We start from the raw sequence: 144,179 nt of genomic DNA, 5'->3' as shown, positions 1-144,179 counted from the left end.
ACCAGTCTCAAAACCTCAAGCTTTCGAGTGTTGGGTACATGCCCGTTCTTTCTTTTCTATCCTTATTCCTGCCCAACCGCACCTTTGCATGGTGACCAAATACAGCACAGTACTCAGTTCTACGAGTGCGCCCTCATCAACGACTTAAAGAACTGCAACTGCAACAGGGGGCGGGGATTCAAGTATCTGGATCATCGGGATCTCTTCTGCAGCAGGTGTTATCTGTACGAAAAGGTCGGGTTACACTTGAATCCGAGGGGAAACAATATCCTGCCGGGGAGATTTGCGAGGGCTACCGAGGTGACTTTAAACTGGAATGTTTGGGGGTGGGAAACAAATTAAAGAGACTAGGACAGAGGAGATTAGTTCGCAAATAGAGAAAGCTAGCAGACAGTGTTCGGGAGGATAGACAGGGGACAGAGATCAGGAGAACTCAGACCAAAGATGTAGGGGACAGGGAAGAAAAAGATAACAAAGTTGTTTGCTCCATGAAAGGTAAACATAGAGTAAGAGGTGGACAGTTTCTTAAATGCATCCATTTTAATGCTAGGAGCACTGTAAGAAAGGTGGATGAGCTTAGAGAATGGATTGATACCTAGAAATATGATGTTGTAGCTATTAGTGAAACATGGTTGCAGGATGGGTGTGATTGGCAACTAAATATCAGGATTTCGCTGCTTCAGGTGTGAAAGAATAGGAGGGGCAAGAGGGGGAGGTGCTGCCTTGCTTGTCAGAGAAAATATAACAGCGGTGATCTGACAGGATAGATTAGTGGACTCGTCTAGGGAGGATATTTGGGTGGAACTGAGGAAGAGGAAAGGTCTAGTGACGTTTATAGGAGTATATTGTACACCACCTAATGGGGATCGAGAACTGGAGGAACAAATTTGTAAGAAGAGAGCAGATAATTGTAGTAAGTACAAGGTTGTGATGATGGGAGATCTTAATTTTGCACACACAGTCTGGCAAGCCTATTCTGTAAAATGGCTGGATGGGTTGTAGTTTGTCAAATGTGTGCAAGATAGTTTTTTGATTTTTTTGTAGCTATACATAGAGGTACCAACTAGAGAAGGGACAGTGTTGGATCTGCTGTTAGGGAAGGAGATAGGGCAGGTGACGGAGGTATGTGTTGGCGAGCACTTCGGGTCCAGTGATCACAATGCCATAAGTTTCAATATAATTATTGAGAAGGATAGGACTGGACCCAGGGTTGAGATATTTGATTGGAGAAAGGCTAACTTTGAGGAGATGCGAAAGGATTTAGAAGGAGTGAATTGGGACAATTTGTTTTATGGGAGGGATGTAATAGAGAAATGGAGGTCATTTAAAGGTGAAATTTTGAGGGTACAGGATCTTTATGTTCCTGTTAGGTTGAAAGGAAAGGTTAAAGTTTGAGAGAACCATGGTTTTCAAGGGATATAGGAAACTTGGTTCCGAAAAAGAGAGGGATCTGCAATAAATATAGGAGTTAATGAGCTGCTCGAGGAATATAAAGGATGTTAAAAGAATCATAAGAAAGAAATTAGAAAAGCTGAAAGAAGATACGAGGCTGCTTTGGCAAGTACGGTGAAAATAAATCCAAAGAGTTTCTGCAGTTATATTAATAGCAAAAAAATAGTGAGGGATAAAATTAGTCTCTTAGAGAATCAGAGAGGACGGCTATGTGCGGAGCCGAAAAAGATGGGGGAGATTTTGAACAATTTCTTTTCTTCGGTATTAACTAAGGAGAAGGATATTGAATTGTGTAAGATAATGGAATACAAGAAGGGTAGTTATGAGAAGTATGACGATTAAAGAAGAGGAAGTACTGGCATTTTAAGGAATATAAAGGGATAAGTCTCCGGTTCCGTCAAGATATTCCCTAGGACCGTGAGGGAAGTCAGTGTGGAAGTAGCAGGGGTGTCATAGGGCGGTGGCTCGGAACGGACCCAAGTGCAAGACACCGACACTGAAGGACTACAGACAGGACTAGGATACAGGCTGAGGGCAAGGAGATGGACTCGAAAACCAGAAACCCGGAACAGGACTGGACAAGAGAGCTAGGAGCCCGGGCTTGGATTCCGAGCCAGAGACTGGACAAGGACCCAGTGTCTGGGTCTTGCCTATGCCTCTGCCTCAGAACTAGGCAAGGACGAGGCTTGGCTGGCAGGCAGGACAAGGATGCAGTCTCAGAGCCTTGAGGCCCGACTTGGCAGGAGGCTGGAGACTTGAGGTGAGGCTTGGCAGGAGGCAGGAGGCTGGAGAGTTGATGCGAGGCTTGGCAGGAGACAGGAGGCTGGGGACTTGAGGCGAGGCTTACCAGGATGTTGGAGTCTTTAGGCTTGAGGCTAGGCAGGAGGCCGGAGTCTTCAGGCTTGAGGCTAGGCAGGCTCCTCCTGGGCAGGGCGCGGTACTCCTGGGAAGGGCGCAGATCACCACCCGACAGAGGCAAGGGACAGGAAGGGAGCTAGGTACAGGGTGGCTCCAGGACAAGACTGCAGGCGAGACGAGGCGAGAGTTACCAGCAAGACAAGGCAAGGCTTCAGACAACACAAGGGGATACGAGAACTTCAGGCGAGGCGAAAGTTACCGGCAAGACAAGGCAGGGCTTCAGGCGAGGAAACAGAAGACAGAGGAAGAGATACAAGCAGTAAGGACAAGAACAATCCAGCACCACGCCCTGGTCTCTGAAGGTATTTATGCAGCCAGCCCCAACGAGCATCAGCTGGCTCAATTAGAGCTGAACAAGAACAAACAGGGTAGACAGGAAAACATGGAGAAAGGGTCAACATGGAGAAAGGGAACAGAGGACTTCAGTCAGCACGGGTATCAAAGTCCACAGCGTGTCCCTACTGTCAAAAGCAACTTTGACCAGTGAGTAGGCGGCGTTTGTGGTTGATCTGCAGGAGAAAGGTAGGGGCCAATGCAGTAGCCGTCGTATGAATGGACCGTCAAGCTACTGCTCGAAGACGCGTCAGCTCAGGGAGGCTTCTGTCAAAGTAGGCAAAGAAAAGAAAAACACTTGGCTAAGACTTTTAATTTCCTTCCCTTCTTTACATCTGATCAGATAGGATAACATTGATGTAAGGCAGGGTAGTTGAATGCTCCTCTTGCGGGAGCATTCCCTCACTTTCGCTGTATTGGCGCAAGACAAATTGAGCATTGGAATTACAATAAAGGTATTTCATTTCACTTCATTTAATTTTATCTGGGAAGGCAGAGAGAATTCTAGTAGCGCTGACGACGACAGCTGCGATAACTTCTGACAATCTCCTTTAATGAGCTGAAGGTGGAACTGGTCGAGCTGCAGATCATTCGGGAGGCTGATGTGCTGATGGACAGGACATATAGAGAGGGAGTTACACCCAGGACGCAGGGCACAGAGACATGAATGATACACGGCTGAGGGGCACAGGGCACAAATCCCCTGTGGCCATCTCCTTCAACATTTCGGATATTGTCACGGAGTTTAGGGGGCTGGAGAATCGTCTGACAGGGTTCGGCTCTCATGCACTTAGTTTGCCTCTGTGATTCAGAAGGGACGTGGGTGTTGAGCGGTGTCTGTGTGTGAGGGGTCGGGATGGGGGTGGTGGCGCGGCAGCGTGGAAGTCATGATGTGGTGCGGACAGGTGGCTCTGTCGGCGACAAGATCAGCGATATCTCCGATCGAGTCCTCAGCGTTCTTAACTTGGTGTGTGAGCAGCTAGAAATCGTGACCAATCGAGTTACCAATGACATTGGCACGATGAGCGACGAAGTATCGCACGGCCAGTTCCGGGAGTTAGGAGCTAAGTTAAAAAACAGGACCCTCCTGGGTTTGCTACCCGTGCTCCGGGCTTGTGAGGCCGGAAGCAGGAAGACTCTACAGATTAATAGGTTGTTGAAGAGTTGCTTTTATGTCCCATATCTCTGGAAATGGATGATAACATTGCCTTTGACTTCCCCACCGTTGTGTAAATTTTCCTGAAGGAAACATACCCAAAAGGCTCTGCACCTCTGCTTGTTTCAATATTCTCCACATTGTTAAAATGGCCCAGGCCAATATAGAGAGTATACAATTTATTACATGGCGAAGGAGTTGTTTTTATATACCAGTCCTCTGAAAGTGGATTGGAACATGCATTTGGCTCCGTCACCGCTGACTCAATCTGCAGGTTTTCCTGTGGCTCTGCAACTCTGATTTTTCGATTCTGGTGTTCTTCACATTTACGAAATAGTCCACGTCTTTATTACCTCTGCCAAAGTGTAAGACTGGGCACTTTCCTACATTATAGTACTTCATAATTCCTTGCCTCTTCTCCAGCCCGTCTAGTGCCTTCTGCAAGCACCGTGCTTCCCCAACTCTGCCTACCCTTCCATCTACCCTCGCATGGCTCTCAAACCCTGCCACAAATCAATCAAATTCTTCATTCAGATCATTGACGTACAACGCGATAAGAAGCGGTCCCAACACCGATTGCTGCGAAACTCCACCGCTAACCGCCGTCCAATCAGTAAAGGGCCTACGCAGTGATCGACTAAAATCGATGTAAAATCGATTTCAATAGGTATTGGTCAAATTTGAACCCGATTAGACTCAAATGTACAACATTTTGTAGAACCTGTACAAAAGTATATATTTTTTTCAATATTTTCATTTTGGTACCAAAGACATAGATAGGACAAAGGAGGAGGTCGTGAAGAGAGATTTCCAGGAGTTAGGAAGGAAGCTGATAAGCAGGACCTCCAGGGTAGTAATCTCGGGATTGCTGCCTGTGCCACGTGCGAGCGAGGGCAAGAGTAGTCGGATCAGGCAGATGAATGCGTGGCTGAGAGACTGGTTTAGGGGGCAGGGCTTCGGATACTTGGATAATTGGGATCTCTTCTGGGGGAAGTATGACTTGTTCAAAAAGGACAGGTTACACCTGAACCCGAAGGGGCTAATATCCTGGCAGGAAAGTTTAATAGAGCTGTTAGGGAGGGTTTGAACTAATTTTGCAGGGGGATGGCAACCGGAATGATAGAGCGGAGGAAGGGGAAAACAGAAATAAACCTAAGATAGTGAGCAGTAAAGATATCAGGATAGACAGGCAGAAGATGGGGCAAATTTGTAGCCATTGGGATGAGATGCAGTGCAATAAAGTTGCAGTGAAATCAAAGCGAAAAGTATTAAACACTGGTCTTAAGGTGTTGTACTTAAATGCACGCAGCATAAGGAATAAGGTGGATGATCTTGTTGTACAGCTACAGATAGGCAGGTATGATATTCTGGCCATCACTGAGATCTGGCTAAACGATGCATGTCTCTGGGAGCTGAATGTCCAAGGATTCACGGTGTATCGGAAGGATAGGAAGGTAGGCAGAGGGGGAGGCGTAGCTTTATTGGTAGGAAATGATATTAAATCGTTAGAAAGAAGTGATATAGGATCGGAAGGTGCAGAATATTTATGGGTTGAGCTCAGAAATAGCAGGGGTAAAAGGACCCTGATGGCATCTATTTATAGGCCTCCAAACAGATGCAGGGATGTGGACTACAAATTCCAACTGGAAATAGAAAAGGCTTGTCAGAAGGGCAGTGTTATGATAATCCTGTGGGATTTTAACATGCGAGAAGTTGGAAAAATCAGGTCAGCACTGGATCTCAACAAAGAGAATTTGTAGAATGTCTGCGAGATGGCTTTTTAGAACAGCTTGTTGTTGAGCCTACTAGGGTATCGGCTGTACTAGATTGGGTATTGTGTAATGAACTGGAGGTGATTAGAGAGATTGAGGTGAAGGAACCCTTAGGATGCAGTGATCATAGCATGATTGAGTTCCCTGTGAAATTAGAAAAATAGAAGCCAAAATCTGATGTGTCAGAATTTCAGTGGAGTACAGTAAATTACAGTGGCATGAGAAAGGAACTGTCCAAAGTTGATTGGAAAGGGACACTGGCGGGAAAAAAAAAATAAAAAACAGCAGAACAGCAGTGGCTGGAGTTTATGCGAGAACTGAGGAAGGTGCAAGACAGGTATACTCCAAAGAAGAAGAAATTTTCGAGTGCAAATAGAATGCAACCGTGGTTGACAAGAGAAGTCCAGGCCAAGGTTAAAGCAAAAGAGAGGGCATAGAAGGAAGCAAAAATTAGTGGGAAGACAGAGGATTGGGAAGTTTTTAAAACCTTACAAAAGGAAACCAAGAAGGTCATTAAGAGAGAAAGGATTATCTATGAAAGGAAGCTAGCGAATAATATCAAAGGGGATACTAAAAGCTTTTTCAAGTATGTAAAGAGTAAAGGACTGCTGAGAGTAGACATAGGACCGATAGAAAATAATGCTGGAGAATTTGTAATGGGAGATAAGGAGATGTCAGAGGAACTGAACGAGTATTTTGCATCAGTCTTCACTGAGAAAGACATCAGCAGTACACCGGACACTCAAGGGTGGCAGGGAAGAGAAGTGTGCGCAATCACAATTACGACAGAGAAAGTACTCAGGAAGCTGAAAAGTCTAAAGGTAGATAAATCTCCTGGACCAGATGGAACTCATCCTCGTGTTCTGAAGGAGGAGCTGTGGAGATTGCGGAGGCATTCACGATGATCTTACCACAGTCGACAGATTCTTGCATGGTTCCAGAAGACTGGAAGATTGCAAATGTCACTCCTTTATTTAAGAAGGGGACAAGGAAGCAAAAGGGAAATTATCGACCTGTTAGCTTAACATCAGTGGTTTGAGAAGTTGTTGGAGTCGATTGTCAAGGATGAGGTTACAGAGTACCTGGAGGCATATGACAAGATAGGCAGGACTCAGCATGGATTCCTAATAGGAAAATCCTGCCTGACAAAGCTGTCACAGTTTTTTGAGGATATTACCAGTAGGCTCGACAAGGGAGATGCAGTGGATGTTGTATATTTGGATTTTCAGAAGGCCTTTGACAAGGTGCCACACATGAGGCTGCATAACAAGATAAGAGCCCATGAAATTATGGAAAAGTTACATACGTGGATAGAGCGTTGGTTGATTGGCAGGAAACAGAGAGTGGGAATAAAGGGATCCTAATGTGGTTGGCTACCGGTTACCAGTGGTGTTCCACAGGGGTCAGTGTTGGGGCCGCTTCTTTTTACACTGTATATCAACGATTTGGATTATGGAATAGATGGCTTTGTGGCTAAGCTTGCTGACGATACGAAGATAGGTGGACGGGCAGGTAGTGCTGAGGAAACGAAGAGTCTGCAGAGAGACTTGTATAGATTGGAAGAAAGGGCAGAGAAGTGGCAAATGAAGTACAATGTTGGAAAGTGTATGGTTATGCACTTTGGCAGAACAAATGAACGGGCAGACTATTATTGAAATAGTGAAAGAAGTTCTAAGATGAACCGGGACTTGGGAGTCCTCGTACAGGATATCCTTAAAGTTAACCTCCAGGAGGAGTCAGTAGTGAAGAGAGCCAATGCAATGTTGACATTCATTTCTAGAGGAATAGAGTATAGGAGCAGGGATGTTATGTTGAGGCTCTATAAGGCGCTGGTGAGACCTCACGTGGAGTACTGTGGGCAGTTTTGGTCTCCTTATTTAAGAGAGGATGTGCTGACCTTCGAGAGGGTACAGAGAAGATTCGATAGAATGATTACGGAAATGAGAGGGTTAACATATGCGGAACGTTTGTCCGCTCTTGGACTGTATTCCTTGGAGTTTAGAAGAATGAGGGGAGACCACATAGAAACATTTCGAATATTGCAAGGCATGGCCAGAGTGGATGTGGCAACGTTGTTTCCCATAATGGGGGAGTCTAGTACGAGAGGGCATGACTTTAGGATTGAAGGGCGCCCATTCAGAACAGAAATGCGAAGATTTTTTTAAGTCAGAGGGTGGTGAATCTATGGAATTTGCAGCCACGGGCAGCAGTGGAGGCGAAGTCGTTGGGTGTATTTAAGGCAGAGAGTGCAAGGTATCTGAGTAGCCAAGGCATCAAAGGTTATGGTGAGAAGGCGGCGGAGTGGGACTAAGTAGGAGAATGGATCATCTCATGATAAAATGGCGGAGCACACTCGATGGGCCGAATGGCCTACTTCTGCTCCTTTGTCTTCTGGTCTTATGGTCTTATGGTGAGACCATATCTCTTCACATGAATAAGCGCTCGACGTCGCGGGCCGATAGCATTCACTCGGACTTTACAGCAGCAATGTACATTTACTCTCTACATAGTTTTGATCAGTTCCCTGCACGTCACCGCCATTTGCAACTGATCAACGTGGCACCGAGCGTAAGCAAAAACTGATGACAAAAATACGTCCGTAGCTCTCACCGACTTAAGACCGCAGGAATATAACAATAAAATATAGGAACCGAATTAGGACATTTGGCCCAACGCGTCTGCTCGATGATGGCTGATATTTTACTTCCCTTCCTCACCCCCAATCCCCGGCCTTTTGCTTTATTGCTGCTTCCAATCAGCAACCAATCAATCTCTGGTTTAAATGAACCCAAGGATTTAGCCTCCACAGCTGAATGTGGGTCCAAATTCGCTATCTTCTGGCGAAAGATATTTCTCTGCTTCTCTGTTTTGAATGGACGTCTCTGTGTTCTGAGGCTGCACCCTCTTGTCTCAGACACCGCAGCTTTGGGAAACATCCTTCACACATCCATCTGCCTTGGGTTTTCAATATCCGAAAGGATGAAGTGAGATCCCAGCCCATCCTTCTGACGTTGCTGAGAGTACAGAGTTTTCTGTAGGTCCCTTAGTAGAAGCAGAGATAACGAGGAACAGATTGGGAGCAACAAACATCAAAGTTGCTGGTGAACGCAGCAGGCCAGGCAGCATCTCTAGGAAGAGGTACAGACGGCGTTTCGGGCCGAGACCCTTCGTCAAGACTGCTTCGTCAGCAGATTGGGAGGCATTTTTTGGAAAGGTGGGAAAATAACAGGGTTGTTATCATGGGTGAATTAACTTCCCTAATATTGATTGGCACCTGATTAGCTCCAATGATTTAGACGGGACAGAGTTTGTTAAGTGTGTCCAGGACGGATTCCTGTCACAAAATATGTACAGGACGAACAGGCGGAATGCGATACTAAATCTCGTATTACGTAACGAACTGCGTCTGGTCACAGTCTCTCAGTGGGTGAGTTGCTGGTGGACTGTGAGCACCGCTCCCTGGCCTGTAATATTATCATGAAAAAGGATAGAATCAGAGAGGACAGGAATAAATAATTGGGGCAGGGAAAATGATGATGTTTTAAGGGCAGAACCTGCGGTGTGAATTGGAGTGATGTTTTTGCAGGGAAATATACTGTGGACATTTGGTCGATGTCTAGCGATCTCTTGCTGGATGTTCGGGATAAATTTTCCCGAGGAGGAAGATAAAGAAAGGTAGGGTGAAGGAACCATGGGTGACAAGTGAGGTGGAAAATCTAGTCAGGTGGACAGAAGGCAGCCTTCCTGAGGTTTAGGAAGAAAGGATCAGATAGCTCTTTTGAGGAAGGTAGGGCAGCAAGAAAGGAGCTTAAGAAGGGTTGAGGAGAGCAAGATGGGGGCATGAGAAGACCTTGGCGAGTAGGGTAAAGGAAAACCACAAGGCATTCTTCAATTATGTGAAGAACAAAATGACGACAGGCGTGAAGGTAGGTGCTATTAGAGATAAAGGTGTAACGATTTTCCTGGAGGCTGTGGCAGTGAGCGAGATCCTCAATGAATACTTATCTTTGGTATTCACCAGTGTTAGGGAGCTTGATGAAGTTGAGGACAATATGAGTGCGGTTGATGTTCTGGAGCATGTTGATATTAAGGGAGCAGAGGTGTAGGTGTTGTTAAATACATTAAGACGGATAAGTCCCCGGGGCCTGACGGAAATTTCCTCAGGATCCTCCACGAGGCGAGGGAAGAGATTGCTGAGCCTTTGGCTAGGATCTTCATGTCCTCCTTGTCCACGGGAATGGTGCCGGTGGACTGGAGGGAGGCGAATGTTAAACCCCTGTTCAAAAAATGTAATAGAGATAGTCCAGATAATTATAGACCAGTGAGCCTTACGTCGGTGGTGGGAAAGCTGTTGGAAAAGATTCTTAGAGATAGGATCTATGGGCATTTAGCGAATCATGGTCTGATCAGGGACAGTCAGCATTCCTTCGTGAAGGGAAGACCGTGTCTAACAAGCCTGATAGACTTTTTGAGGAGGTGATCAGGCATATAGATGAGGGTAGTGCAGTGGTTGTGACCTGCATGGAAGTAAGTCAGGCATTTAACAAGGTTCCACACGGTAGGTTTATTCAGAAACTCAGAAGGCATGGGATCCGGGGAAGTTTGGCAAGGTGGATTCAGAATTGGCTCGCCTGAAGTAAGCAAAGAGTCGTGGTAGAGAGAGTACATTCGTGTTGGAGGGTTGTGTCTAGTGGTGTCCCACAAGGATCTGTTCTGGAACCTCTGCTTTTCGTGATTTTTATTAACGACCTGGATGTAGGGGTAGAAGGGCGGGTTGGCAAGTTTGCAGATGACACAAAGGTTGGTGGTGTAGTGGATAATGTGGAGAAATGTCGAAGATGCAGAGAGACATTGATAGACTGCAGAAGTGGGCTGACAAATGACAGATAGAGTTCAATCCGGGGAAGTGTGAGGTTGTACACTTTGGAAAGGCAAACTCCAAGGCAGAGTACAAAATAAATGTAGTATACTTGGTAGTGTTTAGGAGCAGAGGGATCTAGTATTACATGTCCATAGATCCCTGAAAGTTACCTCACTGGTTGATAAGGTAGTTTTGAAACCTTATGGGTGTTAGCTTTCATAAGCCGAGGGACAGAGTTTAGCAGTCGCGGGGAAATGATGCAGTTCCGCACTTCGGCCACACTTGGAGGGTTGTGCCCAGTTCTGGTTGTCTCACTATGGGAAGGATGTGTAAGCATTGGAAAGGGTGCAGAGGAGATTTACCAGGATGCTGCCTCGTGTAGAGAGTATGCATTATGATCAGAGTTTAAGGGAGCTAGGGCTTTACTCTTTGGAGAGAAGGAGGATGACAGGAGACCTGATAGACGTATGCAAGATATTAAGAGGAATAGATAGGGTGCACAGTCAGCGCCTCTTCCCCACGGCACCATTACTCAGCACAAGAGGGCATGGCCTTAAGGAAGGGGGTGGAAAGGTCAAGGGGGATATTAGAGGGAGGTTTTTTACTCAGAGAGTGGTTGGTGCGTGGAATGTACTGTCTGAGTCACTGGTGGAGGCAGATACAGTAGTGAAATTTAAGAGACTATCTGACAGGTATATGGAGGAATTTAATTTTCGAGTATATATGGGAGGTAATGGTCGCCACAACATTGTGGGCCGAAGAGCCTGTACTGTGCTATACTATTCTATGTTCTATGTTCTATGTTCTATGTTTAAGAAAAGATGTGGCGTCATTTTATCTAACTCGTCCGGCTTGTCAGGTTGTGGGTAAACCTAATCAAGTCACTCCAGTAGCTCCTTTGTAATCTATTCCCGCATTTGGTGAACTGTTCTCCAAAATTATTGTAGATTGTGTCGACCCATTGTAAAACACTAAAGCTTGCCTCCAATATTTGCAGACTATCATGTGGACCGCATTTAGGTTTCCAGAGGCAATACCTCTTATAACGTGTAAAACTGTAATAAATGCTCGAATACTTATACTTTACTTATCTTGGATTGCCAAAGAAGATCCAATATGATCAAGGTAGTAACTCTATGCCTGGATTGTTTCAGCAGATAGATTATAATCTTGTAGCCAAACAGATTACATCGTCTGCGTTATCATCCCGAATCATAGGGGGCCTTGGAGACGTTCCATTCTACTCTGAAAACCATGACTCGGACGTTTTGAGTTAAAAATGAGAAGGATTTGGATGAGGGCGTTCATTTACTTTTGTTTGCAGTCGGGGAGTCAGTGCAGGAATCCCTATCTGTTAGTCCTTTTGAACTGTTGTTTGGTCACTGAGTTCAAGGACCTTTGGCATTCTGAAAGAAACAGTGGATTAACAAAGAAGTGCATATTAATTTCCCGGATTATGCTTCAAAATTTAAGGAAAGATTACAAAAAGCTTGTGACTCAGCAAGAGAAAAAAATAAAATCTGCTCGGAAAAAAAATGAAAACTTGGTCGGACAAGGAAGCCAGAATGAGGTCACTTAAGCCTTGTAATGAGGTGTTGGTACTCTTCGCGGTGCAAACGAACCCATTACAAGCTAAATTTCCTGGTCCTTATGAGATGCTGTCTACGGTTAATGATGTAGATTATGTGGTCAAAACACCAGATGGAAGAGGCGAACGCAGCATTGTCATCGAAATATGTAAAAACCATATTAAGTGAAACAGTCCGCTAATATGCCTGTTGTGGTCAATAATAATGAGTCTTATCCCTCTGAGAACTTATTGGACCCATCTGAGTCTCATTTCAATCCAATATTATTTCTGCCAGTTTACTAAACTCGATATTCTGGAAACCATTGATAAGAAATTGGCTCATTTACAACCAGAGCAGATGCGGCAACTATGGCAGTTACGTTTTCAGTATAGGGATTTATTTCCAGATGTTCCTAAAAGAAACACAGTAGCTTCACATGATGTAGATGCTGGAGATGCCATACTCATAAAGCCACATCCATATCGGATGAACATGGAAAAATGCGTACTGTCTGAACAAGAAATTAAGTATATTTCAGAAAATAATATTATTAGACCTTCTATATCCAATTGGAGTTCATCTTTTGTTATGGTACGTGGTCTTTGGTTTTCTACTCAGTACAGGAATGTGAATGCTGCAACAAAAACCAGATGCGTTTCCAGTCCCTGCGGTAGATCATTGTGTGGAAAAAGTTGGAAAAACAAAGTTCCTTACAAAGATTGATTTGTTAAAAGGCTATTGGTTTGTTCCACTAACGGATAGAGGTAGAGAAATGTCTGCATTTGCAACACCATGTGGGTTATAAGAATATAATGTCCTGGCGTTAGGAATGAATAATGCACCAGGAACTTTTCAGAGAATGATTAATTCTGTGGTTTATGGATTAAAAGACACAGATGCCTATATTGATGATTTTGTTACAGGAAATGGTACTTGGGAAGCACATATTACTGCAGTGGAGCAACTATTTGAAAGGCTTTCAATTGCTAACCTAACTATTAACTTAGCTAAAGGTGAATTTGGTCATGTCACTGTGACCGACCTTGGTTATGCTGTGTGTCATGGTAGATTAGATCCTATTCAGGCAGTTTTAGAGGTACCCCCTCCAACTGGTAAAAAGGCTGTCAGAAGAATCTTGGGAATGGTGGGATATTACGGAAAATTTTGTGAGAATTTTGCTGACATTGCCCTTCCATGAACTAACCCCTTGAAGAAAGTTGAAAAGTTTGGGTAGATAGTGCTTTTTCAGGAGGCCTTTAATAAATTCAAAACTATGCGATGTCATGAACCTGTGCTCAGATCAACTGACTTTGAAAAAACATTTTCATTAGCTGTGAGTGCCAGTGATGAGGCTGCAGGAGCCGTGTTACTCCAAAGGGATGACGGTGATGAAGTCGATCGTCCGGTAGCTTACTTTTCTAAGACATTTCATGACAATCAAAAAATTACCCAACCATAGAAAAGGAAATACTATCTCTTGCTTTGGCTTTACAACATTTTCAAATGTATGTTGGTGGAACTCTGAAACTACTCAGAGCTTACAATCATCGTCCATGAGTATTTATGAGTCAGATGAGAAACAAAACATAGAAGGTTACTGAATTGGTGTTTGATGTTGCAGGAGTATAATATTTTGATAACTCATATTAAAGGCAAAGATAATGTGATTGCCGACTGTCTGTCCCGATGTTGAATTTACAATGGTGTTTTTGAGTGGAATTTTAAGATTTGTAACTGTATATCAGTTTGTAAGATGTTGTATTATAATTGTATGCATCTTATGTATGTTGTTGACTGCATGCATTTGTATATTTTTTTGTAAATAGCTGTTAAAATTTTGCTCATGATATACCAAAGTTTTCCCTTTTTGGGGAGAGGTGTTACATGCCCACAGTATGACCATGGAACAGTGGGCTGACGTAAATGTCTCATAACCCTGGGGTGATGTTGTGTCACGTGATGGCATCTTCCCCCCGGTACTTATGGAAGGCGCCAAAGTTTGACGCAGTTTCTACTTTCTACCACTGAGAAATATCAGTGAAGTATGTGAAATATCCAGCACTGAGGTGTGGACTTAGCCCCAGCAGCGATAATTAATAAAAGTAACGCATCTGCGATTATAGGCACTGTTCCTAAAATGCACCCCATCGAATTATTTATAATTTGGTCCGTCTAAATCCACATATTTTTTCTTATCCAGCCTCGGGGCCAAAGGGAAAGGAAGAAATGGAAACTATTGTTCCTTATTTACGACTAGAGGTAACAACGGGGGTTGAGAAATTTGAGAAATGACTTAACGGGCTCTTTGCGTATGTGTTTGCTGTGGAAGGCACTGTCAGTGTGCCAGAGTCCAGGCAGGGTATGCGACGAGCAGTGAGTGACATTGTTATTACAAATGAAAAAGTGCTCTGGAACACTAAGGGCTTACGGTGAAAATGTTAACTAGCCCAGATGGACTACACCCAGAGGATGAGAGAGGTTGCAGAAGATATAATGGATATACTGGTCATATTCTTTCAAGAATCACTTGATTCTGCCATGTCCCGCAAGACTGAAATTTATTAACGTTACTACACTCTCTACGAAGTGACGAAGCAAAAGAATGGAAAGTTTAGGACAGTTAGTTGGAGTCTATTATTCAGAATGAGATTGCGAGGTACTTGGAGAGTGATGATAAAATAAGTCAAAGTTAGCATGGTTTGTCTGAGTGGAAATCTGAAATATTTCGTTACGAAAGTTACAAACAGGGCGGACAGAGGAGACGCATTGGATTTTACTTGGATTTTCAGAAACCATTTGATAAGGTGTCACCCAAAATAAAATCCTATGGTGTTACAGGAAAGATACTGGCATGGACAGAAGAATGGCTGAGAGGCAGGAGGCAGCGAGTGGGGAAAAAAGGGGCCTTTTCCGGTTGACGGCTACTGACGAGTGGTGTTCTTCAAGGGTATGAATTCGACAGGTGGCTTTTCACATTGTTAATCGATGATTTCGATAATGGAGTTTATACTTTGTCGCATAGTTTGCAGATGATGCGAAAATGAATGGAATGGTAGGTAGTGCTGATGAAGCAATGCGATTGCAACAGGACGTGGGCAGTTTGGAAGAAAGGTCAAGAATGGCAGCCAGAAAACAATGTTGGGAAATGAACATACCGCACTTTCTTAAACTATATAACTGTGTGGACTATTACCTGAACAGGAAGCAGGTTCAAAGATCAGTGGTACAGGGAGACTTTGCAGTCCTCGTGCAAGAATCACATTAATTTATGATTAAGTCTGTGGTGAAGAAGGCAAATGGAATGTTGGCATTTATTTCCTCCTAAGACGGCGGCAGCTAAATACATCACACTTCCAGGAATGGCAGGTGTGCAATAGTCCTAACCCCACCCCACCCCCCCATCCATATATTCTTAATTTTGGACGCACTCCTGAGGTTTTAGAGTTTATTTTATGGATATATTCTTTGTCATGCTGCAAAACGTTGAGCTGCTAAAGTGTGTTTCATTGCTCCACAACATTGACAATAAAGATATTCTTCTTCTTCTTCTTCTTCTTCTTCTTCTTCTTCTTCTTCTTCTTCTTCTTCTTCTCCTTCTTCGTCTTCTTCTTCTTCTTCTTCTTCTTCTTCTTTTTCAAGGGAGTAATATACGAAAGCAAACAGATAATGAAGAGCCTTTGTAAGTCAATAGTCAGGCCGTACTTTGAATATTTTAAAATAATCTTGGTCCATATCTAAGAAAGGATGTGCTGTCATTGGAGAGAGTCCAGAGGAGGATTCGGGAATGAGAGGTTTAGCGTGTGAGGGTCGTTTGGTGATTTTAGGGCTGAAAGCACTGAAATTTATCCGAATACAGGAGGATCTCATTGAAGCCTACAGGATGTTGGAAGGACTGGATAGGGTGGATGTGGAGAGAATGTTTCCTATGGTGGGGTATACAGCACTAGAGGATAAAACCTCACTAATGAGGAGCGACCCTTCAGAAAATACTGCTGCGCAGTCCAAAACCCTGCCGATAGTTAGGACGGATACCGATCGCTCCCTGATCGTTCAGGCTATCAAAGAATATAGCGTGAAGGAAGGATTATGTGGTTGAGTGGGTTCCATCTCAGACATGATAGAATGGCGGAGCAGACTCGACAGCCCAATGGCCTATTTCTGCTCTTATGTGTCATGTTTTTATGGACTATCTAAATATTTTATAGGCCTGTCCCTTTTCTACTGTTGTCTTACTTTTTCCTGACTCCTTTACATTTAGGACTTACTGAAACCCTTCCGCAAATTACTTGCTGGCAGGACTATTGACGAGAACAGTCTACTAGACTCTAGTTTCCTGCCGCCGAGCCAGTGTATTCCTCTCACGATGGAACACGCGGCCACGGGTTACTTCGAGCACTGATCTTCCCGTTGTGCTGTGTTCTTTCCCGGTGTTACACCAATGCTCGCTCCATCAACAGGGTCAAAGGAGAATCCCAAACTCTTCAGCTCTCTGTCAGTCGGGTAAATCAACATATGGTCATTTCAAAGTAAAAGTCATTTTATTATCAAACTATGTTACGTCATCTAATACTACGTTGAGGTTAATTTTTGCTGGCATGCAGAGTACAACTGAGAAATGCAACTGAAACACTGAGGAAATATGAAATATCTGAGGGTATGCAAATAACCAATGTGCAATAGATGACAAACTGAGCAATGAAGACATAAATAAATTAATGAATAAAGAATGAATGAATGGATAGATATGGAGAAGGTTGATGAATAAATAAATAAATTAGCACCGAGAACGTGTTGCAGATTCCTTGAAAGCGAGTCCTCAGCATGTGGAATCATTTCAGATTTGAGGTCAGTGAGGTGATCCAGGCTGATACATGAGCCCCATGGTTGCAGTCTAACAAATGTTCGTGAGCCGGTATGTGGGAAATACGGCTGCCTTCCCTCATTCCCGATGGCAGCAGCGAGAAGAGCGCATGTCCTGGATGGTGGAGGTCCTTGATGATCGATGCTGCGTCCTTCAGTTTGAAGATGTGCTCAGTGGTGGGGAAGCTGCTCCTGAGGTGGACCGGGCCCGAGGAGCTTCTGTTCCCGTGCACTGGTTTATCGACAACAGGGTGTGACGTAACCAGTCATGGTCCTCTCCACAGTGCATGGAAAGAGGTTTGTCAAAGTTTCACAGGCCATTACGGTTTTTCGCAAAATTTTGATCATTCAGTTATGGGCTGATCCAACAAAATGGGAAACTAATCTTTTCTACTTGCATAACGTGCGTAACCTTCCATTTTCCTCATAGGCACATGTCTGTCTCATCTTCCCTTCAAGGCCACTAATCCTTGACCCCTACCACCACACAAGGAAGTCAATCGCATGCACTCTCTGTTTAAAGATCTTGCCCGTTAATGCTTATTTGAAATTACCACCTGCAAATACCCCGTAACTTTGTGCAGGTTCCTAAATCAATGAATCTGGTGTCATCTGCAAGATTATTAGTCAGCCCATTTTTATACATCCGATTTTTGGTTGTTTATATACTAAACACCGGAACAACTCACTATCGACTAGTGCCTATGAATTGTTCTTTATGCGTTGTGATTAAACTGCGATTCCTGGGTTACAACGTTGTAATATCTGCATTACTGTCTGCCACCTGCTGGCGGCAGTATGACAAAACTGTCATTTCACTGGCCACCTTTCCCACACATCTGGACTTTCACGAATCTCCGTCAACAGGCACAACTCCATCACGTTGTGTGTCGTGTCCAAGCACATTTATGAATAATCCCTATTTTCTTCCAAGTCAAACGTCAGATAATCTCCAGCACTTGTCACGTGCAGTATCTCTGCCCTCCACCACTGCCTTCTGTCCTCGATGTTCAGAACATATTTGAATCCATGCTATCCTCTGCAGCTCGGTCTTACGGGTCCCCCTCCCGGAAAGGGTCCTTCTCAAGTGTCTTACTTCCAGTCTGTTCCCAGAATGTTTCACGTTTCCAGTGGCCTTAACCATGGGTCAATTTTCAAACACTCATTAAGCTATCAGCATATAAGCATGAGTATTTGGACTGTATGAGGAAACCAGAACGCCGCGAGGAAACCCACGCCGTAACAGACAACGGCGGGAAATCAGCAGAACGCCGGAAGATTAAACAGAGAAAGAGAAAAGGACAAACTCCGAGGGATCGGAAAAAAAAAATGTCGGTCAACGTTTCGGAGAGGTTACGTTCCAATCAGTATCTCAGGTGGAATACTTCAATGCCAGCCACTATTCCTGAACAACAGCGGGGGTGGGGTGGGGGGGGGGGGAGAAACTCTGATGCATCCATACCGATCGAAGGTGTTTGTGCGAGAGCAATACTTCTGACAGTATTTCACATTTGGTGCTGAATCTCAATATATAAATAGACACCCGGCGACCTTTTCTCAGCAATCACGCTCCCCACATTCCCAATATACTCAATCCGATTCGACAGATACGATCACCACGGCACAAAGTGTCCGAGCGTTCCTTTATTTCCCAGAAGGCACCGTGATGACAATTGTTACTTCGGAAGAATAAACGGCGATTGAATGAGTGCTTTTACGTGTGCGTGGTAGTGAATTATTTTCGAGCTGGCAGGCATATCTTCAAAGATTAAAGGTGCGAGCGGAGACCTCAGTCAGTTTTTGGGAAGTTACCTGCCTGAAACAAGAAATCGCAGGGACTCTTTGAACCAATGGGCCCTCGTCAGAGGAAAGAGATGGAGCTATTCTGGGGACATTAGGGCCTCATTAGGGCCGCATGGGACCAGCAGGGAACAACGTCGTATTGCGATTGTGATCTCCAAGAATGGTAGAATCACCCACTTGGTGGAACTCAGAAAGACATTACAGGGATCTGGTGAAGAAAGTAAACTGGAAGTCGCTCTGTTGAAAGCAGATTGCGGACACCTCGTCGATATTTTTAGTCCATCAAGGTGTGAAGGGTAAAAGAAAACCACGGCCGTTCAGACTCCTTGTGGAACAGGACATGCCAGTTAAGAAATGATATATTTTGAGGAGGTATTCGAGAAAGCTCACTGAGGATTAATGTGGCCCTGACAACGCCGAATGCACTTTGCCATGAGACAGAAGGGCGATTTCACCGTCTCCTTCAGCTGCACCCTGAACCTGGCCTGGACCACGGCGTAAAGGGCCGTGTTGGTGCAGCAGCTCAGGAGCTGCAGCATGTAGCCCAGTTCCAGCAGACAATCCGGGGGAATCGAGTATAAATAAAGATAGAAGCTCTCCCATACGGAATACACTGTCAACAGCGCCCATAGCAGGATGAAATTCCCCGACATCACCAGCAGTAACTGGAGGGATTGCCTGCGGTTCTTCATCTCGGGGTCGACGGGCGTCTCGCCATCGCGCGAACCACGGAGTCTCCTCCGGGCTCGCCTGGCCACTAGGACGTGCCTGATAGTTAAACTGTTCAACAGGAGAATCAGAACAAAGGGTAATATTGGGGTGAGGAGGAAATGAAACAGTAGAAATATTGCCAGCTGCATTGGGGAAAATAAACGGTTAAAAGTCATACACAACACGGTCGTAATGTTTATCGAATAGAACCGATTGAGCATAAAGTACCAGAATATGTTCTTTACGCAGCTCAGCACAGTCACTGTCCCCAGAACCAGAGCCGCCGATCTCCCGGTGCAGTATTTTCGTTTCAGGTTCTGAAAACAAATGGCGACAAATCGATCAAAGGTGAAAGTGACGGTGAACCAGACAGAACAGTCCGTGACGCCGTACAACACGACGGCGTGGATATTACACACGAGAACACGAGCTGACCAGTAGAAAACCTTCATTGGCATGTAAGTCATCGGAATCTTGTTCAATACCACATCCGAGAGAACGACGAGCTGATCCGCTGCTACCATGGCAACCAGGTACCTTGTGACGCCTTTGGAGAGACCGCACTTTCCCCGAGACAGGATGACGATTGTCACCACGTTCACTGTGCGGAGGGAAATAAAGACCATTAACACACATTTGGATGGAAGCATTCTCTGAAAACAATTATTTTAATCTATGGCACTTCCGAGAGCAGAGAGGAACATGGAATTAATGTATCTGCTGAGGAGATTATCGGGAGCAGTTATTAAATCGGTAGTGATTATAATGTACATGCTGAAGTTCAGGAGAATGAGGAGTACCTCATTGAAACCTATCGAATATTGAATGGCTTAGATATCGTGGACGTGGAGAGGGTTGCTTCTGCCGTGGGGGAGTCGACAATCTGAATACGTGACTTCACAATAGAAAGACATCCCTTTAAAACGGAGATGGGTCGTAAGTCCTTCAGACGGAGACAGGTGACTGTTTGCAATTCATCGCCGCAGACGGCTGTGGGACGCATGTCATTGGAACCATTGGTCGAGGAGAAAGATGGGCTCTTGATTCAACAGGTCGACGATGTCTACGGGACTGGGCGTCAGAATGTGGTTGAGAGCGATAATGAATCAGTTACGGTCGAATGGCGGGGAAGACTCGGTGCTCGAATAACCGAATTTAGCTCCCGAGTCTTGTGGGCAAAACAGTCATAGCAACCGATGGCTGGAATGTATTCTGATCTTTGGCGACAGAAGAACGAGTTGCAAACGGGAATTGTTGAGAGAATAATGAACTAATTAATGTACTAGATATCAAGGTGACCGAAATTCAACTACTTTTAATTGCATACACGAGAGAAAACGAGAACATAAGAACATTAATAATTGGAGCAGGAACAGTCCATCTTTTCGATTAGGCATGATTTGACAATGAAGAAGATCATGGCTGATCTGACCATGGACTCATCGCCGCATACCTACCTTTTCCTCATGACTATTAATTCAACTACTATGCCAAAATTATGCCAGCCAGTCTTAAATATATTTATTGAGGTAGCCTCCACTGCTTCACTGAGCAGAGAATTCCACAGATTCACCCCCCTCCGAGAGAAGAAGTTCCCTCCTAATCACAGTCCTAAATTTACTCCACAGAATCCTCAGGCTATGTCCCGTAGTTCCAGTCTCACTTACCACTGGAAACAACTTTCCTGCCACTATCTTATCTATGCATTCCATAATTTTATATGTTTCTAGAATATTTCCTCTCATTCTTCTGAGTTTCAGCTAGTACGATTCCAGTCGACTCAATTTCCATTCATAGTCCAACCACCTCATCTCTGGAATCAACGGGAGATCCGCCTGCACAGCCAGTTTATCCATCTTCAAGTCGGGAGACCGGAACAGCAGAGTACTCCAAATGCCGCCTCACCAGTACCTTGTGCAGTTGTCACATAACCTCCATAAACATGGTATTTGTATTTTTGATAGCCCGCTGGACCTGCAAACTAACCTTCTGTGATTCAAGCACATGCACTCCAAAGTCCCTCCGCAGAGCAGCATACCGCAATCGTTCACCACTTCATTAATATTCTGTTCTTACATTTGCCTTCCCCAAGTGGATAACCTCACAGTTACCAAATTTTCACTCCACGGCCAGACGCTGGTACATTCGCTGAATATACTAATATCCTACTGCATGCCGTCAGTTTCCTCTGCATTCTTCGTGTCGGCGAGTGATCACGGCAGTGATGATGCCTGCGTGAATTTTTGCTTGTTTAACTGGTGAGACGTTGGAGCTACTTATTCGTTCATTTAATTCCGTTCATACCACATACTTCCATCATATTTAATCTGCCAGAATGAATGGCCTCACACTTATCTGTGTTGAACTCCATCTGCCTCTTCTTACAGCAGTTTTCCATCCCATCAACACTGTCCAAAACACCACAATTTTGGGTGTTGAGCAAATTTACTGACCCATCGCTGCACTTCTTTCCCCAGGTCATTTATAAAAATGACGAAGAGTACGGTTTCCAGAATAAATCTCTGAGGCATACCCCTGGTCAACGCCCTCAATGCAGAATATGACTGTCTGCAACAACGCTTTGCCTTCTGTGGGCAAGCCATTTCTGTATATACAAAGCAATATGCCCTTGGATCACATTCCTGATTACTTTCACCATAAGCCTTGCATGGTATATCTTATCAAATACACTCAGCCGATGTTTGCTGAAACTATACCAGTTGGAAAGACCTGCCTTTCAATTAGCGAGTCGTAAGAAGACAGGTATGAAAGATAAGCTGACTTATATTTTTCAACGTAAATCATGAGGAAGAGACGAGACACTTACCAGGAAGAGCTACAATGGCGAGTACAGGGTAGTAAACCAGTCTGAATGTTTGCAGCGCATAAAAGATACGTGAGTCCAACGTCAGCCATTCATAATTTTCAACAAGATATTGATACGCCCAGAAAATATTAATCGCAGCTCCAGGAGCGTTCCGCGATATATTTCGCAGATTATGATCCATGGCTGGGGCAGTCAGATTCCTGTTCCCGATCCAGCCTCTGTCTTCTCTCTGTCTGCAGCCGCTGGTCTCTGACAGCATAGACTGGCGGCTCTAACTGAAACTGTCCTTGTAAACTATGCCGTACATATTTGTAGACCAGGCAACCAGCAGCCACACCTCCGTGGTGACGTCGAAAATCCCCACGGACACACCCTTAATTAGGTTCTACGGAATGACAGGTGCAGTTAACCCTTTGTTTGCAGACAATAATTATTGCATAGATTGTTCTCAAATATTTTGGATGTTGTAGCAGAGTTTTGGTGGGGTGGGGGGGAGGGGCGCACTGAAGAATCACCTGACAGTGTTCAGTCACAGTGTCCAGGTCTCAGGCTCTTGATTTGCCTCTGTGCCTCAGAAGGGAAGTGGACGTTGTGCGGTGTTTTTCTGTGGGTGAGGTGGTGGGTGGGTGGTGCGGCAGGGTGAAAGTCACGGTGTTGTGATAGGATATTCGTCAGTTGTGCTGATAGCTGTTTCTGTCGGCGACAACGTAATGGATATCTCGGAATAGTCCTCAGGATTCTTAACTGGGAGTGTGAAAACCTGGAATTGGCGGCCCATTGACTTACCAATAACATGGGTACGATGAGCGATGAAGTTCTGCACTGCCAGTTCCAGGAGTTAAGAGGTAATTTAGAAGTCATGATTTGCTGCCCATGCTACGTGCTTGTGAGGCGGAAACGAGGAAGATTATACAGATTAATAGGTTGCGAAAGATTCGCTTTTATATCCCAGACCTCTGGAAATGGATGCTAACATTGCATTTGGCTTCTTCGCATTTCTGCAAATTATCCTGCAGGGAATTTTCCGAAAAGGCTATGCACCTCTGCTTGTTTCAATATTCCCTCCATTGTTAAAATAGTCCAGGCCAATACCGAGAGTGTACAGTTTATTGCATGGCGAAGGAGTTGCTTTTATATACCAATCCTCTGAAAATGAATTAGAACATGCATTTGTCTCCCTCGCTACTGACTCAATCTGCAGACTGTCTGGTAGCTCAGCAAATCTGCTTTTTGAATTCATAAGATCTTCCCATTTACGAAATATTTCACGCCTTTATTCCCTCTGCCAAAGAGTAAGTCTGGACACTTCCGTACAAAATATTCCTTCATAATTCTTTGCCTCTTCTCCAGTCTGTCTAATTCTTACTGCAAGCACCGTTCTTCCTCAACTCTACCTGCCTTTCCATCTACCTTCACATGGGTCTGAAACCTTGTCACAAAACCATAAAATCCTTCATCCAAATCATTGACGGACAACGCGATAAGAAGGGGTCCCAACACCGATTGCTGCGAAACTCCACTGATTACCGCTGTTCAATCAGAAAATGACCTACGCCGTAATGTTTATGGACATCTCTAGAAGGCCACAATATTAAACACCACCAAGATAGTCTGAAAGTTCCCAGCAAATGAGAAATGAGCGTGCTTGGCTATGTCCGGACATCAGGTTTCACCAGCTGCTGAGAAACTGAAAAGACAGAACGACTTACTATAAATACAAGAGTCAGATGGCAACGAACTATATAACTACCGAGCAGTAATTATAGGTGGGCCAATCCACAGTAACCGTCCGGATATAGTAACACAGGATAGACAAAGAACAACAGCTTATTCAATAGATAAAGCCATTGCATTCACACTAAACATAGATAAATTAGTGCTTGCAAAACACAGCAATCTGCTGAATTCACCCTTACACACTGTTCATATTCTATACCTTCACAGTATGGTCCGAGACAAGATTGACCCGGCCCAAGAATCCCCTCATAACAAGTTCCTGTACCAACTTCTGAACCACAGATCGTTTTGCAATGTACAGATACACTATTGGACATGAATAACTGGGTGATTCATCCTATATTAATGTTTTAGAGGGCAAGCAGAGTGTAGTTTACAGAGAAAAAAAATCGTTTATGGGGAAAAAGCATCTACTATCACAACATCCTGTCCTATTTTACCTCAGACATGAAAACATAATAGCCATTGTGATTTAAATATACTTGTTGAAACTGAAAATGGAAAGAACATTCCGGAACTTTGGAGTTAATTATATAGCTATTTATAATCATTACTACCATCAAACACTGACCTCACTGCTATATCATAAAATATCCTCATAACTGATATGTAATTTTAATTATAATTGTAATATGTAATTATTAATTCAACAATATTAAGCACAACCAATATAGTCTAAAAGTTCCAGCAACTGAGAAATGGATGTGCTGGCCATGTCTGGACCAGCTGCTGAGAAACAGAAAAGACACAACAATTTACTTTCAATAAAAGTTAGATTCCTACAAATTACATGCCAATTGGTCAGTTACTACAGATGTGAAATTCTTAATAACTGCCCGGATAAAATAACACAGGATAGACAAAGAACAACAACTTATTTAATAGATACAGTCATTCGGAACATATTAGATGTTCTGCACGAGGACTCCCAATTTTCTTTGCAGCGCAGTCAGGTCTGCACGATTAGCAATTCGTCTGCACATTTAATTCTACAACCAAAGTGCATGACCATGCATTATCCAACATTGTATTTCACATTACAGTTTCGTCCCAATTCTACTAACCTGTGTAAGGTACTCTGCAAACGACGTCTTTCCTCAACAGCACCTGCCCCTACACTAATATTCGTACTGTCTCAAAAATTCGCAGAAAAAAAAAGCGGTTCCATCATCTATATCATTAACATAGAACATAAAAAAGTGTCCTCTGCACCGACACCTGCGGAACACCGTTTGTCACTGGCAAACAGCCAGCAACGGATCCTTTTTTTTCCCACTCGCTGCCTCCGACCATTCACCCAATGCTCCTCGTATTTCTTGTAATACAATGGACTCTTAATTTGCTAAGCAGCCTCATGCGTGGCACCTTGTCAAAGTTCTTTTGAGAGTCCCAATAGACAACATCTGTGCACCCTCCTTATCTATCTACATGGATTCTCCTCAACGAAATCCAGCAGATCAGTCAGGATTTTATCACAATTTCTGAAATATGTATGTCCCTTCGGTCTGATGATATCTGCGTAGGATACCGAGCGAGACAGCAGAGGAACGTGCTGACTTTGTCCTCCTTTGTCCTCATGCTTAACAATTGAATCCAATATCTTCCCAACCACTAAGGTCAGGCTATCTGATACATATTTCCCTTTCTGCTACCTTCCTCCTTTCCTAAAGAATCTGGTGGCAGTTACATTCTTTCAGTCCTCTGACACTGTGCCAGAATCCAATGGTTTTCAGAAAGATCATTAAACATGCCTCAGCATCTCCATCGCTCATTCTTTTCCAACCCAAAGGTGTAGTTCATCAGGCCCGGGTGACTTATGTACCCTTAGGTCTTTCAGGTGATTGAGCACCTTCTCTCTTGTAACAGAAAGCGAGCCCACCTCTCTTCCTTCACACACGACAACATCAGGCAAACTGCTGGAGTCTCCCACAGTGAAGACTGATGCTACATACTCATATAGCTCAATTGCCATCTCATTGTTCCCCGTTGTTTTTTCTCTTGCCTCATTTTCTAGCGGTCCTATATCCCCTTTCATTCCTCATTGAATTTTACGTACTTGAAATTGCTGTTACCATCCACTTGGAAATTTTTTTGTCATCTTGCTTCGAATTTCATCTTTTCCTTCTAATGGATCGTTCAGTTGCTCTCCGTATGTTTAATCTTCATCTTTGCGCTGTTCTATGCTCTCTCCTTAGTGTAAGGGGGCTTCGTCTTTTATGTTACTGCGGAGGCTACATTTACTTTGGCGTTCGGTTTGACTTCCCTTGTCAGCCACGATTGTACTATTTTGCTTTTTGCCTCTTTCTTTGTTTTTACAATAGATCTATTCTGCACGTTCCCCGGTTTTACCAGAAACTCACGTCATTTCTGCACTGCAAACAACGCTGAAAGCATCTCCTTTAAATTCCTTCGGCCGAGACTTTCACATAACACTGTAATCTCGTTTACTGCACTGAAATACTACTGCGTCAGACTTTAAATTCTTCTTGTCGCATGTAAAGTTGAAGTCAATCATAGTGTGATCACTGCCTTTGAGTTCAACGCTGTGACTCAGAATGGAAGGGAGAGAGCAGGAGTTACAGGGGATTGAATAGTTGGAGGAGCAGACAGGAGGTTCAGTGGAGACACCGAGATGGAGGAGAAAACAGGCCATGATATGGGGGCAGCGGGATACTGATCCAATGCAGAGTTGGGTTCACTAAAATGTCTCAACACTTTTGACACAATATCATCGTACCCTGCAATAATATCGTTAGCCTCCTGATCTTGTATATTGTATATCCCTTTCCGTGGTGAATGCCGGTTTGAGGTAATCATGAAGGATTTTCAGAACGTCCTGTCTCCAGATACGCTGCTTTCTTTATTAAAAGTCCCACCATTCTCCTCGCTCCCCATTTGCTCCTCATTTTCCTCTTAGATATCCCTTGTTTCAACATTCGCGTTTTGTTTAATAACCTCTGCATTTCTGGTTCGAATTAAGACGGCTAAATATTAAACTTCATTTATTTTCTCCTGCTGATATTTACAATGCTTCGCTTCATATATATTTCCGAGCCTCGCCTTGTCCTGCTTCATACTTAGCTTCACCCTCAGGAAAAAAAAGAAACATGCTGATACTGAGATCCAAACGATAAAATATCCACCTCTGAAGTGTGGACTTAGCCCCGGCGGCGATTGTTAATAAAAGTTTCCCAGTTCCAGCCCAATGCATTTATATTCGGAGCTCCCCCGTGAAGACCAGTCTGATCATAATCTACAACGACCTTTACACATCTGCGATTATAGGCACTGTATCCAAAATGCTCCCCATCGTATAATTGATAATGTGGTCGGTATAACTCCATATTCTCTTTTCTGATCCACTTGGGGCTACAAGGAATGGAACAGTTGAAAACTAATGCTCCTTATTTATGACCAGAGGCAGCAATGGGGGCCAAGAAATTACCTATTAACTTAAAGGGTTCTTTGCTTCTGTGTTTGCTGTGGAAGGCGCGATCAGTGTGCCAGAGTCCCGAGAGTGCCAGGTATCGGGATTGAGTGACATTGTTATTACAAATGAAGACGTGCTCGGCAAACACAAAAGTCTTCAGGTGAAAATGTTAACTGGGCCAGGTGGACTACACCTCGAGTTCTGAGAGGGTTTGCAGAAGAGATAATGGATATAATGGTCATCTCCTTTCAAGAATGACTTGATTCTGGCATGTCCCGCAGGACTGGAAGATTACAAACGTCACACCGCTCTTTACAAAGGGAGGAAGGCAAAATCGTCCTGGATTTGGATTATGTGTAAGCTGTGTAAACCGCCCGTTAAGTCAGTGCGGAGATGGATCTGGAGAAGATTCCAACTGGTGTGAGTCCGAGGAAGTACCGGTTAATCATGTGCAGGAGTTAAGTTGGGTGAATTTTCGCACTTCGGAATAAGTGCTAGTGCGAGTGGTCCCGGGTTCAAATCCCGAACGAGCCCCACAAATGTAACGCTGATTGCTAACCTCTCGTGTTTATCGAGGGGAAACCACGTCCGCCCACCAAACCTCACGATTGCGTAGTTGCTGTGTAATACACCCTGGTTTAAACTCACACGTGAAATATCAGACATCACGATTTGCAGATTACACATTATAGAACTTACTGGAACTATGGAATTAATAGAGATATAATATAAAAGAAAGTAAATGGCGCCAAACTTATCAGAGTTCAACCACTTCACGCACAACCGTTGGAGCTCAATTAACGGGGTCTTCTTTTCACCACGCGATCTCCTCCGACCTCCTCGACCCGCCCCTGGGACCAAAGACGATGGTCGACCACAGCGCGTACAGCACGTCCTTCCTCTTCGGTTCTCCTCCCGAAAAACCCGGGAACTCATCCAGGTTCCCACACATACAGATAGAATAGCATTGGCACTCATGGGTTCGCTCGTCCCCTTTTGAATAATATTAACCCAAACAAGCAGGGATAGAGAACTCTTTATTTCGCAGTTATTATTACAGGAAGCCATTTTATATGGCATACAAAGAAGACATTTTAGACACCTCCGCAGCCAGTGTAACCAAGACCCAGTTACAATTGCAAGAGGGAAGACGTAATATTACTAGGGCCTTAATTGACTTGCTCATGTCCACTCCAGCTGCAGGCGAAGTCCCGCAGGACTGGCCAGTGATAATGTTTTATCTCTTTTTAAAACTATGGGTAAGTGAGACTCATTTCAGTTATATGGAGATAGGAGGTAAAAATTCGTATGTACAGGATTTACGAGATTAAAAAACCCAGCCAGGTTAGGGAGAGCTAGCATGGCTCTGTTCGGGGCAGGTCTGGTCTTACAACTTGAAAGAGTATTTTAACAAGGTGACGACAGGGATTGATGAGTGTAGAGCAGTGGATGCTGTCTACATGCTTTCAGTCAGGCGTTTGACATACTCGCTCAAGAGGAGAAACAAAGGGATGGGCGGCCAATTGCCTCCCTGGACTCAGAACATATTTGCGCATAGACGGCAGAGTAAGGTGCCCGAAGCGACTTGTCCGAGATGGAGATCTGCAATTAGTGATGCTCGGCAGTGATCTGTGCTGAGATGCCTGATGCTTGTGATTTATATAAATGACCTGGATGAACGACGAGATGGGTGGGCTGGTAGGTCTGCGGATGATGCCAAGGTTGATGGAGTTGTGGCCACTGTAGAAGTCTGGCAAAGAATACAATGAGGCACAGATGAGTTGCAGATATTAACAGCGACAGGACAGATGGAAATTAACCCAGATAAATCCGCGATGCAGCACGCTGATAACAAGTAAATTTAAAGAAACAGTACAGTGTTTGGGCAAGCTCCTGAAGAGAGTTGCTGAACAGAGCTACCCTGGGATCTAAGGTCCCAGCCTCTTGAAAGTGGCTACGCAGCTCAACAAGGTGATTAAGAGACTTTTAGAATGCCTAATATTATCAGTCAATGCAGGGATCTTAAATCAAGACATTATGTTGCAAATTATGAAAACTCTAGTCAGGGCACGTCGGAACACTGCTCGGATTAGACAACATGTCTTATGCGTCCGGTGCTCCCGATGTGGCCTTTTATATATTGGCGAGACCCGACGCAGACTGGGACACCGCTTTGCTGAACACCTGCACTCTGTCCGCCAGAGAAAGCAGGATCTCTCAGTGGCCACACATTTTAATTCCACATCCTCAGGTTGGAGGAACAACACCTTATATTCCCTCTGGGTAGCCTCCAACCTGATGGCATGAACATCGACTTCTCTAACTTCCGCTAATGTCCCACCTCCCCCTCGTACCCCATCTGTTACTTTTTTTTTATACACACATTCTTTCTCTCACTCTCCTTTTTCTCCGCCTGTCCCTCTGAATATACCCCTTGCCCATCCTCTGGGTTACCCCCCACCCACCTCATCTTTCTTCCCGGACCTCCTGTCCCATGATCCTCTCGTATCCCTTTTGCCTATCACCTGTCCAGCTCTTGGCTCTATCCCTCCCCCTCCTGTATTCTCCTATCATTTTGGATCTCCCCCCCCCACCTCCAACTTTCAAATCCCTTACTCACTCTTCCTTCAGTTAGTCCTGACGAAGGGTCTTGGCCTGAAACGTCGACTGCGCCTCTTCCTAGAGATGCTGCCTGGCCTGCTGCGTTCACCAGCAACTGTTATGTGTGTTGCTTGTCTTATGACGAGAGGCTGGACAAACGGGTCGTTTTCTCTGAAGCGCCTGAGTCTCAGGGGAGATTTGGCAGATATTTATAAGCTTATGAGAGGCATAGATAGAGAAATAGGGAGTATCTGTACCCCAGTGTTCAAATATGTAAGAGCAGAGGCTATGCATCGAAAATGAGAGGAAGTAGTTTCAAGCTGGATGTGAGGAATAGTTGTTTTTTTTTTCACTCTGAGACCGTGGATGCCTGGAATGCGCTGCCTGGTATTGACGTGGAGGCAAATACGTTAGAAGATTTTAAGAGACGCCTGGATAGTCATAAGAATGTAAGACGGTGGAGGATATTGAGATTGCCGAGGTAGGACTGATGAGTGCTTGGGTATTTTTCATTTAATTTATAGCTGGTTCCGAACTTCTATGTTCCAAGTAATTGACAAATGACTCCCTCAGCGGACATTTTTAAAACATCTATACACACGCGCCCACACACACACACACACACATACACACACACACACACACACACACACACACACACACACACACACACACACACACACACACACACACACACACGTATATGTATAAACAAGCAATGACTGTCGAGGCCATCCGATGAGGAGCCCTTGAAAATCAATCCATACGTCATGGTGCAGGGCAACGTCGGGATTAGAATTTTTCAGGTGTATTAATTGCTTTGATGGCGGTCCTGTCAGTGCCAACGCCCCTGTATCACCTTCCATTGAATGAAGAGAGCATGGCCTGGGTGATGGAGATCACTGATGATGGATTTTGCTTTTCTGCTACTGCGTTCCTTGTAGATGCAGTCAATAATGAGAAGGGTTTTACCCCTGATGGACTGGGCTGTATTCACATTACTTAAAAAGAATATTTTCTTTACAGCTGGTACAGGAACCCATACAATGGTTGCATAACCGTGACCTCAGTACGGGTTCCGATGCAGCTTCAGCAGCTTAAAATGACTCCGCACTGATCTCCTCCTGCCGCTGAATCCTGCATGCGGGACCTGTGCTGCGCCGGCCCGCACAGCGTCTCCCGCACCCACGTTCAGCTGCCTCTCTGATGAGGTGACACACCATCTGTTTCGCCTGATGTACCCGGTTTCGCCTGCTGTACCCGGTGTTGCCAGTGCAGTGAGGCCTCCACCTCTTCGGTGAGATCCGAATGATTATAGGGGAACGTTTCTGCGAGTCCCTCGGCACCGTCGTGCGCAATAGTTAGAACTGCCTCTGGTCAGCAAATCTACTCCATCTTCCTATTCCCATACTGAGAGTTTATTCCTTAAATATTTATTATACTTACAAATCGAGCGCCGCCCCAACAAATATCAGAGAATGCGCTTTAACCGTAAATTAATCAAGGAACAATTTACAAAAAGTAATTAACCAACCGGACAGCTCTTTAAAGTGTGGAAAGACAGATGGTGAATACGAGCACATTGAACCAGTGGGACACACAGACTGTCCTTACCGAGAACACTGCAATTGATCTCAGGACTCCGACCCTAACCGTTAGGTTAAGAGCCTGACCACGGTCTTTGCTGCTGGAATGATATTTTTAGGGGAAACAGTTCGTATTCTGTCTGGGTAGTTTACTACCTACGGGTATGAACAGCGATTTCTCCAGCATCCAAATCCTTTGTCCCCCTCACTACTCTCTCCTGTTCCATCAACTTTCCTGGTTCCCCTCTCGTTTCTTGTTCTCAGCTCACTTACCCATCTTCTCCCCCGGTGAACCCCCTTCCTCGCTTTCGTGTACTAGCCAGTGTCCTCAGGTTCCCACATCTATGTTCTCGTACAGTTTCCGCCGATCACCGCTCAGTTTCCTACATCACCCCGCCCGATCCTACACTGTCCATCACTTATTTTCACCACCCCTCCCCCCGTCAGTAGTTAATCCACCTCATCGTACCCTGAGCCGGCCCCTTGACCTTTCCAATCCAGAAAAAGTCTCTCCAAAGTGTCAGCTGTTCATTCTCTTCATTGGAACATGACAGCACCAGAGCAGTCCCGTCGCCCCACAAAGTCGCACTGTACCAGTTAGCTGAGTAACCTAATGACTAACCAATCTTATCTGCTTGAATTATCAGCATGTCCTTCCATTTTCCTCAGAGGCACATGTCTGTATCAGCAGCTCCTCAATGTCTCCCCTCCTTGTGTCCCCACCACCACACCAGGAAGTGCATCCCATGCACCCACTACTCTCTGTGTAAAGGTCTTGCCCTTTCGAGTTCATTTGAAATTAGCGCCCGAAGATCCTCCGGCGCCTTGCGTAAGTTAAATTGTTTGTGTCGTCCGCAAGATTATTAGTCAACTCATTCACATGCATCCAAGTTATTTATTTGTGTCACAAATCCCGGAACAACTCACTGTCGAACTTATTCTACAGACTGTTATTTCTCCTTTGTAATTAAAATGCGATTCCCGGGTGACAACATTGAAATCTCGGCATTGTCGACTGCCATCTTCTGCTGGCATACGAATCTACTTTTCTTTTATGTTTGCATAGTGTTATCAAAAACCAGAGGGGTCATAGTCATAGACTTACCTGCCTGGGAGATATTCCCCTATTTCTCAACCGTTTCGAAGCAACAGACACTGAACTGCCGTATTACTTTGAAACAGTTATGATTTCTGTGACCACAGTTTCAACCCATCTGCACTTTTACCAGTCTCCTTCAAAATCTCCAACTCCATCACGTCCCATTCGCCCTTCAATTTATAATAACCAGTGGTCCCATTCGCCCTTCAATTTATAATAACCAGTGGTCCCATTAGCCCTTCAATTTATAATAGCCTACCAGATAAAATGGGACATATTGGGCGGTAGGGGAGAAGTGTCACCGAGGATTAATGCAATCCTGACAACGCCGAATGGACTTTGCCATGAGACAGAAGGGCGATTTCACCGTCTCCCTCAGCTGCACCCTGAACCTGGCCTGGACCACGGCGTAAAGGGCCGTGTTGGTGCAGCAGCTCAGGAGCTGCAGCATGTAGCCCAGTTCCCGCAGAGAACTCGGGGGAATCGAAGCAAAGCTCTCCCATATGGAATACACCGTCAGCAGCCCCCACAGCAGGATGAAATTCCCCGACATAACCAGCAGTAAGAGGAGGGCTTGCCTCCGGTTCTTCAACTCCGGGTCGGCGGGCATTTCGCCAACCCGCGAACCACGGAGTCTCCTCCGGGCTCGGCTGGCGAGGAAGACGTGTCTGATGGTTAAACTATTGAGCAGGAGTATCAGGACAAAGGGGAATATTGGGGTGAGGAGGGAATGAATCAGTCGAAATGTTGCCAGCTGAGAAATGGAAAATGAACGGTTAGTTTTAAGGCAGAGCAAGGAACTATTTAATGACGAATATGACTCATCGAGCATAAAGTACCAGAATATGTTCTTTACGCAGCTCAGCACAGTCACTGTCCCCAGAACCAGAGCCGCCGCTCTCCCGGTGCAGTATCTTCGTTTCAGCTCCTGAAAACAAATGGCGACAAACCGATCAAAGGTGAAAGTGACGGTGAACCAGACGGAACAGTCCGTGGCGGCGTAGAACAGAACGGCGTGGATATTACACACGGGAGCACGACGTGACCAGTTGAGAAACTCCATTGGCACGTTAGTCACCGGGATCTTGTTCAATACCAAATCGAAGAGAACGACGAGCTGATCCGCTGCTACCATGGCAACCAGGTACCTTGTGACGCCTTTGGAGAGACCGCACTTTCCCCGAGACAGGATGACGATTGTCACCACGTTCACTGTGCGGACGGAAATATAGAAGATTAACACACTTTCGGATGGAAACTTTCTCTGAAAGCAATTATTTTAATTGATAGCACTCCCAAGAGCAGAGATGAACATGGAATTAATGTAACTATGAAGGAGATTACCAGGATCATTATTAAATTGGTGGTGAGTACAATGCACCTGCTGAAGTTCAGAAGGATGAGAGGAGTCTCACTGAAACTTATTGAACATTGAAAGGCCGAGATATCGTGGACGCGGAGAGGGTTGCTTCTGTCGTGGGGGAGTCTACAACCTGAAGACGAGGCTTCACAATAAAAGACATCCCTTTAGAACGGACATGGGTCCTAATTTCTTCAGACCGAGACAGGTGAATGTGTGTAATTCAGCGGCACAGACGGTTCATTGGAACCATTGGCAGAGGAGAGTGCTGGGTGCTTTATTCATCAGGCTGCCGATGGCTACGGGGCTGGGCGCCAGAATGTGGTTGAGTGCGATAATGAATCAGCTACACGGAATGGCGGCGAAAGCACGTGCTCGGCTGGTCGAATTTAGCTTCTGAGCTTTATGGGCAAAGCAGTGATAGCAATCGGTGCCTGAAACGTATTCTGATCTTTAGCACCAGGAGAACGAGTTGCAAACGGGAAGTGTTAGGAGAGTAATGAACGAATTAATGTACCAAGTACCACGGTGACAGAAATTCAAATCCCCTCAGCTGTAAACACGAGAGAAACTGAGAATATAAGAACATTAATAATAGGAGCAGGAAAAGTCCATCTGTTCGGACTGGCATGATCTGACAATGAAGAAGATCATGGCTGATCTGACCATGGACTTATCGCCGCATACCTACCTTTTCCTCATAGCCCTTAATTCGTCTACTATGCAAAATCAATGGCAGCCAGTCTGAAATATATTTATTGAAGTTGCCTCCAGTGCTGCACTGAGCAGAGAATTCCACAATTCACCGGCCTCTGAGAGAAGAAATTCCTCCTCAACACGGTCCTAAGTTCAGTCCGCAGAATCCTCAGGCTATGCCCCGCTGTTCTAACCTCGCCTACCAGTGGAAACAACTTTCCGGCGGCTATCTTATCTATCCATTCCATAATTTTAGATGTTTCTAGCGACTTCCTTTCATTCTTCTGACTTCCAGCGAGTAAGATGCCAATCGAAACAATTTCCCCACATAGCCGAACCACCTCAGCTCTGCAATCAACTGGTGAACCGCCTGCACAGCCAGCTTACCCATCCTCAAGTCGGGAGACCAGAACTGCACAGTACTCCAAATGCCTCCTCAATAGTACCTTGTCCAACTGAAGCACATCCTCCCTACTCTTAAACTCAATTCCTCTGACAATAAAGGCTAACATCCTATTTACTTTCTTGACAGTCTGCTGCACCTGCAAACCAAACTTTAGTGATTCAAGCACAAGTACTCCAAAGCCCCTCCGCACAGTAGCATACTGCAATCGTTTACCACGTAAATAATATTGTGTTCTTACAATTGTCCTTCCCATTCGATAACCTCGCATTTACCAACTTTGCACTCCATCTGCCAGACGCTGCTACATTCGCTGAACGTATTAATATCCCTCTGCATGTTGTCAGTTTCCTCTGCACTCTTTGTGGCGTCGATAGATCATGACAGTGATGATGCCCACGTACCCTTATGCTTTTTAACTGGTGAGACGTTGGAGTATTACATAACTGGTGGGTATCTTGCGACTGTCTTGTGACCATGATGCAGTTCAGTACCTTGTAAGATTAGGAAGATTTGTGAAGTGTTCATTCGCCAGGACAAGGTCAGTTTATTTAAACCATTTGATTTACTTCGCTGTGAATCTATTGGACAGAATCAGAAGTAACGTCACGTCTCGAAGACAGCCGTTTCCAGAGACAGCTCTCCTGATTGACCGTGTAAATCACTTGGGCTTTCGAAGTTACCATTTTAATACTGTGTTCGAACTTACCACTTTAAGAACTGTTCCGGGGTTTTCGCATAGCAGTTAACTTCTGGTTAAGTTAGTCATTTGAATAGTTTTCGCTATTGCTGGCCAGAATGTATTACATGTTTGTTTGTTTGTTTATAAAAACTGACACAATTATATATTTGTGTTGCGGGTGACGTGACATAAGCTATTTGTTTGTTGATTTATTTATTTTTAAATTAATTCCGCTAATACTATATTCTGCCAACATATTTAACCTACCTAAAAGAACGACTCTCATTTACCTATGTTGAACTGCAACTGCCTCTTCTTAACGCAGTTTTGCATCCTCTCAAAGTCCAGCTGTAACCTCTGACAGCCCTCCACACTGTCCACAGCGCCCCCAATCTTCTTTCATCACCAGTTTTACTAACCCATCGCTCCACTTCCTCATCCAGGTCATTTATAAAAATCAGGAAGAGTAGGAGTTCCAGAACAGATCCCTGAACCACACCACTGGTCAACGACCTCAATGCAGAATATGACAGTCTACAACAACACTTTGCCTTCTGTGGGTAAGCCATTTCTGTATCGGCATAGCAATGTCCCCTTGGATGACATGCCTCCTAAATTTCACAATAAGACTTGCATGGGGTACCTTATCAAATACACTCAGCCGATGTTTGCTGAAGCGATACCGGTTGGAAAGACCTGTCTTGCAATTAGCAAGTCGTTAGAATACAGGATGAATGAGAACCTAAATTCTATTTTTCAACATAATCATGAGGAAGAGACGAAACACTTACCAAGAGGAGCTACAGTTGCGAGTGCAGGGTAGTAAAACTCTTGGACTCTCCGAAGCAGGAGACTGATTCGAGTGTCCAAAATCAGCCATTGGTAATCATCAGCAAGATGTGGATACAGCAAGAAAACGTACTTCGCAATTCCCGTAGCATTGGGCGATGCATTTCCAGGATTATAATCCATTGCTGGGATTCGTGTTCCCGATCCAGCCTCTGTCTTCTCTCTGCCTGCAGCCGCTGGTCTCTGATAGCGTAGACTGGTGGCTCTCTCTGAAACTGTGGTTGTAAGGGAGACATATTAATAGAAAAGGGAACCAGCAGCCACACCTCCGCCGTGACGACGACAATCCCTACGGACACTCCCTTCATTAAACTCTCCGGAATGACAGGTGCAATTAACCCTTTATTTGCTTCAGATAAGCGATATCAAAGCAGATTGCAAGTGTATACAATAATCCCACCAGTTGGCTGTCCACAGATGCGTGCCCTGTCTGTTAATGGACACAAAACTGAGAAACTTTTTGACACACAGCTGGACACTGATATACAACCAGTCTGAAAAGGAAGTTATACGCAGCAAATAAAAAGAAAACTATAATGATATACACAGCTGAAAATAATTACTGCATAGATAGTTCTTAAAATTTATAGTTGTATACAGTGGCATGCAGTGGTTTGGGCACCCTAGTCAACATTTGTGTACCTGTAATAGCTAAGCGAGTACAAGGTGACCTGATTTCCAAAAAAAGCATGAAGTTAAAGATGACAGATTTCTTCAATAACTGAAGCAGGATTACTTTATATTTTTCCCATCCTTTACTGTTACAAAATAACAAACATGGAAAAGGTTCTGAAGCAAAAGTTTGCGCACCCTGCATGGTCAGTACTTGGTACTCCCCCTTTGGCAAGTATCAAAATTTGTGAACGCTTTTCGTAGCCGAACAAGTCTCTTTCAATGATGTTTGGGGATTTTCGCCTACTCTTCCTTGTAAAAGGCTTCTAGTTCTGTGCGATTCTTGCGCCATCTTATATGCACTGTTTTTTTGAGGTTTATCTAAAGATTTTCGATGATATTGTGGTCGGCGGACTGCAAGGGGCATGGTAAAACCTTCAGCTTGCGCCTCTTGAGGTAGTCTATTGTGTATTTTGAGGTGTGTTTCGGATCATTATCGTGTTGCAGAAGTCACCCTTTTTTGATCAGTAGCTTTTGAATAGACGGTGTGATGTTTGCTTCCAGAATTTGCTGGTATTTAATTGAATTAATTCCTCCCTCTACCAGTGAAATGTTGCCCGTGCTATTGCTGCAACAAAATCCCAAATCATGATTGACTCACCCCCGTGCTTAACGGTTGCAGTGGTGTTATTTTCATGAAATTCCTCACTCCCTTTTTCTCCAAACATACCTTTGCTCATTGCGACCGGTAAGTTAAATTTTAACATCATCAGTCCAAAGGACTTGTTTCCAAAATGCATCAGGCTTGTTTAGATGTGCCCTTGCAAACTTCTCACGCTGAGTTTCGTGGTGAGGACGCAGGAAAGTTTTTTTTTCTTCTGGTGACTCTTCCATGAAGGTCACATGTGTGCATGTGTTGCTGCACAGAAGAGCAGTGCACCCCCACTGCAGAGTCTGCGAAATCTTCCTGAAGGTCTTTTGCAGACAACTGGGGAATTTAATTTGCTTTTTTTTCGCAATCCTACGAGCAGTCTCTGACATAGTTATCTTGTTCTACCAGACCTCAACTTGACCTCCACCGCTTCTGTTAACTGCCATTTCTTAATTGCATTACGAACTGAGGAAACGGCTACATGAACATGCTTTGCTATCCAATTTTAGCCTTCTCCTGCTTTGAGGGCATCATTTATTTTCATTTTCGGAGGGCTTGGCAGCTGCTTAGAGAAGCCCATGCCTGCTGATTGTTTGGACAATGTTTGAGGAGTCGTGTTATTTCAAAGGCTTTGAAATTTGCATTCCCTGGCCTTTCCTAACGATGACCGTGAACAAACCAGAGCCCTAACAAGATAATTAAGGTCTGAGACCTTGGTAAAAGTGTTTAAATAGCTCAAATCTCTAGGTGTACCCAAACTTCTGCATGATGCTCTTTACCTTTATCTTCACTCGAAAATTGATCAAAGCAAAAAATACACGAACCTTGCTTCAAATGTTGAAAAGAATGATTCATCTGTAACTTTATGAATTCTGGAGATCAGTTCATCTTCGACTCACTGAACGTTTCACTGTAGCAGAAATTTTGACCGGGGTCCTCAAATATTTGCATACCAGTGTAGGTAGATTGAAAATGATATCGAGTTTGATAATTTCAAAATAATGATTTTTTAGAAAAAAGAGTTTTTACCAGCGGCCAATCGGGTCTCCCTGTGATTTAGGAGGAGGGGACAGCACAGGTATAAAAGGCAACAGCGGGTCCTTAGATTGAGAAGCAGCTTTGACTAGCGACCAGGAGGCGTTTGTGGTTGAGCTGCAAGAGGAAGGCAGGGTCATATGCAGTGGCCATCGTCTGAATGGGCCGTGAAGCAGGTGATCTTCAGGCTTCTGCTCGCCGAGGCGTCAGCTCAGGATACAAAGCAGGCAAAGAAAAGAAAAGCACTTGGTTAGGTCTTTTGTTCCTTCCCTTCTATATATCTGATCACATAGGATAACAGAGACGCCAGGCAGGGTAGTTAAATGCTCCTCTTACGGAATGTGGGGAGGCATAGAGAACTCTAGTAACCCTGACGACGACAGCTGCGAGAGCTGCGTTCAGCTGCAGCTTCTGACAATCCGCGTTAACATAGAACATAGAATATAGAACGTAGTATAGTACAGTACAGTGCAGGCCCTTCGGCACACAATGTTGTGCCGACCCTCAAACCCTGCCTCCCATATAACCCCCACCTTAAATTCCTCCATATACCTGTCTAGTCGTCTCTTAAACTTCACTAGTGTATCTGCCTCCAACACTGACTCAGGCAGTGCATTCTACGCACCAAAAACTCTCTGAGCTAAAAACCTTCCTATAATATCGCTCTTGAACTTCCCACCCCTTACCTAAAAGCCATGTCCTCTTGTATTGAGCAGTGGTGCCCTGGGGAAGAAGCGCTGGCTATCCACTCTATCCATTCCTCGTATTTCCTTGTACAGCTCTATCATGTCTCCTCTCACCCTCCTTCTCTCCAAAGAGTAAAGCCCTAGCTCCCTTAATCTCTGATCATAATGCGTACTTTCTAAACCAGCCAGCATCCTGGCAAATCTCCTCAGTACCCTTTCCAATGCTTCCACATCCTTCCTATAGTGAGACGACCAGAACTAAACACAGTACTCCAAGTGTGGACTAACCAGAGATTTATAGACCTGCATCGTTATATCACGACTCTTAAACTCCATCGCGACAACATCAGGTATATCTCGGATCGAGCCCTCACCACTCTTAAGTGGGAGTGTGAACTGCTCGAAATCGTAGCCTATTTAGTTACCAATGACATGTGTGTGATGAACGATGCTGTTCTGCACTGCCAGTACGGGAGTTCAGAGCGAATTTAAAAGGGAGAACCACCAGGATCTGCTGCCCGTTCCACGTGCTTGTGAGGCCGGAAGCAGGAAAGTTTTCCAGATTAATATGTTTCTAAAGAGTTGCTTTTACATCCTAGTCCTCTGGAAATGGATGCTAAACTTGCATTTGGCTTCCTCACCTTTCTGCAAATTTTCCTGTAGGGAATCCTTGCAAAAGGCTCTGCACCTCTGCTTGTTTCTCCATTGTTAAAATAGAACAGGCATAAACAGAGAATATACAGTTTATGGTCTGGGGAAGGAGCTGTTTACAGACACCAGTCCTCTGAAAGTGGATTGGAACATGAGTTTGGCTCACTTACCATTGACTCAAACTGCAGATTTTCCTCTGGCTCTGCACTCTTATTTTCAATTCAAATATTCTTCCCAATTACGAAATAGTCCACGACTTTATTCCCTCTGCCAAAGAGTAAGACTGGGCCCTATCCTGCATCATATTCCTGCTGCCAATTCTTTGCCTGTGGTCCTGTTTGTTAATTCCTTTTGCAAGCACCATGCTTCCTAATCTCTACCTGCCCTTCCATCTACCTTCGCATGTGTCTGAAACCCTGCCACAAAGCAATCAAACCCTTCATCCAAATCAATGACGTACAACGCCAATTATACGACGACTGATCGATGACTATACATGGGAAAATCCATAATAACCTTCCGGATATGGTAACACAGGATAGACAAAGTATAACAACATATTCCATGGATAAAGCCGTTGCGAACACAGATAACATACAGAAATCATAGTTGAAAAACACCACAATATGCTGAATCAAAAGAGGAAAGTGAAAGAGGATAGAACACGAGTAGGGAATATATTATCCCAGTAATAATATTTACAACTAGTATCATCGCTTTCGTTGCAAAACAGCATTACAATTAGCGCTGAGATCAAATATTTATATAAATTTCAAGAAGGCTGTAACACCAAGCACCTCTAAATATTCCGAAAGCTCCGAGCATTTGAGAAATGGGCGTGTTTGTTTCAGGATTTACCAGTGGGGCGGTGAGTGTTGTTATCCACTTTCGCTCAGGAACCTGATTTTTGCGAAGTCACGACTGCTCGTAAACCTGAATTAGGAATCCTGAAGCCTGACTCAAGTCCGTGGTTCAAGGGGGTTAAAAAAAAAAAAACAGCCAAGTCCAGCTGCGCCGTTGTCAAGAAAACACCCTTACTTCTTCAGTTCCTGAAAGGAAAAGGAAATTCGCTCGGTTCCCTTTGACTCTCCCCAATATTTAAACCATCCTGTCCTTTCATAACCAGCGGGTAGTCTGGCCACCCAGCCAGAATAGTAATGATAATGAGGTCGCAGAAAATAAATCTAGATCGCATACTCTGCTGTTACATAGAATATAAGCACCTGATGAAATCGATTGAAATCAGTCTGCATGTCCTCTTGTTTAAAGCGGAACTTACGAGGCTGTTGATCACAAAGGGTTTCAAAAGATACGGGGATAATCAGGCAGAATATTGGGAAATGCCCCTGCACCCTCTCTGAAGCTTCCATGTGTTGTGTATAATGGACCGACAGGAACTGAACACAATGCTCCAAGTATGGTCTACTAAGAGTGTTATAGCGTTGTAACATTACCCTCTGCCCCGAGCTGGAATAGTGTCACACTAACCGCTACACAACATAGTGTTCCAACTTGTAACTCAATAACCCACCTTTACACTGTCTCTTTCAGGTCATTTACAAAATCAGAAAAAACAGGATTCCCAAGCAGATCTCTTGGATATGCTCCATCGCCTGCACTTCCTTACTCTCTGAGCAAGATGATTCCAAATTCAGGAAGCAAGGTTTCCATCGATCTTATGCCTTCAAAGTTTCTGGGTGTGCCTAATAAGGGTAATCATGACGAACGGTCCACTCAGTTCCATATACAGAACATCCGCCACTCTACCGTCAGGAATTTGTTTTGTCATCTCCTGAAAAAATCATTCAGGGCGTATGACATGACCCGCCCCTCATATAGCTGTCCTTAATTCCATTTCTCCAAATAGTCATGCAACCCTGCATTTGATCTGCTATTGGGAAATGAAGCAGATGAGCTTTCAGATCTCTCGGTGGGAGAGCATTTTAGAGGTAGTGGCCACAACTCTATCTCCTTCACCATAGCGCTGGAGAGGGATAGGAGCAGACAATTTTGGAAAGTATTTAATTAGGCTATGGGAACTATGATGATACTAGGCAGGACTTTTAGAGCAGATGTTCTCTGGGAAATGCACAGCGGAAGTGTGGCAAACGTTCAGGGAACACTTGAATGGAGTTCTACATAGGTATGTTCCATTGAGATAGGGAAAATGTTGGTACTATATGCAACCATGCAAAACCGTGGTGTGTACAATCTGTAGAAAATCTAGTTAAGAGGAAAGGAAAAGCTTACGAAAGGTTCAGGAAAATAAGTATTGTTAGAGCTCTAGAAAATTACAAGGTTGCTAGGAAGGAGCTTAAGAATGGAATTAGGAGAGCCAGAAGGGGCCATGAGAAGAGCCCGCTGTGCAGGATAAAGGAAAACCCCGAGCCATGTGAAGAGCAAGAGGATGAGCCGCGAGGGAATAGGACCAATCAAGTGTGACTGCGGAAAAGTGTGTATGGAGTCGGAGGAGGTACTTAGTAAATGCTTTGTTTCAGTACTCAAAAGGGAAAAAAATAATCTTGGCCATTTTTGTGACAACTTACAGTGGACTGAAAAGCTTGGTCATATAGACATTAAGAAAGAGCATGTGCTGTAGCTTTTGAAGTTAGTAAATTCACCAAGACCCGATGACATATACCCCAGCCTGATAGCGTCATATTTCCCCTTACTCCAAGCAAACGTTTCCCTAAATTGTCTATTCCTATCCATCTCCAATGTTGTGGTGAAGGAGATAGAATTGTGATCACTGTCACAAAAATGCTCTCCCACTGAGAAACCTGACACCTGTTTCGCAATTGGCTGCCAGATGTCCATGTTGCTATTGGCTGCTCTGTAAAAACACACAGCAGAGTCTTTGACTCCTTCCTACTCCTGACTTTCTCTCACAGAGACTCCGTTGACAACCCCTCCATGTCTTGCTCCTTTCCCGCATCCGCGACACTATCCTTGATCAACAACACCATTCCTCCACCTCTTTTGCCTCCCCACTGTCCTTTGTGAATCAGCTAAGACTGGCACTTGAAGTAGCATTTCCTGTCCCTGAAACATCCAAGTCTCTGTAATGGCCAAAAACATCATAGCTCCATTCACCACGACTGTGTCAGTTTAGGAAATACTGTATGAGGACTCTCAAGTCCCTTAGAAGGTCTAACTTCTGCCCTTTTTTACTGGTCTATAGCACAGTCTACATCTTTATTACTTCTAACAAAATGCATGACCATTCAGTTCCCGGAACTCGATTGAATTGACTTTATTTCTGACATCGTTCACATACACGAGACAAAAAATCTTTACGACTCCGTCTAAAAGTGAAATGTGCAATCATAGTTATTTATAATAATTTTGTAACTTAGAATACACTCAAATCAGCGTGAGCTGATCAGTCTGAGGGCCTGTGGGAAGGAGTTGTCACGGAGTCTATTGGTCTTGGCTTTTCTGCTGCGGGACCGTTGTCTGGATGGCAACAGCTGGAATAGATTGTGAGTTGTGGTGCCTAGGGTTCCCAGTGATGCTGCGGCCCCCTTTTACACAACTGTCTTCGTAAATGTCTTGTATAATGGGAAGTTCACAACTACAAATGTTCTCGGCCTTCCGCACCACTTTCTGCAGAGTATTCCATCTGCCAGTTCTTTCCCCATTCTCCCAGTCTCTCTTCGTCCTTCTGTAGTCTCTCCACTTTCTGAGAATTACCTGCCTCTTCACCTATCTCCGTATCGTCTGCAAACTTTGCAACACGGCCATTAATTCCGTCACCCAAAGCAAAGACGTAAAACGTAAAAGTAATCAGTGCCAGCACAGACACCTGTGGAATACTACACGTCACCAGCAGACAAGCAGGAAAGGCTCCTTTTATTTCTTCTCTTTGTCCCCTCCTGACAATCAGCCACTGTTTTATCCATCGCAGAGCCTAACGGGACACTTGCCTATTCTCTCGTTTGTCGACATTTACTTTAATTCCCTTCTCCTTGCAAAAATAATTGCGCTTGCCATGAATTACTAAGAAACTCCAGTGACTGCAGTCATAGTCACGGAGCGCAGTTACAGCCCTTCAGACGAACCAATCAATGCCGGGATCATATCGCTCTGATTCCCACCCCTCCATGTACCTTCGCATTTGTTTCATAAATGATACTATCGTCTCTTTTCAACCACTCTCTCCGCTGCATGTTCACTGACACTCAACTCCATACAGGTGAAAAAAGTTGCCCTTCCGGTCCCTACTAAATCTCTCTCTCCTATCTCTCGATCATATTTTACCTGCTTTTTCCTCTTGCTGTTTCAGCAAGTTCCCATAACACGGTCTTCGTGAAAAAAAAAATCCTTCATTCCACCCTCCCCCCTCACCTGATCACAGGGCCACAAGTTTTAGACTTCCCTATCCAGGATCTCAAAAGACTCTTATCATCCACCTCGTCTGCGTCTGTGGAATTTAAAAATAAGTTCTGCAAGTTCGTCCCTCATGCTATTAAGTTCCAAGTAACAAAGACCCAACATGGCCTACCAGTCTCTATACCTCAAACCTTCTAGTGTTGGGTACATGCCCGTCAATCGTTTCTATCCTTATTCCTGCCCAACCGCACCTTTGCATGGTGACCAAATACAGCACAGTACTCAGTTCTACGAGTGCGCCCTCATCAACGACTTAAAGAACTGCAACTGCAACAAGGGGCAGGGATCCAAGGATTTGGATAATCGGGACCTCTTCTGCCGCAGGTGTTATCTGTACGAAAAGGAGGGGTTACACTTGAATCCGAGGGGAAGCAGTATCCTGCCGGGGAGATTTGCGAGGGCTACCGAGGTGACTTTAAACTGGAATGTTTGGGGGTGGGAAACAAATTAAAGAGACGAGGACAGAGGAGATTAGTTCGCAAATAGAGAAAGCTAGCAGACAGTGTTCGGGAGGATAGACAGGGGACAGAGATCAGGAGAACTCAGACCAAAGATGTAGGGGACAGGGAAGAAAAAGATAACAAAGTTGTTTGCTCCATGAAAGGTAAACATAGAGTAAGAGGTGGACAGTTTCTTAAATGCATCCATTTTAATGCTAGGAGCACTGTAAGAAAGGTGGATGAGCTTAGAGAATGGATTGATACCTAGAAATATGATGTTGTAGCTATTAGTGAAACATGGTTGCAGGATGGGTGTGATTGGCAACTAAATATCAGGATTTCGCTGCTTCAGGTGTGAAAGAATAGGAGGGGCAAGAGGGGGAGGTGCTGCCTTGCTTGTCAGAGAAAATATAACAGCGGTGATCTGACAGGATAGATTAGTGGACTCGTCTAGGGAGGATATTTGGGTGGAACTGAGGAAGAGGAAAGGTCGAGTGACGTTTATAGGAGTATATTGTACACCACCTAATGGGGATCGAGAACTGGAGGAACAAATTTGTAAGAAGAGAGCAGATAATTGTAGTAAGTACAAGGTTGTGATGATGGGAGATCTTAATTTTGCACACACAGTCTGGCAAGCCTATTCTGTAAAATGGCTGGATAGGTTGTAGTTTGTCAAATGTGTGCAAGATAGTTTTTTGATTTTTTTGTAGCTATACATAGAGGTACCAACTAGAGAAGGGGCAGTGTTGGATCTGCTGTTAGGGAAGGAGATAGGGCAGGTGACGGAGGTATGTGTTGGCGAGCTCTTCGGGTCCAGCGATCACAATGCCATTAGTTTCAATATAATTATTAAGAAGGATAGGACTGGACCCAGGGTTGAGATATTTGATTGGAGAAAGGCTAACTTTGAGGAGATGCGAAAGGATTTAGAAGGAGTGAATTGGGACAATTTGTTTTATGGGAAGGATGTAATAGAGAAATGGAGGTCATTTAAAGGTGAAATTTTGAGGGTACAGGATCTTTATGTTCCTGTTAGGTTGAAAGGAAAGGTTAAAGATTGAGAGAACCATGGTTTTCAAGGGATATGGGAAACTTGGTTCCGAAAAAGAGAGGGATCTGCAATAAATATAGGAGTTAATGAGCTGCTCGAGGAATATAAAGGATGTTAAAAGAATCATAAGAAAGAAATTAGAAAAGCTGAAAGAAGATACGAGGCTGCTTTGGCAAGTACGGTGAAAATAAATCCAAAGAGTTTCTGCAGTTATATTAATAGCAAAAAAATAGTTAGGGATAAAATTAGTCTCTTAGAGAATCAGAGAGGATGGTATGTGCGGAGCCGAAAAAGATGGGGGAGATTTTGAACAATTTCTTTTCTTCGGTATTAACTAAGGAGAAGGATATTGAATTGTGTAAGATAATGGAATACAAAAAGAGTAGTTATGAAAAGTATGACGATTAAAGAAGAGGAAGTACTGGCATTTTAAGGAATATAAAGGGATAAGTCTCCGGTTCCGTCAAGATATTCCCTAGGACCGTGAGAGAAGTCCGTGTGGAAGTAGCAGGGGTGTCATAGGGCGGTGGCTCGGAACGGACCCAAGTGCAAGACACGGACACTGAAGGACTACAGACAGGACTAGGATACAGGCTGAGGGCAAGGATATGGACTCGAAAACCAGAAACCCGGAAAAGGACTGGACAAGAGAGCTAGGAGCCCGGACTTGGACTCCGAGCCAGAGACTGGACAAGGACCCAGTGTCTGGGTCTTGCCTGTGCCTCAGAACTAGGCAAGGACGAGGCTTGGCTGGCAGGCAGGACGGGGATGCAGTCTTAGAGCCTTGAGGCCCGGCTTGGCAGGAGGCAGGAGACTCGAGGTGAGGCTTGGCAGGAGGCAGGAGGCTGGAGAGTGGATGCGAGGCTTGGCAGGAGGCAGGGGACTTGAGGCGAGGCTTAGCAGGATGTTGGAGTCTTTAGGCTTGAGGCTAGGCAGGAGGCCGGAGTCTTCAGGCTTGAGGCTAGGCAGGCTCCTCCTGGGCAGGGCGCGGTACTCCTGGGAAGGGCGCAGATCACCACCCGACAGAGGCAAGGGACAGGAAGGGAGCTAGGTACAGGGTGGCTCCAGGACAAGACTGCAGGCGAGACGAGGCGAGAGTTACCAGCAAGACAAGGCAAGGCTTCAGACAACACAAGGGGATACGAGAACTTCAGGCGAGGCGAAAGTTACCGGCAAGACAAGGCAGGGCTTCAGGCGAGGAAACAGAAGACAGAGGAAGAGATACAAGCAGTAAGGACAAGAACAATCCAGCACCACGCCCTGGTCTCTGAAGGTATTTATGCAGCCAGCCCCAACGAGCATCAGCTGGCTCAATTAGAGCTGAACAAGAACAAACAGGGTAGACAGGAAAACATGGAGAAAGGGTCAACATGGAGAAAGGGAACAGAGGACTTCAGTCAGCACGGGTATCAAAGTCCACAGCGTGTCCCTACTGTCAAAAGCAACTTTGACCAGTGAGTAGGCGGCGTTTGTGGTTGATCTGCAGGAGAAAGGTAGGGGCCAATGCAGTAGCCGTCGTATGAATGGACCGTCAAGCTACTGCTCGAAGACGCGTCAGCTCAGGGAGGCTTCTGTCAAAGTAGGCAAAGAAAAGAAAAACACTTGGCTAAGACTTTTAATTTCCTTCCCTTCTTTACATCTGATCAGATAGGATAACATTGATGTAAGGCAGGGTAGTTGAATGCTCCTCTTGCGGGAGCATTCCCTCACTTTCGCTGTATTGGCGCAAGACAAATTGAGCATTGGAATTACAATAAAGGTATTTCATTTCACTTCATTTAATTTTATCTGGGAAGGCAGAGAGAATTCCAGTAGCGCTGACGACGACAGCTGCGATAACTTCTGACAATCTCCTTTAATGAGCTGAAGGTGGAACTGGTCGAGCTGCAGATCATTCGGGAGGCTGATGTGCTGATGGACAGGACATATAGAGAGGGAGTTCCACCCAGGACGCAGGGCACAGAGACATGAATGATACACGGCTGAGGGGCACAGGGCACAAATCCCCTGTGGCCATCTCCTTCAACATTTCGGATATTGTCACGGAGTTTAGGGGGCTGGAGAATCGTCTGACAGGGTTCGGCTCTCATGCACTTAGTTTGCCTCTGTGATTCAGAAGGGACGTGGGTGTTGAGCGGTGTCTGTGTGTGAGGGGTCGGGATGGGGGTGGTGGCGCGGCAGCGTGGAAGTCATGATGTGGTGCGGACAGGTGGCTCTGTCGGCGACAAGATCAGCGATATCTCCGATCGAGTCCTCAGCGTTCTTAACTTGGTGTGTGAGCAGCTAGAAATCGTGACCAATCGAGTTACCAATGACATTGGCACGATGAGCGACGAAGTATCGCACGGCCAGTTCCGGGAGTTAGGAGCTAAGTTAAAAAACAGGACCCTCCTGGGTTTGCTACCCGTGCTCCGGGCTTGTGAGGCCGGAAGCAGGAAGACTCTACAGATTAATAGGTTGTTGAAGAGTTGCTTTTATGTCCCATATCTCTGGAAATGGATGATAACATTGCCTTTGACTTCCCCACCGTTGTGTAAATTTTCCTGAAGGAAACATACCCAAAAGGCTCTGCACCTCTGCTTGTTTCAATATTCTCCACATTGTTAAAATGGCCCAGGCCAATATAGAGAGTATACAATTTATTACATGGCGAAGGAGTTGTTTTTATATACCAGTCCTCTGAAAGTGGATTGGAACATGCATTTGGCTCCGTCACCGCTGACTCAATCTGCAGGTTTTCCTGTGGCTCTGCAACTCTGATTTTTCGATTCTGGTGTTCTTCACATTTACGAAATAGTCCACGTCTTTATTACCTCTGCCAAAGTGTAAGACTGGGCACTTTCCTACATTATAGTACTTCATAATTCCTTGCCTGTTCTCCAGCCCGTCTAGTGCCTTCTGCAAGCACCGTGCTTCCCCAACTCTGCCTACCCTTCCATCTACCCTCGCATGGCTCTCAAACCCTGCCACAAATCAATCAAATTCTTCATTCAGATCATTGACGTACAACGCGATAAGAAGCGGTCCCAACACCGATTGCTGCGAAACTCCACCGCTAACCGCCGTCCAATCAGTAAAGGGCCTACGCAGTGATCGACTAAAATCGATGTAAAATCGATTTCAATAGGTATTGGTCAAATTTGAACCCGATTAGACTCAAATGTACAACATTTTGTAGAACCTGTACAAAAGTATATATTTTTTTCAATATTTTCATTTTGGTACCAAAGACATAGATAGGACAAAGGAGGAGGTCGTGAAGAGAGATTTCCAGGAGTTAGGAAGGAAGCTGATAAGCAGGACCTCCAGGGTAGTAATCTCGGGATTGCTACCTGTGCCACGTGCGAGCGAGGGCAAGAGTAGTCGGATCAGGCAGATGAATGCGTGGCTGAGAGACTGGTGTAGGGGGCAGGGCTTCAGATTCTTGGATAATTGGGATCTCTTCTGGGGGAAGTATGACTTGTTCAAAAAGGACAGGTTACACCTGAACCCGAAGGGGACTAATATCCTGGCAGGAAAGTTTAATAGAGCTGTTAGGGAGGGTTTGAACTAATTTTGCAGGGGGATGGGAACCGGAATGATAGAGCGGAGGAAGGGGAAAACAGAAATAAACCTAAGATAGTGAGCAGTAAAGATATCAGGATAGACAGGCAGATGATGGGGCAAATTTGTAGCCATTAGGATGAGATGCAGTGCAATAAAGTTGCCGTGAAATCAAAGCGAAAAGTATTAAATACTGGTCTTAAGGTGTTGTACTTAAATGCACGCAGCATAAGGAATAAAGTGGATGATCTTGTTGTACAGCTACAGATTGGCAGGTATGATATTCTGGCCATCACTGAGACCTGGCTAAAGGATGCATGTCTCTGGGAGCTGAACGTCCAAGGATACACGGTGTATCGGAAGGATAGGAAGGTAGGCAAACGGAGAGGCGTGGCTTTATTGATAGGAAATGATATTAAATCATTAGAAAGAGGTGATATAGGATCGGAAGGTGCAGAATATTTATGGGATGAGCTCAGAAATAGCAGGGGTAAAAGGACACTGATGGCCTTTATTTATAGGCCTCCAAACAGATGCGGGGATGTGGACTACAAATTCCAACTGGAAATAGAAAAAGCTTGTCAGAAGGGCAGTGTTATGATAATTGTGTGGGAGTTTAACATGCGAGAAGTTGGAAAAATCAGGTCAGCACTGGATCTCAACAAAGAGAATTTGTAGAATGTCTGCGAGATGGCTTTTTAGAACATCTTGTTGTTGTGCTTACTAGGGTATCGGCTGTACTGGATTGGGTATTGTGTAATGAACTGGAGGTGATTAGAGAGATTGAGGTGAAGGAATCCTTAGGAGGCAGTGATCATAGCATGATTGAGTTCACTGTGAAATTAGAAAAAGAGAAGCCAAATTCTGATGTGTCAGAATTTCAGTGGAGTACAGTAAATTACAGTGGCATGAGAAAGGAACTGTCCAAAGTTGACTGGAAAGGGACACTGGCGGGAAAAAAAAACAAAAAAAAAACAGCAGAGCAGCAGTGGCTGGAGTTCACGCGAGAACTGAGGAAGGTGCAAGACAGGTATACTCCAAAGAAGAAGAAATTTTCGAGCGGCAATAGGATGCAACCGTGGTTGACAAGAGAAGTCCAAGCCAAGGTTAAAGCAAAAGGGAAGGCATAGAAGGAAGCGAAAATTAGTGGGAAGACAGAGGATTGGGAAGTTTTTAAAACCTTATAAAAGGAAACCAAGAAGGTCATTAAGAGAGAAAGGATTATCTATGAAAGGAAGCTAGCAAATAATATCAAAGGGGATGCTAAAAGCTTTTTCAAGTATGTAAAGAGTAAAGGACTGCTGAGAGTAGATATAGGACCGATAGAAAATGATGCTGGAGAATTTGTAATGGGAGATAAGGAGATGTCAGAGGAACTGAACGAGTATTTTGCATCAGTCTTCACTGAGAAAGACATCAGCAGTACACCGGACACTCAAGGGTGGCAGGGAAGAGAAGTGTGCGCAATCACAATTACGACAGAGAAAGTACTCAGGAAGCTGAATAGTCTAAAGGTAGATAAATCTCCTGGACCAGATGGAACTCACCCTCGTGTTCTGAAGGAGGAGCTGTGGAGATTGCGGTGGCATTCGCGATGATCTTACCACAGTCGATAGATTCTTGCATGGCTCCGGAAGACTGGAAGATTGCAAATGTCACTCCATTATTTAAGAAGGGGACAAGGAAGCAAAAAGGAAATTATCGACCTGTTAGCTTAACATCAGTGGTTTGAGAAGTTGTTGGAGTCGATTGTCAAGGATGAGGTTACAGAGTACCTGGAGGCATATGACAAGATGGGCAGAACTCAGCATGGATTCCTTATAGGAAAATCCCGCCTGACAAAACTGTCACAGTTCTTTGAGGATATTACCAGTAGGCTAGACAAGGGAGATGCAGTGGATGTTGTTTATTTGGATTTTCAGAAGGCCTTTGACAAGGTGCCACACATGAGGCTGCATAACAAGATAAGAGCCCGTGAAATTATGGAAAAGTTACATACGTGGATAGAGTGTTGGTTGATTGGCAGGAAACAGAGAGTGGGAATAAAGGGATCCTAATGTGGTTGGCTGCCGGTTACCAGTGGTGTTCCACAGGGGTCAGTGTTAGGGCCGCTTCTTTTTACACTGTATATCAACGATTTGGATTATGGAATAGATGGCTTTGTGGCTAAGCTTGCTGACGATACGAAGATAGGTGGACGGGCAGATAGTGCTGAGGAAACGAAGAGTCTGCAGAGAGACTTGGATAGATTGGAAGAAAGGGTAGAGACGTGGCAAATGAAGTACAATGTTGGAAAGTGTATGGTTATGCACTTTTGCAGAACAAATGAACGGGCAGACTACTATTTAAATAGTGAAAGAATTCAAAGTTCTAAGATGAACCGGGACTTGGGAGTCCTCGTACAGGATATCCTTAAAGTTAACCTCCAGGAGGAGTCAGTAGTGAAGAGAGCCAATGCAATATTGACATTCATTTCTAGAGGAATGGAGTATAGGAGCAGGGATGTTATGTTGAGGCTCTATAAGGCGCTGGTGAGACCTCACTTGGAGTACTGTGGGCAGTTTTGGTCTACTTATTTAAGAGAGGATGGGCTGACCTTCGAGAGGGTACAGAGAAGATTCGATAGAATGATTACGGAAATGAGAAGGTTAACATATGAGGAACGTTTGTCCGCTCTTGGACTGTATTCCTTGGAGTTTAGAAGAATGAGGGGAGACCACATAGAAACATTTCGAATATTGCAAGGCATGGCCAGAGTGGATGTGGCAACGTTGTTTCCCATAATGGGGGAGTCTAGTACGAGAGGGCATGACTTTAGGATTGAAGGGCGCCCATTCAGAACAGAAATGCGAAGATTTTTTTTAAGTCAGAGGGTGGTGAATCTATGGAATTTGTAGCCACGGGCAGCAGTGGAGGCCAAGTCGTCGGGTGTATTTAAGGCAGAGAGTGCAAGGTATCTGAGTAGCCAAGGCATCAAAGGTTATGGTGAGAAGGCGGCGGAGTGGGATTAAGTTGGAGAATGGATCATCTCGTGATAAAATGGCGGAGCACACTCGATGGGCCGAATGGCCTACTTCTGCTCCTTTGTCTTCTGGTCTTATGGTCTTATGGTGAGACCGTATCTCTTCACATGAATAAGCGCTCGACGTCGCGGGCCGACAGCATTCACTCGGACTTTACAGCAGCAATGCACATTTACTCTCTACATAGTTTTGATCAGTTCCCTGAACGTCACCGCCATTTGCAACTGATCAACGTGGCACCGAGCCTAAGCAAAAACTGATGACAAAAATACGTCCGTAGCTCTCACCGACTTAAGACCGCAGGAATATAACAATAAAATATAGGAACCGAATTAGGACATTTGGCCCAACGCGTCTGCTCGATAATGGCTGATATTTTACTTCCCTTCCTCACCCCCAATCCCCGGCCTTTTGTTTTATTGCTGCGTCCAATCAACAACCAATCAATCTCTGGTTTAAATGAACCCAAGGATATAGCCTCCACAGCTGAATGTGGGTCCAAATTCGCTATCTTCCAGCGAAAGATATTTCTCTGCTTCTCTGTTTTGAATGGACGTCTCTGTGTTCTGAGGCTGCACCCTCTTGTCTCAGACACCGCAGCTTTGGGAAACATCCTTCGCACATCCATCTGCCTTGGGTTTTCAATATCTGAAAGGATGAAGTGAGATCCCACCCCATCCTTCTGACGCTGCTGAGAGTACAGAGTTTTCTGTAGGTCCCTTAGTAGAAGCAGAGATAACGAGGAACAGATTGGGAGCAACAAACATCAAAGTTGCTGGTGAACGCAGCAGGCCAGGCAGCATCTCTAGGAAGAGGTACAGACGGCGTTTCAGGCCGAGACCCTTCGTCAAGACTGCTTCGTCAGCAGATTGGGAGGCATTTTTTGGAAAGGTGGGAAAATAACAGGGTTGTTATCATGGGTGAATTAACTTCCCTAATATTGATTGGCACCTGATTAGCTCCAATGATTTAGACGGGACAGAGTTTGTTAAGTGTGTCCAGGACGGATTCCTGTCACAAAATATGTACAGGACGAACAGGCGGAATGCGATACTAAATCTCGTATTAGGTAACGAACTGCGTCTGGTCACAATCTCTCAGTGGGTGAGTTGCTGGTGGACTGTGAGCACCGCTCCCTGGCCTGTAATATTATTATGAAAAAGGATAGAATCAGACAGGACAGGAATAAATAATTGGAGCAGGGAAAATGATGAGAATTTAAGGCCAGAACCTGCGGTGTGAATTAGAGTGATGTTTTTGCAGGGAAATATACTGTGGACGTGTGGCCGATGTTTAGGGATCTCTTGCTGGATGTTCGGGATTAACTTTTCCCGAGGAGGAAGATAAAGAAAGGTAGGGTGAAGGAACCATGGGTGACAAGTGAGGTGGAAAATCTAGTCAGGCGGAAGAAGGCAGCTTCCCTGAGGTTTAGGAAGAAAGGATCAGATGGGTCTTTTGAGGAATGTAGGGCAGCAAGAAAGGAGCTTAGGAAGGGGCTGAGTACAGCAAGATGGGGGCATGAGAAGACCTTGGCGAGTAGGGTAAGGGAAAACACCAAGGCATTCTTCAATTAGGTGAATAACAAAATGATGGCAGGAGTGAAGATAGGATCATTTAGAGATACAGGTGTGAAGATTTGCCTGGAGGCTGTGGAAGTAAGCGAGGTCCTCAATGAATTCTTCTCTCCGGTATTCACCAATGAGAGGGAACCTGATGAAGCTGGGGACAATATGAGTGAGGATTATGTTCTGGAGCACGTTGGTATGAAGGGAGAAGAAGTGTTGGAGCTGTTAAAATACATTAGGACGGATAAATTCCCGGGCCATGACGGAATATTACCCAGGCTTCTCCAGGAGGCGAGGGAAGAGATTGCTGAGCCTTTGGCTAGGATATTCATGTCCTTGTTGTCCAAGGGAATGGTACCGGAGGATTGGAGGGAGGCGAATGTTAACCGCTTGCTCAAAAAAGTTATTAGGGATAGTCCGAGTAATTATAGACCAGTGAGCCTTACGTCTGTGGTTGGAAATCTGTTGGAAAAGATTCTTAGTGATAGGATCTATGGTCATTTAACGAATCATGATCTGATCAGTGACGGTCAGCATTTCTTCGTGAAAGGAAGACCGTCTCTAACAAGTTTGATAGACTTTTTGAGGAGGTGATCAGGCATATAGATGAGGGTAGTGCAGTGTTTGTGACCTGCATGGAAGTAAGTAAGGCATTGGACAAGGTTCCATAGGGCAGGTTTATTCAGAAAGTCAGAAGGCATGGGATCCAGAGAAGGTTGGCAAGGCGGTTTCCGAACTGGCTCGCCTGAAGATAGCAGAGGCTCGTGGTGGAGGGAGTACATTCGGTTTGGAGGGTACTGTCTAGTTGTGTCCCACAAGGATCTGTTCTGGGACCTCTGCTTTTCGTGATTTTTATTAATGACCTGGATGTGGGGGTTGAAGGGTGGGTTGGCAAGTTTGCAGAAGACACAAAAGTTGGTGATGTAGAGGACAGTGCGGGGAACCGTCGGAAAGACATTGATAGGATGTAGAAGCGGGCTGAGAAGTGACAGATCGAGCTCAATCCCGGGAAGTATGAGGTTGTATACTTTGGAAAGACAAACTCCATGGCAGAGTACAAAGTAAATCTGGGATACTTGGTAGTGTGGACGAGCAGAGGGATCTGGGTTTACATGTCCATATATCCCTGAAAGTTGCCTGATAGGTAGGTAGGGTAGTTTTGAAATGTTAAGGGGTGTTAGCTTTCATTAGTCGATGAACAGAGTTTAACAGTCGCGGGTAAATGATGCCGCTCCGCAAAACTCTGGTTAGGCCACGCTTGGAGTACTGTGTCCAGTTCTGGTCACCTCACTATGACATGGATGTGGAAGCATTGGAAAGGGTACAGACGAGATTTACCAGCATGCTGCCTCGTTTAGAGAGTATGCCTTATGATCAGAGATTAAGTGAGCTAGGGATTTAGTCTTTGGAGAGAAGGAGGATGAAAGGAGACCTGATAGAGTTATACAAGGTATTAAGAGGAATAGATAGAGTGGACAGCCAGCGCCTCATATCCCCACGGCACCACTGCTCAGTCCAAGAGGACATGGCCTGTATGAAAGTGGTGGGAATTTCAAGGGGGATATTAGAGGAAGGTATTTTACTTAGAGTGTGGCTGGTGCGTGGAATTCACTTTCTGAGTCACTGGTGGAGGTAGATACACTAGTGAAAATTAAGAGACTACTAGACTGGCATATGGAGGAATTTACTGTGGATGGTTATCTGGGAGGTAATGGTCACCACAACATTGAGGGCCGAAGGGCCTGTACTGTGCTATACTACTCGAAGTTACATGTTGTATGTTTAAGAAAAGATGTGGCGACATTTTATCTAACTCGCCAGGCTTGTCAGGTTGTGGGGAAACCTAATCAAGTTACTCCAGTAGCTCCACTGCAACCGATTCCCTCATTTGTTGAACTATTCTCCAAACTGATTGTAGATTGTGTCGGCCCATTGTAAAACAGTAAAGCTTGCCTCCAGTATTTGCAGAATATCATCTGGAACGCAATTAGGTTTCCAGAGGCAATACCTCTTGGGAATATAACGGTGAAAACTGTAACAATTACTCGAATAAAATTCTTTACTTATCTTGGATTGCCTAAGGAGATCCAATATGATCAAGGTAGTAACTCTATGCGTGGATTGTTCCAGCAGATAGATTATACTCTGGGAGCCAAACAGATTACGTCGGCTGCGTTATCATCCCGATTCACAGGAGGCTTGAAGACGTTCCATTCTACCCTCAAACCCTTGACTCGGATGGTCTGTGTAAAAATGAGAAGGATTTGGATAAGGGCGTTCATTTACTTTTGTTTGCAGTAGGGGAGTCAGTGCAGGAACCTCTAGCATTCAGTCCTTTCGAACCGGTGTTTGGGCACGGAGGTCAAGGACCTTTGGCATTCTGAAAGGAACAATGGGTTAACAACGAATTACATACTAATTTGCCGGATTATGTTTCAAAATTTAAGGAAATATTACAAAAAGCTTGTGACTTAGCAAGAGAAAAACTAAAATCTGCTCAGAAGAAAATGAAAACTTGGTCGGACAACGAAGCCAGAATGAGGTCACTTAAGCCTTGAAGTGAACTGTTGGTTCTTTTCACTGTGCAAACGGACCCATTAAAAGCTAAATTTCCTGGTCCTTATGAGATGATATCTAAGGTCAGTGATATAGGTTATGTGGTTAAAACACCAGATCGAATAGGCGAACGCAGCTTTGTCATGTAAATATGACAAAACCATATTAAAAGAAACAGCCCGTTAATATGCCTGTTGTGGTCAATAATAATGAGTCTTATCCCTCTGGGAACTTATTGGATCTACCTGAGTCTCATTTAAACCGAACATTATTTCTGCCTGCTTACCAAACTGGAAAATTCTGGAAAATATTGAAAAAAATTTGTCTCATTTACAGCCGGAGCAGCTGCGGTAGCTATGGCAGTTAAGTTTTCAATATAGGGATTTATTTGCAGACGTTCCTCAAAGAACCACAGTAGCTTCACATGATTTAGATGTTGGAGATGCCAAACTCATAAAGCAACATCCATATCGGATGAACATGGGAAAATGCGTACTGGGTGAACGAGACATTAAGTATATATTAGAACATAATATTATTAGACCTTCTACATCGAATTGGAGTTGGTCTTGTGTTATGGTGCGTAACCAGATGGTAGTATTCGGTGTTCTACTCAATACAGGAAGATGAATGCTGTAACAAGAAGAGACGCGTATCTAATCCCTAGGGTAGATAATTGTGTGGAGAAAGTTGGAAAAATAAAGCTCCTTACAAAGATTGATTTGTTAAAAGGGTATAGTGTGTTCTACTGACGGATAGAGGTAGAGAAATTTCTGCATTTGTAACACCATGTGGGCTATAAGAATATAATGTTCTGGCGTTTGAAATGAAGAATGCACCAGGAACTTTTCAGAGAATGATTAATTCTGTGATTTATGGGTTAAAATATACAGATGCCTATATTGATGATTTCGTTACAGGAAATGGTACTTGGGAAGCACACATTACTGCAGTGCAGCAACTATTTGAAAGGCTTTCAATTGCTATCCTAACAATTAACTTAGCTAAAGGTGAATTTGGTCATGTCACTGTGACCTACCTTGGTTATGCTGTGTGTCATGGTAGATTAGATCCTATTCAGGCAGTTTTAGAGGTACCACCTCCAACTGGTAAAAAGGCTGTCAGAAGAATCTTGGGAATGGTGGGATATTATGGAAAATTTTGTAAGAATTTTGCTGAGATAGCCCTTCCATGAACTAACCTCTTGAAGAAAGTTGAAAAGTTTGTGTAGATAGTGCTTTTTCAGGAGGCATTTTATAAATTCAAAACTGTGCTATGTCATGAACCTGTGCTCAGGTCAACTGACTTTGAAAAAACATTTTCATTCACTGTGAGCGCCAGTGACGAGGCTGCAGGAGCCGTGTTACTCCAAAGGCATGAGGGTGATGAGGTTGATCGTCCGGTAGCTTACCATTCTAAGAAATTTCATTAGCATCAAAAAATTATTCAACCATAGAAAAGGAAATAATATCTCTTGTTTTGGCCTGACAACACTTTCAAATGTATGTTGGTGCAACTCAGAAACTACTCAGAGCTCACATTCATAATCCATGAGTATTTTTGAGTAAGATGAGAAACAAAACATAGAAGCTTACTGAATTGGTGTTTGATGTTGCAGGAGTATAATATTTTGATAACTCATATTAAGGCAAAGATAATGGAATTGCCGATTGTCTGTCCCGGTGCTGAATTTACAATGGCGTTTTTGAGTGGAATTTTAAGACTTGTAACTGTATATTAGTTTGCAAGGTGTTGTATGATAATTGTATGCATCTTATGTATGTAGTAGATGGTATGCATTTGTATATTTTTTTTGTAAATAGTTGTTAAAATTTTGCTCATGATATACCAACATTTTCCCTTTTTTGGGTAGAGGTGTTACATGCCCACAGTATGACCATGGACAGTGGGGTGATGTATTTGTCTCAAGACCCTGGGGTGTGTTGTGTCACGTGATGGCATCTTCCCTCCGGTACTTATGGAAGGCGCCAAAGTTTGACGCAGTTTCTACTTTCTATATAAGGTGCAAACACGTTGTTACCGGCAGTTTCGGCAATTGTTTGCTGCACATTTGTTCTACTTTTGCAATCTAGTACTGCAGAGTGAAGACCTTACCAACGAACCAGAACCCAAATTTGGGTAAAGTTTATGACGTACGCTGTTTTGGAAGTGATCGACTGTTTGGAATCGGAATCGTCTGGGGAACTGTGGCATGAACGTTTCAGTTACTCCCCTGCAAGTTCAGGACGGTTTGTGCGGCGTCCACCCTCCCGAGAGAAAAGGTCAATTACTTTATGACTTTATATTCGGTGTGAGGCCTTTAGACAAGGCATCGCTCGACTGTGATCGACAGATTTGTCATTTTCTTCGGAGGGACGGTTGCTGCATTAAGGTCTGTCCTTAAGGACTGTAAAAATCACTTGGACTTTTGAATTTACCACTTGAAACGGTGTCTCAATTTACCCCTTTTAGAAGTATTTTTTATTTCGACTGTTTTTTCGAGACATCCACGTAACGGTTAACTTCCGGTTAAGTTAGTGCTTACTATCCGATGTTTTTGAGTAGAGGCTAATAAATGCTGTTGTTTGTTTGTAAAACCTGACTTAATTCTATATTTATTTTGTCACCGATGACATAACAATATTTGCAATACTTCGCGTAGTTTATCTTTTCGAGTCTCTCCTTGTCCTGCTTCATACTTAGCTTCACCCTCAGAAAAGACATGCTGATACTGAGATACAAATGACAAAATATCCAACTCTGAGGTGTGGAGTAACCCCAGCGGCGATTCTTATTAAAAGTAACACATCTGCGATTATAGGCAATATTCCCAAAATGCGCCCCATCGAATTATTGACAATTTGGTCGGTATTCCTCCTTATATTTTTCCTATCCTACGTTTGGTCGGTCTTGGAGACGAATGATAAAATAAGTCAGTCAGCATGGTTGTCCATTGGAAATATGAAATATTTCGTTCCGAAAGTTGCTTACAGGGCGGAAAGAGGCGACGGATTGGATTTTACTTGGATTTTCAGAAGCCATTTGAAGCCACACATGAGGCAGCTTAACAAAATTATATCCTATGTTGTTACAGGAAGGATACTGGCATGGATCGAAGAATGGCTGAGAGGAGGCACCGAGTGGGAATAAAAGGGGTCTTTTCCGGTTGACGGCTAGTGACCAGTGCTGTTCTTCAAGGGTTAAAATTTGACAGGTGGCTTTTCATATTGTTTATCAGTGATTTCGATTATGGAATTAATGCTTTGTCGCACATCTTGCAGATGATGCGAAAATGGACGGAAGGCTAGGTAGGGCTGAGGAAGCAATGCGATTGCAACATGACATGGACAAATTGGAGGAATGTTCCAGAATGGCAGACGGAAAACAATGTTGTGATATTATGATACTGCATTTTCGTAAAAAAAAAAAAAAAAAAAATTACATGGACTGTTATCTGAACAGGAAGCAGGTTCAAAGATCAATGGTACAGAGAGACTTTGCAGTCCTCTTGGAAGAATCGCATTAATTTACGGTTAAGTCTGTGGGGAAGAAGGCAAACGGAATGTTGGCATTTATTTCAAGGGAGTAAAATACAAAAGCAAGCAGATAATGAAGAGCCTTCATAAGACACTAGTCAGGCCGCACTTTGAGTAGTTAAAAAAAGTGGTTCATATCTCAGAAAGAGTGCGTTGTCATTGGAGAGTATCGAGAGGAGGACTCGGGAATGAAAGATTTAACGTGTGAGGGTCGTTTGGCGATTTTAGGCCTGATCTCACTGGAATTTGGACGAATGCAGGGGGATCTCATTGAAACCTACAGGGTGTTCAAAGGACTAGATAGGGTGGATGTAAAGACAATGTTTCCTATGGGTAGGGTATACAGCACTCGAGGATACAACATCACAAAAGAGGCGCGACCCTTCAGAAAAGACTGCTGCGCACTCCAAATCCGTGCTGATAGTTAAGGCGGAAATCGATCGCTCTCTGATCGTTCAGGCCATCAAAGAATATTGCGTGAGGGTAGGATTATGTAGTTGAGTGGGTTCGATCTCAGCCATGATAGAAAGGCGGAGCAGACTCGACAGCCCAATGGCCCATTACTGCTCCTATCTCTGATGTTGTTATGGACTATCTAAATATTTTATTCGCCTGTCCCTTTTTTAGTGTCGTTATACATTTTTCCTGTCTCCTTTACCTTTAGACCTTACTGAACCCTTCTACAAATTACCTGTTGGCGGGACGATTGGCGAGAACAGCCTACCAGACTGTAGTTTCCTGCCGCCGAGCCAGTGTATTCCTCTCACGATGGAACAGGCGGCCACGAGTTACTTCGAGCACTGATCTTCCCGTTGTTCTGTGTTCTTCCCCGGTGTTACATCAATGCCCGCTCCATCAACAGAGTCAACAGAGAATTCCGAACTCTCCAGCTCTCTGTCTGTCGGGTAAATCAACATGTGGTCACTTCAAAGTAAAAGTAATTTTATTACCAAACTATGCTACGTCATCAAATGCAACGTTGAGGTTAATTTTTGCTGGCATGCAGAGTACAACTGAGAAATGCAACTGAAACACTGAAGTGATCTGCAAAATCTGAGACTGCAATTAACCAATGTGCAATGGATGACAAACTGAGCAATCAAGACATAAATAAACTAATGGATAATGAAAGAGTGGATGGGTAGATACGGAGACAGGTTGGTGGATAAGTAAATAAATTAGCACTGAGAACGTGTTGCAGAGTCCTTGAAAGTGAGTCCACATCTTGTGAAATCATTTCAGATTTCAGGACAGTGAGGGTCCAGGCTGGTTCATCAGCCCCGTGGTTGTAGGGTAACAACTGTCCGCGAAGCGGTTGTGTAGGAAATACGGCTGCCTTCCCTCATTCCCGATGGCAGCAGCGAGATGAGCGCATGTCCTGGATGGTGGAGGTCCTTGATGATCGATGCTGCGTCCTTCAGTTTGAAGATGTGCTCAGTGGTGGGGAAGCTGCTCCTGAGGTGGACCGGGCCCAAGGAGTTTCTGTTCCTGTGCACTGGTTTATCGACAACAGGGCGTGACGTAACCAGTCATGGTCCTTTCTACAGCGCATGGAAAGTGGTTTGTCAAAGTTTCACAGGCCATTACGGTTTTTCGCAAAATTTTGATCATTCAGTTATGGGCTGATCCAACATAATGGGAAACTAATCTTTTCTACTTCTATAACGTGCGTAACCTTCCATTTTCCTCATATGCACATGTCTGTCTCATCTTCCCTTCAAGCCCACTAATCCTTGACCCCTACCACCACACAATCGCATGCACTCCCTGTTTAAAGGTCTTGCCCGTTAATGCTTATTTGAAATTACCACCTGCAAATACCCCGTCACTTTGTGCAGGGTCCTAAATCAATGATTCTGGTGTCATCTGCAAGATTATTAGTCAGCTCATTTTCATACATCCGATTTTTGGTTGTTTATGTACTAAACACCGGAACAACTCACTATCGACTAGTGCTTATGAATTGTTCTTTATGCGTTGTGATTAAACTGCGATTCCTGGGTTATAACGTTGTAATCTCTGCATTACTGTCTGCCACCTGCTGGCGGCAGTATGACAAAACTGTCATTTCACTGGCCACCTTTCCCACACATCTGGACTTTCACGAATCTCCGTCAACAGGCACAACTCCATCACGTTGTGTGTCGTGTCCAAACACATTTATGAATAATCCCTATTTTCTTCCAAGTCAAACGTCAGATAATCTCCAGCACTTGTCAGGTGCAGTATCGCTGCCCTCCACCACTGCCTTCTGTCCTCTATGTTCAGAACATATTTGAATCCATGCTATCCTCTGCAGCTCGGTCTTACGGGTCCCCCTCCCGGAAAGGGTCCTTCTCAAGTGTCTTATTTCCAGTCTGTAACTATTGCTAACAGAATGCTTCCCGTTTCCAGTGGCCTTAACCATGGGTCAATTTTCAAACACTGATTAAGCTATCAACATATAAGCATGAGTATTTGGACTGTATGAGGAAACCAGAACACCCTGAGGAAACCCACGCAGGAACAGACAACGGCGGGAAATCAGCAGAACGCCGGAAGATTAAACAGAGAAGGAGAAAAGGACAAACTCCGAGGGATCGGAAAAAAAAAATGTCGGTCAACGTTTCGGAGAGGTTACGTTCCAATCAGTATCTCAGGTGGAATACTCCAGTGCCAGCCACTATTCCTGAACAGTCAGCGGGGTTGGGGGGGTGCGGGTGGGGGGAAACTCTGATGCATCCGTACCGATCGAAGGTGTTTGTGCGAGAGCAATACTTCTGACAGTATTTCACATTTGGTGCTGAATCTCAATATATAAATAGACACCCGGTGCACTTTTCTCAGCAGTCACGCTCCCCACATTCCCAATGTACTCAATCCGATTCGACAGATACGATCACCACGGCACAAAGTGTCCGAGCGTTCCTTTATTTCCCAGAAGGCACCGTGATGACAATTGTTACTTCGGAAGAATAAACGGCGATTGAATGAGTGCTTTTACGTGTGCGTGGTAGTGAATTATTTTCGAGCTGGCAGGCATATCTTCAAAGATTAAAGGTGCGAGCGAAGATCTCGGTCAGTTTTTGGCAAGTTACCTGCCTGAAAAAAGAAATCGCAGGGACTCTTTGAACCAATGGGCCCTCGTCGTAGGAAAGAGATGGAGCGATACTGGGGACATTAGGTCCTCATTAGGGCTGATGGAACCAGCAGGGAACAACGTCGTATTGCGATTGTGATCTCCAAGAATGGTAGAATCACCCACTTGGTGGAACTCAGAAAGACATTACAGGGATCTGGTGAAGAAAGTAAACTGGAAGTGGCTCTGTTGAAAGCAGATTGCGGACACCTCGTCGATATTTTTAGTCCATCAAGGTGTGAAGGGTAAAAGAAAACCACGGCCGTTCAGACTCCCTGTGGAACAGGACATGCCAGTAAAGAAATGATATATGTTGAGGAGGTATTCGAGAAAGCTCACTGAGGATTAATGTGGCCCTGACAACGCCGAATGCAATTTGCCATGAGACAGAAGGGCGATTTCACCGTCTCCTTCAGCTGCACCCTGAACCTGGCCTGGACCACGGCGTAAAGGGCCGTGTTGGTGCAGCAGCTCAGGAGCTGCAGCATGTTGCCCAGTTCCCGCAGACAATCCGGGGGAATCGAGTATAAATAAAGATAGAAGCTCTCCCATACGGAATACACCGTCAACAGCGCCCATAGCAGGATGAAATTCCCCGACATCACCAGCAGTAACTGGAGGGATTGCCTGCGGTTCTTCATCTCGGGGTCGACGGGCGTCTCGCCATCGCGCGAACCACAGAGTCTCCTCCGGGCTCGGCTGGCCACTAGGACGTGCCTGATGGTTAAACTGTTCAACAGGAGAATCAGGACAAAGGGGAGTATTGGGGTGAGGAGGGAATGAATCAGTAGAAATATTGCCAGCTGGAGTTCGGAAAATAAACGGTTAAAGGTCATACACAACACGGTCGTAATTTTTATCGAATAGACCCGATTGAGCATAAAGTACCAGAATATGTTCTTTACGCAGCTCAGCACAATCACTGTCCCCAGAACCAGAGCCGCCGATCTCTCGGTGCAGTATCTGCGTTTCAACTTCTGAAAACAAATGGCGACAAATCGATCAAAGGTGAAAGCGACGGTGAACCAGACAGAACAGTCCGTGACGCCGTACAACACGACGGCGTGGATATTACACACGGGTACACGAGCTGACCAGTAGAAAACCTTCATTGGCATGTAAGTCATCGGAATCTTGTTCAATATCACATCCGAGAGAACGACGAGCTGATCCGCTGCTACCATGGCAACCAGGTACCTTGTGACGCCTTTGGAGAGACCGCACTTTCCCCGAGACAGGATGACGATTGTCACCACGTTCACTGTGCGGAGGCAGATAAAGACTATTCACACACATTTGGATGGAAGCATTCTCTGAAAACAATTATTTTAATCTACAGCACTTCCGAGAGCAGAAATGAACATGGAATTAATGTATCTGCTGAGGAGATTATCGGGAGCAGTTATTAAATCGGTAGTGATTATAATGTACATGCTGAAGTTCAGGAGAATGAGGGGAATCTCATTGAGACCGATCGAACATTGAATGGCTTAGATATCGTGGACGTGGATAGGGTTGCTTCTGTAGTGGGGGAGTCGACAACCTGAAGACGAGGCTTCACAATAGAAAGACATCCTTTAAAACGGAGATGGGTAGTAACTTCTTCAGACCGAGACAGGTGAGTGTGTGGAATCCATCGCCGCAGACGGCTGTGGGAGGCAGGTCATTGGAACCATTGGTAGAGGAGGGAGATGGGCTTTTGATTCATTGGGTCGTCGATGGCTACGCGATGGGCGCCAGAATGTGGTTGAGAGCGATAATGAATCAGTTACGATGGAATTGCGGAGAAGGCTCGGTGCTCGAATGACCGAATTTAGCTCCCGAGCCTTGTGGGCAAAGCAGTCATAGCAACCGATGACTGGAATGTATTCTGAGCTTTGGCACCAGAAGAACGAGTTGCAAAGGGAAGTGTTGAGAGAATAATGAACTAATTTAGGTAACCATAGAAACTACAACACAAAAACAGGCCCTTTGACCCTTCTTGGCTGTGCCGAACCATTTTCTGCCTAGTCCCACCGACCTGCACGAGGACCATATCCCTCCATACACCTCCCATCAAAGTATCTGTCCAATTTATTCTTAAATGTTAAAAAAAAAGAACCCGCATTTACCACTTCATCTGGCAGCTCATTCCATGCTCCCACCACTCTCTGTATGAAGAAGCCCCCACTAATGTTCCCTTTAAGCTTTACCCCCCTCACCCTTAACCCATGTCCTCTGTTTTTTTTCTCCCCTTGCCTCAGTGGATAAAGCCTGCTTGCATTCACTCTATCTATACTCATCATAATTTTATATACCTCTATCAAATCTCTCCTCATTCTTCTACGCTCCAGGGAATAAAGTCCTAACCTATGCAACCTTTCTCTGTAACTGAGTTTCTCAAGTCCCGGAAACATCCTTGTAAACCTTCTCTGCACTCGTTCAACCTTATTTATATCCTTCCTGTAATTTGGTGAGCAAAACTGAACACAATACTCCAGATTCGGCCTTACCAATGCCTTTTACAACCTCATCATTCCATTCCAGCTCTTTTACTAAATACTTTGATTAATAAAGGCCAATGTACCAAAAGCTCGCTTTACGACCTTATCTACCTGTGACGCCACTTTTAGGGAATTTTGCATCTGTATTTCCAGATCCCTCTGTTCTACTGCACTCCTCAGTGCCTTACCATTAACCCTGTATGTTCTACCTTGGTTTGTCCTTCCAACGTGCAATACCTCACACTTGTTTGTATTAAACTCCATCTGCAATTTTTCAGCCCAAGTATCACGGTGACAGAAATTCAACTCCCCTCAACTGTCCACAGGAGAGAAAACGAGAACATTATAAACTAGCATTAGGAGCAGAAACAGTTCATCTGTTCGATCTGGCATGATCTGACAATGAAGATGATCACGGTTGATCTAACCATGGCCTCATCGCCGCATTCCTACTTTTTCCTCATAGCCATTAATTCCTCTACTATGCAAAAACTATGGCAGCCAGTCTTAAATATATTTATTGAGGTTGGCTGCACTGCTTCATTGATCGGAGAATTCCACAGATTCACCCCCCTCTGAGAGAAGAAGTTCCTTCCTAATCACAGTCCTAAATTTACTCCGCAGAATCCTCAGGCTATGTCCCGTACTTCCAGTCTCACTTACCACTGAACTTTCCTGCCAGTATCTTATTTATCCATTCTATAATTTTATATGTATCTGGAATATTTGCTCTCATTCTTCTGAGTTCCAGCTAGTAGGATCCCAGTCGACTCGGTTTCCATTCATAGTCGAAACACCTCATCTCTGGAATCAACTGGTGAACCGTCAGCACAGCCAGTTTATCCATCGTCAAGTCGGGAGAGCAGAACTGCACAGCACTCCAAATGCTCCCTCACCAGAACCTTGTGCAGTTGCAGCATAACCTCCCTGCTCGTAAACTCAATCCCTCTGGCAACAAAGTCGCACATCGTATTTGTATTCTTGATAGCCTGCTGCACCTGCAAACTAACGTTCTGTGATTCAAGCACAAACACTCCAATGTCCCTCCACACAGCAGCACACTGCAATCGTTTACCACCTAAATGATATTCCGTTCTTACATTTGCCTTTCCCAAGTAGATAACCTCGCAGCTACCAACTGTTTACTCCATCTGCCAGACGCTGGTACATTCGCTGAACATACTAATATCCCACTGCCTGCTGTCAGTTTCCTCTGCATTCTTTATGTCGGTGAAAGATCATGGCAGTGATGATCACGTGACCTTAGGCTTTTTTTAACTGGTAAGGCATTGGAGCTACTAATTTATTCATTTAATTCCGTTCATACTATTTTCTCCCATCATATTTAACCTTCCAAAATGAATGACATCACACTTACCTGTGTTGAACTGCATCTGCCTCTTCTTAACGCTGTTTCGCATCCCATCAAAGTCCCACTTTTACCTCTGTCAGCCATGAACATTGTCCACAACATCCCTAATTTTGGTTCATGAGCAAATTCACTGACACATCGCTGCGTCTTCCTTCCCCAGGTCATTTATAAAAATGACGAAGAGTACGGGTTCCAGAACAAATCCCTGAAGCACACCCCTGTTCAACGCCCTCCATGCAGAATATGACCGTCTGCAACAACACCTGCCTTCTGTGGGCAAGGCATTTCTGGATATACATAGCAACAGCCCCTTGGATCACACTCCTGATTACTTTCACCATAAGCGTTGCATGGGTTACCTTATCAAATACACTCAGCCAATGTTCGCTGAAACGGTACCGGTTGGAGCAACCTGCCTTTCAATTGGCGAGTCGTAAGAAGACAGGTATGAAAGAGAAGCTGACTTATATTTTTCAACGTTAATCATGAGGAAGAGACGAGACACTTACCAGGAAGAGCTACAGTGGCGAGTACAGGGTAGTAAACCAGTCTGAATGTTATAAGCGCCCAAAAGATACGTGAGTCCAACGTTAACCTTTCATAATTTTCAACAAGATATTGATACGCCCAGAAAATATTCTGCTCAACTCCAGGAGCATTCCGCGATATATTTCGCAGATTATGATCCATTGCTGGGATAGTCAGAGTCCTGTTCCCGATCCAGCCTCTGTCTTCTCTCGGTCTGCAGCCGCTGGTCTCTGACAGGGTAGACTGGCGGCTCTCACTGAAACTGTCGTTGTGAGGGATACCGCAGATATTAATAGACCAGGTAACCAGCAGCCACACCTCCGCGGTGACGTCTAAAATCCCCACGGACACACCCTGAATTAGGTTCTACGGAATGACAGGTGCAGTTAACCCTTTATTTGCAGACCGTCAGAGAAGCGATACAATAGCAGATTGGAAGTGTATCTAATAATCCCAGCAGTCGGCTATCCATGGATGCGTGCCGTGTCTGTAGAAGGACACACAATTGAGAAACTTATTGACACACAGCCAGACACTGATATACAACCAGTCTGGACAGGAAGGTGCGCGCAAGAAATAGAATAAGCAATAATGATGATATAAAGAGATTTAAATAATTATTGCATAGATTGTTCTCAAATATTTTGGATGTTGTCGCAGTGTTTTGGCGGGGTGGGGAGGGGCGCACTGAAGAATCACATGACAGTGTTCAGTCACAGTGTTCCGGTCTCAAGCACTTGGTTTGACTCTGTGACTCAGAAGGGAAGTGGTCGTTGAGCGGTGTCTCTGTGTGTGTGACGTGGAGGGGGCAGTGGGGAGTGGTGACCGGCCGGGTGAAAGTCACGGTGTTGTGATAGGATATTCGTCAGTGGTGCTGACAGGTGGTTCTGTCGGCGACAACGTCAGGGATACCTCGGATCGAGTCCTCAGTATTCTTAACTGGGAGTGTGAAAAGCTGGAAATGGTGGCCCATTGAGTTACCAATAACATGGGTACGATGAGTGACGAAGTTCTGCACTGGCTGTTCCAGGAGTTAAGAGCTAAATTAAGAGTCAGGACCTCCAGGATTTGCTGCTCGTCTAACGTGCTTTTGAGGCGGAAACTGGGAAGGTTATACAGATTAATATGCTGTGAAAGATTCGCTTTTATATCTCAGTCCTCTGGAAATGGATGCTAACATTGCATTTGGCCTCTTCACCTTTCTGCAAATTTCCCTGCAGGGAATCTTCCCGAAAGACTCTGCGCCTCTGCTTGTTTCAATATTTTACCCATTGTTAAAATAGTCCAGGCCTGTACAGAGAGTATACAGTTTACTACATGGTGAAGGAGTTGTTTTTATATACCAGTTCTCTGAAAATGGATTGGAAAATGCCTTTGTCTCCCTTACCACAAACTCAATCATCAGATTGTCTTGTGGCTCTGTACACTGATTTCTTAATTCATATGATATTCCCGCTTACGAAATAGTTCACACCTTTATTCCCTCTGCCAAAGAGTAAGTCTGGGCACTTCCCTACATTATATTCCTTCATAATTCTTTGCCACTTCTCCAGTCTGTCTATTCTTCCTGCAAGCACCGTGCTTCCTCAACTCCACCTGCCCTTCCATCTATCTTCGCCTGGGTCTCAAAACCTGTCACAAGGCGCTCAAATTCTTCATCCAAATCATTGACGGTCAACGCGATAAGAAGCGGTTCCAACACCGATTGCTGCGGAACTCCACTGATTACCGCTGTCCGATCAGAAAAGGGCCTACACAGTAATGTTTATGGACATCTCCAGAAGGCCACAGTATTAAACACCACCAGGACAGTCCGAATGTTCTGAGCAGATAAGAAATGTGCTTTATCGGCTACGTCCGGATATGAGGCTTCACCAGCTGCTGAGAAACAGAAAAGACACAACAACTTACTATAAATATAAGAGTCAGATTGTAACAAATTATATGACTACCGAGCAGTAATGACAGATGGAGCAATCCATAATAACCGTCCGGATATAGGTACAGACGATAGACAAAGAATAGCAACTTATTCAATAGTGAAAGCTTTTGCAAACGCACAAAACATACATAAATCAATGCTTGAAAAACACTGCAATCTGCGGAATTAACCCTGACATACTGTTCATATTGTGTACCTCAACAGTAAGGTCCGCGTCAAGTTTGACCGGTCCCAGGAATCCTCTCATAACAAGTGTCTACACCGAATTTTCACCACAGATCTTGTTATAATGTATAAATAGCCTATCTGACATTAATAGATCGGTGATTAATCCTTGATTGATTTTTCAGAGAGCAGGCAGACCGTACGTTTTAGAGGAAAAAAAAATCGTTTATGGAGATAAAGCAACTACAATCACACAATATCATCTGCTATTTTACCTAATACATGAAAACATAATAGCAATAATTATTTAAATAAATTTGTTGAAACTGAAAATGGCAAGGACATTCTGGAACTGTGGGGTTTATTATATAAACGTTTATAGCTATTACAACCATCAAAAACTCTCCTCACTGCTATATCATAAAATATACTCATAACTACTATGCAATTGTAACTATTAACTGTTAGGCCACCCTAACTGGCTTTTAGCCAACAAACAAAACCAAAATAAAAATGTTATTTGCAAACTAGTTTTCGTATTCAACGCAGTGGTCGGAAACACTGCGCGTGTGGCCCCTGCATTTCTTTTTCCCACATTTGCAGAAAATTGTCCCTGCTTTGCAGTCCTTTTTTTTGCAGAGCAGAAGTTGCGTTACTTTCTCTTCTGTCCACTTGTTTTGGCTCCTTGTGGGACTTGTTGTTGATCAGGGCCAGGTTCAGAACGCGTAACTGCCCTAATCAGTGCTGCTGAGGCTACTGTTCGGGGAAGGTGGTGTCGCCTTTGCATCAAAGGATTTGCAAGGGCCTTCCCAAGCTCATTCAAAAATAACCTCATACCTTTCCTCGTGGGTTTTCCAGGTCGGGTTCAGCTCACTGCATATGACAAAGGCATTGTAGATCGATATGTCAATGATGTGATGGAATATGGCGAGAGGCCAACGGGCTGATCTCCTCTTGCAGCTGTCTGTTCCTGTTACTTTGTGAAGGTTGTCCACTCCTCCTTTGTTGGTATTGTGGTCAAGGATGGTGGCTGATATTCTCCCCTGCTGAGCGCTGACCTCTGCAACCTTATGTACTGTGCTCATAAGGATGACATTCTTGTTCTTCTTTTGCATATACTAGGCAACTGTGGTGTCATGGGTGAAAGCAAACTTAGAAGACAAGACATCTCGCCCCCTTGATGCAATCACAGCAGGTGGCAGCTCAGGCTTGTTCCACCTCACAGTGCCCAACATTGTGATTTTCTTCTTGAGGAGCGCCTGAACAAGCTGTTGAGACGTGAGGAAATTGGCACAGGTCACCTTGTGTCCTCTTATCCTTCTGTCATCTCTTACACGATGCGCATGCCCTGTTTTCTCTCCGGGGCTCCTCCAGCTGTTTTCCCATTGCCTATTTGCATATTCTATGCATAACTGGAAGGTGCATCACAGGCTGCCCATCACTTCATGTCATATTTTCCTGGGTTGCTAGCCATGCACTGGCGGAAACGACAGCGAGCTGCAAATACACAAAAAAAACATATTTCAAAGACCAATAGGTGCCTGTCTTGGTGGGAACCTGGGCAAATGTGCTGGGAAAGTGGCCGTCTTCGTGTCAGTGTCAAGGTCCCCATTGAACGCTGTCACTACTGTCCCATTAAAACAAAATGTACACAGATATGGCATGTACAGTTTCACAGTTTTAAGATTCCCGAAAACCACCATTTTCCTTGATGTGACCCACACAGGTGGATCTGAAATCCATTTCAATAGATACAGGTCAAATTTGTCCCGGATTTAACTCAATCGACAAAAAAAAAATGTAGCATCTGTCCAAAAGTATAATTTTTTAAAACATTTTCATTTTCGTGAATTTTGGCTCAGTTTTGGCAAAAAAAAAATCATCAAATATCGGTTACAAAGGAAATTTAGTGTGTTTTATTGCTGTCAAATGTCAAAGCAGGTTAAATTTGACCCGAACAGTATGTATGAGTTAAAAGAGGAATGTGAAAGAGGATAGAAAATGAGTCGGGTAAATATTGTCCCAATAATAATATTACAACTAGTATAACGCATTCATTGCAAAACAGCTTTAAGTTAGCGCTATAGCTACTATATGTATATTATGCAATATTATGCACCTCTAAATATTCGGAAAGCCCCAAGCCATTGAGAAATCGGCGAGTTCGGTTCAGGTTTTATCAGAGGTGCTGTGGGTGTTGTTATCTCCTCTCGTTCAAGAGCCTGATGTTTGCAATGTCACAATTGCTCCTAAGTCCTGGTTGAAGGGAATATATAAAAAAAAAAAAACACGAAAAAAACCAGAAAAGTCCAGCTGCGCATTTGTCAAGAAGGCATCCTTATTTCTTTAGTTAATGAACGGACAAGGAAATTGGCCAGGTGCCCATTGACGCTCTCAAACTTTTATAACTTCCTGTCCTTTCAGAAACAACGGTAAATCATTGACTCCGCCGTGTATCATGTTGCAGATACTTTCTCTGGTTAATTGGCAATCGGTTCATCGGTGTGGAGACACAGTGAACCAGTGTGAAGATTCTCCCCCTCTCTCTCTCTCTCTCTCTCTCTCTCACACACACACTGTCTGTACGTCTCTCTCTCACACACACACTCTCTGTACGTTACTCTCTCTCTCTCTCTCTCTCTCTCTCTCTCTTTCTCTATCTCTCTCATAGAAGCATAGAAACATAGAAACAGGAGTAGGTCATTCGGCCCTGCGAGCTCGCACTGCCATTCAGTATGATCATGGCTGATCATCCAACTCAGAACCCATAACCTGCTTTCTCTCCATACCCCATGATCCCTTCAGTTAGAAGGACCATATCTAACCCCCTCTTAAATATAGACAATGCACTGGCCTCAACTGTTTCCTGTGGCAGAGAATTCCACAGATTCGCCACTATCTGTGTGAAGAAGTTTTTCCTCATCTTGGTCCTAAAAGCCTTTCCCTTTATACTTAAACTGTGACCCCTCGTTTTGGACTTCCCCAACATCGGGAACAATCTTCCTGCATCTAGCCTGTCAAATTTCTTTAGAATTTCATACGCTTCAATAAGATCCCCCCTCAATCTTCTAAATTCCAGCGAGTATAAGCCTAGTCGTTCCAGTCTTTCTTCGTATGGAAGTCCTGCCATCTCAGGAATCAGTCTAACAAACCTTCCTTTTACTCCCTCTATGCCACGAATGTCTTTGCTCAGATTAGGGGACCAGAACTGCACACATTATTCCAGCCGTGGTCTCACAAAGGCCTTGTACAACTGCAGTAGGACCTCCCTGCTCCTATACTTGAATCCTCTTGCTATGAATGCCGGCATACCATTCGTCTTTTTCACGCCTGCTGTACCTGCATGCCCACTTTCAATGTCTGGTGTACAATTACACCCAGGTCTCGTTGCATCTCTCCTTTTCCTAATCGGCCACCATTCAGACAATAATCTGTTTTCCGATTCTTACCACCAAAGTGGATAACCTCACATTATCCACATTAAGTTGTATCTACCATAAATTTGCCCACTCACCTAACCTATCCAAGTCACCCTGCATCCTCTTAGCATCCTCCTCACAGCCAGCACTGCCGCCCAGCTTCGTGTCATCCGCAAACTTGGAGATGCTGCGTTTAATTCCCTCGTCTAAATCATTAATATATATTGTGAAGAACTGGGGTCTCAACACTGAGCCTTGCGGTACCCCACTATTCAATGCCTGCCATTGAAAAGGTTCCGTTTATTCCCACTCTTTGCTTCCTGTCTGCCGACTGATTCTCCATCCACATCAATACCGTACCACAATACCGTGTGATTTAAGCTTGCACACTAATCTCCTGTGTGGGATCTTGTCAAATGCCTTTTGAAAATGCAAAGATACCACATCTAGTCTACGAGTTGCATCCTCAAATATTCTATAAGATTGTCAGACGTGATTTTCCTGTCACAAAACCATGCTGACTTTGTCTGATGATTTCACCGCTTTCCAAATGTGTTGTTATCACCTCTTTGAAAACTGACTCTAGCATTTTCCCACCACCGATGTCTCTCTCTCTCTCTCTCTCTCTCTCTCTCTCTCTCTCTCTCGCTCTCTCTCTCTCTCTCTCTCTCTCGCTCTCTCTCTCTCTCTCTCTCTCTCTCTCTCCTCTCTCTCTCTCTCTATCTATCTATTTTTGCAGACAGCATGCCAAATAGTTCTTTTTTTTTAAGATATTGAGTTCGCAGAAAATAAATCTAGATTGCATACTACGCTGTTACATAGAATATAACCAGGCGATGAAACAGATTGAAACCTGCCCGCTTGTCCTTATGTTTTAAGCGGAGGTTGCAAGGTTGTTGATGAGAATGGGTTACAGAAGTTACGGGTAGAAGGAAGAGAATGGTGTTAAGAAAGGATAATAAATCAGTCATGATGCCAGGAAAAAAATAAACTTCCCGTGGGCTCCATTTCAATCTTCAAAGAGTCTTGTTAACGACAGAGGTCAGACGAGAGTGGTCTTCTTCCTCTTACCGATCGAGCGCCTCTGTTTGTGCGGTCTTTCATCGATTCTGTCGTGGTTATTATTCTATTAAGTATTCATTGCGTATCCTAGCAACAAAATGCATCACGTGGTATAGTGGGGCATAGAAACATATTTGCAGTGATTCCACCCCGTTTAGTTTTGCTGGGGTGTAATTTGCAACCCTGTTACACATTAGTACCATGAAATAACAGATAGCATACGACTAAAGCGATAATATTTATGAATCGTAACTGAACTATGGGGTTAGTAACGAGGAACAGAAAGAAGAAAGCCCATTCCAATTAAACAGTCAAATATGCATAAGTTGGAGCAAATCTTGAACTTCCTTGGCCCTCGCGAGCTGTCCCTCGGTCAAAGTGACGCACACGCCACCTTCCGAACCTCACTTGCAATCCAGCCCGAACTGAAGGGTCTCCCACCCGATTAAATCCTCCGATCAGTTCTCCCAGCGTCTTCTGTCCCCATCTCTCGCCGACCCAAAGAAAGGCAAGACCAAACTTCCTGCCCTCGCCAAGAAAAGTACCCCGTAAATCTACCATACCAATTTGATAGCACGTATTCGTTATCTGCAATAGTATCCCAAACAGGTTGACAGCAGGACAGATTTCTCTTACAGATCTGCAAAATGAAATACGTAAAACATGCCGGTAAATGTATGAGGCAGGGCATTACAGTACTTTGATAATCACTGTGCTTTGAATTTTGAACTTAGAACAGAATCACACACAAAGTGTTGGCGAAACTCGTCAGGTCAGACAGCATCTCTTGAAATGAATCAGCGTCTCGACGTCGCGCCCGAGACCATTCATTAAGACTTGAAGCAGCAATATACGTTTTCTCTCTACATAGTTTCGATCAATTCCCCGCACTTCACCGGCGTTTGGAACTTATCAACGTGGTACTGAGCCTAAGCAAAAACCAATAAAACAATCTCCGTAACTCTCACCGATTTAAGAGCACAGGAAAATAAGACCATAATGTATAGGAACAGAATTAGGCCATTTGGCCCATCGTGTCTGCTCAATCATGGCTGATCTTTTACTTCCCTTCCTCACCCCCTTTCCCCGATCTTCTCCCAGTAACGTTCAATGCTGCGTCCAATCAACAACCAATAAATCTCTGGTTTAAATAAACCGAAGGACATGGCCTCCGCGGATGAATGTGGTAACAAATCCCCCAAATTCACCACCCTCTGGCGAAGGACAATATTCTGCTTCACCGTTGTAAATAGACGCCTCTCTATTCTTCGGCTGCAACCTCTTATCTCAGACAACGGAACTTTGGGAAACATCCTTTCCACATCCATCTGCCTTGGGATTTCAGCATTGGAAAGGTTGAAATGAGATCCCACCTCATCCTTCTGAAGTTCCGGCGTGTCCAGACCCCGAGCACACAAGCAGTACTAATATGATAACCCTTTAACCTCTGGAATCATGATTGTGATTCCTCTGGGCCATCTCCAATACCAGCACGTCTTTGTTGGACGAGAACCCGAAAACTGTTCTCAATTCTCCCGCTGAGGCTTCAGCACTGCCTTGTAAAGCCCCAGCACCGCATCACTGTTCCTGTGTACTAGACCGCTTGAAATGACTGTTAGCATTTCAGTCTCCTGCCTTACCTCCGATTCAACCTGCATGTTAACCCTTTAGTTGCTCTGCACAAGGACTCCGAATTCCCTTTGCACCACAATTTAGTAGATTTTCTCCACGATTAGCACATAATCTGCAAATTTATTTCCACTACCAAACAGCATGACCATGCACTTACCAACAGTGTATTTCTCACTCGCCACTTTCTTGCCAATTCTCCTAATCTGTCTAAAGTACTCTGCAGCTACGTCTTTCCTCAGCAGGTCCCGCCCCGACACCAATATTTGGATCATCTGCAAACTCGGCAAAAAAAAAAACATCTATTCCATCAGCTTTATCATTGACATAGAGAACATAATTCCTACTCGCTTGTTCCTAACGTCTCCTTTTAATCCCCACTCCTCCCTCACCTGAACGCATATCCACAAGATTTAGACTCCCCTATCCAAAATCTCAAACGACTCTTGCCATCTATCTCGTCTACGTCTGTTGAAATTGAAAAGAAAGTTCTGCAGTTTCGTCCCTCTTTCTAGTAAGTTCCAAGTAACAAAGACCCAACATGGCCTACCAGTCTCCATACCTCAAGCCCTCTAGGGCTCGGTACATGCCTGTAAATCTTTGCTAGCCTTGTTCCTGCCCAACCGCATCTTTGCGTCGTGACCAAGTTCTCTACTCAGTTTTACGAGTGCGCCCACATCAACGTCTCACAGAACTGCAACATGATCTGAAAGCGTCTCCACTGAAATTCCTGTCTGAGCAAGTCTGGCGAACTGAACACTACTTTTCCATTGCTGGCATGTGTCACCTGATGTGGTGTACCGGGACTCAGAAAGCCTTTGATAAGGTCCCACATAGTAGTTCAGTGTGTAAAATTAGAGCAAATGGTATTGGGTGTAGGGTACTGACATCGATAGAAAATTGGTTGGCAAACGGCAACAAAGAATAGGGATTCATGGGTCCTTTACAGAACGGCAGGCAGTGACTATAGTTGTCCCGCAAGGCTCGGTGCTGCGACCGCAGCTATTTACAATATACATTAATGATTTAGATGAACGCATTAAAAGTAACATTAGCACATTTGCAGATGACACAAAGCTGGGTGGCAGTGTGAAATGTGAGGAGGATGTTACGAGAATGCAGGGTGATTTGGACAGGTTGGGTGAGTGGGCAGATGCATGGCAGCTGCAGTTTAATGTGGATAAATGTGAGGTTATCCACTTTGGTGGCAAGAACCGGAAGGCAGATTGCTCTCTGAATGCTGTCAAGTTAGGAAAAGGAGAAGTACAGCAACATCTAGGTGTCTTTGTTCATTAGTCACTGAAAGTAAGCATGCAGGTATAGCAGGCAGTGAAGAAAGCTAATGGCATGCTGGCCTTCATAACAAGAGGAATTGAGTACAGGAGAAAAGAGGTCCTTCTGCAACTGTACAGGGCTGTGGAATATTGCGTACAGTTTTGGTCTCCAAATTTGAGGAAGAACATTCTAACTATTGTGGGAGTGCAGCGTACGTTCACAAGGTTAATTCCCGGGATGGCGGGACTGTCATATGTTGAAAGATCGGAGCAACTGGGATTGTATACACTGGAATTTAGAAGGACGAGAGGGTATCTGATTGAAACATATGAGATTATTCGGGCATTGGACAAGCTACAGGCAGATAACCTATTCCCAATATTGGGGGAGTCCAGAACACAGAGGCCACACAGTTTGAGAATAAGGGGTAGACAATTTAGAACGGAGTTAAGGAAACACTTTCTCACACAGAGGCTTGTGGTTCTGTGGAATGCTCTGCCTCAGAAGGCAGTGGAGGCCAATTCTCTGGATTCTTTCAAAAAAGATTTAGACAGAGCACTTAAAGATAGTGGCGTGTAGGGATATGGGGTGAAGGCAGGAAAAGGGTACTAATTGTGGATGATCAGGCATGATCACAGTGAATGGTGGTGCTGGCTTGAAGGGCTGAATGGTCTACTCCTGCACCTATTGTCTGTTCTCTATTGTCTATTGTCACGTACCTCGGGACGGGTTAAGCAACCAGTAGAGATGGAGAACACTTTGGGGTCCGGTATTGCTATTAGCTAATAATATTTATTAGGAACTACGCAATACAGAAATATCAATGAAGAAAAATCAAACAAGTTAGAATTGAATATATATATATATATATATATATATATATATTTAAAGTAGACACAGTGATGCCACAGGCAATCTGCAGAACTAAGGGTCATTTCCAAATTAGACGTCATTTAAGATCATAAGACCATAAGAAGTAGCAGCAGAATTCGGCAATTCGGCCCATCGAGTCTGCTCCGCCATTTTATCATGAGCTGCTCCATTCTCCCATTTAGTCAACCTCCCCCGCATTCCCACCATAAACTTTGATGCCCTGGCTACTCAGATACTTATCAATCTCTGCATTAAATACGCCCAATGACTTGGCCTCCACTGCAGCCCGTAGCAACAAATTTCATAGATTCACCACCCTCCGGCTAAAAAAAAAAAAAAAAAAAAAATCTTTGCATCTCTGTTGTGAATGGGCGCCCTTCAATCCTTAATCGATGCCCTCTCGTACTAGACTCCCCCATGGGAAACAACTTCACTACATGCCCTCTGTCCATGCCTTTCAATATTCGAAATGTTTCTATGATCTCCCCGCTCATTCTTCTAACTCCAAGGAATACAGTCCACGAGCGGACAAACGTTCCGCATATGTTAACCCTCTCATTTCCGGAATCATTCTAGAGAATCTTCTCTGTACCCTCTCCAACGGCAGCATATCTTCTCTTCAATAGGGAGACCAAAACTTCCCACAGTATTCCAAGTGAGGTCTTACCAGCGCCTTATAGAGCCTCAACCTTACATCACTGCTCCTATAATATATTACTCTTGAAATGAATGCCAACATTGCATTCGCCTTCTTCACCGCCGACTCAACCTGAAGGTTAACCTTAGGGATATCCTGCCAAGGACTCCCAAGTCCCGTTGCATCTCAGAACTTTGAATTCTCTCCCCTTTTAAATCATAGTCTGCCCGTTTATTTCCTCTGCCAAAGTGCATAACCATACACTTTGCCACATTGTATTTCATTGCCACTTCTTTGCCCATTCTTCCAATCTATCCAAGTCTCTATGCAGACACCCTGTTTCCCCAGCACTACCCGCCCCTCCACCTATCTTCGTATCATCAGCAAACTTCGCCACAGAGCGATCTATTCCATAATCCAAATCGTTGATGTACAACGTATAAAGAAGCGGCCCCATCACGGACCCCTGTGGAACACCACAGGTAACCGGCAGCAAACCAGAATAGGATCCTTTTATTCCCACTCTCTGCTTCCTGGCAATCGGTCAACGCTCTATCTACGTATGTAACTTGCCCGTTATCCTTTCCCTCCTAATGACCTTCATAGTTTCCTTTTGTAAGCTTTTAACAACTTTCCAGTCCTCTGTCTGCCCACTGATTTTTTCTTCCTTGTATGCCCTCTCTTTTGCTGTACCTTTGGCTTTGACATCTCTTGTCAGCCATGGTTGCATCCTTTTTACATTCGAAAATTTCTTCTTTTTGGGATATACCTGTCTTGCACCTTCCTTGCTTCTCGCATAAACTCCAGCCATTGTATGCATATATGTATGCATTTGTGTGTGTGTGTGTGTGTGTGTGTGTGTGTGTAAATAAATGAAATCAAGCTTCTTCAAGTCGAGGGATAAATAGTTGGTTTTACGATAATGAATAAAGTTCAGTTCATTTCAGTTAGTGGTATTACGTTGAGTGGTGATGGAGAGAGAAAGGGATAGATTTGAATCTTCAGATGAGTTGACGCTCTCGATATTCACGTTGTCCTCCGAAATCCATAGAAGTCAACGACTGTGCCCACAACAAAGGGGACAGTTCTTCTGTGGTTGAATCATCAACCCAGGCAAGAGTTGGAAAATGGACAACTCCCCACCGGTCAATCCCTTTTCAAACTGCAAAAGCCACTGATCAATCCGCCTGATCGATCATCGATAAACATACTTTTTCTGTGTGCGCAACAAAGATTATTCAGTGTCCAAAATCCTGTGTTGCAGGTCTCTCATCTGACCTTCTATTTAACTCACTGCACTGAGTACCAACTGTCTCTCAAATAACTCCTCCCTCCTTTTCTCTTTGTAAGAATGCACTAGCAGGCCACGTCCTTGTAGAAATGTAAACACGCTGCAGAGAAACCATAACATCGATTGTACATGAAATAACACCGCCCTCGGTCGCCATAGCGATCCACGGGCTCTCGGTGCCCTCTCTCTCCGAACTCAGCACAAATCCGAAAGTTAGTGTCAGTTCTTTCTCGTGCATTAAAGTCACAGTCCAAAAGAAATATGAATCTTAGGGTTTCATAACACCATCTCAAAGCAATTTTCGTCTCTCCCTGTCTCTTTCTTTCTCCCTTAAAAACAAGATTTTGGTGTTAAATCTCTCTCTCTCTCTCTCTCTCTCTCTCTCTCTCTCTCTCTCTCTCTCTCTCTCTCTCTCTCTCTCTCTCTTCAAAAGCACAGTTCATAGACGTATTCAGGACCCCGTCACACATCTAATAGCTCTCTGTTGAATTGCCGAGAACCTCTGCTTGGGGCCGGTGTCCACAGTACACCTAACGCTACTGCGCAGGTTGACTCTGTGGTTAAGAGGGTATAAGTTTGACCGACATCCTGTCATCACCTCATCCCGCTGAACTCACCCGGACCCTTGCCGATGAAGGATCTCGCTCGATGAAGATTTGGGTTCAGAGGAAAATTGGATCAGCCATAATAAAATGGCAGAGCAGACACCATGGGCCAAATTGGCTTAATTCTGCTCCAATATCTCATGTGTCGATGGTCTGAATGTCAGGATTCTTCGCAGAGACAAAAATTTTGGTGGGGCCGACATCGAAGTTCTCGCGCGATCTGATCGGCGGGTGGGTCGTAATGAAGGTGAAGGAAGCGTTAGCCTTCATTGAGGACGGTTGGATGCAACTGGACTGTTTTCTCAGAGTGGTGGACGGCAGAAGCAAAATTCGGCCGTTGGCCAATCGCACCTACGAAAAAAAATGCACAGATGCTGCCTGAGCAGCTGAGTTTCTCCATCATTTTGTGTTTGTTGATCGAGCGTCCCAACATCAGTGGCTGTTGTGTTTATGATTTGCTGCTGCATTGCAAAGTCTCCTCGGAGCATACCTATCTTGAAGAAATGTAAATCCTCATTACAACAGGAGCTCAGAGAGAGCCTCTCTCAGTGATCTCCCTCTAGCCTACCAGATTCCTTCCTCTCCCACCCTTTTCCTTTCCTAACGAACAGGCTCCACCTATCACCTTCTAACTATCTTTCTTCTCCTGGTCCCCTACACCCACTTTCGGTTCTGGTGTCTTCCCCCATCCTTCCCAGTCCTGAAGAAAGGTCTTGGTGCGCAACCTTGACTGTTTATGCATTTCCCGAGATGTTGAGTTTCTCCAGCATTTTGAAAGAAGATAGTGCTCTTTCCATTTTTATTCTCCAACCAAAATGGAATCTACTCCGCCGTTGTGTCATGGCTGATTTACGTTCCCTCCCAAACCATTCCACTACCTTCGAACATAACCTTTTACGGCCGCAATCATCAAAAGCCTTTCAAACTCTGTTTTAAAGATGCCCAACAACTCGGCCTCTCGTCTCTTTTGTTCAGCTGACTTACCATTATTCTCCAGCTGGAGAAACACTATCTTCCCTTTCATCCATTGTCAACTCTCCCCAACTTCCCTCGTCTTCGTTGACTTCCCTCTTCCACCTGTCTCCTCACAGGATCTTACTTCATCCCCAACGGCCCACTCCCGACACCTTATTTGCCGTACCACCTGTCAGTTTGTAATCCATCCCCTCATCCGCTCATCTCGCTGAACCCACCTGGACCCTTGCCGTATGCAATCCCGATGTAGGATGTCGCTCCGAATTGTCATTTGTCCATTCCCTGATTTAGAATGCAGAACGTGGAACAGTATAGACAGAAGAACAGACGCTTCGCCCCACAATGTCGTGCTGAAACAGCTAAATTAGTAACCCAGTGGCCAACTGATTTGTCAGCTCCCACAATGTCATATATTTCCATTAATTTTCCTCAGGTGCACATGCCTATCAGAGCTTCTCTTAAATGTCACTAATCATTGTGCTTTCACCACCACACCAGGAAGAGCACCCCATGCACCCACTAGTCTCTGTGTGAAGGCTATTAGTAAAGAACACAGGTTAGATGAAATGACCACCTTCTGAACTTTAATTTCTCCGGCAATTTGTGCATGTCTCGAAATATATATTTTTTCTGTTCTCTGTAAGATCATTAATCACCCTCTCTGCATTTATTGTAGACAGTTATGTGTGTACACAAACCCGGAACAACTCCCTGTTAAACACTGAGTATTGTCTGCTCTTTGTGTAAGGGGTTTCTTCTGTTATGTTCCTGCGTAGGCTGATAAAATGGTTTCTTTGTTATATTAACTGCTGAGAAAGTTCTGTCGCTAGCAGATTGTTTGATTTATTTTCAGTTGTTAACCAATTGGGATAGATGTTATTCTTTCCGGTGTGTCTGTAAGCTATTGTTGCGCGGGTTTTTGGGCCGAAGGCACGATGAGGGGTGAGAGAGTGGACGCGCTGCTGTCAGCTGGAGCCGGAGCCGGAGTCTGAGGTCCATGGAGAGGAGACCAAGATAGACTCGTGTGGAGCGTCTGGTCAACCAGCGTGGTTGGTCCCGGGGGCGGATCGAAATTGTCAGAGGGGATCGAATGGTGAACAGAGGACCTTTACTGGAGCTCCAACTGTTTGTGCACGAAGAGGTTAAGTTGGGTGAATTTTCGCACTTCGGAATAACTGCTAGTGCGAGTGGTCCCGGGTTCAAATCCCGAACGAGCCCCACAAATCTAACGCTGATTGCTAACCTCTCGTGTTTATCGAGGGGAAACCACGTCCGCCCACCAAACCTCACGATTGCGTAGTTGCTGTGTAATACACCCTGGTTTAAACTCACACATGAAATATCAGACATCACGATTTGCAGATTACACATTATAGAACTTACTGGAACTATGGAATTAATAGAGATATAATATAAAAGAAAGTAAATGGCGCCAAACTTATCAGAGTCCAACCACTTCACGCACAACCGTTGGAGCTCAATTAACGGGGTCTTCTTTTCACCACCTGATCTCCTCCGACCTCCTCGACCCGCCCCTGGGACCAAAGACAGTGGTCGACCACAGCGCGTACAGCACGTCCTTCCTCTTCGGTTCTCCTCCCGAAAAACCCGGGAACTCACCCAGGTTCCCACACATGCAGATAGAATAGCATTGGCACTCATGGGTTCGTTCGTCTCCTTTTGAATAATATTAACCCAAACAAGCAGGGGATAGAGAACTCTTTATTTCGCAGTTATTATTACAGGAAGCCATTTTATATGACATACAAAGAAGACATTTTAGACACCTCAGCAGCCAGTGTAACCAAGACCCAGTTACAATTGCAAGAGGGAAGACGTAATATTACTAGGGCCTTAATTGACTTGCTCATGTCTACTCCAGCTGCAGGCGAAGACCCGCAGGACTGGCCAGTGATAATGTTTTATCTCTTTTTAAAACTATGGGTAAGTGAGACTCATTTCAGTTATATGGAGATAGGAGGTAAAAATTCGTATGTACAGGATTTACGAGATTAAAAAAACCCAGCCAGGTTAGGGAGAGCCAGCATGGCTCTGTTCGGGGCAGGTCTGGTCTTACAACTTGAAAGAGTATTTTAACAAGGTGACGACAGGGATTGATGAGTGTAGAGCAGTGGATGCTGTCGACATGCTTTCAGTCAGGCGTTTGACATACTCGCTCAAGAGGAGAAACAAAGGGATGGGCGGCCAATTGCCTCCCTGGACTCAGAACATATTTGCGCATAGACGGCAGAGTAAGGTGACCGAAGCGACTTATCCGAGATGGAGATCTGCAATTAGTGATGCTCGGCAGTGATCTGTGCTGAGATGCCTGATGCTTGTGATTTATATAAATGACCTGGATGAACGACTAGATGGGTGGGCTGGTAGGTTTGCGGATGATGCCAAGGTTGATGGAGTTGTGGCCACTGTAGAAGTCTGGCAAAGAATACAATGAGGCACAAATGAGTTGCAGATATTAACATCGACAGGACAGATGGAAATTAACCCAGATAAATCCGCGATGCAGCACGCTGATAACAAGTAAATTTAAAGAAACAGTACAGTGTTTGGGCAAGCTCCTGAAGAGAGTTGCTGAACAGAGCTACCCTGGGATCTAAGGTCCCAGCCTCTTGAAAGTGGCTACGCAGGTCAACAAGGTGATTAAGAGACTTTTAGAATGCCTAATATTATCAGTCAATGCAGGGATCTTAAATCAAGACATTATGTTGCAAATTATGAAAACTCTAGTCAGGGCACGTCGGAACACTGCTCGGATCAGACAACATGTCTTATGCGTCCGGTGCTCCCGATGTGGCCTTTTATATATTGGCGAGACCCGACGCAGACTGGGACACCGCTTTGCTGAACACCTGCACTCTGTCCGCCAGAGAAAGCAGGATCTCCCAGTGGCCACACATTTTAATTCCACATCCTCAGGTTGGAGGAACAACACCTTATATTCCGTCTGGGTAGCCTCCAACCTGATGGCATGAACATCGACTTCTCTAACTTCCGCTAATGTCCCACCTCCCCCTCGTACCCCATCTGTTACTTTTTTTTTATACACACATTCTTTCTCTCACTCTCCTTTTTCTCTGTCTGTCCCTCTGAATATACCCCTTGCCCATCCTCTGGGTCCCCCTCCCACCTCATCTTTCTTCCCGGACCTCCTGTCCCATGATCCTCTCGTATCCCTTTTGCCTATCACCTGTCCAGCTCTTGGCTCCATCCCTCCCCCTCCTGTCTTCTCCTATCATTTTGGATCTCCCCCACCACCTCCAACTTTCAAATCCCTTACTCACTCTTCCTTCAGTTAGTCCTGACGGAGGGTCTTGGCCTGAAATGTCGACTGCGCCTCTTCCTAGAGATGCTGCCTGGCCTGCTGCGTTCACCAGCAACTGTTATGTGTGTTGCTTGTCTTATGTCGAGAGGCTGGACAAACGGGTCGTTTTCTCTGAAGCGCCTGAGTCTCAGGGGAGATTTGGCAGATATTTATAAGCTTATGAGAGGCATAGATAGAGAAATAGGGGGTATCTGTCCCCAGTGTTCAAATATGTAAGAGCAGAGGCTATGCGTCGAAAATGAGAGGAAGTAGTTTCAAGCTGGATGTGAGGAATAGTTGTTTTTTTTTCACTCTGAGACCGTGGATGCCTGGAATGCGCTGCCTGGTATTGACGTGGAGGCAAATACGTTAGAAGATTTTAAGAGACGCCTGGATAGTCATAAGAATGTAAGACGGTGGAGGATATTGAGATTGCGGAGGTAGGACTGATGAGTGCTTGGGTATTTTTCATTTAATTTATAGCTGGTTCCGAACTTCTATGTTCCAAGTAATTGACAAATGACTCCCTCAGCGGACATTTTTAAACCATCTATACACACGCGCCCACACACACACACACACACACACACGCGCACACACACACACACACACATACGCACACACACACACACACACACACACACACACACACACACACACACACACACACACACACACACGTATATGTATAAACAAGCAATGACTGTCGAGGCCATCCGATGAGGAGCCCTTGAAAATCAATCCATACGTCATGGTGCAGGGCAACGTCGGGATTAGAATTTTTCAGGTGTATTAATTGCTTTGATGGCGGTCCTGTCAGTGCTAACGCCCCTGTATCACCTTCCAGAGAATGAAGAGAGCATGGTCTGGGTGATGGAGATCACTGATGATGGATTTTGCTTTTCTGCTACTGCGTTCCTTGTAGATGCAGTCAATAATGAGAAGGGTTTTACCCCTGATGGACTGGGCTGTATTCACATTACTTTAAAAGAATATTTTCTTTACAGCTGGTACAGGAACCCATACAATGGTTGCATAACCGTGACCTCAGTACGGGTTCCGCTGCCGCTTCAGCAGCTTAAAATGACTCCGCACTGATCTCCTCCTGCGGCTGAACCCTGCATGCGGGACCTGTGCTGCGCCGGCCCGCACAGCGTCTCCCGCACCCACGTTCAGGTGCCTCTCTGATGAGGTGACACACCATCTGTTTCGCCTGATGTACCCGGAGTTGCCAGTGCAGCGAGGCCTCCACCTCTTCGGTGAGATCCGAATGATTATAGGGGAACATTTCTGCGAGTCCCTCGGCACCGTCGTGCGCAATAGTTAGAACTGCCTCTGCTCAGCAAATCTACTCCATCTTCCTATTCCCATACTGAGAGTTTATTCCTTAAATATTTATTATACTTACAAATCGAGCGCCGCCCCAACAAATATCAGAGAATGCGCTTTAACCGTAAATTAACCAAGGAACAATTACAAAAAGTAATTAACCAACCGGACAGCTCTTTTAAGTGTGGAAAGACAGGTGGTGAATACGAGCACATTGAACGAGTGGGACACACAGATTGTCCTTACCGAGAACATTGCAATTGATCTCAGAACTCCGACCCTAACCGTTAGGTTAAGAGCCTGACCACGGTCTTTGCTGCTGGAATGATATTTTTAGGGGAAACAGTTCGTATTCTGTCTGGGTAGTTTACTACCAACGGGTATGAACAGCGATTTCTCCAGCACCAACTCCTTTGTCCTCACTCACTACTCTCTCCTGTTCCATCAACGTTCCTGGTTCCCCTCTCGTTTCTTGTTCTCAGCTCACTTACCCATCTTCTCCCCCGGTGAACCCCCTTCCTCGCTTTCGTGTACTAGCCAGTGTCCTCAGGTTCCCACATCTATGTTCTCGTACAGTTTCCGCCGATCACCGCTCAGTTTCCTACATCACCCCGCCCGATCCTACACTGTCCATCACTTATTTTCACACCGCGCCGCCCCCCCGTCAGTAGTTAATCCACCTCATCGTACCCTGAGCCGGCCCCTTGACCTTTCCAATCCAGAAAAAGTCTCTCCAAAGTGTCAGCTGTTCATTCTCTTCATTGGAACATGACAGCACCAGAGCAGTCCCGTCGCCCCACAAAGTCGCACTGTACCAGTTAGATAAGTAACCTAATGACTAACCAATCTTATCTGCTTGAATTATCAGCATGTCCTTCCATTTTCCTCAGAGGCACATGTCTGTATCAGCAGCTCCTCAATGTCTCCCCTCCTTGTGTCCCCACCACCACACCAGGAAGTGCATCCCATACACCCACTGCTCTCTGTGTAAAGGTCTTGCTCTTTCGAGTTCATTTGAAATTACCGCCCGAAGATCCTCCGGCGCCTTGCGTAAGTTAAATTGTTTGTGTCGTCCGCAAGATTATTAGTCAACTCATTCACATGCATCCAAGTTATTTATATGTCTCACAAATCCCGGAACAACTCACTGTCGAACTTATTCTACAGACTGTTATTTCTCCTTTGTAATTAAAATGCGATTCCCGGGTGACAACATTGAAATCTCGGCATTGTCGACTGCCATCTTCTGCTGGCACACGAATCTACTTTTCTTTTATGTTTGCATAGTGTTATCAAAAACCAGAGGCGTCATAGTCATAGACTTACCTGCCTGGGAGATATTCCCCTATTTCTCAACCGTTTCGAAGCAACAGACACTGAACTGCCGTATTACTTTGACACAGTTATGATTTCTGTGACCACAGTTTCAACCCATCTGCACTTTTACCAGCCTCCTTCAAAATCTCCAGCTCCATCACGTCCCATTCGCCCTTCAATTTATAATAACCAGTGGTCCCATTCGCCCTTCAATTTATAATAACCAGTGGTCCCAGTAGCCCTTCAATTTATAATAACCTACCAGATAAAATGGGACATATTGGGCGGTATGGGAGAAGTGCACCGAGGATTAATGCAATCCTGACAACGCCGAATGGACTTTGCCATGAGACAGAAGGGCGATTTCACCGTCTCCCTCAGCTGCACCCTGAACCTGGCCTGGACCACGGCGTAAAGGGCCGTGTTGGTGCAGCAGCTCAGGAGCTGCAGCATGTAGCCCAGCTCCCGCAGAGAACTCGGGGGAATCGAAGCAAAGCTCTCCCATATGGAATACACCGTCAGCAGCCCCCACAGCAGGATGAAATTCCCCGACATAACCAGCAGTAACAGGAGGGCTTGCCTGCGGTTCTTCAACTCCGGGTCGGCGGGCATTTCGCCATCCCGCGAACAACGGAGTCTCCTCCGGGCTCGGCTGGCGAGGAAGACGTATCTGATGGTTAAACTATTGAGCAGGAGTATCAGGACAAAGGGGAATATTGGGGTGAGGAGGGAATGAATCAGTCGAAATGTTGCCAGCTGAGAAATGGAAAATGAACGGTTACTAATAAGGCAGAGCAAGGACATATCTAATGCGGAATATGACTTATCGAGCATAAAGTACCAGAATATGTTCTTTACGCAGCTCAGCACAGTCACTGTCCCCAGAACCAGAGCCGCCGCTCTCCCGGTGCAGTATCTTCGTTTCAGCTCCTGAAAACAAATGGCGACAAACCGATCAAAGGTGAAAGTGACGGTGAACCAGACAGAACAGTCCGTGGCGGCGTAGAACAGAACGGCGTGGATATTACACACGGGAGCACGATGTGACCAGTAGAGAAACTCCATTGGCACGTTAGTCACCGGAATCTTGTTCAATACCAGATCGAAGAGAACGACGAGCTGATCCGCTGCTACCATGGCAACCAGGTACCTTGTGACGCCTTTGGAGAGACCGCACTTTCCCCGAGACAGGATGACGATTGTCACCACGTTCACTGTGCGGACGGAAATATAGAAGATTAACACACTTTCGGATGGAAACTTTCTCTAAAAACAATTATTTTAATTGATAGCACTCCCAAGAGCAGAGATGAACATGGAATTAATGTAACTATGAAGGAGATTACCAGGATCATTATTAAATTGGTAGTGAGTACAATGCACCTGCTGAAGTTCAGAAGGATGAGAGGAGTCTCACTGAAACTTATTGAACATTGAAAGGCCGAGATATCGTGGACGCGGAGAGGGTTGCTTCTGTCGTGGGGGAGTCTACAACCTGAAGACGAGGCTTCACAATAAAAGACATCCCTTTAGAACGGACATGGGTCCTAATCTCTTCAGACCGAGACAGGTGAATGTGTGTAATTCAGCGGCACAGACGGTTCATTGGAACCATTGGCAGAGGAGAGTGCTGGGTGCTTTAATCATCAGGCTGCCGATGGCTACGGGGCTGAGCGCCAGAATGTGGTTGAGTGCGATAATGAATCAGCTACACGGAACGGCGGCGAAGGCTCGGTGCTCGGCTGGTCGAATTTAGCTTCTGAGCTTTATGGGCAAAGCAGTGATAGCAATCGATGCCTGAAACGTATTCTGATCTTTAGAACCAGGAGAACGAGTTGCAAACGGGAAGTGTTAGGAAAGTAATGAACGAATTAATGTACAAGATATCACGGTGACAGAAATTCAACTCCCCTCAGCTGTAAACACGAGAGAAAGTGAGAATATAAGAACATTAATAATAGGATCAGGAATAGTCCATCTGTTCGGACTGGCATGATCGGACAATGAAGAAGATCATGGCTGATCTGACCATGGACTCATCGCCGCATACCTTCCTTTTCCTCATAGCCCTTAATTCGTCTACTATGCAAAATCTATGGCAGCCAGTCTTAAATATATTTATTTAAGTTGCCTCCAGTGCTGCACTGAGCAGAGAATTCCACAATTCACCGGCCTCTGAGAGAAGAAATTCCTCCTCAACACCGTCCTAATTTTACTCCCCAGAATCCTCAGGCTGTGTCCCGTAGTTCTAACCTCGCCTACCAGTGGAAACAACCTTCCGGCGACTATCTTATCTATCCATTCCATAATGTTAGCGACTTCCTCTCATTCTTCTGAGTTCCAGCGAGTACGATGCCAATCGAAACAATTTCCCCTCATAGCCGAACCACCTCAGCTCTGCAATCAACTGGTGAACCGCCTGCACAGCCAGTTTACCCATCCTCAAGTCGGGAGACCAGAACTGCACAGTACTCCAAATGCCTCCTCAATAGTACCTTGTACAGTTGCAGCACATCCTCCCTAGTCTTAAACTCAATCCCTCTGACAACAAAGGCTAACATCCTATTTACTTTCTTGACAGTCTGCTGCACCTGCAAACCAAAGTTTGTGATTTAAAGCACAAGTAATCCAAAGCGCCTCCGCACAGCAGCATACTGCAATCGTTTACCACGTAAATAATATTCTGTTCTTACAATTGTCCTTCCCATTCGATAACCTCGCATTTACCAAATTTGCACTCCATCTGCCAGACGCTGCTACATTCGCTGAACATATTAATATCCCTCTGCATGTTGTCAGTTTCCTCTGCACTCTTTGTGTCGGCGACAGATCATGGAAGTGATGATGCCCACGTACCCTTATGCTTTTTAACTGGTGAGACGTTGGACTGTGATATAACTCGTGGGTATCTTGTGACTGTCTTGTGACCATGATGTAATTGAGTATCTTGTATGAGTAGGAAGGGTTGTGAAGTGTTCATTCGCCAGGGCTAGGTCAGTTCATTTAAACCATTTTATTTCCTTCGCCGTGAATCCATTGGACAGAATCAGCAGTAACGGCACATCTAGAAGACATCCGTTTCCAGAGACGTCTCTCCGTATTGACTGTGTAAATCACTTGGGCTTTCGAAGTTACCATTTTAATACTGTGTTCGAATTTACCACTTTAAGAACTGTTCCAGGGTTGCCGCATACCAGTTAACTTCTGGTTAAGTTAGTCGTTTGAATATTTTTCGCTATTACAGAGCAGAATGTAATAAACGTTTGTTTGTTTGTTTATAAAAACTGACACAATTATATATTTGTGTTGCGGGTCACATGACATAAGCTATTTGATGTTTATATATTTTCAAATTAATTCCGCTGATACTATATTCTGCCAACATATTTACCCTACCTAAAAGAACGACTCTCATTTACCTATGTTGAATTCCAAGTGCCTCTTCTTAACGCAGTTTTGTATCCTCTCAAAGTCCAGCTGTAACCTCTGACAGCCCTCCACACTATCTACAACGCCCCCAAACTTCTTTCATCACCAAATTTACTAACCCATCGCTCCACATCCTCATCCAGGTGATTTATAAAAATCAGGAAGAGTAGGAGTGTCAGAACAGATTCCTGAACCACACCACTGGTCAACGACCTCAATGCGGAATATGGCAGTCTACAACAACACTTTGCCTTCTGTGGGTAAGCCATTTCTGTATCGGCATAGCAATGTCCCCTTGGATGACATGCCTCCTAAATTTCACAATAAGACTTGCATGGGGTACCTTATCAAATACACTCAGCCGATGTTTGCTGAAGCGATACCGGTTGGAAAGACCTGTCTTGCAATTAGCGAGTCGTTAGAATGCAGGGATGAATGAGAAGCTAACTTCTATTTTTCAACATAATCATGAGGAAGAGACGAGACACTTACCAAGAGGAGCTACGATTGCGAGTGCAGGGTAGGAAAACTCTTGGACTCTCCGAAGGAGGAGACTGATTCGAGTGTCCAAAATCAGCCATTGGTAATCATCAGCAAGATGTGGATACAGCAAGAAAACGTACTTCGCAATTCCCGTAGCATTGGGCGATGCATTTCCAGGATTATAATCCATTGCTGGGATTCGTGTTCCCGATCCAGCCCCTGTCTTCTCTCTGCCTGCAGCCGCTGGTCTCTGATAGCGTAGACTGGCGGCTCTCTCTGAAACTGTGGTTGTGAGGGAGACATATTAATAGAAAAGGTAACCAGCAGCCACACCTCCGCCGTGACGACGACAATCCCTACGGAAACTCCCTTCATTAAACTCTCCGGAATGACAGGTGCAATTAACCCTTTATGCAGGCCGTCAGAGAAGCGATACCAAAGCAGATTGCAAGTGTATACAATAATCCCACCAGTCGGCTGTCCACAGATGCGTGCCCTGTCTGTAAATGGACACAAAACTGAAAAACTTTTTGGCACACAGCTGGACACTGATATACAACCAGACTGAAAAGGAAGGTACACGCAGCAAATAAAAAGAAAACTATAATGATATACACAGTTTAAAATAATTATTGCATAGATAGTTCTTAAAAAATTATAGTTGTATACAGTGGCATGCAATGGTTTGGGCACCCTGGTCAAAATTTGTGACCCTGTAATAGCTCAGCGAGTAAAAGGTGACCTGATTTCCAAAAAAGCATAAAGTTAAAGATGACAGATTTCTTCAATAACTGAAGCAGGATTACTTTATATTTTTCCCATCCTTTACTGTTACAAAATAACAAACATGGAAAAGGTTCTGAAGCAAACGTTTGCGCACCCTGCATGGTCAGTACTTGGTACTCCCCCTTTGGCAAGTATCAAAACTTGTGAACGCTTTTCGTAGCCGGACAAGTGTCTTTCAATGATGTTTGGGGATGTTCGTCTACTCTTCCTTGTAAAAGGATTCTAGTTCTGTGAGATTCTTGCGCCGTCTTGTATGCACTGTTTTTTTGAGGTTTATCTAAAGATTTTCGATGATATTGTGGTCGGCGGACTGCAAGGGGCATGGTAAAACCTTCAGCTTGCGCCTCTTGAGGTAGTCTATTGTGGAGTTTTAGGTGTGTTTCGGATCATTATCGTGTTGCAGAAGTAATCCTTTTTTGATCTGCAGCTTTTGAATAGACGGTGTGATGATAGTTTCCAGAATTTGCTGGTATTTAATTGAATTCATTCCTCCCTCTACCAGTGAAATGTTGGCCGTGCTGTTGCTGCATCAAAATCCCAAATCATGATTGACTCACCCCCGTGCTTAACGGTTGCAGTGGTGTTATTTTCATGAAATTCCTCACTCTCTTTTTCTCCAAACATACCTTTGCTCATTGCGACCGGTAAGTTAAATTTTAACATCATCAGTCCAAAGTACTTGTTTCCAAAATGCATCAGGCTTGTTAAGATGTGCCTTTGCAAACTTCTCACGCTGAGTTTCGTGGTGAGGACGGAGGAAAGTTTTTTTTTGTTTTTTTTCTGCTGACTCTTCCATGAAGGTCACATGTGTGCATGTGCTGCTGCACAGAAGAACAGTGCGCCCCCACTCCAGAGTCCGCGAAATCTTCCTGAAGGTCTTTTGCAGTCAACTGGGGAATTTAATTTGTTTTTTTTTCGCAATCCTACGAGCAGTCTCTGACATAGTTATCTTGTTCTTCCAGACCTCAACTTGACCTCCACCGTTTCTGTTAACTGCCATTTCTTAATTGCATTACGAACTGAGGAAACGGCTACATGAACTTGCTTTGCTATCTTCTTTTAGCCTTCTCCTGCTTTGAGGGCATCATTTATTTTAATTTTCGGAAGGCTTGGAAGCTGCTTAGAGGTGACAATGGCTGCTGATTGTTTGGACAATGTTTGAGGAATCGGGTTATTTCAAAAACTTTGAAATTTGCATTCCCTGGCTTTTCCTAACGATGACCGTGAACAAACCAGAGCCCTAACAAGATAATTACGGTGTGAGACGTTGGTAAAAGTGTTCAAAGAGCTCAAATCTCTAGATGTACCCAAACTTCTGCATGGTGCTCTTTTCCTTTATCTTCACTCGAAAATTGATCAAAGCAAAAAATACACGAACCTTGCTTCAAATGTTGAAAAGAATGATTCTTCTTTAACTTTATGAATTCTGCAGATCAGTTCATCTTCGACTCACTGAACGTTTCAGTGTAGCAGAAATTTTGACCGGGGTCCTCAAATATTTGCATACCAGTGTAGGTAGATTGAAAATGATATCGAGTTTGATAATTTCAAAACAATGATTTTTTCGAAAAAAGAGTTTTTACCAGCGGCCAATCGCGTCTCCCTGTGATTTAGGAGGAGAGGACAGCACAGGTATAAAAGGCAATAGCGGGTCCTTAGATTGAGAAGCAGGTTTGACTAGCGACCAGGAGGCGTTTGTGGTTGACCTGCTAGAGGAAGGCAGGGTCAGATGCAGTGGCCATCGTCTGAATGGGCCGCGAAGCAGGTGATCTTCAGGCTTCTGCTCGCCGAGGCGTCAGCTCAGGATACAAAGCAGGCAAAGAAAAGGAAAGCACTAGGCTAAGCCTTTTGTTCCTTCCCTTCTATATATCTGATCAGATAAGATAACAGAGAAGCCAGGCAGGATAGTTAAATGCTCCTCTTGCGGCATCTGGGGAGGCATAGAGAACTCCAGTAACCCTGACGACGACAGCTGCGAGAGCTGCGTTCAGCTGCAGCTTCTGACAATCCGCGTTAACATAGAACATAGAACATAGAACGTAGTATAGTACAGTACAGTGCAGGCCCTTCGGCACACAATGTTGTGCCGACCCTCAAACCCTGCCTCCCATATAACCCCCCACCTTAAATTCCTCCATATACCTGTCTAGTAGTCTCTTAAAATTCACTGGTGTATCTGCCTCCTCCACTGACTCAGGCAGTGCATTCTACGCACCAAAAACTCTCTGAGTAAAAAAACTTCCCATAATATGGCTCTTGAACTTCCCACCCCTTACCTAAAAGTCATGTCCTCTTGTATTGAGCAGTGGTGCCCTGGGGAAGAAGCGCTGGCTATCCACTCTATCTATTCCTCGTATTTCCTTGTACAGCTCTATCATGTCTCCTCTCACCCTCCTTCTCTCCAAAGAGTAAAGCCCTAGCTCCCTTAATCTCTGATCATAATGCATACTTTCTAAACCAGCCAGCATCCTGGCAAATCTCCTCGGTACCCTTTACAATGCTTCCACATCCTTCCTATAGTGAGGCGACCAGAACTGGACACAGTACTCCAAGTGTGGACTAACCAGAGATTTACAGAGCTGCATCGTTACATCACGACTCTTAAACTCCATCCCCCGACTTATGAAAGATAACACTCCATAAGCTTTCTTAACTACCCTTTCTACCTGTGAGGCAGCTTTCAGGGATCTGCGTACATATACCCCCAGATCCCTCTGCCCCTCTACACTACCATGTATCCTGCTATTTACTTTGTACTGTACCTTGCAGTTTGTCCTTCCAAAGTGAACCATCTCACACTTGCCGGTTTGAACTCCATCTGCCATTCAGGAGGTGCAGCTAGAACTGGACGAGCTGCAGTTCATTCGAGAAGCTAAAGTGGTGATGGACAAAACATATAGAGAGGCAGTTACACCCAGAGTGCAGGGCACAGGAGACTGTCTGACAATCATGAAGGAAAAACGGCTGAAGGGGACAGGGCAGAGTTCTCTTCTCGACATCTCGCTCAACATTTTGGATACCGTCGCGGAGTTTGGGGGGCGAGAGAATCAACTAACAGTGTTCAATCACAGTGGTCGGTCGCAGGCGCTTAGTTTGCCTCTGTGACTCAGAAGGGAAGTGTGCGTTGAGCGGTGACTGTCTGTGTGTGTGGGGTTGCGGGAGGCGGAAGCGTAGAAGTCACGATGTGGTGATAGGATATTCGATAGTGGTGCGGACAGGTGGTTCTGTCGCGACAACATCAGGGATATTTCGGATCCAGTCCTCACCACTCTTAAGTGGGAGTGTGATCTGCTCGAAATCGTAGCCCATTTAGTTACCAATGACATGTATGTGGTGAACGATGCTGTTCTGCACTGCCAGTACGGGAGTTCAGAGCGAATTTAAAACGGAGAACCACCAGGATCTGCTGCCCGTTCCACGTGGCTGTGAGGCCGGAAACAGGAAAGGCTTCCAGATTAATAGGTTTCTAAAGAGTTCCTTTTACATCCTAGTCCTCTGGAAATGGATGCTAAAATTGCATTTGTCTTCCTCACCTTTCCGCAAATTTTCCTGTAGGGAATCCTCCCAAAAGGCTCTGCACCTCTGCTTATTTCTCCATTGTTAAAATAGAACAGGCATAAACAAATTATATACAGTTTATGGTATGGGGAAGGAGTTGTTTTCAAACACCAGTCCTCTGAAAGTGGATTGGAACATGAATTCGGCTCCCTTAGCACTGACTCAAACTGCAGATTTTCCTGTGGCTCTGCACTCTTATTTTCAATTCAAATATTCTTCCCAATTACGAAATAGTCCACGACTTTATTCCCTCTGCCATAGAGTAAGACTGGGCACTTCCCTGCATCAAGTTCTTGCTGCCAGTCCTTTGCCTGTGGTCCTGTTTGTTAATTCCTTTTGCAAGCACCATGCTTCCTAATCTCTACCTGCCCTTCCATTTACCTGCGCATGTGTCTGAAACCCTGCCACAAAGCAATCAAACCCTTCATCCAAATCAATGACGTTCAACGCCAATTATACGACGACTGATCAATGACTATACATGGGAAAATCCATAATAAGCGTCCGGATATAGTAACACAGGATAGACAAAGTATAACAACATATTCCATGGATAAAGCCGTTGCGAACACAGATAACATACAGAAATCATAGTTGAAAAACACCACAATATGCTGAATCAAAAGAGGACAGTGAAAGAGGATAGAACATGAATAGGGTATATATTATCCCAATAAGAATATTTACAAATAGCATGATCGCATTCATTGCAAAACAGCATTAAAATTAGCGCTACCGATGAAATATGTATAGAAATTTCAAGAAGGCTGTAACACCAAGCACGTCTAAATATTCCGAAAGCTCCGAGCATTTGATAAATGGGCGTGTTTGTTTCAGGTTTTATCAGTCGGGCGGTGAGTTTTGTTACCCACTTTCGCTCAGGAACCTGATGTTTGTGAAGTCACAACTGCTCGTAAACCTGAATTAGGAATCCTGAAGCCTGACTCAAGTCCCTGGTTCAAGGGGGTAAAAAAAAAAAAAAACAGGAAACATTCAGCCAAGTCTCGCTGCGCCGTTGTCAAGAAAACACCCTTACTTCTTTAGTTCCTGAAAGTAAAAGGGAATTCGCTGGGTTCCCTTTGACTCTCCCCAATATTTAAACCATCCTGTTCTTTCATAAACAGCGGGGGCTCTGGCCACCCAGCCAGAATAGTAATGATAATGAGGTCGCAGAAAATAAATCTAGGTGGCATACTATGCTGTTACATAAAATATAAGCACCTGATGAAATCGATTGAAATCAGTCTGCATGTCCTCTTGTTTAAAGCGGAGATTACGAGGCTGTTGATCACAAAGGGTTTCAAAAGTTACGGGAGGATTCAGGCAGAATATTGGGAAATGCCACCTGCACCCTCTCTGAAGCTTCCATGTGTTGTGTATAATGAACCGACCGGAACTGAACACAATGCTCCAAGTATGGTCTACTTAGAGTGTTATAGCGTTGTAACATTACCCTCTGCTCCGAGCTGGAATAGTGTCACACTAACCGCTACACAACATACTGTTCCAACTTGTAACTCATTCAATCCACCTTTACACTGTCTCTTTCAGGTCATTTACAAAGATCAGAAAGAGCAGGATCCCGAGCAGATCTCTTGGATATGCTCCATCGCCTGCAGTTCCTTACTCTCTGAGCAAGATGATTCCAAATTCAGGAAGCAAAGTTTCTATCGATCTTATGCCTTCAAAGTTTCTGGGTGTGTCTAATAAGGGTAATCATGACGAACGGTCCACTCAGTTCCATATACAGAGCATCCGCCACTCTACCGTCATGAATTTATTTTGTCACCTCCTCAAAAAATCATTCAAGGCGTATGACATGATCCGCCCCTCATATAGCTGTCCTTAATTCTATTTCTCCAAATAGTCATGCAGCTCTGCATTTGATCTGCTATTGGGAAATGAAGCAGATGAGCTTTCAGATCTCTCGGTGGGAGAGCATTTTAGAGATACTGACCACAACTCTATCTCCTTCACCAGAGCGCTGGAGAGGGATAGGAGCAGACAATTTTGGAAAGTATTTAATTGGGCTATGGGAAATATGATGCTATTAGGCAGGACTATTGGAGCAGATGTTCTCAGGGAAATGCAGAGCAGAACTGTGGCAGAAGTTCAGAGAACATTTGGATGGAGTTCTACATAGGTAGGTTCCATCGAGGTAGGGAAAATGTTGGTACTATATACAACCATGTAAAACCATGGTGTATAAGATCTGTAGAAAATCTAGTTAAGAAGAACGGAAAAGCTTACGAAAGGTTCAAGAAAATAAGTACTGTTAAAGCTCCAGAAAATTGCAAGGTTGCTAGGATGGAGCCTAATAATGGAATTAGGAGAGCCAGAAGGGGCCATGAGAGGAGCCCGGTGTGCAGGATAAAGGAAAACCCCGGTCATGTGAAGAGCAAGAGGATGAGCCGCGACAGAATAGGACCAATCAAGTGTGTCAGCGGAAAAGTGTGTATGGAGTCAGAGGAGGTACTTAGTAAATGATTTGTTTCAGTATTCAACAGGAAAAATGATCTTGGCCATTTTTGGGACGACTTACAGTAGACTGAAACCTTTGACCAAAAAGACATTAAGAAAGAGGATGTGCTGGAGATTTTGAAAAGCATTAAGTTAGAAAATTCACCGGGAGCCGATGAGATATACCCCAGCCTGATAGCCTCATTTCCCCCCTTACTCCAAGCAAACGTTCCCCTAAATTGTCTATTCCTATCCATCTCCAATGGTTGTGGTTAAGGAGATAGAATTGTGATCACTATCTCAAAAATACTCTTCCACTGAGAAGCCTGACACCTGACTCTGTTCATTTCCCAATACCAGATCAAGTACAGCCTCTGCTCCGGTACGCTTATATGCATGTTGTTTCAAGAAACCTTCCTGAGCACACCTAACCATCTCCATCCCATCTAAATCAGTTACTCAGGGAAGATGCAAAACAAATTAAAATTAAAATCTCCCACCACAACAACCCTGTTATTATTCCACCTTTGCCGAATCTGTTTCGCTATCGGCTCCCAGATTTCCCTGTTGCTATTGGCTTTTCTATAAAAACAACCACTAGAGTCATTGACCCCTTCCTATTCCTAAATCCTCTCACAGTGACTCCGTTGACAACTCCTCCATGTCTTGCTCCTTTCCTACAGCCGTGACACTATCCTTGATCAACAGTACCATGTCTCCACCTTACTTGCCTACCTCCCTGCCATTTCTGAATCAGCTAAAGCCTGGCACTTGAAGTAACCATTCCTGCCCCTGAACCATCCAAGTCTCTGTAATGGCCAGAACATCATAGCTCCATTCACCAAGTCTGTGTCAGTTTAGCAAATGCTGGATGAGGACTCTCATGTCCCTTTGCAGTTCTGACTTCTGCCGTTTTATTTTTTTTTCCCCTGGTCTGTAACATAGTCTACATCTTTATCAGTTCTATCAAAATGCATGTCCGTTCAGTTCCCGGAGCTCGACTGAACTGACTTTATTTCTCACATCGTCCACATACATGAGGACGAAAAATCTTAACGTCTCCGTCTAAATGTGATATGTGTAATCATAGTCATTTATAATAATGTTGAACTTAGAATAGACTCAAATCAGTGTGAGCATATCTATCTGAGGGCCTGGGGGCAGAAGTTGTCCCGGAGCCGATTGGACTTGGCTTTTATGCTGCGGGATTGTTGCGCGGATGGCAGCAGCTGGAAGAGATGGTGTCTGGGGTCACTTGGGGTCCCACTGATGCTGCGGGCCCTTCTTACACAACTGTCTTCGTAAATGTCTTATATAATGGGAAGTTCACAACTACAAATGTGCTGGGCTGTCTGCACCACTTTCTGCAGAGTATTCCATCTGTCAGTTATTTCCCCATTCTCCCAGTCTCTCTTCGCCCTTCTGTAGTCTCTCCACTTTCTGAAAACTACTTGACTCTTCACCTATCTCCGTATCGTCTGCAATCTTTGCAACAAGACCATTAATTCCGTCATCCAAATCAAAGACATATAACGTAAAAACAATCAGTGCCAACTCAGAAACCTGTAGAATACTACTCGTCACCAGCAGCCAACCAGGAAAGGCTCCTTTTATTTCTTCTCTTTGTCTCCTGACAATCAGCTACTGCTTTATCCATTGTCTCCGTTGCAGACCCTGATTGGATTCTTGTCTCTTCTCTCGCTTGGGGACATTTACTTTATTTCCCTTCACCTCCCAAAATTGCTTTCGCTTGCCAGCAATTGCTAACGAACTCCAATTATTGCAGTCATAGTCACGGAGCACGAGTTACAGCCCGTCGGATCAACCAATCAATGCCGAGGTCATATCGCTGTGATTCCCATCCCTCCAAGTACCTCCCCACTTGTTTCTGGAATGATACAATCGTCTCTTTCTCAACCACTCTCACTGGTATAGTTACACTTCCTCTCAAATCCATCTATTTTAAAAATTTGCCCCTCCGGTCCCTACTGAAACTTTTTCTCCTATCTCTCGATCGTATTGTACCTGATTTTGCCTCTTACCGTTTCAGCTCGTTCCCATGACACGGTCTTCGCAAGAAATCTTCCAGTAATCTGTTCTTCACCATCACCTGAACGCATGTCCACAAGATTTAGACTCCCCTATCTAGGATCTCAAAAGACGCTTATCATCCACCTCGTCTACGCCCATTGATATTTAAAATAAAGTTCTGCAACTCCGTCCCTCATTCTATTAAGTTCCAAGTACAAAAGACCCAACATTGCCAACCAGTCTCCATACCCCAAATCCTCTCGAGCTGGGTACATGCCCGAAAATCTTTCCTACCCTTATTCCTGACCAACGGCACTTTTGCATGGTGACCAAATACAGTACTCAGTTTTACAACTGAGCCCTGATCAACGACTTACAGAACTGGAACATGATCTCAAAACGACTCTCCTGAAATCCCTGTGTGAGCAAGTTTTTCGGACTGTACGCTACTTTTCTATTGCTGACATGTAATAGCTTTCTGAATAATTATCGAAAACCTCTGCTTGGTGTCAGAGTCTAAGGACACTCAAAGCTGCTAGGCAGGTTGACTCTGTGGTGAAGAAGGCATGCATTTGACCTACTACCTGTCAGTTTTCTATCTAGCCCCGAAACAATCATTTTTGTCTGTGGAATGAGAGTATCCTTCCATTTTCTTCACAGGCACATGTCTGTCTCAGCTTCCGCAGGCAGCTGTGCAGACTAAGCTGCTGGGTAGATTCAAGGCAGAGGTTGAAAATTGGATCAGACATGATAAAATTGCAGAGCAGCACGATGGGCAAAAGTGGCCTCATTCTACTCCAACATCTCATGGTCTGATGGTCCGAATGTCAGGATTATTCGCAGGGACAAAGATTTTGGTGGGGCCCACATCCAAATTCTCGCGCGATTTGATCCTGGGTGGGTGGTTTTGAAATTCAAAGACGCGTTATCCTTCATTGAGGAGAGGTGGACACAGCTGGACTATTTTCCCCAGAGCGGCGGACCGCAGAAGCAAAATTCGGCCGCTGCTCCATCGCATCTACAAAAGAAAATCGCATAGATGCTGCTTGACCAGCTGCGTTTCTCCAAGATTTTGTGTGTGTTGATTTAGCTTTCCACCATCAGTAGAGCAGTTGTGTTCATGATTTGCTGCTGCATTACAAAGTGCCCTCGGGGCAAGCCTACCTTGAAGAAATCTAAAACCTCATTTCAACAGGAGTTCAGTGAGAGCCTCTCTAACTGCACCCGATCTGTACCATCAGATTCCTTCCTCTCCCACCCTTTTCCTTTCCCAATCATCTGACTTCACCTTTCATCTTCTAACTATCTTTCTTATCACCCTTACTCCCACTTTTAATTCTGGTGTCTTTCCCCATTCTTCCCAGTCCTGTTGATAGGTCCTGGTGCACAACATTGACTGTTCATTCTTTTCCATAGATGTTGCGTTCCTCCAGCAATTTGAAGGAAGAAATGCACTTTCTATTTTTAATCTTCAAACGAAAATGGAATCTACCGGCCATTCTGCTTGGCTGATTTACGATCCCTCCCAACCCCATTCCCCTACCTTCTACCGTAACCTTTGATGGTGGTAATAATTATACACATTTCAAACTCCGCCTTAAAGACGCCCAACAACTGCACCTCTCGTCTCTTCTGTTCAGCTGACTTACCATTATGCTCCAGCTGGAGAACCTCCGTCTACCCTTTCGTCCATTGCCAACTCCTCACTTTCCCTCTGCTTTATTCCCTTCCCTCTTCCACCTATCTCCTCAGAGGATTTTAATTCACCCCCATCGGCACACTCCTGTCACCTTATTTGCGTTACCACGAGTCAGATTGTAATCCATCCTCTCATCCCGCTGAACCCACACGGCCCCTTGCCGTTCCCAATCCCTATGAAGGATCTCACTCCGAATTGTCAATTGTTCATTCCCTGCTTTAGAATCCAAACGTGGGAGATTGCAGACACAGGAATAGACGCTTCGCCCAAAATTATCGTGCTGAAGGAGTTAAATTAGTAACCAAGTGGCTAACTGATCTTTTCAGCTTACATAATGAGCATATATTATCCATTTATTTTCCTCATGTTCACATGCCTAGCTGAGCTTGTCTAAAAAGTCACTAATCATTGCACCTCTGCCACCACACCAGGAAGAGCATCCCAATCACCCACTATTCTCTGCGTGAAGGTCTTTGCCTTTACAGGTCGTCAGAAATAACCTCCCTCTTAACTTAATTTTCTCCTGCACTTTGTGTAAGTCTCGAAATATATTCTTCTTATTTTCTTGTGTTGTCTGCAAGAACACTAATCGGCCTATCTGCATTCATTCGGAACAGTTATGTTTATAAAATTCCTGGCCTTCTCGTGTGGTATAGCTGTAAGCCTGGTGGAACTGTTTCTTCTGACAGGAGAAGGGGCGAAGGCGGGTCCTGGCGCCTTAAAACCAGTGCTTCGGGTAGATGGAGCTCGTCAGACTGGGAACGCTGTCCATCTAAGCCAGGGAAACTCTGATTTCAAACCTCCGTTACCCTGCGGCCATACCCACTCTTGGGAAAGGCTTTCGCAGTAGACTCCAAGGACAAACCCGGAGCTGCAGTCCCTAAGGTAGTCCGATGTTGCCTTTAACCTCTTTCGGGCAAGTCCTGCGGCGACACTGGAGCCAAACTCTATTGGGCCTTGCCCTTCTCTTGGACAACATCGTTGACGTGGAGAGGGGAGACTTGCAGTTTAGGCAACTCCCGGTCTTCCATGCAATCTTGCCCGAGCCTGCGCCCTGGAGAGGACACTGCAGTGTCGCCTCAGCGGCAAGACTTTCCAGGCGCAAATCCATGTTCTCGCGAGATTAATGGATGCCACCACATGTATGTACACAGACCCCGGAACAACTCTCTGTTAAACACTGCCTATTGTCTGTTCTTTGTGCGATGTGTTTAAAATGCGATCCTTGGATTAACACATTGAAATAGCTGAATTGCTGTTTGCCACCTTTTAACGACATACGAGTCGCAGTTTTTTTTTAAATTTTATTTTGCATATCAGTGTATCAAACAGTAGAGTTACTGAATTACCTGCCCACGAATGAGTGCTTAGGTCCAATGTCATTAATCTGAAGATTTTTCTGATACCTCAGCATGACTAATCTTGGTGCTCTCTCCTTTTTCTCAAGATTTCTGTAAATATATCCTTTTCCCGAAATCCCTACCGTTTCAAAGAACCGTAGAGACCGAACTGTCGCATTGGTTGGAAAATGTTATCAGGTCTGGAGCTAATTTTTCAACCCATCAGCACTGTTACCAAGCTTCCTTAACATCCACAACATCCTCTGCAAACTTATTTATGAGTTATCTGCATTTGCATCCAAGTCAAAGGCCAGAGCATCTCAAACACATGTCAAATGTAGAATGGTTGCCCTCTACGACTACCCTCTGTCAAAATCTCTGGACCAAATTTGAATGGATGCTGTGCCCAGAAGCTTAGTATTCTTGATCACCTTACCCGGTATGGGTCCTTCTCAAAAGTCTGACTTACAGTCCATTCCCAACGGTCTGGCAATGCTTCACGGTCCCAGCGACCATACTCATGGGACAATTTACAATGACCAATTAACCTAACTCAGTGTTTGCACTGTTGGAGGAAACAGGAGGACCCCGAGGACACCCACGCGGTCATGCTTTTCAGCCAGCGGCGGGAACTGAGCACAGCGATGAATATTCAAACGGAGAAGGGAAAGCGCCAAATTACGAGGGACTTAGTAAAGACGCGCATCGGCGTTTCGGAGACCACCAATCAGTATCTCACGTGGAATACTCCAGTGCAAGACGCTGTTCCTGAAGGGGCCAGCGGGAAAAAGTTCTGATGGATCCATACCAATTGAAGGTGTATCTGCTAGAGCAATACTTCTGGCAGCATCTCACATTTCGTACCGAACCTCAATAAATAAATAGACATCCGGTACCTTTTCCTCAGCAATCACCTTCCCCACATACCCAAAGACCTCAATCCAATTCGACAGATTGGACTTCCACTGCACCAAGTGTCCAAGAATTTTTTTTACTTCCCGGAAGGCATTGCGATAGCAACTGCTGCTTGAGACGTACGAACAACGATTAGTCGAGTGCTTTTACAAGTGCGAGTTATTGAATTATTCTCGAGGTGACAGACAGATACCAAAGAACTCCGGATCAAGTGGAGATTTGCAGACTGCCCACGGTAGCTAGTCTTCCCCAACCGTTTCGTGGCTGGGGATTTGGCGCCAACAGCTCTCGACAGAGAAGAGAGATGGAGCTACATCGGGCGCACCTGAGCGAAAATTCGGTCCGCACGGAATACCGGCAGGGCAAAACGGGCGTATTGCGATGGTGATGTCAAAGCTTCACAAGCAAATAACGGTAGAATCACCCACTCGGTGGAACTGAGGAGACATTATAGGGACTCGTGTAGAAAGTAAACTGGAAGGGGCACAGTGGAGGCAGATTGGGTTCGTGCATGGAGGGGATGGGCGGGTGGAGAGCGGGAGCTAATCAGGGCTGTCAACAGGCCCAATGGACCTGCACATGCCACTGACGATACGGGATGTTTCGCGGTGGTAGGGGAGAAGAGTCACCGAGGATTAAAGCGGTCCTGACAACGCCGAGTGAACTTTGCCATGAGACAGAAGGGCGATTTCACCGTCTCCTTCAGCTGCACCCTGAATCTGGCCTGGACCACGGCGTAAAGGGCCGTGTTGGTGCAGCAGCTCAGGAGCTGCAGCATGTATCCCAGCTCCCGCAGTAAATCTGGGGGCATTGAGTAAATGTAAAAATACAGGCTCTCCCATACGGAATTAACCGTCAGCAGCGCCCACAGCAGGATGAAATTCCCAGACATCACCAGCAGTAACAGGAGCGATTGCCTGCGGTTCTTCATCTCCGGGTCGGCAGTAGTATCGCCGTCCCGAGAACCACGGAGTGTCCTCCGGGCTCGGCTGGCCACTAAGACGTGCCTGATGGTTAAACTGTTTAACAGGATAATCAAGACAAAGGGTAATACTGGGGTGAGGAGGAAATGAATCAGCATGAATATTGCCTGGTGAGATAGATAAAAACGAAAAGAACGCATACAGAGCACAAACGAAAGTACCGCCGAGTATGATCCATCGAGCAAAAAGTACCAGATTATGTTCTTTCCACAGCTCAGCACAGTCACTGTCCCCAGAACCAGAGCCGCCGCTCTCCCGGTGCAGTATAAACTTTTCAGCTTCTGAAAGCAAATGGCGACAAACCGATCAAAGGTGAAAGTGACGGTGAACCAGACGGAACAGTCCGTGGCGGCGTAGAACAGAACGGCGTGGATATTACACACGGGAGCACGATGCGACCAGTGGAAAACCCCTTCTGAATTGTAAGTCCTTGGAATCTTGCTCAATACCAGATCGAAGAGAACGACGAGCTGATCCGCTGCTACCATGGCAACCAGGTACCTTCTGACGCCTTTGGAGAGACCGCACTTTCCCCGAGACAGGATGACGACTGTCACCACGTTCACTGTGCGGAGAGAAATAAAAAAAAAACATTAACACACATTTGGATGGAAACATTCTCCAAAAACAATTATTTTAATCGACAGCAGTTTAGAGAGCAGAGATGAAAATGAAATTAATGCATCTGCTAAGGAGTTTATCGGGAGCCATTACTAAATTGGCAGTGCGTATAATGCACCTGCTGAAGTTCAGGAGAATGAGGGGAATGTCATTGAAACATATTGAATATTGAAAGGCCTCGGTATCGTGGACGTGGACTGGGGGAGTCTGCAGATTCGTCGGGGTGTCAATGGATACGGGGAGTGGGCGCCTGAATGTGGCTGGGAGGGATAATAAATCATCTATGATGAAATGGTGGCGAATGCTCGTTGCTCCAGTGGCTGAATTCAGCTGCCGTGCCCTATGGCTAAGCAGGTATATCAATGGTTGGCTGGAAAAACTTCTGTTCTTTGGCGTCAGAAGAAGGAGTTGAGACCGGGGAGTGTTAAAGGAATAATAAACCGGTTAATATTCCATGCATCACGGTGACAGAAATTCAACTCCCCTCAACTGTAAACACAAGAGAAATTGACAATAAAATAAAATTAGCAATAGAAGCAGGAATAGTCCACCTGTTCAGAGTGGCATGGTCAGGCAATGACGATGATCATGGCTGATCTAGAAACAGAAACATAGAAACTTAGAACACCTACAGCAAAATACAGACCCCTCGGCTGACAGAATTGTGCCGAACATGTCCCAACCTTCGAACTGACTTGGCTTACATATAGCCGTCTATTTTTCTTAGCTAAAGCTACCTATCCAAAAGTCTTTTCAAAGAACCTGTTGTATCCACTTCCAGCAAACGTTGCTGCAGCCCATTACACGCACTTACCGCTCTCTGCTTAAAAAAACAACTTACCCCTGACATCTCCGCTGTAACTACTTCCTAGCACTTTAAATCTCTGTTCTCCTGTAACAATCATTTCAGCCCTTGGAAAAGACCTCTGACTATTCACACGATCAATTTCTCTCATCAACTTATACACATCTGTCACGTCACATCTCATTTTCCGTCACTCCAAGTTCACTCAAACTGTTTGCATAGGCATTTTCCCAATCCGAGTAACTTCCTTATAAGTCTCTTCTGCACCCTTTTTTTATGGTTACACATCTTACTGTCGTGAGGTTCCCAGGTCTGAGAACAGTACTCCAAGTGGGGTCTGACCAAGGTCCTATATACCTGCAACATTCCCTCTCGGCTCCTAAATTCAATTCCACTATTAATGAAGACTAATACACCTTATGGCTTCTTCCCCGCAAAGTCAGCCTGCGGAGCTGCTTTGAGCGTTCTATGTACTCGGACCCCAAGATCCCTATGAACCTCCACTCTGCCGAGAGTCTTAGCATTAATACAATATTCTACCGTTACACTTGAACTACCGCAATGAACCACTTCACAGGTATCTGGGCTGAACTTCATCTAGCTCTTCGCAGCACAGTCTTGCATCTTATTAATGTCTCGCTGTACTCTCTGACAGCTCTCAACACTAGCCAAAACACCTCCAACCTTTGTGTCATCAGCAAACTTAATAACCCAAACATCCAGTTCCTCTTGCAGATCATTTATAAAATTCACGAAAAGTAACGGTCCCAGAACAAATCCCTGAGGCACACCACTGGTCACCGACAATCATGCCGATTATGACCCGTCTGCAACCAGACTTTGCCTTCTCTGGGCAAGCCATTTCTGTATGCACATAGCAATATCCCCTTAAATCCCATGCCTCCTTACTTTCTCTATAAGCCTTGCATGGAGGATCTTATCAAATGCTTTGCTGAAATCCATACACACTACACCTACTGCTGTTCCTTCAACAAAGTGTTTAGTCACATCCTCAAAAAAATCAATCAGGTTCGTAAGGCACAAACTTCCCTGACAAAGCCATGCTGTCTACTCATCATCATATTAAACCTCTCCAAATGTCCATAAATTCTACCTCTCCGGATTTTCTCCATCAACTTACCAATCACTGAAGAAAGACTGAGCATGGACTCATGCCTACGTTTATCCTCATAGCCCTTCATTCTTATACTCGGCAAAAAACTATGCTAGCCTGACTTACATATCGTTATTGAGGTAGCCTCCACTGCTTCATTGAGCAGAGAATTCCACAGATTCAACACCCTCTCAGAGAAGAAGATTCTCCTCAACACGGTCCTCAATTTACTCCCCAGAATCCTCAGGCAATGTCCAGTAGATTTAGTCTCACTTACCAGTGGAAACAACAGACTTGCCACTATCTTATCTATGCATTCCATATTTTTTATGTTTCTAGAATATTTCCTCTCATCCTTCTTAGTTCCAGCGAGTACGATCCCATTCGACTCAATTTCCCCTCACAGTCCAACTACTTCATCTCTGAAATCTACAGCCTGCACAGACAGTTTATCCATCCTCAAGTCGGGAGACCAGAACTGCACATTACCCCCGATGCCGCCTCACCAACACCTTGTGCAGTTGCAGCGTAATTCCGTGCTCCTAAGTTCAATCCCTCTAATAGCCCACTGCACCTGCAAACCAAACTTCGGTGATTCACGCACAAGCGACCTAATGTCCCTCCGCAGAGCAACATACTGCAATCGTTTACCACTTAAAGAATATTCTGTTCTTCTATTTACCCTTCCCAAGTGGATAACCTCGCTGTTAACAGCTTTTCACTCCTTCTGCCAGAGGCTGGTAGATTCGCTGAGCTAATTAATATCCCTCTGCATACTGCCGATTTCCTCTGCACTCAGTTTGTCGGCGACCGATCATGGCAATGATGATGCCCACGTGACCTCATGCTTTATAACTGTTTAGACGTTTTAGCTACTTATTTATTTACTTAATTCAGTTAACACAATATTCTGCCATCATATTTGTCCCACTAAAATGAACGACATCGCGCTTCTCTGTGTTGAACTCCATCTGCCTCTTCATAGCGCAGTTTTGCATCCTATCAATGTCCCGCTGTCACCTCTAACAGTCTTCCACACTATCCACAACACTTCCAACCTTTTCTCATCACCAGATTTACTAACCCCTCGCTCCACTCCCTCATCCAGGTCATTTATAAAAATCAGGACGATCCCTGAGACACAGCAATGGTTAATGACCTCAATGCGGAATATGACAGTCTGCAACAACACTTTGCCTTCTGTGGGCAAGCCATTTCTGTATCCAAATAGCAATGTCCCTTTGTATCAGATGCCTCCTGAATTTCACAATAAGACTGGCGTGGGGTATCACATCTAATACACTCCGCTGACGTTTGCTGACGCGATACCGGTTGGAAAGATCTGCCTTACAATTATCGAGTCGTTTGAGGACATGTATGACATACAATTTTCACTTTAGTCACGAGGTAGCGACGAGACACTTACCAGGAAGAGCTACAATGGCGAGTACAGGATAGTAAACCGGTTGCAATGTCACGAGCACAACATTGATTCGAGAGTGCAACGGCAGCCATTCATAAATTTCAAACAGAAATGGAATATGCCAGAAAATGGTCTTCGCAATTCCCGTAGCATTGTGCAATGCATTTCGCAGATTATAATCCATTTCTGGGTTAGTCCAGGTTCCTGTTCCCGATACAGCCTCTGGTCTCTGACAGCGTAGACTGGCGGCTCTCACTGAAACTGTCTTTGTGAGGGATACCGTACATATTAACAGACCAGGCAACCAGCAGCCACACCTCCGCGGTGACGTCGAGAATCCCCACGGACTCTCCCTTAATTAGGTTCTACGGAATGACAGGTGGATTTAACACTTTCTTTGAAGACCGTCAGAGAAGCGATACAAAAGCAGATTGGAAGTGCATCTAATACTCCCAACAGCTGGCTATCCACCGACCCGTGAAGTGTCTGTGAACGGACACAAAAATTGAGAAGCTTATTTACACACAGTCAGACACTGGCATACAACTAGTCTGGAAAGGAAGGTACACGTCGCCAACAAAAAAAAAAATAAAATAAGCAATGAAGAATATATAAAAAAGTTCGAAATAATTATTGAATTGGTAGTTCTTAAACATTATAGTTGCATAGGTAGATTGAGAGAATGTCGTTAGATAATTTCGCATTAATAATTTTGAGAAAAAAGATTTTTGACCAGCAGCCAATCGTCGGGCGATTTGGGAGGAGAGGACTTCTGTCAGCACGGGTATTGAAGGCGACAGCGGGTCCTAACAGTGAAAAGGAACTTTGACCAGCGACCAGGCGGCGTTTGCAGTTGATCAGTAACAGGAAGGCAGGGTCAAATGCAGTAGCCATCGTCTGAATGGACCGGCAAGCAGGAGATCTTCAGGTTTCTGCTCGCCGAGGCGTCAGCTCAGGGAGGCTTCCGTCAAAGTCGGCAATGAAGAGAAAACCACTTGGTTAAGACTTTTCTTTTTCTCTCCTTCTTTATATCTGATCAGATAGGATAACAGAGCTGCCAAGCAGGATGGTTAAATGAACCTCTTGCGGAATCTGGGGAAGCATAGAGAACTCCAGTAACCCTGACGACGACAGCTGCGAGAGGAGCAGCTTCAAACAATCCGCTTTAATGAGCTGGAGGTGGAACTGGACGAGCTCCAGATCATTCGGGAGGCTGAAGTGGTGATGGACAGGACATATAGAGTCATAGTCATAGTCATAGTCATGCTTTATTGATCCCAGGGGGAAATTGGTTTTCGTTACAGTTGCACCATAAATAATAAATAGAAATAGAAGCATAAATAGTTAATGTAACATGTAAATTATGCCAGTAAATTATGAAATAAGTCCAGGACCAGCCTATCGGCACACGGTGTCTCACCTTCCAAGGGAGGAGTTGTAAAGTTTGATGGCCACAGGCAGAAATAATTTCCTATGACGCTCTGTATTGCATCTCGGTGGTACGAGTCTCTGGCTGAATGTACTCCTGCGCCCAGCCAGTACATTATGCAGTGGATGGGAGAGATTATCCAAGATGGCATGCAACTTGGACAGCATCCTCCATTCAGACACCACCGTCAGAGAGTCCAGTTCCATCCCCACAACATCACTGGCCTTACGGATGAGTTTGTTGATTCTGTTGGTGTCTGCTACCCTCAGCCTGCTGCCCCAGCACACAACAGCAAACATGATCGCACTGGCCACCACGGACTCGTAGGGCATCCTCAGCATCGTCCGGCAGATGGTAAAGGACCTCAGTCTCCTCAGGAAATAGAGACGGTTCTGACCCTTCTTGTAGACAGCCTCAGAGTTCTTTGACCAGTCCAGTTTATTGTCAATACGTATCCCCAGGTATTTGTAATCCTCCACAATGTCCACACAGACTCCCTAGATGAAAACAGGGGTCACTGGTACCTTAGATCTCCTCAGGTCTAGAGAGGGAGTTATACCCAGGGCGCAGGGCACAGGGGACTGTGTGACAGCCATGAACGAGACAGTGCTGAAGGGGCCCGGGTATAGATCCCCTCTGACCATCTCCTTGAACATTTGGGATATCGTCGCGGAGTTTGTGGGGGCGGGGCGGGGTCTGGAGAATCATCTAAGAGTGGTCAGTCACGGTGTTCGGCTTTCATGGATTGGCTGCCTGTGAGGCCGGAAGCAGGAAGACGTTAAAGTTTAATAGGTTGTTGAAGAGTTGCTTTCATATCCCATTTCTCTGGAAATGGATGATAACGTTGCACTTGGCTTCCCCACCGTTGTGCAAATGTTCCTGGAGGATATCTACCCAAAAGGCTCTGCACCTCTGCTTGTTTCAATATTCTCCCCAGTGTTACAATAGCCCAGGCCTATACAGAGCGTATACAGTTTATGACGTGGCGAAGGTGTTGTTTTCATATACCAGTCCTCCGAAAATGGATTGGAACATGCATTTGTCTACGCCCCCACTAACTCAATCTGCACATTTTCCTGTGGCTCTGCAACTCTGAGTTTTCAATTCAAATGTTCTTCCCAATTCCGAAATAGTCCAAGCCTTTAAAAGAGTAAGACTGGGCAATGGCCGACATTGTATTACTTCATAGTTCTTTGCCTCTTCTCCAGTCCGTCTAGTGCCATCTGCAAGCACCGTGTTTCCTCAACTCTACCTGCCCTTCCATCTACCCTCGCATGGCTCTCAAACCCTGCCACAAATCAATCAAATTCTTCATTCACATCATTGACGTACAACGCGATAAGAAGCGGTTCCAACACCGATTGCTGCGAAACTCCACCGCTAACCGCCGTCCAATCAGTAAAGGGCCGACGCAGTGATTGGCTGAGTCTGGACATGAGGTTTCACCAGCTGCTGAGAAACAGGAAAGACAGAACAACTTACAATAGATACAAGAATCAGATTACAACAAACTATATGACTACTGAGCAGTAATTACAGATGGGTTGATCCCTAATACCCGTCCGGATTTAGTAACACAGGATAGACAAAGAACAACAACTTATTCAATAGATAAAGCCATTGCAGGCATACAAAACCTACATAAATCAATGCTTGACAAACACTGCAATCTGCTGAATTAACCCGTACATACTGTTCATATTGTATGCCTTCACAGTATTGTCTGGGTTAAGTTTGATCCGCCGCAAGAATCCCCTCATAGCAAGTGTCTACAACAAATTTTGAAGCAAAAAAAAATCATCTTAGATTGTATAAATAGCCTATGTGCCATTAATAAATGGGTGATTCGTCCTTAATGAATGTTTCGGAGAGCAAGGACAGTGTATTTTTCAGAGAAGAACGATTCGGTTATGGAGAATAAAACATCTACTATCACACAATATCATCTCCTATTTTACCAAAGACATGAAAACGTAAAAGCTATAATGATTTCAATATATTTGTTGAAGCTGAAAACGGCAAGAACATTCTGTACTGTAGGGTTTATTTTATAAAGATTTACAACAATCAACCACTGTCCTCACTGCTATATCATATAATATCCTCATAACGACTATGTAGTTATAACCATTAACTGTTGATCCAACATTAACTAACATTTAACCAACAAACATGGCATGTACAATTTCACCTTTTTAAGATTCCCAGAAGCCACAATTTCCCTTGATTTGACCCAGACTACTGGATCTAAAACCCATTTCAATAGCTACGGTTAAAATTTGACCCGGATTAGACTCAATGTACAGAATTTTGTAGCACCGGTAGAAAAGTATATTTTTTTTTCAATATTTTCATTTTTGCGCACTTGTGGTCACTTTACAAAAAGTCATCAAACTTCGGCTAAAAATGGCATTTAGTGTGTTTTTACTACTGTCAAATATCAAACCGGGTTCAATTTGACCAGAACAGTAAGTATGGGTTAAAAGAGGAATGTAAAAGAGGATGGAACATGAATAGGATAAATATTGTTCTATTGATAATATTTATAACACGTATTATTTCAATCGCGACAAAACTACATTCAAATTAGCACTGAAGATAGAATGCTTAGGTAATTTTCAAGAACGCTGCAACAGTAATTACCTGTAAATGTTTCGAAAGCTCCGAGCAACCGAGAAATGGCCGTGTTTGGTTCAGGATTTATCAGAGGTGCGGTGAGTGCTGTTATCTACTCTCGTTCAAGAACCTGATGTTTCCGATGTCACAACTGCTCCTAATCCTGAATTAGGAATCCTGTACCCTGATTCAAGTCCCTGGTTGTAGAGAGAAAAAAATCAGCAAAGTCCTGCTGCGCCCTTGTCAATAAGGCACACTTATTTCTTCACATAGAACATAGAACATAGAATAGTACGGCACAGCCGACCATTAAACCATGCCTCAATATAACCCCCCACCCAACTTAAATTCCTCCACATACCTGTCTAGTAGTCTATTAAACTTCACTAATGTATCTGCCTCCACCACTGACTCAGGCAGTGCATTCCACGCACCAACCACTCTCTGAGTAAAAAAACTTCCTCTAATAACCCCCTTGAACTTCCTACCCCTCACCTTAAAGCCATGTCCGCTTGTATTGAGTAGTGGTGCCCTGGGGAAGAGGCGCTGGCTATCCACTCTATCTATTCCTCTTATTATTTTGTACACCTCTATCACGTCTCCTCTCATCCCCCTTCTCGCCAAAGAGAAAACCCCGAGCTCCCTTAATCTCTGATCATAATGCATACTCTCTAAACCAGGCAGCATCCTGGTAAATCTCCCCTGTACCTTTTCCAAAGCTTCCACATCCTCCCTATAGTGAGGCGACCAGAACTGGACACAGTACTCCAAGTGTGGCCTAACCAGGGTTTTAGAGAGCTGCATCGTTTAGTTCCTGACAAGGATACGCACATTCGCGAGGTGCCCATTGACTCTCCCCAATATTTATAACTTCTTGTCCTTTCATAACCAGCGGCTAACAATTGATTCGGCCGTTTATCATGTCGCAGACACTTTCTCTGGGTAATTGGCAATCGGTTCATTGGTGTGGAGACACAGTGTAACTGTATGCAGTTCTCTCTCTCTCTCTCTCTCTCTCTCTCTCTCTTTGTTCTGCAGGCCAGAAGGCAGAAATTGTCATCTTTAAAGATATTGAGTTCGCAGAAAATAAATCAAGATTGCATACGGCACTGTTACATAGAAAATGACCTGGTGATGAAACAGATTGAAACCAGTCTGCTTGTCCTGATGTTTTAAGCGGAGGTTGCAAGTTTCCTGATGAGAAAGGGTTACACAAATTACGAGTAGAAGGAAGAGAATAAGGTTCAGAAAGGATAATAGATCAGTCATGATGCCAGGAAAAAACTTCAAGTGACCGTTATTTCAATATGGAAAGCGTCTTACTAACGAGAGAGCTCAGACGAGAGTGGTCTTCTTACTCCGACCGATTAAGCTCCTACGTATGCAAGGTCTTTCATCAATTCTGTCATTGTTATTTTCCTATAAGAATTTATTGATTATCCAAGCAAGAAAATGCATCGCGTGGCATATAGAAACGTATTTGTAATGATTACACCCCATTTGGTTTTGCTGCTGTGTAATTCACAGCCCTGTTGCAAATTAGTGCCATGAAATAACAGACAGAACACGACTCAAGGGAATATATTTATGAATCTTAACTGAACTAAGGAGTTAGTGAGGAAGAACAAAACGAAGAAAGTCCATTCCAATGAAACAGTCAAATACGCACAAGTTGGAGTTAATCTTGAACTTCTTTGGTAGTCGTTTGCTGGTCATTCGGTCAAGGTGAAGCACACACCACCTTCAGAACGTCGCTCGCCATCCATCTCGAACAAACGGGTCTCCCAGCCGATTAAATCCTCCGATCAGTTCTCCCAGCGTCTTCTCTCCTTATCTCCCGCCGACCCAAGGAAAGGCAAGATCAACTTTAGTGTCTCTCGCCAGAAAATCTCCCCCTAAATCTACCATTCCAATTCGATAGCACGCATTCGTTATCTTCAACAGTATCCCAAACAGGTTGCCAGTAGAACAGACTGCTCTTACTGAACTGCTAAATGAAATACATAAAACATTCCAGTAAATGTATGAGGCAGGGAGTTATAGCACTTTGATCATCATTGTTCTTTGAAGTTTGAACTTAGAGCAGATTCCTACACAAAATGCCGCCGAAACTCATCAGGTCAGACAGCATCTCTTGTCATGAATAAGCGCTCTACGTCGCCGGCCGAGAACATTCATTCGGACTTGACAGCAGCAATGCACGTTTACGGTCTACATAGTTTTGATCATTTTCCTGCACGTCACCGATATTTGCAACTGATCAACGTGGCACCGAGCCGAAGCAAAAACTGATTAAAAAAATACTTCTGTAGCTCTCACCGACTTAAGACCACAGGAACATGAGGCTGTGAAATATAGGAACAGAATTAGTCCATTTGGCCCAACGTGTCTGCTCAAACATGGCTGATATTTTGCATCCCTTCCTCAAACCCATTCCCCGGCCTTCTTCCCGAAACGTTCATTGCTGCGTCCACTCAACAACCAATAAATCTCTGTCTTAAATAAACCCAAGGACACGGCCTCCACAGTTGAATGTGGGAACAAATTCACCATCCTCTGGCGAAAGATAGTTCTCTGCTTCTCTGTTTTAAATTGACGCCTCTGTGTTCTGAGGCTGCACCCTCTTGTCTCAGACACCCCAGCCTTGGGAAACATCCTTTGCACATCCATCTGCCTTGGCTGTCCAATATCCGAAAGGTTGAAATGAGATCCCACCTCATCCTTCTGACGTTGCTGAGAGTACAGAGTTTTCTATAGGTCCCCTGGTAGCAGCAGAGATACCGAGGAGCAGATTGGGAGCAACACACAGAAAATTTGCTGGGATTTTCTGGGACTTGTGGTAGGACAGGGGCAGCTGGTTCCGATGCAAGCTCAGTTGCGGGCTATCGCTGAAGTCCCCACCCCGACAGACAAGAGAGCCCTGAGAAGGTTCTTCGAGATGGTGGGGTACTATCGGAAGTTCTGCAGGAAAAAAACAACTTTGCGGATAGTACCCACCCTGATATTAAGCCCGGGCCAAAGAATGCTAAATTGGAATGGGACGACCCTTGTTATCTGTGTCCACTGAGAAGTTACACTGATCACAATTCATTAGTGTTTCCGGCCACTATGAAGTCTGCTAAGTTGGAGCCTGGTTTGAGAGGATTATTAAAATAACACATATAAAAGGAACAGAAAATGTGATTGCTGACTGTCTGTCAGGTGTTGACAACTTAAAATTCTCTGTATGAGACAAATAGCTGATGAAGATGTATATTTGTGTGTATCCAATAATACATTCATGCTTGTAATTTTTACCCCGGTAAAAATCCTTAAAGGGGAGGGGTGTGACAAAGTACATATAGACTAAGATGTTAACTGTACTGTGCTATCACCAGTGGGATCATCAGTTGATCTGCCACCTGTCGTCAGGAGACAGAGATAAGTAAGACAATGGAGCAGCATTTGGAAATGTTAATGAAGAGACGAGAGAGATTAACGGAAGGAGACACCGGTCTAAGTATTGTCAAGACCGGCTGCTTTGAACCCTGAACTGTTTGAAGTCTGATGGACAGGCGATACCCCAACAGGGGGGATAAAAAGGGACAGGTTCGCTAATGCAACAGACACCACACAGGACACCACGAAGTAACGAGACCCTGGAAGCGGTGTGCCCGCAGAAGTCGGCGGGAGTTTTGGAAGGCTGGCGCCGGACCATCCATTCACGCACAGGGTGGAAAGATGCGGTCGGCGGGAACCTGGTGTGTGTGTCCGCCCTTGCCTGGGTGCCGGGTTCACCGCAGCGGAACGATCGTATCTGGAACGGAGGGGTCACAGTCGGTGACCTCAGAAGACACTACAAAGGGCTCGCCCAAAGCTAACTGCGAGGAATATCGAAGGTCTGTTTGGAATCCGATTTGCATAGTCATTCGTTCTCCCTCTCTCTTCAACGGCACAACAGCGATTACTGCGAACTGAAGTAAATTGAACTCTGACACTTGTGATTGATCATTTTACCCCTAGACTGCGACAGAGCTTGATTGATCCTATTATCCTATGTTCTGTGTACATGTGTGTTTATTCATTGCTGACCTGTTGCATTTATATCCTTACGATTAGAGTACTGTGTTGCTTAATTCTTTAATAAAACTTTCTTAGTTCCAGTAATCCAGACGCCAACTGAGTGATCCATTTCTGCTGGTTTGGCAACCCATTTACGGGGTGGGTAACAGTATTTAGTTGAATAGTGATGCAGAGAGAGAGACAGTGAGTTGAGTCTTCAGGTGAGCTATGTCGTCTATTTCCTCGTCGTCCTCCGAAATCCTTCACAAGTCACCATCTCGGACTTTAACAACAAAGGGGACAGTACTTCGGTGTGGTTGAGCTGTCTACCCAGGCCAGAGTCGGACACATGGACAACTCCCCACTGGACTTGCCATTGAATTTTCACTGGCAGAGCAATTAGATCAATCCGCCTGATCGATCCTCCAAAACCAACTTTCTCTGCAGGCACAACTAAGCTCATTCAGTGTCCCGGTCATGTGTCTGAGGTATGTATAATATGACCTACTATTTCTTTCACTGTGCTGAGCATCTCCTGTCATTCGAAGAGTCCCTCCTTCCTTTGTCTGTAAAGGAATGCGAGCAGGAAACAAGTCCTTGGAAGTAACATCAACAATGTGCTGTCGGTCACCATAGCAACCTTCGAGCTGCTAAGTTTTTATCTCCAAAGTAAAACTCTAAACTTAACTCCAGTGAAGGTCTAACCGTCAATCTTCGTCACTCTCCCTTTTCCAAACAAACTATCAATGATAAATAACTCTCTCTGTCTCTCTTCAAAAAGATAATAGGGGCACTCCTGGATCCCCTCACACTGGCATGTCCCGCAGGACTGAAAGATTACAAACGTCACACTACTCTTTACGAAGTGAGGAAGGCAAAATCGTCCGGGATGAAGCAGTGTAACAGCCCATTAAGTTACTTGGAAATGGACCTGGAGACGTTTGCGACTGGTGTGCGTCCGAGAAAGTTCCGGTTAAACATGCGTGCGTGTTAAGTAGGGAACATTTTCACACTTCGGAAGAAGTGCTAATGCCAGATGTCCCTGGTTCAATCCCAGACGAGCCCCACGAATGTAACGCTCAGTGTTACCGGCTCGGGCATATCGAGGGGAAACCACGTCCGCCCTCCAAACCTTGTCTCACGTTTGCGTAGTTATTGTGTTGTACACCCTGGTTTAAACTGACACATCAAATATCAGACATCAGACAATGAACGATTCACAGATTACACTTTATAGATCTTACTGGAGCTATGCAATTAATAGAGATACAATATAAAATGAAATTAGAAGGCGCGAAACTTACCAGAGTCAACCACTTCGTGCACAACCGTCGGAGCTCAATTAACGGGGTCTTCTTTCCACCATACGATCATTTCCGACCTCTTCGACCCGCCCCCTGGGACCAAACACGGTGGTAGACCAGAGCGCGTACAGCATGTCCTTCCTCTTCGGTTCTCCTCCCGAAAAACCCGGGAAATCACCCACGTTCCCACACAAACAGATAGAATAACATTAGCACTGATTGGGACGTTTTCTGCCGTATCAATTGTGTAACCCAAACAAGCAGGGTGAGAGAAAACTCCTTACAACGCAGTTGTTATTACAGGAAAGCCATTTTATATGACATACAAAGAAGCCAGTTTAGACACCATTGCAGCCAGGGTAACCAAGACCCAGTTACAATTGCAAGAGGGAACACGTAATATTGCTGGGACCTTGATCGGCTTCCTCATGTCAACTCCAGCCACAGGCGAAGTCCCGCAGGTCTGGGCAGTGAAAATGTTTTATCTCTTTTTCAAACGAGAAACGGTAAAAATCCCGGAAACTATGGATAAGTGAGACTTATTTCAGTTAACTGGACATAGGAGGTAAAAAATCCGTATGTCCAGGATTTACGACGGTTGGAAAACCCAAACAGGTTAGGGAGAGCTAGCATGGCTCTGTTCGGGGCAGATCTTCTCTTACAACTTGAAAGAGTATGTTAACGAGGTGAGGAAAGGGATTGATGAGGGTAGGGCAGTGGATGCTGAGCACGTGGTATCAGTCAGGCGTTTGACATACTCGCTCAAGGGGAGAGGCAAAGGGAACGGCGGACAATTGGTTGCTTGGACTCATAACATATTTGTGCACAGACGGCAGAGTGAGATGACTGAAGGGACTTATCCGAGATGGAGATCTGCAATTAGTGATGCTCGACAGTGATCTACGCAGGGATCCCTGCTGCTTGTGATGTATATAAATTACCTGGATGAAAATCTAGGTGGGTTGGCTAGTACATTTGTGGATGATGCCAAGATTGATGGAGTTGTGGCCACTGTAAACGACTGGCAAAGCACAGATGAGCTGCAGATATTAACAACGACAGGACAGATGGAAATTAACCCAGATAAATCCGAGATGCAGCACGCTGGTATCAAGCAAATGTAAAGAAACAGTACAGTGTTTGGGCAAGCTCCTGAAGAGTGTTGCTGAGCAGAGCTACCTTGGGATCTAAGGTCACAGCCTCTTGAAAGTGTCTACGCAGGTCAACAAGGTGAATAAGAGACTTTTAGAATACGCAAGTCAGCAAGGATCTCAATTAAAGACATAATGTTGCAAATTGTGAAAACTCTGGTTAGGCCACATCGGAACGCTGCCTGGATTAGACAACATGTCTTATGACGAGAGCCTGGACAAACGGGTCGTTTTCCCTGAAGCCCCGGAGGCTCAAGGGAGATTTGGCAGAAGTTTATAAGCTTAGGAGAGGCATAGATAGAGAAATAGGGAGTATCTGTACCCAAGTATTCAAATATCGAAGAGAAGAGGCTATGCATCGAAACTGAGAGGAGTAGTTTCACGCGGGATGTGAGGAATAGTTGTTGTTTGTTTTTTTTTTCACTCTGAGACCGTGGATGCCTGGAATGCGCTGACTGGTATGGACGTGGAGGCAAATACATTAGATGATTTTAGGAGACGTCTGGATAGTCATAAGGATGTAAGAAGATGGAGGATATTAAAGTTGCTGATGTAGGACTGATGAGTGCTTGAGTATTCTTAAGCTCTATGTTCCGAGTAATTGACACGTGACTCCCTCAGCTGAGATTTAAACACACACACACACACACACACACACACACACACACACACACACACACACACACACACACACACACACGAATATGTATATGTATCAACACGCAATGAATATCGAGGCTATTCGATGAGGAGCCCTGGAAAATCAGTCCATATGTCATGGAAACATGAGGAAATCTGTCATGGTGCAGGTCAATGTCGGGGTTTGAATTTTTGAGGGGTATTAACTGTTATGATCGTGGTCGTGTGAGTGCTAACGCCCCTGTATCTCCGTCCAGGTGGCAGCAGCGTGAAGAGAGCATGGCCTGGGTCATGGAGATCACTGATGATGCATTTTGCTTCCTTGAATCTGCGTTCCTTGTAGACGTATTCTGTCTGGGTAGTTTACTACCTGAGGGTATGAACAGCAGAAACTCCTTTGTCCACACTCACTACTCTCTCCTGTTCCATCCACGTTCCTGGTTCCTCTCTCGTTTCTTGTTCTCAGCTCACTTACCCATCTTCTCCCCCGGTGAACCCCCTTCCTCGCTTTCGTGTACTAGCGAGTGTCCTCAGGTTCCCACATCTACGTTCTCGTACAGTTTCCGCCGATCACCGCTCAGCTTCCTACTTACCCCGCCCGATTCTACACTGTCCATCACTTATTTTCACAACCCCCCCGTCAGTAGGTAATCTACCTCATCGTCCCCTCAACCGGCCCCTTGACCTTTCCAATCCAGAAAAAGTCTCTCCAAAGTGTCAGCTGTTCATTCTCTTCATTGGAACATGACAGCACCAGAGCAGTCCCGTCGCCCCACAAAGTCGCACTGTACCAGTTAGATAAGTAACCTAATGACTAACCAATCTCATCTGCTTGAATTATCAGCATGTCCTTCCATTTTCCTCAGAGGCACATGTCTATATCAGCAGCTCCTCAATGTCTCCCCTCCTTGTGTCCCCACCACCACACCAGGAAGTGCATCCCATGCACCCACTGCTCTCTGTGTAAAGGTCTTGCTCTTTCGAGTTCATTTGAAATTACCGCCCGAAGATCCTCCGGCGCCTTGCGTAAGTTAAATTGTTTGTGTCGTCCGCAAGATTATTAGTCAACTCATTCACATGCATCCAAGTTATTTATATGTGTCACAAATCCCGGAACAACTCACTGTCGAACTTATTCTACAGACTGTTATTTCTCCTTTGTAATTAAAATGCGATTCCCGGGTGACAACATTGAAATCTCCGCAATGTCGACTGCCATCTTCTGGTGGCATACGAATCTACTTTTCTTTTATGTTTGCATAGTGTTATCAAAAACCAGAGGGGTCATAGTCATAGACTTACCTGCCTGGGAGATATTGCCGTATTTCTCAACCGTTTCGAAGCAACAGACACTGAACTGCCGTATTCGTTTGACACAGTTATGATTTCTGTGACCACAGTTTCAACCCATCTGCACTTTTACCAGCCTCCTTCAAAGTCTCCAACTCCATCACGTCCCATTCGCCCTTCAATTTTTAATAACCAGTGGTCCCAGTAGCCCTTCAATTTATAATAACCAGTGGTCCCAGTAGCCCTTCAATTTATAATAACCTACCAGATAAAATGGGACATATTGGGCGGTATGGGAGAAGTGTCACCGAGGATTAATGCAATCCTGACAACGCCGAATGAACTTTGCCATGAGGCGTAAGGGCGATTTCACAGTCTCCTTCAGCTGCACCCTGAACCTGGCCTGGACCACGGCGTAAAGGGCCGTGTTGGTGCAGCAGCTGAGGAGCTGCAGCATGTAGCCCAGTTCCCGCAGAGAACTCGGGGGAATCGAATCAAAGCTGTCCCATATGGAATACACCGTCAGCAGCGCCCACAGCAGGATGAAATTCCCCGACATAACCAGCAGTAAGAGGAGAGCTTGCCTCCGGTTCTTCAACTCCGGGTCGGCGGGCATTTCGCCATCCCGCGAACCACGGAGTCTCCTCCGGGCTCGGCTGGCGAGGAAGACGTGTCTGATGGTTAAACTATTGAGCAGGAGTATCAGGACAAAGGGGAATATTGGGGTGAGGAGGGAATGAATCAGTCGAAATGTTGCCAGCTGAGAAATGGAAAATGAACGGTTAGTAGTAAGGCAGAGCAAGGACATATCTAATGCGGAATATGACTCATCCAGCATAAAGTACCAGAATATGTTCTTTACGCAGCTCAGCACAGTCACTGTCCCCAGAACCAGAGCCGCCGCTCTCCCGGTGCAGTATCTTCGTTTCAGCTCCTGAAAACAAATGGCGACAAACCGATCAAAGGTGAAAGTGACGGTGAACCAGACAGAACAGTCCGTGGCGGCGTAGAACAGAACGGCGTGGATATTACACACGGGAGCACGATGTGACCAGTAGAGAAACTCCATTCGCACGTTAGTCACCGGAATCTTGTTCAATACCAGATCGAAGAGAACGACGAGCTGATCCGCTGCTACCATGGCAACCAGGTACCTTGTGACGCCTTTGGAGAGACCGCACTTTCCCCGAGACAGGATGACGATTGTCACCACGTTCACTGTGCGGACGGAAATATAGAAGATTAATACACTTTCGGATGGACACTTTCTCTGAAAGCAGTTATTTTAATCGATACCCCTCCCAAGAGCAGAGATGAACATGGAATTAATGTAACTATGAAGGAATTATCAGGATCATTATTAAATTGGTAGTAATTACAATTCACCTGCTGAAGTTCAGAAGGATGAGAGGAGTCTCATTGAAACTTATTGAAAATTGAAAGGCCGAGATATCGTGGACGCGGAGAGGGTTGCTTCTGTCGTGAGGGAGTCTACAACCTGAAGACGAGGCTTCACAATGAAAAGACATCCCTTTAGAACGGAGATGGGTCCTAATTTCTTCAGACCGAGACAGGTGAATGTGTGGAATTCATCGGCACAGACGGTTCTGGGGTCAGTTCATTGAAACCATTGGCAGAGGAGAGTGCTGGGTGCTTTATTCATGAGGTCGCCGATGGCTACAGGGCTGGGCGCCAGAATGTGGTTGAGTGCGATAATGAATCAGCTACACAGAATGGCGGCGAAAGCTCAGTGCTCGGCTGGTCGAATTCACCTTCTTCGTAGAATGCGTCTACGATCCCAATCGACACAATTTCCCCTCATAGTCGAACCACCTCAGCTCTGCAGTCAACTGCTGAACCGCCTGCACAGCCAGTTTATCCATCCTCAAGTCGGAAGCCCTGAACTGCCCAATACTGCAAATGCCTCCTCAACAGTACATTGTACAGATGCAGCATAACCACCCTGCTGTTAAACTCAATCCCTCTGGCGACAAAGGCGAACATCCCGTTTGCTTTCTTGACAGTCTGCTGCACCTGCAAACCAAACTTTTGTGATTTAAAGCACAAGTAATCCGAAGCCCCTCCGCACGGCAGCATACTGCAACCGTTTACCACGTAAATAATATTCTGTTCTTACAATTGTCCTTCCCATTCGATAACCTCGCATTTACCAACTTTGCACTCCATCTGCCAGACGCTGCTACATTCGCTGAACATATTAATATCCCTCTGCATGTTGTCAGATTCCTCTGCACTCTTTGTGTCGGCGACAGATCATGGAAGTGATGATGCCCACGTACCCTTATGCTTTTTAACTGGTGAGACGTTGGACTGTGATATAACTCGTGGGTATCTTGTGACTGTCTTGTGACCATGATATAATTGAGTATCTTGTTTGAGTCGGAAGGGTTGTGAAGTGTTCATTCGCCAGGACTAGGTCAGTTCATTTAAACCATTTTATTTCCTTCGCCGTGAATCCATTGGACAGAATCAGCAGTAACGGCACATCTCGAAGACATCCGTTTCCAGAGATGTCTCTCCGTATTGACTGTGTAAATCACTTGGGCTTTCGAAGTTACCATTTTAATACTGTGTTCGAATTTACCACTTTAAGAACTGTTCCAGGGTTGCCGCATAGCAGTTAACTTCTGGTTAAGTTAGTCGTTTGAATATTTTTCGCTATTACAGAGCAGAATGTAATAAACGTTTGTTTGTTTGTTTATAAAAACTGACACAATTATATATTTGTGTTGCGGGTCACATGACACAAGCTATTTGATGTTTATATATTTTCAAATTAATTCCGCTGCTACTATATTCTGCCAACATATTTACCCTACCTAAAAGAACGACTCTCATTTACCTATGTTGAATTCCAACTGTCTCTTCTTAACGCAGTTTTGCATCCTCTCAAAGTCCAGCTGTAACCTCTGACAGCCCTCCACACTATCTACAACGCCCCCAAACTTCTTTCATCACCAATTTTACTAACCCATCGCTCCACATCCTCATCCAGGTGATTTATAAAAATCAGGAAGAGTAGGATTGTCAGAACAAATTCCTGAACCACACCACTGGTCAACGACCTCAATGCGGAATATGGCAGTCTACAACAACACTTTGCCTTCTGTGGGTAAGCCATTTCTGTATCGGCATAGCAATGTCCCCTTGGATGACATGCCTCCTAAATTTCACAAAAAGACTTGCATGGGGTACCTTATCAAATACACTCAGTCGATGTTTGCTGAAGCGATACCGGTTGGAAAGACCTGTCTTGCAATTAGCGAGTCGTTAGAATACAGGATGAATGAGAAGCTAACTTCTATTTTTCAACATAATCATGAGGAAGAGACGAGACACTTACCAAGAGGAGCTACGATTGCGAGTGCAGGGTAGTAAAACTCTTGGACTCTCCGAAGCAGGAGACTGATTCGAGTGTCCAAAATCAGCCATTGGTAATCATCAACAAGATGTGGATACAGCAAGAAAACGTACTTCGCAATTTCCGTAGCATTGGGCGATGCAGTTCCAGGATTATAATCCATTGCTGGGATTCGTGTTCCCGATCCAGCCCCTGTCTTCTCTCTGCCTGCAGCTTCTGGTCTCTGATAGCGTAGACTGGCGGCTCTCTCTGAAACTGTGGTTGTGAGGGAGACATATTAATAGAAAAGGTAACCAGCAGCCACACCTCCGCGGTGACGACGACAATCTCTACGGACACTTCCTTCATTAAACTCTCCGGAATGACAGGTGCAATTAACCCTTTATGCAGGCCGTCAGAGAAGCGATACCAAAGAAGATTGCAAGTGCATACAATAATCCCACCAGTCGGCTGTCCACAGAAGCGTGCCCTGTCTGAAAAGGAAGGTACACGCAGCAAATAAAAAGAAAACTATAATGATATACACAGTTTAAAATAATTATTGCATAGATAGTTCTTAAAAAATTATAGTTGTATACAGTGGCATGCAATGGTTTGGGCACCCTGGTCAAAATTTGTGTACCTGTAATAGCTCAGCGAGTAAAAGGTGACCTGATTTCCAAAAAAGCATAAAGTTAAAGATGACAGATTTCTTCAATAACTGAAGCAGGATTACTTTATATTTTTCCCATCCTTCACTGTTACAAAATAACAAACATGGAAAAGGTTCTGAAGCAAACGTTTGCGCACCCTGCATGGTCAGTACTTGGTACTCCCCCTTTGGCAAGTATCAAAACTTGTGAACGCTTTTCGTAGCCGGACAAGTGTCTTTCAATGATGTTTGGGGATTTTCGTCTACTCTTCCTTGTAAAAGGATTCTAGTTCTGTGAGATTCTTGCGCCGTCTTGTATGCACTTTTTTTTTGAGGTTTATCTAAAGATTTTCGATGATATTGTGGTCGGCGGACTGCAAGGGGCATGGTAAAACCTTCAGCTTGCGCCTCTTGAGGTAGTCTATTGTGGAGTTTTAGGTGTGTTTCGGATCATTATCGTGTTGCAGAAGTCATCCTTTTTTGATCTGCAGCTTTTGAATAGACGGTGTGATGTTAGTTTCCAGAATTTGCTGGTATTTAATTGAATTCATTCCTCCCTCTACCAGTGAAATGTTGGCCGTGCTATTGCTGCATCAAAATCCCAAATCATGATTGACTCACCCCCGTGCTTAACGGTTGCAGTGGTGTTATTTTCATGAAATTCCTCACTCTCTTTTTCTCCAAACATACCTTTGCTCATTGCGACCGGTAAGTTAAATTTTAACATCATCAGTCCAAATGACTTGTTTCCAAAATGCATCAGGGTTGTTTAGATATGCCTTTGCAAACTTCTCACGCTGAGTTTCGTGGTGAGGACGCAGGAAAGTTGTTTTTTTTCCTGCTGACTCTTCCATGAAGGTCACATGTGTGCATGTGTTGCTGCACAGAAGAGCAGTGCACCCCCACTCCAGAGTCTGCGAAATCTTCCTGAAGGTCTTTTGCAGTCAACTGGGGAATTTAATTTGCTTTTTTTTCACAATCCTACGAGCAGTCTCTCAGATAGTTATCTTGTTCTACCACACCTCAACTTGACCACCGTTTCTGTTAACTGCCATTTCTTAATTGCATTACGAACTGAGGCAACGGCTGCATGAACTTGCTTTGCTATCTTCTTTTAGCCTTCTCCTGCTTTGAGGGCATCATTTATTTTAATTTTCGGAAGGCTTGGAAGCTGCTTAGAGGTGACAATGGCTGCTGATTGTTTGCACAATGTTTGAGGAGTCGGGTTATTTCAAAAACTTTGAAATTTGCATTCCCTGGCCTTTCCTAACGATGACCGTGAGCAAACCAGAGCCCTAACAAGATAATTACGGTGTGAGAGCTTGGTGAATGTGTTCAAAGAGCTCAAATCTCTAGGTGTACCCAAACTTCTGCATGGTGCTCTTTTCCTTTATCTTCACTCGAAAATTGATCAAAGCAAAAAATACACGAACCTTGCTTCAAATGTTGAAAAGAATGATTCATCTGTAACTTTATGAATTCTGCAGGTCAGTTCATCTTCGACTCACTGAACGCTTCACTGTAGCAGAAATTTTGACCGGGGTCCTCAAATATTTGCATACCAGTGTAGGTAGATTGAAAATGATACCGAGTTTGATAATTTCAAAATAATGATTTTTTAGAAAAAAGAGTTTTTACCAGCGGCCAATCGGGTCACCGTGTGATTTAGGAGGACAGAACAGCACAGGTATAAACGGCAACAGGGGGTCCTTAGATTGAGAAGCAGCTTTGACTAGCGACCAGGAGGCGTTTGTGGTTGATCTGCAAGAGGAAGGCAGGGTCAGATGCAGTGGCCATCGTCTGAATGGGTCGTGAAGCCTTGAGGCCCGACTTGGCAGGAGGCAGGAGACTTGAGTTGAGGCTTGGCAGGAGGCAGGAGGCAGGAGACTTGAGGTGAGGCTTGGCAGGAGGCAGGAGGTTGGGGACTTGAGGCGAGGCTTAGCAGGATGTTGGAGTCTTTAGGCTTGAGGCTAGGCAGAAGGCCGGAGTCTTCAGGCTTGAGGCTAGGCAGGCTCCTCCTGGGCAGGGCGCGGTACTCCTGGGAGGGGCGCAGATCACCACCCGACAGAGGCAAGGGACAGGAAGGGAGCTAGGTACAGGGTGGCTCCAGGACAAGACTGCAGGCGAGACGAGGCGAGAGTTACCAGCTAGATAAGGCAAGGCTTCAGACAACACAAGGGGAGACGAGAACCTCAGGCGAGGCGAAAGTTACGGGCAAGACAAGGCAGGGCTTCAGGCGAGGAAACAGAAGACAGAGGAAGAGATACAAGCAGTAAGGACAAGAACAATCCAGCACCACGCCCTGGTCTCTGAAGTTATTTATGCAGCCAGCCCCAACGAGCATCAGCTGGCTCAATTAGAGCTCAACAAGAACAAACAGGGTAGACAGGAAAACATGGAGCAAGGGTCAATTGACCGGACCGTGACCCGGAATGCGGACTTCATGGACCGGACCATGACAGTGGCCCGCCGTCTACGGGAGCCTCCTGCACACCAAACAGGGTATCCAGACTATGGACGACCCGGGTGGTTGGGACGGTATTTAACAGAAAGGAACCCCAGGTGGCAAGAGGAAAACGACAGCGTCTGTGTCACTGGATCCATGGTTGGCTGGATCGTTCTGTCATAAGGCCGTGGCTGGGAACGGACCCAAGTGCAAGACACGGACACTGAAGTACTATGGACAGGACTAGGATACTGGCTGAGGGCAAGGAGATGGACCACGAAAACCGGGAACCCGGAACAGGACTGGACAAGAGAGCTAGGAGCCCGGGCTTGGGCTCCAAGCCAGAGACTGCACAAGGACCCAGTACCTGGGTCTTGCCTCTGGGTCGGATCCCATGGCAGGAGGCAGTAGGCTGGAGACGCTTCGCAGGAGGCAGGAGGCTGGGGACTTGAGGCGAGGCTTGGCAGGAGGCCGGAGTCTTCAAGTCTTCAGGCTTGAGGCTAGACAGGAGGCCGGAGTCTTTAAGTCATGAGGCTTGAGGCTAGACAGGCCCCTCCTCAACAAGAGCAAACAGTGTAGACAGGAAAACCTAGAGCAAGGGTCAATGGACCGGACCGTGACCCGGAATACGGACTCATCAAAATAGGATATACATGGAAAATGGTAGGACATTGAAGGATGCGGCAGAACAGAGGGATCTACGAATAATGGTGCATAGTTCCCTGAAAGTGGAATCTCATGTGGAAAGGGTGGTGAAGAAAGCTTTTGGTATGCTGGCCTTTATTAATCAAAGCATTGAGTACAGGAGTTAGGATCTAACGTTGAAATTGTATAAGGCATTGGTAAGGCCAAATTTGGAGTATTGTGTACAGTTCTGGTCACCGAATTATAGGAAAGATGTCAAAAATAGAGTGAGTACAGAGTAGATCTACTAAAATGTTGCCTGGGTTTCATCTTCTGAGTTAAAGGGAAAGGTTGAACAAGTTAGCTCTTTATTCTTTGGAGCATAGAAGGTTCAGGGGGACTTGATAGTGGTGCTTAAAATTTTGAGGGGGGTTGATAGAGTTGACTTGGTTAGACTTTATTCCATTGAGAATGGGGGAGATTCAAGCAAGGGGACATGATTTGAGAGTTAAAGGGCAAACGATTAGGGGTAACATGAGGGGGGACTTCTTCACTCAGAGAGTGGTAGCTGTATGGAACGAGCTTCCAGCAGAAGTGGCTGAGGCAGGTTCGATTGCGTCGTTTAAAGTTAACTTGGATAGATATATGGACAGGAAAGGAATGGAGGGTTATGGGCTGAGTGCAGGTCGGTGGGAGTATTTGTAAGTAACAGTTCGGCACGGACTAGAAGGGCCGAGATGGCCTGTTTCCGTGCTGTAATTGTTATATGATTATATGGTTATATGATCTCAAAGCGTCTCTCCTGAAATCCGTGTCTGAGCAAGTCTGGCGGACTGAACGCTTCTTTTCGATTGCTGCCATGCAATAGCTTTCTGTATAATTATCGAGAACCTATGTTGGGGTCCGAGTCCACAGGACACTCAAAGCTGCTGCACAGTTTGACTCTGTGTTGAAGAAGCAATAAATTTGACCTACCACCTCCCAGTTTTCTATCTAGCCCCTAACGAGTTCTTTTTGCTTGTAGAATGAGAGTATCCTTCAATTTACTTCACAGGCACATGTCTGACTCAACTTCTGGAGGCTGCCGTGCAGACTAAGCTGTTGGGTATATTCAGGGCAGAGGGTGATAGTTTCTTGAGAGGTCGGGGAAGAGGAGATACGGGGCAAGGCAGGACATTTGGGCTGAGAGGAAAATTGGATCAACCATGATAAAATGGCAGAGCACACTCGATGGTCCAAAGTGACCTAATCCTGCTCCAATATCTCATGATCTGATGGTCTGAATGTCAGGATTCTTCGCAGGTACAGAGATTTTGGTGGGGCACACATCCAAGCTGCGCGCGATTTGATCGGGGGTGGGTGGTTTTGAACTTCAAAGCCGCGATACTTCATTGAGGAGAGATGGACACAACTGGACTATTTTCTCCAGAGCGGCGGACCGCAGGAGCAAACTTCGGCCGTTGCCCCATCGCATCTTCAAAAGAAAATCGCATAGATACTGCCTGACAAGCTGAGTTTCTCCAAGATTTTGTGTGCGTTGATTTAGCTTTCCAAAATCAGTAGAGCTCTGTTGTTTATGATTTACTGCTGCATTGCAAAGTCTCATCGCGGCATGCCTAACTTGAAGAAATTTAAATTCTCATTACAACAGGAGTTCGGTGAGGCCCTCTCTCACTGCTCCCCCTCAGGCCTAACAGTTTCCTTCATCTCCCACCCTTTTCCTTTCCCAACCAACTGGCTTCACCTATCACCTTCTAACTATCTTTCTTATCCTGCCCTACACCCCCTTTTAATTCTGGTGTCTTTCCCCATCCTTCCCAGTGCTGAAGAAAGGTCTTGGTGCACAACATTGACTGTTCATTCTTTTCCAGAGATATTGAGTTCCTCCAGCATTTTGAAAGAAGAGAGCGCACTTTCTATTTTCATTCTCTAACCGAAAATGGTATCTACCCCGCCATTCCATCATGGCTGATTTACGCTCCCTCCCAACCCATTTCCCCAACCTGCTCCCGTTACCTTAGACGGCCTCAATCATCAAAAGCCTTTCAAACCCGCTTAAAGATGCCCAACAACTCGGCCTCTCGTCTTTTCTGTTCAACTGACTTACCATTATTCTCCAGCTGGAGAACCTGCGTCTTCCCTGTCGTTCATTGTCAACTCTCCTCAGCTTCTCCCTCCTTCCTTCCCTTCCCTCTTCCACCTATCTCCTCACAGGATCTTATTTCACCCACATTGGCCCGTTCCCGTCACCTTATTTGCCCTACCACCTGTCTGTTTGTAATCCATCACCTTATCCCGCTGAACCCACCAGGCCCCTTACCGTTATCAATCCCGATGAAGGCTCTAGCTCCGAACTGTCATTTGTTCATTCCCTGATTTAGAATCCATAACGTGGAACAGTGCAGACACATGAACAGACCCTTCGCTCAGCAATGTCGTGCTGAACCAGCTAACCTGGTAACCAAGATGCAGAGTGATCTTGTCAGCTTACATAATAGGCATATATGTCCATTAATATTCCTCATGTGCACATGCCTATCAGAACTTGTCTTAAAAGCCACTAATGATTGTGCCTCTACCATCACACCAGGAAGAGCATCCCAGTTACCCACTACTCTGTGTATGAAGGTCTTTGCCTTTACAGGACATTAGAAATAACCTCCCTCTTAACTTTAATTTCTCCGGCACTTTGTGTATGTCTCGAAATATATTCTTCTTATTTTCTTGTGCTGTCTGCAGAACATTAATCGGCCTATCTGCATTCATTCGAAACAGTTATGTTTGTAATATTCTTGGCCTTCTCGTGTGGTTTAGCTGTAAACCTGGTGGAACTGTTTCTACTGACAAGAGAATGTGTGTGGGCGGGTCCTGGCACCTTAAAACCAGTGCTTCGGGTAGATGGAGCGATCCTTGGATTAACACATTGAAATAGCTGTATTGCTGTTTGCCACTTTTTTAACGACATACGAATCGCATTTTTTTTTTATTTTGGCATATCAGTGTCTCAAACAGTAAAGTTATTGAATTATCTGCCCACGAATGAGTGCTTAGGTCCAATGTCATTAATCTGAAGATTTTTCTGATACCTCAGCATGACTAATCTTGGTGCCCTCTCCTTTTTCTCAAGATTCCTGTAAATATATCCTTTTCCCGAAATCCCTACCGTTTCGAAGAACCGTAGAGACCGAACTGTCGCATTGGTTGGAAAATGTTATCAGTTCTGGAGCTAATATTCCAACCCATCTGCACTGTTACCAAGCTTCCTTAACATCCACAACATCCTCTGAAAACTTAATTATGAGTTATCTGCATTTGCATCCAAGTCAAAGGCCAGAGCATCTCAAACACATGTCAAATGTAGAATGGTTGCCCTCTACGACTACCCTCTGTCCAAAATCTCTGGACCAAATTTGAATGGATGCTGTGCCCAGAAGCTTAGTATTCTTGATCACCATACCCGGTATGGGTCCTTCTCAAAAGTCTGACTTACAATCCATTCCCAACGGTCTGGCAATGCTTCACGGTCCCAGTGACCATACTCATGGGACAATTTACAGAGACCAATTAACCTAACTCAGTGTTTGCACCGTTGGAGGAAACAGGAGGACCCCGAGGACACCCACGCCGTCACGCTTTTCAGCCAGCGGCGGGAACTGAGCACAACGATGAATATTCAAACGGAGAAGGGAAATCGCCAAATTACGAGGGACTTAGTAAAGACGCGCATCGGCGTTTCGGAGAACTCCAATCAGTATCTCACGTGGAATACTCCAGTGCAAGACGCTGTTCCTGAAGGGGCCAGCGTTCTGATGGATCCATACCAATTGAAGGTGTATCTGCCAGAGCAATACTTCTGGCAGCATCTCACATTTCGTACCGAACTTCAATAAATAAATAGACATCCGGTGCCTTTTCCTCAGCAATCACCTTCCCCACATACCCAAAGACCTCAATCCAATTCGACAGATTGGACTTCCACTGCACCAAGTGTCCAAGAATTTATTTTACTTCCCGGAAGGCATTGCGATAGCAATTGCTGCTTGAGACGTACGAACAACGATCAGTCGAGTGCTTTTACAAGTGTGAGTTACTGAATTATTCTCGAGGTGACAGACAGATTCCAAAGAACTCCGGATCAAGTGGAGATTTGCAGACTGCCCACGGTAGCTGGTCTTCCCCAACCGTTCCGTGGCTGGGGATTTGGCGCCAACAGCTCTCGACAGAGAAGAGAGATGGAGCTACATCGGGCGCACCTGAGCGAAAATTCGGTCCGCAAGGAATACCGGCAGGGCAAAACGGGCGTATTGCGATGGTGATGTCAAAGCTTCACAAGCAAATAACGGTAGAATCACCCACTCGGTGGAACTGAGGACACATTATCGGGAACTCGCGTACAAAGTAAACTGGAAGGGGCACAGTGGAGGCAGATTGGGTTCGTGCATGGAGGGGATGGGCGGGTGGAGGGTGGGAGCTAATCAGGGCTGTCAACAGGCCCAATGGACCTGCACATGCCACTGACGATACGGGATGTTTCGCGGTGGTAGGGGAGAAGAGTCACCGAGGATTAAAGCAGTCCTGACAACGCCGAGTGAACTTTTCCATGAGACCGAAGGGCGATTTCACCGTCTCCTTCAGCTGCACCCTGAACCTGGCCTGGACCACGGCGTAAAGGGCCGTGTTGGTGCAGCAGCTCAGGAGATGCAGCATGTGGCCCAGCTCCCGCAGAAAATCAAGGGGCATTGAGTAAATGTAAAAATACAGGCTCTCCCATACGGAATTAACCGTCAGCAGCGCCCACAGCAGGATGAAATTCCCCGACATCACCAGCAGTAACAGGGGCGATTGCCTGCGGTTCTTCATCTCCGGGTCGGCAGTAGTATCGCCGTCCCGAGAACCACGGAGTGTCCTCCGGGCTCGGCTGGCCACTAAGACGTGCCTGATGGTTAAACTGTTTAACAGGATAATCAAGACAAAGGGTAATACTGGGGTGAGGAGGAAATGAATCAGCATGAATATTGCCTGGTGAGATAGATAAAAACGAAAAGAACGCATACAGAGCACGAACGAAAGTACCGCCGAGTATGATCCATCGAGCAAAAAGTACCAGATTATGTTCTTTCCACAGCTCAGCACAGTCACTGTCCCCAGAACCAGAGCCGCCGCTCTCCCGGTGCAGTATAAACTTTTCAGCTTCTGAAAGCAAATGGCGACAAATCGATCAAAGGTGAAAGTGACGGTGAACCAGACAGAACAGTCCGTGGCGGCGTAGAACAGAACGGCGTGGATATTACACACGGGAGCACGATGCGACCAGTGGAAAACCCCTTCTGAATTGTAAGTCCTTGGAATCTTGCTCAATACCAGATCGAAGAGAACGACGAGCTGATCCGCTGCTACCATGGCAACCAGGTACCTTCTGACGCCTTCGGAGAGACCGCACTTTCCCCGAGACAGGATGACGACTGTCACCACGTTCACTGTGCGGAGAAAAATAAAAAAAAAAACATTAACACACATTTGGATGGAAACATTTTCCAAAAACAATTATTTTAATCGACAGCAGTTTAGAGAGCAGAGATGAAAATGAAATTAATGCATCTGCAAAGGAGTTTATCGGGAGCCATTACTAAATTGGCAGTGCGTATAATGCACCTGCTGAAGTTCAGGAGAATGAGAGGAATGTCATTGAAACATATTGAATATTGAAAGGCCTCGGTATCGTGGACGTGGACTGGGGGAGTCTGCAGATTCGTCGGGGTGTCAATGGATACGGGGAGTGGTCGCCAGAATGTGGCTGGGAGGGATAATAAATCATCTATGATGAAATGGTGGCGAATGCTCGTTGCTCCAGTGGCTGAATTCAGCTGCCGTGCCCTATGGCTAAGCAGTTATATCAATGGTTGGCTGGAATGACTTCTGTTCTTTGGCGTCAGAAGAAGGAGTTGAGACCGGGGAGTGTTAAAGGAATAATAAACCGGTTAATATTCCATGCATCACGGTGACAGAAATTCAACTCCCCTCAACTGTAAACACAAGAGAAATTGACAATAAAATAAAATTAGCAATAGAAGCAGGAACAGTCCATCGGTTCAGAGTGGCATGGTCAGGCAATGACGATGATCATGGCTGATCCAGAAACAGAAACATAGAAACTTAGAACACCTACAGTACAATACAGACCCCTCGGCTGACAGAATTGTGCCGAACATGTCCCAACCTTAGAACTGACTTGGCTAACATATAGCCGTCTATTTTCCTTAGCTAAAGCTACCTATCCAAAAGTCTTTTCAAAGAACCTGTTGTATCCACTTCCAGCAAACGTTGCTGGCAGCCCATTACACGCACTTACCGCTCTCTGCTTAAAAAAAACAACTTATCCCTGACATCTCCTCTGTAACTACTTCCTAGCACTTTAAATCTCTGTTCTCCTGTAACAATCATTTCAGCCCTTGGAAAAGACCTCTGACTATTCACACGATCAATTTCTGTCATCAGCTTATACACATCTGTCACGTCACATTTCATTTTCCGTCACTCCAAGGAGGGAATGCCGAGTTCACTCAAACTGTTTGCATAGGAATTTTCCCAATCCGAGTAACTTCCTTGTAAATCTCTTCTGCACCCTTTTTTTATGGTTACAGATCTTACTGTCGTGAGGCTCCCAGGTCTGAGAACAGTACTCCAAGTGGAGTCTGACCAAGGTCCTATGTACCTTCAACATTCCCTCTCGGCTCCTAAATTCAATTCCACTATTAATAAAGACTAATACACCGTATGGTTTCTTCCCCGCAACGTCAGCCTGCGGAGCTGCTCTGAGCGTTCTATGTACTCGGACCCCAAGATCCCTCTGAAACTCCACACTGCCAAGAGTCTTAGCATTAATACAATATTCTACCGTTACACTTGAACTACCGCAATGAACCACTTCACAGGTATCTGGGCTGAACTCCATCTAGCTCTTCGCAGCACCGTCTTGCATCTTATTAATGTCTCGCTGTACTCTCTGACAGCTCTCAACACTAGCCAAAACACCTCCAACCTTTGTGTCATCAGCAAACTTAATAACCCAAACATCCAGTTCCTCTTGCAGATCATTTATAAAACTCACGAAGGGTAACGGTCCCAGATCAAATCCCTGAGGCACACCACTGGTCACCGACAATCATGCCGATTATGACCCGTCTACAACCAGACTTTGCCTTCTGTGGGCAAGCCATTTCTGTATGCACATAGCAATATCCCCTTAAATCCCATGCCTCCTTACTTTCTCTATAAGCCTTGCATGGAGGATCTTATCAAATGCCTTGCTGAAATCCATATACACTACACCTACTGCTGTTCCTTCAACAATGTGTTTAGTCACATCCTCAAAAAAATCAATCAGGCTCGTAAGGCACCGATTTCCCTGACAAAGCCATGCTGTCTACTCAGCATCATATTAAACCTCTCCAAATGTCCACAAATTCTACCTCTCCGGATTTTCTCCATCAACTTACCAATCACTGAAGAAAGACTGAGCATGGACTCATGCCTACGTTTATCCTCATAGCCCTTCATTCTTATACTCTGCAAAAAACTATGCTAGCCAGACTTACATATCGTTATTGAGGTAGCTTCATTGAGCAGAGAATTCCACAGATTCAACATCCTCTTAGAGAAGAAGATTCTCCTCAACACGGTCCTCAATTTATTCCCCAGAATCCTCAGGCAATGTCCAGTAGATTTAATCTCACTTACCAGTGGAAACAACAGACTTGCCACTATCTTATCTATCCATTCCAAATTTTTTATGTTTCTAGAATATTTCCTCTCATCCTTCTTAGTTCCAGCGAGTACGATCCCATTCGACTCAATTTCCCCTCACAGTCCAACTACTTCATCTCTGAAATCTACAGCCTGCACAGACAGTTTATCCATCCTCAAGTCGGAAGACCAGAACTGCACATTACCCCCGATGCCGCCTCACCAGTACCTTGTGCAGTTGCAGCGTAATTCCGTGCTCCTAAATTCAATCCCTCTAATAGCCCACTGCACCTGCAAACCAAACTTCGGTGATTCACGCACAAGCGACCTAATGTCCCTCCGCAGAGCAACATACTGCAATCGTTTACCACTTAAAGAATATTCTGTTCTTCTATTTACCCTTCCCAAGTGGATAACCTCGCTGTTAACAGCTTTTCACTCCTTCTGCCAGAGGCTGGTAGATTCGCTGAGCTGATTAATATCCCTCTGCATACTGTTGATTTCCTCTGCACTCAGTTTGTCGGCGACCGATCATGGCAATGATGATGCCCACGTGACCTCATGCTTTATAACTGTTCAGACGTTTTAGCTACTTATTTATTTACTTAATTCATTCAACACAATATTCTGCCATCATATTTGTCCCACTAAAATGAACGACATCACACTTCTCTGTGTTAAACTCCATCTGCCTCTTCATAGCGCAGTTTTGCATCCTATCAATGTCCCGCTGTCACCTCTGACTGTTCTCCACACTATCCACAACACTTCCAACCTTTTCTCATCACCAGATTTACTAACCCCTCGCTCCACTCCCTCATCCAGGTCATTTATAAAAATCAGGACGAGTAGGAGTGTCAGAACAGATGCCTGAGACACAGCACTGGTTAATGACCTCAATGCGGAATATGACAGTCTGCAACAACACTTTGCCTTCTGTGGGCAAGCCATTTCTGTATCCAAATAGCAATGTCCCTTTGTATCAGATGCCTCCTGACTTCCACAATAAGACTGGCGTGGGGTATCATATCTAATATATTCCGCTGACGTTTGCTGACGCGATACCGGTTGGAAAGACCTGCCTTGCAATTACCGAGTCGTTAGAGGACATACAATTTTCAACGTTAGTCACGAGGTCGCGACGAGACACTTACCAGGAAGAACTACAATGGCGAGTACAGGATAGTAAACCGGTTGCAATGTCATGAGCACAACATTGATTCGAGAGTGCAACGGTAGCCATTCATAAATTTCAAAAAGAAATGGAATATGCCAGAAAATGGTCTTCGCAATTCCCGTAGCATTGTACAATGCATTTCGCAGATTATAATCCATTGCTGGGATAGTCCAGATTCCTGTTCCCGATACAGCCTCTGTCTTCTCTCTGTCTGCAGCCGCTAGTCTCTGATAGCGTAGCCTGGCGGCTCTCACTGAAACTGTCGTTGTGACGGATACCGTACATATCAGTAGACCAGACAACCAGCAGCCACACCTCCGCGCTGACGTCGAAAATCCCCACGGACTCTCCCTTAATTAGGTTCTACGGAATGACAGGTGGATTTAACACTTTATTTGAAGACCGTCAGAGAAGCGATACAAAAGCAGATTGGAAGTGTATCTAATACTCCCAGCAGCCGGCTATCCACCGACCCGTGAAGTGTCTGTGAACGGACACAAAAATTGAGAAGCTTATTTACACACAGTCAGACACTGGCTTACAACTAGTCTGGAAAGGAAGGTACACGTCGCCAACAAAAAAAAAAATAAAATAAGCAAAAAAGAATATATAAAAAAGTTCGAAATAATTATTGAATTGGCAGTTCTTAAACATTATAGTTGCATAGGTAGATTGAGAAGAATGTCGAGTTAGATAATTTCGCATTAATAATTTTGAGAAAAAAGATTTTTGACCAGCAGCCAATCGGGACGTCGGGCGATTTGGGAGGAGAGGACTTCTGTCAGCACGGGTATTGAAGGCGACAGCGGGTCCTAACAGTGAAAAGGAACTATGACCAGCGACCAGGCGGCGTTTGCGGTTGATCAGTAACAGGAAGGCAGGGTCAAATGCAGTAGCCATCGTCTGAATGGACCGGCAAGCAGGAGATCTTCAGGTTTCTGCTCGCCGAGGCGTCAGCTCAGGGAGGCTTCCGTCAAAGTCGGCAATGAAAAGAAAACCACTTGGTTAAGACTTTTCCTTTTCCTTCCCTTCTTTATATCTGATCAGATAGGATAATAGAGCTGCCAAGCAGGATGGTTAAATGAACCTCTTGCGGAATCTGGGGAAGCTAGAGAACTCCAGTAACCCTGACGACGACAGCTGCGAGAGCTGCAGCTTCAAACAATCCGCTTTAATGAGCTGGAGGTGGAACTGGACGAGCTCCAGATCATTCGGGAGGCTGAAGTGGTGATGGACAGGACATATAGAGTCATAGTCATAGTCATAGTCATGCTTTATTGATCCCAGGGGGAAATTGGTTTTCGTTACAGTTGCACCATAAATAATAAATAGAAATAGAAGCATAAATAGTTAATGTAATATGTAAATTATGCCAGTAAATTATGAAATAAGTCCAGGACCAGCCTATCGGCACACGGTGTCTCACCCTCCAAGGGAGGAGTTGTAAAGTTTGATGGCCACAGGCAGGAATAATTTCCTATGACGCTCTGTATTGCATCTCGGTGGTACGAGTCTCTGGCTGAATGTACTCCTGCGCCCAACCAGTACATTATGCAGTGGATGGGAGAGATTGTCCAAGATGGCATGCAACTTGGACAGCATCCTCCCTTCAGACACCTCCGTCAGCGAGTCCATTTCCATTCCCACAACATCACTGGCCTTACGGATGAGTTTGTTGATTCTGTTGGTGTCTGCTACCCTCAGCCTGCTGCCCCAGCACACAACAGCAAACATGATCGCACTGGCCACCACGGACTCGTAGGGCATCCTCAGCATCGTCCGGCAGATGTTAAAGGACCTCAGTCTCCTCAGGAAATAGAGACGGCTCTGACCCTTCTTGTAGACAGCCTCAGAGTTCTTTGACCAGTCCAGTTTATGGTCAATACGTATCCCCAGGTATTTGTAATTCTCCACAATGTCCACACAGACTCCCTGGATGAAAACAGGGGTCACCGGTACCTTAGCTCTCCTCAGGTCTAGAGAGGGAGTTATACCCAGGGCGCAGGGCACAGGGGACTGTGTGACAGCCCTGAACGAGACAGTGCTGAAGGGGCCCGGGTACAGATCCCCTCTGACCATCTCCTTGAACACTTGGGATATCGTCGCGGAGTTTGTGGGGGCGGGGCGGGGGCTGGAGAATCATCTAAGAGTGGTCAGTCACGGTGTTCGGCTCTCATGAATTGGCTGCCTGTGAGGCCGGAAGCAGGAAGACATTAAAGGTTAATAGGTTGTTGAAGAGTTGCTTTCATATCCCATTTCTCTGGAAATGGATGATAACGTTGCACTTGGCTTCCCCACCGTTGTGCAAATGTTCCTGTAGGAAATCTACCCAAAAGGCTCTGCACCTCTGCTTGTTTCAATATTCTCCCCAGTGTTACAATAGCCCAGGCCTATACAGAGCGTATACAGTTTATGACATGGCGAAGGTGTTGTTTTCATATACCAGTCCTCCGAAAATGGATTGGAACATGCTTTTGTCTACGCCCCCACTAACTCATTCTGCACATTTTCCTGTGGCTCTGCAACTCTGAGTTTTCAATTCAGATGTTCTTCCCAATTCCGAAGTAGTCCAAGCCTTTAAAAGAGTAAGACTGGGCAATGTCCTACATCGTATTACTTCATAGTTCTTTGCCTCTTCTCCAGTCCGTCTAGTGCCATCTGCAAGCACCGTGTTTCCTCAACTCTACCTGCCCTCCATCTACCCTCGCATAGCTCTCAAACCCTGCCACAAATCAATCAAATTCTTCATTCACATCATTGACGAACAACGGGAAAAGAAGCGGTCCCAACACCGATTGCTGCGGATCTCCGCCGCTAAACGCCGTCCAATCAGTAAAGGGCCGACGCAGTGATTGGCTGAGTCTGGACATGAGGTTTCACCAGCTGCTGAGAAACAGGAAAGACAGAACAACTTACAATAGATACAAGAATCAGATTGCAACAAATTAAATGACTACTGAGCAGTAATTACAGATGGGTTGATCCCTAATACCCGTCCGGATTTAGTAACACAGGATAGACAAAGAACAGCAACTTATTTAATAGATAAAGCCATTGCAGGCATACAATACCTACATAAATCAATGCTTGACAAACACTGCAATCTGCTGAATTAACCCGTACATACTGTTCATATTGTATGCCTTCACAGCATTGTCTGGGTTAAGTTTGATCCGCCGCAAGAATCCCCTCATAGCAAGTGTCTACAACAAATTTTGAAGCAAAAAAAATCTTCTTAGATTGTATAAATAGCCTATGTGCCATTAATAAATGGGTGATTCGTCCTTAATGAATGTTTCGGAGAGCAAGGAGAGTGTATTTTTCAGAGAAGAACGATTCGGTTATGGAGAATAAAACATCTACTATCACACAATATCATCTCCTATTTTACCAAAGACATGAAAACGTAAAAGCCATAATGATTTCAATATATTTGTTGAAGCTGAAAACGGCATGAGCATTCTGTAACTGTAGGGTTTATTTTATAAAGATTTACAACAATCAACCACTGTCCTCACTGCCATATGACATAATATCCTCATAACGACTATGTAGTTATAACCATTAACTGTTAATCCAACATTAACTAACATTTAACCAACAAACATGGCATGTACAATTTCACCTTTTTAAGATTCCCAGAAGCCACAATTTCCCTTGATTTGACCCAGACTACTGGATCTAAAATCCATTTCAATAGCTACGGTTAAAATTTGACCCGGATTAGACTCAATGTACAGAATTTTGTAGCACCGGTACAAAAGTATATTTTTTTTCAATATTTTCATTTTTGCGCACTTGTGGTCACTTCACAAAAAGTCATCAAACTTCGGCTAAAAATGGCATTTAGTGTGTTTTTACTACTGTCAAATATCAAACCGGGTTCAATTTGACCAGAACAGTAAGTATGGGTTAAAAGAGGAATGTAAAAGAGGATGGAACATGAATAGGATAAATATTGTTCTATTAATAATATTTATAACACGTATTATTTCAATCACGACAAAACTGCATTCAAATTAGCCCTGTAGATAAAATGCTTAGGTAATTTTCAAGAACGCTGCAACAGTAATCACCTGTAAATGTTCCGAAAGCTCCGAGAAACTGAGAAATGGCCGTGTTTGCTTTCAGAATTTATCAGAGGTGCGGTGAGTGCTGTTGTCTACTCTCGTTCAAGAACCTGATGTTTCCGATGTCACAATTGCTCCTAATCCTGAATTAGGAATCCTGTACCCTGATTCAAGTCCCTGGTTGTAGAGAGAAAAAAATCGGCAAAGTCCTGCTGCGCCCTTGTCAATAAGGCACACTTATTTCTTCACATAGAACATAGAACATAGAATAGTACAACACAGCCGAATATCAAACCATGCCTCAATATAACCCCCAACCGAACTGAAATTGCTCCATATACCTGTCTAGTAGTCTATTAAACTTCACTAATGTATCTGCCTCCACCAGTGACTCAGGCAGTGCATTCCACGCACCAACCACTCTCTGAGTTAAAAACCTTCCTCTAATATCCCCCTTGAATTTCCCACCCCTCACCTTAAAGCCATGCCCGCTTGTATTGAGTAGTGGTGCCCTGGGGAAGAGGCGCTGGCTATCCACTCTATCTATTCCTCTTATTATCTTGTACACCTCTATCACTTCTCCTCTCATTCCCCCTTCTCTCCAAAGAGTAAACCCCGAGCTCCCTTAATCCCTGATCATAATGCGTACTCTCTAAACCAGGCAGCATCCTGGTAAATCTCCCCTGTACCTTTTCCAATGCTTCCACATCCTCCCTATAGTGAGGCGACCAGAACTGGGCACAGTACTCCAAGTGGGGCCTAACCAGGGTTTTAGAGAGCTGCATCATTTAGTTCCTGAGAAGGACACGTACATTCGCGAGGTGCCCATTGACTCTCCCCAATATTTATAACTTCTTGTCCTTCCATAACCAGCGGCTAATAATTGATTCGGCCGTCTATCATGTCGCAGACACTTTCTCTGGGTAATTGGCAATCGGTTCATTGGTGTGGAGGCACAGTGTAACTGTATGCAGTTCTCTCTCTCTCTCTCTCTCTCTCTCTCTCTCTCTCTCTCTCTCTCTCTTTCTGTTCTGCAGGCCAGAAGGCAGGAATTGTCATCTTTAAAGGTATTGAGTTCGCAGAAAATAAATCTAGATTGCATACTGCACTGTTACATAGAAAATAACCTGGTGATGAAACAGATTGAAACCAGTCTGCTTGTCCTGATGTTTTAAGCGGAGGTTGCAAGTTTCCTGATGGGAAAGGGTTACACAAATTACGAGTAGAAGGAAGAGAATAGGGTTCAGAAAGGATAATAGATCAGTCATGATGCCAGGAAAAAACTTCAAGTGACCGTTATTTCAATATGGAAAGCGTCGTACTAACGAGAGAGCTCAGACGAGAGTGGTCTTCTTACTCCGACCGATTAAGCTCCTACGTGTGCACGGTCTTTCATCAATTCTGTCATAGTTATTTTCCTATAAGAATTTATTGATTATCCAAGCAAGAAAATGCATCGCGTGGCATATAGAAACGTATTTGTAATGATTACACCCCATTTGGTTTTGCTGCTGTGTAATTCACAGCCCTGTTGCAAATTAGTGCCATGAAATAACAGACAGAATACGACTCAAGGGAATATATTTATGAATCTTAACTGAACTAAGGAGTTAGTGAGGAAGAACAAAACGAAGAAAGCCCATTCCAATGAAACAGTCAAATACGCACAAGTTGGAGTTAATCTTGAATTTCTTTGCTAGTCGTTTGCTGGTCACTCGGTCAAGGTGAAGCACACACCACCTTCAGAACGTCGCTCGCCATCCATCTCGAACAAACGGGTCTCCCAGCCGATCAAATCCTCCGATCAGTTCTCCCAGCGTCTTCTCTCCTTATCTCCCGCCGACCCAAGGAAAGGCAATATCAACTTTAGTGTCTCTCGCCAGAAAATCTCCCCCTAAATCTACCATTCCAATTCGATAGCACGCATTCGTTATCTTCAACAGTTTCCCAAACAGGTTGCCAGTAGAACAGACTGGTCTTAACGAACTGCGAAATGAAATACATAAAACATGCCAGTAAATGTATGAGGCAGGGAGTTATAGCACTTTGATCATCATTGTTCTTTGAAGTTTGAACTTAGAGCAGATTCCTACACAAAATGCTGCCTAAACTCATCAGGTCAGACAGCATCTCTTGTCATGAATAAGCGCTCGACGTCGCGGGCCGAGATCATTCATTCGGACTTGACAGCAGCA

This window comes from Mobula birostris, chromosome 13 (genome assembly GCF_030028105.1).
Source record: "Mobula birostris isolate sMobBir1 chromosome 13, sMobBir1.hap1, whole genome shotgun sequence".
Lineage (NCBI taxonomy): Eukaryota > Metazoa > Chordata > Chondrichthyes > Myliobatiformes > Myliobatidae > Mobula > Mobula birostris.
The sequence above is the reverse complement of the archived record's forward strand: the minus strand, read 5'-3'. Positions refer to the sequence as shown.